Genomic DNA, 106,437 nt, shown 5'->3' with positions numbered 1-106,437 from the left:
TGCATTTTGGTTGGAGACAGGCAGTCTGCCATGCTCCACTCCGTGTGTGAGGGCTGCCCGCTTGGTCCCAGCCCCATCCTTCCTCATGCCGTGGGAGCTGGGAGGTTGCTCTGTGCCATGTGAAGGGCCAGGAGCACTCAGCTGTACCTCTTCTGCCTCCCAGCCCGTGCTCGTGGCACCAGGAGAGGAGCAGCCAAACACTTGTGGCCCCGAGAGAGGAGGAGCTGAGCGCTCCTCACGAGCATTTCATGAGCAGAGCAGCTTCCATCTCCTCATTCCCCAGCTGAGCTGATCTCTAGATTGAGAGAAGAGAGTTGAAAGGTCCTTTTTGCTGCTTTTATCAGTGGTGGAGCTGAATGAAGGAATGGTGGTAGAGAGGCAGGAGCTGAGGGAATGCCACCAGGTCTCCCCACGCTGCACAGGGCAGCCGCATCTCAGGGAATCTTAATTAGACAGACATATGGCACTGAGGTATTTGCAGGTCCCCTACAGGTGAGAAGGGAGCTGTGCCTCAGGTTTCACCGCAGGTCCTAGGAGGTTTTGGGGGGAAAGGGTCATAAATCCATTTATAAAGGTTGTCCAGGGAAGTTGTGGCTGCCCCATCCCTGGAGGGGTTCAAGGCCAGGTTGGATGGGGCATTGGGCAGCCTGATCCTGTGGGAGATGTCCCTGCCCATGGCAGAGGTTGGAACTGGATGATCTTTAACGTCCCTTCCAACCCAAACTATTCTGTGATTCCATGATTCTACATTCCAGCTTCAGTGCTCCCTGTGCACATAACATTCTCATCCAGCCCGCTGAGAAGAAGGAGGTGCTTGGTGGGGCTCTGCTCCCCTTGGTGCCTCCTGGGGAAGGGGGGGCAAGAGGGAGCGTGGGGGTTCCCAGGGCGAGGCAGGGTGCTGGGTCTGGGGGAGATGGCAGCAGGGCAGAGGGCTGGGCGCTCCCGTCACCAAACTTCACCAAAGCACATCCGGCTTCATCATGAGAAAAGACTGAGTTTCATCCCGGGTGGAAGTGGCACAAAGGGCAGCTGTTTCCTAGAGGATGTGGGGAAAGGCAAAGGGACATGGAAGCCAAAATATAAAGGTGAACTGCGGTGGCTGAGTGGTGCTGGTGGGGAGCCGGGAGTGGGCGCTGCGGCCCCGCGGGCAGTGGTGCCCTCAGGAACCAGAGCAGCAGCCAGTTATGACTTTATTTGTTTTCACATTTAGCTATTACAACAAAACTCTTAGTGACAAAGGATAACAAGTACTATAGGAGGAGAGAAAGCAGTGTTCTAACTGGTTTGATACATAACCGTGACCCTCCAGAGACAAGACTCAACGTGAGTTATCCACGCTCACAGACGCTCGCTAGCAGTAAAACATCGCACATGCAAACACCCAAACGCTCACCCACCGAACACTCACTCGCACACACAGACCACGTTCTTGTACTCTCACATAACCCATGTTGTGACCCACTTGCTTCAAAGGCAGCCCGCTGAAACATTGAATGCTGCTCTAGCAACGACAGGTACCAGGTTAAAATATTGCAATATAAATGAAGTGTTACTTGATACACAGGTTTTTCTTCAGAGATGCACATGTATTTGCAAGTAGGGGACCCAACGCTTTGTTTTCATGAGGGAGGAACGTCCTCTCAACACCAACAGAAGGAAAAATGAGATTGTGCGTAGACCGGGAATAGTCATTTTAAAGGAGAAGGATGATAAATAGCTTAGCTTAGTGTTGGGCTCCAGAAAAGAGCCCAAACAAACCAGAACAGAGAGTGCATTGTGAACAGAGCAGGAACAAGCCTCGAACCTTGTGGTTTAAAAGTTGAAATACTCCCTTGTCACTGTGCAAAGACAGACAACGCTGTTGCCTCACATCTTAACACCAAACCAGGACAGCTTCCTTTCATGCTCATGCTTATCTGAAGACTGTAAAAACATTGCCAGGAATAATGCAAGAGTGTGGGGAAGGGTATCAGGTTTGTACATTCTAATTTTAGTATACTTTTAAGAGAGTGAAAGTACAATTGTCTCAACAGCTCTTCACTATCCCACCCTGCAATTTTCTTCAACAGCAGGAGTGTCTGAGGAGGCGCCAGCATTTGCTCATACTATGGCCGCTTTGTTCATGCAACGCTGCTGATGCAGGTACAATAGGATCTATTTCTACCCCCTCATCGAGATGGTGCAAAAGAGAGAAAATAAACTTCTGCGGAGTCCAATGATTTGAATGCTCAAAAATCAGATTTCACACCAATGCCTTCCCCAGAGTAAAGCAGGGGATTGTTAACAATGGCTCTAATGAAGTAACCCTTCTCCACAAGGATGCTTGTGAGCAATTTACAGCTGAATCGAGAGACAAAGTGCACCTGCCCAGGCTGGCTGGGAGTGCTGACAGCCAACCAGGTGCTCAGGTGCCTCTGTCCCCTTTCTGCTGAAGAATCTTGCTGGTGCTCTGCAAGCTTCACACTTTGTTAGTACATTTCTGTCCCTCACATATGGACAAGGACTTGCAGCTACTTTGGTATTCTGTTTTTCAACTATTATTTTACTTACAGGTCTCTTTCTTGGGCTCTCTCTTAGATGGGGCTGTGTTTCCAGGAAGAGAACTGTGTGTGAAGTACTGGAAACAAGACAGCCTGGGTCCTGTGGATGCACATCACCCAGTGAGCAACCTGAACTTAGCTCAGCTGTTTGTCACCTTCCACCCATGTGAATGCCGGTGGAGACCCCCAGCAACATGGGGCATGTATGGCCTTCCTTCTGTCAAGGGAACCATCAGTTCAAAAACCAGGGCAAGATGAGGGCAGGAGAGTTTGGTCTGGCGCACACTCCGCTGGCTGTCCTACTTCCTTGGCCTGGCTCTCCAACATCTCCTGCCAGAGGATTCTTACTGAGTAGTAACAATTACTTAAAGATGCTGAAATTCCTGGCAAACATCAGCGGACACTAGTAGAATTAAGGGAATTCATTGTCACATGCAGTTTCCAATTCCACATCCAGAGCCAGTTTGGCTCAAGCTGGTCCGTTTTTGTGCCTCTTTTTTTTTTTTGCCATGCAAATAGCAGCCATGTCATCCCGCTGACATGAAAAGGGAGGGGAACACTGAGCACTCTGCACAGGCTTGGAGGATCTGAATGACAGGCGTGCTTTTCCCATGTGCTAAATAAATCTCCCCATTACACATGTGCGGAGAACTATAATTAAGACTTGGGAAAGTCATCCAATAAGGACTCACAGGCTCATGTCAGGAAACGCGTAAAACCCTCTTCTGGAAAAGAAATACAGTTTGGGCAAGCAGTACGTCTGACAGGAAACACAATTTTAAAAGTCCAAACCAAACCCTTAGCTCTCTGCACAGAGGTGTGGCCCGCAAGCAGAAACTCCCCGAGATGCCCTGGTGCAAGGAGCTCTGCCAGCCACAGGCGTGTGGGAGAAGAGAAGATGACAAGCTGTTCCGACAAGGCTCTTCACCCAGACTCCTCTGGCGGTGACGTAACTGTGCTCTGTAGCTGAGCTCTCAGATTGTGAGCAGGATGGAAAGGAGTAGGTGGGAAGTAGTGAGGCAGCAGCACAGAAATCTGTAGAAAGGGGCTGCAGAGGTTCCCCAGAGCTCTGAATTCATGTGGTATCTTTCAGAAACACAAAAGGCTCAAGTGATGAGATGCTTCCTCAGCAAACAAATGTTTCTCAGTCCTCCAGAGACAGGCATGCTGTGCCGGCAGCTCTGCAACAGCAACTGGAGAGGAGTACGTTGGGCAAAGAGTGCCTTCTTAGAGCCAGGGAACTAGGGCATCAGGAAAGCTCATGGTGCAGAAGTCTCCATCCAGGAGAACTGGGCTTGAGTCCTGGCCAGGTGCTGCCCTCCATGTGCTCAATGATGCCAATGCACAAGGGCACCTCATTGCTAGAGCTCTGTTCCTTCCATTGTTTCTGAAACCCTTGCAGCAACTTGAAAATAAACATTTCACTCCCTACCACTTTGATCCTTTTCCTCACAGCAAACAGCCCATTTTCGCTCTATGTTTAGAAGCCAGCTGAAATTAACACAGCTTTGCTTTAATTTCTCAGTCAAGCGACAAATGATCCCAGCACTGCTCTGGGAGAAGAGGAAGGCAAGAGCAGCAGACCTGTGACCAACCTGCTCCCAGCACAGACCATATAAAACCTTGTTTTGCTCAGGGCCTGCAAAAAAAAAAAAAGGTTGCTATTTATCTCACTGGGAGGACTCTGGCCATCAGCTCAAGACCTACTCGGCGCTATCTGTGTTGAGATGGCTGAAGTTATCCTGGCGATAAGGCAGCTTGACAAGTTTCCCCCCAGCAGAGATGAGAGGGGTGTGGGTGTTGCTTGCAGAGGCGATGGAGAGGCTGGCACCTACCCAGAATGAACAGCGTGCACGAACATTTACAAAGATCCCTCAGGATCTCTCCATACACCTCCTTAAAATGTCCTGCTCTTGCTGCTAATACCACTAGGGATTTTATCCCTTTGATTCTGCTCCACAGCTCGGCAGCTGACATCATGAGGAGAGGAGGAGGAAGCAATCCAAGGAAAAACATACAGGCTGCACACCAGGAAGAAACTTGAGACTACGACAGATCTATTTATATCTGACCTGAAATGGGCTTTCTGAATGAGAAGCTGATCTGAGTGGAGGCTGGATGCTAGGCAGAAGGTGCTGTAGTGCCAAACACAGGCACCCACTCGCTGGCAGAATGCATCTGTCTGAGCCACGGAAGAAAAGAAATGTGAGGAATCAGCGATGCACTCTCTCCAGTCCTGACACGGGGAAGCTGCAGCTGGAGGTGCTGTATGGGCCATCGTGCTGTGGTTCCAAGGACAGTGGCGTTCCCCATTTGTTCGGGGTAGGTTCCCTGCTGGGGTTGGGCACAGGTTGAAGAAGCTCTGAGTGACACTGATGACACACTTGGAGGGTGAGAGTGGATGCCTTGGCAGTCGCCTCCAGGGCCTGATGCCGTTAGTACTGCTCGGAGAAGAAGGAAGCGTGGAGAGTGGGGGGACTGGCCCCCTCTCCAGGTGGGGTGCAGCTGCCGTCCTCAGAGTGTTCTGACAGCTCCCCGTATTCACTGTTGTAAAAAGTCTGGCCTCCAACTTGGGACCCATACGATGGCCGACATCTGCCCCGCAGGTCCGACTGTTCCCCTGACAGCTCCGCATTTCGGCTGGGCCCTTTACTGCTGTGAGGGAGAAAGACACAGATCAGTCTGAGCACTCCTGGAAAGCCTCTGTCCTGCTTAGAGAGATCCCAACTTCAGGAAACATCATCTGCTAATGGACTGGGCAGAGGCGGGGTCAGGAATAGACCTACACCTCCACTTCAAAGCACAAGACCAGGCCTTGCTCTAAACCTAAGCACAGTCTTTATGATTTGTGAAAAATCTGCACATAACTTGGCAACAGACTTATTTCAGCTCTTCTAGATATCTTTGGGAAGCCCAGGGCATAGTTAGAACCCTGGTGAGCAGGGAGAGACAAGAGACCTTGCCTCAAGTGCTCCTAGACCTGGCAGGAGTAACAGAAACTGATAGAACCCAACAGCCAGCATGGGGGAAAGGAAATGAAGGAAGATGATGAAGATGTGGGAGGAAATCAGCAACCCCATCTCAGCGCCAGCCAACAGCAGGTGACCAGCAAGAAACCACAGGAGCGAGGGGAGAGACACATTCAAAGAGAGGTTAAGGGCAATGTTTTCCAGGAGATGGGATTCCAGGTAGCCCATAGTGCAGAAGACGTCAGGAATGTGCCTTAGGGAAAAGAGGACAAGGACAAGAAGACGATGACAGTCTGATAAAACAGCAGAGAGGTCACAGGGCTATGGCTAAGGGAGAAGCAATGACCGATCTGATCTAATGTTTGGAGGCAGAGGAGGTGAGGGAGAGCTTTGGGACTGGCTGTGTTTACACATGAGTTGACATGGCTCATTCAACACTCTGTCGTGGAGACAAGGTCCCAGCCTGCTCTGGCACCAAGCAGAGATGAGCTGGACAGGTTCTCACCCAGCTTCCAAGCCTGGGGCAAGGACATAGCCATCCATAATGTTCTCAACCCTAAGAGTGCCAGCTCTACCTGCCAGGCTCAGTCCTGGCATGCAGGAAGTTCTAAGCTCTGTTCCATCCCTGCAGTGCCGCATGAGGACCCTGCAGCACATGGACCAGGGCTGGGCAAGGGAGGTGGCAGCCACACAGCTTCCATCCATCCCACCTGCCAATGCTTGAACAAGCCCTGACACTTCACCAGGAACTGTAATTAAGCGTTAAGGGTCCTATTAACATCATCACTCCATTGTGCCTCATTACCTTAACAGACACGGTCGTTGCATGGACAGAGTTTATATTTTCAAAACCTAGGAAGCAGCAGGCAGGTCTGTTCCGTGTGCATTTTGCCTCTTGTTAGTGTGTGCAAGGACTTCTCCAGCTCAGGGTCCATAGCCCTGCTGCTGCCAAGAACCCCAAGTGGTACAGGGAGACAGCAAGAGCTGTCTCCTGGTCTGCCTTGGGCAGCAGGGGAATCTGAGTGGCTAGACTTAAGGAGTACCTGAATCCACCTTCTTTTCTGTGTCGGTTTTCTATTCTCTCAAATTCCTCAGATGCCAGAACCATCCCACTGTCTGTCTGATTGTCCTGGAAGGAAGCAACAGGAGTTATCAGTAACATCCCTGTCGACTGATCAGAGTGGGAAGGGAGGAGGAATCATTCAGGAGATGAGATCATGTGTAGCTGTGATGGGAAAAAGGAGTAGGGGCACTTTACCAGCATGCTCCGCGGTCTTGCTGGAACCAATATCCTTAGGTACCTTCTTAAAAGCAGTATGTAGAAAGGCAGGATTTGTGTGTGCGGTTCAGTGCCACTTTGGGGGAAAAAAATGAGTGCTTCCTGCCTGGAAGATGTATTGCCATCAAATCTGTGAGAGGTGAAATTTTCCTCTGAGACTAAGGGAATGACTTAAGTTTTGCCACTATAGAAGATGTAAGTACTATATCTGTTCTGAGAGGCCAGGAGGACGCCTGCTGCACACTGCTGTGCGGGTCAGGGTAGGGGAGCTCCAGGCAAACACTCTGGATTTCGATATAGATAACCAGGCCATATTCTCAGATTTCAGAAGGGTGAAGAGAAGGCTCTTTTCCGAGGTCCTTTACAGTCCTTGCTGGTAGATCTAACCTCCCTATTTCATACTTAGGCTGCACGAGCTGTGCTGCAGAGAAACCCCTGTGTACCAGGTGGAGAAATGAATGTGTGTAGCACTGGACGGACTGAACAGGAATGACACAGACAGACTGACGTTAGATAGGAGCGATTGCCCTTCCACAATCTTAACAGCAAAGGTGTCAGGAAACAGCTGAGCACTTCTTTGCCCCTAGCCCGACCCTGCTCAGATGCTACTCACCGGGTGTGCCTTGTACACTGTATGTGTCATGGGAAACTCTTCAAATGTCTTTATCCTGGATGGACACCTGATCTGATTTCCTCCCGTCAAACAACCAGGGAATGAGACACAGTTGTAGTATCTGCCGACAGAAGCATACTCTGTTCAGTAAAACCAACAGAGTCAGTGTCCTGAATACACAGGATCTGAACCCAACCTCCTCTCTGCAACCAAAGTATGCAGGGAGGCGGATGACCCAGCTGGTGGATTTGGGGTGGGGAATGGGGTCATCTTAAGCCTCTTAACCCCATACTACTACAGTGGGGAACACTCAGACTTCCTGGTCGAATCAAGCCCTCATTACCTCTCCACTTTGGACAGGCAGAATAATGTGAAATAGGTCCCTGGCATCACACTATCACAGCTCCCCGGATACAAGAAGCCTAGGTCTAATTGTTTGGTTCAGTTAGGAACAGATAAGGTGAAGCTCCTTCATTAGCAGAAGGGCAAAGACCCAGTTGACACCTTCTTTCCTCATCTGCCTGATGGGCCACAACGCCTTTAGTGGGACATGATGCTCTGGCAATGTAGCTGGAAGCAGGAATGTTGTAGGCTTACACATCAAGGGCTCTTTCACATCAACAAAGGAAAGCAACTTTGCTTTTATAAGCAAGATGTTATGGTCTAAATGCTTGGATCACACCTGACCACCTGAGATTTTTCCAACACCTTGCTACTGGGTTCTCCCCACATCCCTCAGGCTTCCTTACAGCTCAGGCTGCTGGCTGCCTGCTGGCCGCTCTCTGCCCTTTTCAGAGGGGATTCACCTTGCTGCTAGGCTGTGGCAGCGTATCCTCATGTCAAAGTCCTCTTCATCTGAGTTTTGCTGGGCAGAGGAAGGCACCTGGGAGAAACCATCATCTTCTGAGCTGTGAGAGTCGTTCAGTGGGATGTAATCCTTCCCTTCCTGGTAGGAAGAACAGTGAGTGGCCTTACAAGAAGGGGAAGGCTTTCCCACAAGAAAGGGCTCTACAAGCAGAAGCTGTCAGAGCCTGGGAGGAAAATTTCTAGTTTATGTTTTTTTTTTTCTCTGGGACAAAATATCTGGCTGGAGGCTTCTGTGCCCTCTGCGTCAAGTAGCTGCGAGGTGTGTGTAAACAGAAAAACAACCCAGTCCCAGGGCACCTATAGTTCTCCAGCCTACGTGGACTGTGTTCTGGGGGCACATCATTGTGGCTTAGTCATGACTGTGCTGGGATCCAGGGCTGAAAGGTTAAAATCAGGGACGTCAGTATGAGACAGTACTCATGTTTAGGCATTTAGCTATCATCTTCTGAAATGGAATATCAAGCAAAAGTTAAAACCAGAGCTGCACACTCATCGCAGTTAAAAGTCTTGCTGGGTTACTGCACGGCTGCAATTAGTAATAGATTCAGAGAAATTTGTGTATGTGATTGCTGTAATGGAACGGTTGTTTGGTTCACACGGCCCTGACATTTAGATCTGAGGACAGAATTTCAGAAACCCTGGTGAAGTCCTGGTTTTCATTATGCGGGTGTGTAGGAGGCAGGATTGCCAAGGCCTTGACTCAGCTGAAAAACTTCAAGTAATCATCTGGGGATTAGGGCGGAAATACTGGAATGACAACTAGAGGGTACCCGGCCTGCAAGTAATGGAGCTAAATTAGGATGCAGTGAGAGGGCTACTGCAAAAATGACCCCTCTGGTACTTCTGGGAAACAGACCTCTCTGATCCAAGCAAACCTATGTTATCCTTTGGCTTACACAAAGGTACTGCACTGGTCAGGGAGTCAGAGGAGGGCACAGCATGGGATCTGGCAGTGGGAGAAGATAGAGCTGTCTGGAGCCGAGCAATGACACAGAGAGGTTTTCACCTGCTGGACGTTTTCCTGAAGAAGGTTCCCCAGTATCTCCACCAGGTCGGAGAAAGTTGGTCTTTCCTTGGGATCGCTGTGCCAGCAGCTCAGCATTATGCGGTAACTGCCAAGAAGAGATACTGGTTTTACGCCACTGAAACTCCCTCCTACTCTGCTCTGCAGCTCCCACCCACATGGTGCCCACTGGGACAGCATGTGCCTGCACTGTGAAGGAAAGCTCAGCATTCCCAGCACATTGACTGTGTAGACCTACTGGAAGAGGGTTGGTTCACTATGCACTGAATGTAACGGTGCAAAATGAGCTAATTTGGACAACTCTGATACCCTCCAGAGTGGGAGAGAACATTGTCCATTTAGAGACCCTGTGGGTATGCAAGGAATCTGATGTTCCTAGATAGTTCTGACCTGCAGCCGTACCCACCTGGCTTGCCCTCTACGCAGCTGCCTAGAGTGAAGGAGATGTTGGCTAATCCCCCACCCTGGCTGAAAGGTCTTTGCATCCGTCAGAGGAGCCTGCCCTGACCTGTGCTGGGATCTGTGAGGTTTCTGACTCACATTTCTGCTGTGGCATACTCTGGGGCTCTCATCCTGGTACCGTCTTTGAGCCTCTGGCAGAACTCCTCGTTGATCTGGACTCCAGGGTATGGAGATGCTCCTATAGGAGGTACAAAGAGGAGTGGGAACATGAAATGTGCCATCAGAAGGAAATTGGTCCTTTCTCCTAGACTCCTCCCAAAATGCTGGGAGATGCAGTTGCTTCTTTTACACATCCCAAGTCCTTGGTGCTGCCCGAGACAGTCTCCTTTGCCTCAATGAGCAGGAGGCTACCTCTGCATGCCTGCCTCCCATCGCCCTGTTCACCGATGGATACGGCTTTCGTATTCATTTTGCCCACACTGATGTCTCTCCCCGTCACCCCTTGGATGTGCTTCAGAGTCAGAGCCTCCTGCACAGACTCACCCCCAAGCTCCTATGTTTAAAGAGAGATCCCGCCTCCCTCAGCAGTGTGTGACCCTCAATAGCACTCACCAAGAGAGAAGATTTCCCAGAGGAGGACTCCAAAGGACCAGACGTCACTCTGGGTAGTGTAGACCTTGTCGAAGATGCTCTCTGGAGCCATCCACTTCAGTGGGAGACGGGCCTGCAGGAGGGAGAGGCAAGGCACAAGCGTTCAGTCAGGGACACGGCCCATGACAGTTGTTCTTGTAGCAATGGAATGAAAGGGACATAAGGAAACCAGAGCCAATAGACCTGCTCTTCTTGCCATGGAGGAAGGGAGGTTTGGTTAGGCCAGAGGGAGGGATGGAGACACTGGAAGGGGGAGGAAAGGATATAAAGAAAGCAGAGTAAGCCAATAACAGGCTGAGGGGCAGAAGGAAGAAGACAGAGGTCTGGTGGTGGTGGAGGAGTACAACGCATACATGACTGGACCAATGGTTCCTGGTCCCAGCCAAGCAAGTGAATCCACTACTCTTTTTTTCATCTTTTCCTCAATTTATTCCAGCCCCAGAACAGTTTATGAACACCTCAAGGGGACCTAATCTGTACAGAGCTTGAGGAGATGGCACTTACACTGCCCTTCCTGACATAGTCGGGGTCCTTGTAGATGTCCCGGGCCAGGCCAAAGTCACAGATCTTTACCACGTTGTTCTCTGACAGCAGGATATTGCGAGCCGCCAGGTCTCTGTGGATGCACTGAGGACACATAAAGAGGGAGAGGGAAGATCAGAGGGACAGGAAGCACCATCAGAAAGCACAGAGCATCCCCTCCCGTCAAGAACCTGAGCTGTAATGGGGGAATGATGGAAGTGGGAAGGACCTAAAGATAAGACTTTCAAAAAGAGGTGGTTAAGGAGAGGATGAAATGCAAGAGGACTAATTTCCCATTTTTGTGTGCACAGGGCTACCTCTGACTTTCTACAAAGCGTGAGGCAGATCATGAAATCTCTCTGCGTGTCACCTATAAAGCAGCTGTAGGCAGCCCTTCTCTGGTTAGGCATGCACAAAACAAGACGGAAGAGAAGGAAAGGGTGAACTCACTTTTCGGGATGCCAGGAACTCCATGCCACGTGCTACCTGGAAGCTGTAGCAGATCAGATCTTCCATTGTCAAGGGACTTTGCCACAAGTCATCCACTGTACAAGAGTATAAGAAAGTGGTTAGACAGTGAGCAGTCTCTTGTCTTCCTTGCCCCTCTGCAGGACTGCAGGATACAACCAGCTCCTTGGGGAGATACAGCTAGTCCTCGGTGCTAACTGGAGTAACCAGCTCCCCTCCAGGAATTTCTGCTTATGTGGCAGAAAGCCCATGGCAAGAACCTGTTCAGGTGTGGGGAGAATGAGTCCAGGCTCAAGCACACGCAGTCAGAACTGTGGGTACAGCACTGGAAGGAAATATTATGAAGGTCAGCTCATCGTTCCTGTCCTAGGGAGGACCTATTGAGATTCCCTTCAATTCTCCTTTCTTTAGACTAAAAAAGAACCAAAGGGATTTAATCCTCCCTTCTTGGTCTTGAGATTCTATTACAAGAGACAACAAATGATGATCAGCTCCAAGGCTGAGTGCCCGCTCCCTGCTGTCATGCCCTACCCATTCCCTGGGTCAGCCACGTCTGGCGTTTTTTTGGTGGCCCAGATGAGGAGCCTCTGCTAAGGCTGGAGTATTACCTTCCTGGATTGTCTGCGCTGTGTGGCTCTTGTGCATCAGAAAGCGGCTGAAGATAGCACTGTCACTAGTTCCAGAACGACTCCTCCTGTCTGCCCTCACTGCCTCCACGATGGACTGGACCTGAATCCGCAGCCTGGGAGACTTCTCCTGGCAAGGAAACCAAAACAAAAGCCTCAGCATGCAACACACACTGTAACCCCTGCACCCACAAGCTGTTCTTAGCCTGTAATTCTGGCCTGGAAGCGCCTGTCCTACACTGCAGAAAGAAATGCTTCCGTGATGTGCACATGAACCAAGATTACTGGGTAAAGTGATCTGCTGCTAGACAGAGGGTGTCTTTGTGCTATTGTCAGATCACATTTCAGGCTACATGTATTCTTCCCCTAAACACGGCACAGGGCCGCAGGGGCAAAGGAAGCTACTTACCCTATAAGGACTGAATCCTTCCCGCTTGGTCCGCAGGTAATTGGAGAGGTTTCCATACTTGCAGAACTCAACAATAACCATGAGTGGACCTGGTGAGAAGACATCAAAGGTCAGGGGAAGAGATATGGGCTTGGGATGGCTGGAATTTGCCCCGACTTATGTTGTGTCCAGCACTGTTGAGCTGTGGCACCTGTTCTAAGTGCACACAGAGACATCGATAACATCCCCACATGTCCCTGCAGTCACATATGTGGCCAGCAGAAAGGGCACAGGGGATGAACACTGATATCTGGGAGCAGGAACAGCCTCTTGCCCTGGGATATTTACCATTGGGTTTGGTACAGGCACCCAGCAAATTCACCACGTTGAGGTGATTCCCGATGTGAATAAGGATCTTCAGCTCTGACATCAGTGCCTTGTGCTCGCTTGCAGTAGCTCCCTCTGGAAACACACAAACCAAGTCATGACACCTCTTCACAGCTCTTTGCTCCCCTGTGCCACCCTTCTCTTAGCAGAGTGTTAATAAGAGTCTTGCTGAGGAGGGAGTGACCCCAAAAGCCTTGGTAGATTTTGTTATTGCACATTTCCATATGAAATGTCAGAGCCTTGTCTGGAGATCCCAGGATCCCTGCTGTTATGGGTAGGGTGCTCCCTGGAGGTGCAGGAACCCAAAGCAAAGGAAAACACAACCTGAGCCTGACAGTTTTTTTCCTTATGATAGCAGTGGAAGGAATATGATCACATGAGGCTTATATACAGACACACGTTTCAAACTCTGCCCTTTTAGCCTCCAACGAGCCATAAAACAATTTGAAGAAAAACGAGAAACAAAAGGCATCTGAGTCTTTTGATCATGTGTGAAGGTAGGAACTATTTCCGCTCAAACCCAGAATATCTTTTTATGGTTCCTCTCCAACAGCAAACACTGCTGTGCCTCTTCCAGCTCTCTGTACCACATTTTCTCTCTGAGTGCCTAATTCACATCAACTCTTGATCCTCTGTTTTACCCTCAGAGTGCGTTGTCTCTTTTTGTGTGCCTTTTTCGTACTTCTCTGCTTCCCCATACGGATTTCACCTTACTTAGTTTGTAAACTTAATCTGAGAGACAGAAGCATCCTCTTGAGCTGCAGCTGATGGGACAGGTGAGAACTGTGCCTCAAAGGACTGTAAAGCCACCACGCGGGGCCAGGCTTCCCTCTGCCACTACAGGCCAGTGCTGGCCAGAGACTGCTTTGGTGTTTTGTTGGTTACCAAATTACGGAAAAACGTTCTGGATGCCTGTTTGAAAGCATGGCTGTAAAAGCTTAAAACCTTACTCTGGCTTGCCACGCTTAGGGTGCAAAGCCGATTCAGCCCTGTGAGCCAGGTAACAGCTGCAGCCTGCAACCTGCTTCCTTACCCACCTCTTAACCCAGCCCGTGAACAAGAAATACAGGCACTTTTGGGAGAAGGCAGCTCGGAGCAACACCTCCTTCAGTAACTCGCCAAAGAGGAGCTCTGCATTCTTGTTTGTCCTTTGAGACAGATCTCATTCACTGCCTTTGCACACAGCTAAACTTCCTTGAAAGCCAAGTTCCCCAAGTCCCTGGTGCCAGTTCAGCCAGTTGCCTCCCAGTGCAGCTGAACGGGGCTAAGGCATGCACGAGGCGGGGACAAGAGGATCAACTGTGCTGAGGCCAAGAAGCTATAAATCAAAAGGCTGGCTCCAGCTCCTCTTCCCTAGCTCAGAGTTGGCTCAGGCAGAAGCTCCCAGGAGTGCTTGTGGGAGATCATAAAAAATATTTTCCAGGACCTTAATAAACGCCTTATGCAAAAGACAGGCATTTAGAGGGTGGACATTCCTTGGCAGATGCCTCATCCTTTGCTGTCCACACAGATTGCACATTCTCCTTCGTTGTCCACGTACCTTTCAGCATTTTGACTGCTACGGTCTCACAGCTGTTACTTTTATTGATCCCAAATGCTGATGCTTCCACCACCTTCCCAAAGGCACCGTGACCCAACACCTTACCTATGGGCAAGAAAAGAGGCAGTGTGAGGGAAGGCAGGTGCAGCACATGCAGAATGGAATGAAACAACAAAAAGCCAACAGGAAACCACAGGAAAAAGAAAGAAAAAAGGTCATAAAGGAAAAGGAAGAGTGGAATTTGTGCCCTTCCCAGGTGGCTGCTTACTCTGTTGGTGAGAATAAGAGAAAGGATGAAGGGAGGAACTGAGACAGAGCTGGCATGGACAAAGCAGAGGAAGGAAACAGCCCTGTAGAAGTGAGAGGCTGTTTGTTGCCCTCGAGCAGAGCGTGTGGGAAAAGCCCACGTGATACCTTGCAGCAGAGCAGCAAGGGCTAATGTCACTGCTCTGGGCTTCAAAGTTGGTCTGCAGCCCTTTTGGCACTCCCAGACAGGGGGCAGAGACTGCAAGCAGATGTCTCCTCATGAGGAGGATAACAGATATTGTTCTGGTCTTGAACTCTGTGTGCCTGCTGAGCACTGGGCTGTTCTGTCTCAGTTGCCAGTTGGAGAATATGGGGATGCATTTTAAAGCATGCCCCAAGGTCTTCTGGTCTCAGAGATGCCCGTGAGGGTAAACTGGGAGAGTTGGCTAAGATCCGTCTGTAGTCAGACCCAAAGAGACTTCCCATGCAAAGATGGCTTTTAAGGACTGTCTGGGGAAGAAGATGGGAAGCCTGAGGCAAAGAAAAGGCATTAAATACCCAGAGGTGCGCAAAGAAACCTGGAGAGTGTCTTCAAACACCCCAGCTGCAGCATGTAGTGGCAGGGAGGGGGGCCAACTCACCTAGGCGCAGGCGGTCTCGTGGGAATTCCCACTTGCTGGAATCATAGGGCAGGTACTCGCACTGATCCTCCAAGGGCACCTCGCCAGGGTCCATGATGATGGAGAGGTAGCCTGTCTTGATGTCTGCATGGGCAGGCTGTGGGAATCGGCCAACACAAGGGGTGAAGAGATGTCCTTCCTGCACTGGGTGCTGACTCCCAGAGAGGATTTAGTTCCTTGACCTGCTTCCCCAGGCAAAGGCCATTCCTTGCTACCTCCTTTACCACAGCCCTTAGGCACCTTGTGAGAGTGCTTGAAGCATCACTCAATAACCTCCTTTTAGCAGATGCTCTACCACCACCCCACATCACAGCAATGGTGTTGTCCCAATCCCCACTAAGCCACCTCCCCGCCCGCGGACAGACTCACGTACCCTTTTGATGTTACAGAAGATGAGGATAAGGAGGATCCAGAAGAAAACCGCAATAACTCCAGTCCCAATCAGGATGACAATCTCCACATTAGTCCTGTCATCAGAGCCTGTGGGACAGGAGGGAAAGTGTACCTTCAGATTCCCATTCTGTGCCCCAGCTCAGCCGTCCTTCGTCGCTTGCTTCAGGCTGTGGGGAGACTGGGCAGGTGTGTTTGCCTGAGCTGAACTGCTCTGGCTTACAGATCCTCCTGTGAGAGCATCACACCACCAGCAAGGCCAGGGGCTTTCACTGCCTCACGCTGCCTGGTGTCACAGGGAAGAGGCATGGGACCTTGGCCACTGCTACTCTACCCTTTCATCCCCAGGGGTGTCGTAGCTGTTGGTACCTTCCACAGAGACACTGGCTGACGAGTTCACACAGCCCTTAGCATTGCAGACGCTGCACAGGTAGAGTCCAGCATCCTCCTCTCTCACCCTCTGAATGCTCAGCCTCTGGTTGAAGTCTGCCAGGTCAATCCCTGTAAAGCACAGTGAGTTGCGGTGGTCACTCACAGGAAGGGGAGGATCAGTATATTGGACTCATTCAGGCTCAAAATAAGGCTCCTATTTTTGGCTGGTTCATTTTAGATGGCAGAATAAAATGGCACCAGTGTGCAGAGGCTCTCTCCTGTGCCTGATGGCCCCAGAAATACCCTGGATGGGCCCTCCCTGGGCAGTGTATGGAGGGGATGAAATGCCCACAGAAGACGCTGGATGGGGATGGCGCCCAAACAGCCCAGCTTGTGTGTCAAGCTGCTTCAGCTCCACGACCTGTATCTTTCCCTCTGCAATCTGCCTGGACCCTTCCGATGTTCCTTCCATGGGATCTAGGTTGATCCCTGTATAAATAGGGATGCCAGACACTGGGCTGGGAGTAAGAAGATGAATGATTTATCTCTCTCTTTGCTCTCCAGCTGAACGTGCACATTAATACACAGTGCTGAGCCAGGCCCTAGGATATAGACTTGGCAAGCAAGACTGTGTCAAACTGGGATAGAATATAATGAAAAGCAGAGTTCAGACAGTTCAGAGAATGGGTGCCTGTGTGTCTGGGCACAGCAACTCCTAGAACCCAGCAGTATCCAGCTCTCTGACATGATTCATCAGCCTTTGATTCACCCCTAGACCACTGTACCTGATACTTCTTCCACCAGTTTCTCGTCTTTGTACCAGATGATTTCAGGAATGTGGTTGCCATCCACCTTACAGCGCATCTCTATGGAGTCGCTGACATTCACCCAAATGTCTGTCAGGTTCTGCTTGAGGCGGGGGATCTCCAGGGCTGAAGGAGCAGCACAAAGAGAAGGAGGGGAAAACGGGAAACTGATTGATCAACAGAATATCTCTGTTCTTGGGGGGCTTTGGGTCTCTGACCCCTGCTGAAGGGTGTCTTGAGAACCCAGGTGCCCTGCCTTTGCCACCTTGAGTTTAGCGTGCTTGCATGGCTTCCCCTGGAGGTGGACTGGGAAGCTGATGGCAGCAAGAGCACCAGCTCTCCTCCATCACTCCCACCTGCCCTGTGGACCCTCACCCTGCACAGAGATGTATTTCTTGTGGCAATGCTTCTCCCGGGTCTTCCTGTTCTGCACTTCGCACACGTAGTCTCCCTCGTCACCCAGGGAGATATTGGGGATGGTGAGCAGCAAGGACGCATCGTTGGAGTCGGGCTGGAAGCGCAGCTCCCCCTGCATCTTGGTGGCATAGTGGTGGACGTTCTTGCAGTCCAGCACGAGTGGGTTACCCTCCTCATCGTGGAGCTTGGAGAGGTTCAGCCGATACCACTGCAGGTTCTCATAAGTGTAATTGTCTGCATTGCAGCTCAGCTGTAGGTCCTGCCCCTCAATGGGCTCTTCTGATGGCTGGGACTCAATCCCGAATCCATCTGGAATGGCTTTCAGGAAGGAAATGAACATGTGAATGAGTTTTCATGGCCGAGCTGCCAGACATAATAAAATTGCCTCCTTGGCCCCAGGTCTCTGAGACCCCATTGCCCTCAGCCAGAGTAAAGAAAACCAATCTAGAGCAGAACTGCGACATGCAGACTGCTAGCAACCAACAGCTTCAGCCCAGCGAGCGCTGAGGGATATGTCCTGAGGTTAAATTAATATAGGGTCACAAGTGAAACAAGTCTGGGAGATCTGAATTAGGCTGTTACTGCTCTTAGCTCAAGTGCAGCATTCTGGACTGTACAGGTGCCTGCTTTTACACGTGCAGGTGGTTACACAGCCAGGCTGGACCACTGCACACAGAGCATTACTGGAGCAGTGAATGAAGGCGTTTATCTCCCTCCACAAAAGCTGGTGGCTCTAACAGCACAGCAACTGCCTATGAAGGCTACGAGCCCAAGCTTCTAAGGTCTGGCCACAGAGGCATAAAATTAAGGCTCTGCTGTGTCCTTGCCAGGCTCCGTGTTCCCAGGGGACAGGGAGAGACTCCTGCCAGCACGGGGTGCTACTGGAAGTATGCTTGAGCACGACTCCAGCCCATACTGCTGGGGTCTTCTCTTCCACCACCACAATCCCATGGGGACCCTGCCTGGGAGCGGCTCGGGCAGTGCCACTAGAGGATGCTCTTGGACCAGGCACATCCCCAGCCCAGGGAGCTCCCTGGGACATCCTGGATGTCCCCAGCCCAGGACCCGCCAGGGCTGCTGCAGGACCTGGGTACAACTCATCCCCAGGTCCAAAATCTGCCTGCACTGTCGGGATGTGCCACACAGCAGAGCTCTGTGGTAGCCCTGCTTTCCTGCTGGCTTCCCGGTCACTGTTTAAGATGCTAAAGGAGAATGACAGGACCCAGCAGGTCAAGCGACCTGCCTATTTGAAGCAGAAAGCTGAGCTGGTGCAGGTGGAGGAGAGGTCTGCAGTACTCACTGGTCACGTAGAAGTAGATCAGCCGCTCGTCTCGACCCACTTTATTAGAGGCAATACACTTGTACATGACGGAGATGTTGGCCTCCTGGATGGCCAGTTTGCTGACTGTCTGGTGGGGGAAAGGAGCATAAGAAGGAGTTAGGAAGAGCAAGAGGGAAGAGAGGTAGGATCGGTGCTGCTCTCTGGCAAACAGCACAGCACATGGCAAGCCTGGCTCCAGGCAGCAGCTGTACCTGGGAAAGGGTTATGCAAAAATAGCCCCTTATTCAATAGCCCTTTGTGCATTTCAAGTGGCTCTAGCAACAGCAACATGATTTTATTCCTGATCTCTGCTCCTTTTTATGGAGCTCAGCCAGCATAGATGCTTCTCTATGGGAGTAAACCTCTTGCTAAGCCCCTCGGGTCACCATGGGGACAGGCCTGTGACCTGCAAAGGGGACAAGAGCACAATGAGGGCAGCCGGGATGGCCAAGCTCCTGCTGAGCTTCGTAACAGCAAGGAGAAAGGGAAAGGACACCAAGGCTTTGATTCCCTGAGCCCTCTGCAGTTAAGTGGCTCCTTAGCGTCCCACAGAGTTCAGTGGAGTTTACAGGTACTTACAGACCTACAAGGGGAAATCAAACCTGTGAAAGCATCCCGGCTCTCACCACTTCAGGAAGAGCTGTCATCTTCTCCCTTTAAATTCCAAGTGTCCATAGACAGAGCACTAAAAGCTTCCTCCTCCCTCCTTCCAGCAAGACATGACTAAGATTGGGCAAAGAGCCAGGCTGCTCTCCTGGGACCATGGACCAGGGCGATGCTGCCTCCAAACAAACCAGGAAAGGCAGCTGGGGATTTAGCTGCTCTCCTCCCCCGGCTCACACTCCACACGTGTGAGCTGCCACCTGTGTTACAAGCACTCCCCTTAGAGGAGATCTGCAGTTTGAAGCACAGGTTTCTCCTCCCTCCCAGTTTAAATGACAAGTTAATCACACATAGAAATCCCTCTAATGAGACAATGCTTAAATGGCACAAAAATTGTTTTCGTACAGGGAAGCTACCTTGCTTTTACTATTCATCCCACAGACTTTGGGAAGCATTTCCGTTCTAAGTGGTGATGTATTAGCTTGTGTTAACCAGAAGGAACAGGCGTTCATTCAGTGCATATTCAATACAGCTGAAGTGATCTTATTACTATTACTCTTGTGCATTGCCTTTTCCATTTGTGGGGGTTATTCAATACAGCTAAAGATCCTGTTGCTGGCACTTTTGCATTATGTCTTTCCTGTTTCTTGGGGATTTTCCTTCTAATCTGCCCTGTTATGTTTGAGTCAGGGGTTCTGGATTTGCCACCATCCTGCTGTCTGCAATGCATGTCTGTGCTCATCCTGGCCTTTCCAGACAGAAAAAAAAACGCAGAAGAGGATGGTAAGAGAAGAGAGGCAGAAAAGAGAGGGAGAGAAAGCAGATTTGAGGACATAGCATCCCACTGCTGTGAGAGAGCTCTCTTCTCCCAGAGCTCTTGCACGTCCCTGGGCTGCACAACCCAAGCTGGACATCCAGGACAGTTACAACCAAATAAATGGTACACAGCCAAGGAACAGGAGGAGAATGAGGAAAAAAAGGGAGGATACTCAAAAGGGACCAAGACAAGAGTCATGGCTAGAGGGGGACACGAGGGCTTCTCACCCAGGAGATTCCACCACCTCTGCTCACTTCTCTGGCAAACACCAATCCCTGCCTCTTCCTTTGGCTGCCCTCAGAGAAGCAGCATCTGCCCCTGCCACCCTTTTGGCAGTGACGAACTCCCAGCCAGGCCAGAGGACGGGAAGTGCCTTTGGAGGTGTGTAGGAAAACAGGAAGTGACTTTCGGAAATGGGGGCCCGTTTGTTTGTTCTGCATCCCTCTCCGAGCGGCTGGTGCCCGACATCAGCGGGAACAGGAACCCCGTCATGGCTCAGATCTGACACTGGTGGCTACCAGAGAGAAACAGGCAGCAGGCAATGCCTGGCTGTTTGCAGGTCACACGCTGCAATGACGGAGAGATGTTCCTTCCAGAGAGGAAATGCTGTGATAGAGAAGTGGGCTCTGTGGGGCACACATGCTCTCACTCACAAACCAGCAGTGGATGGACGCCAGCATCTCCATACCACCCTCACCCCACCAGGATGGGGACAGCTGGATGAACTGCCCCGCTATGCACAGGCACGTTCCTGGGGCCAGAGATTTCCCAGTCAGTCTGTGACTCTTGCTCTCCTTTCCCAGCAACCCAGGCTGCTCCATGGGGTTTGGGTCTGGTAGAATGGCTCATGCAAGAGTGCTCAGAAATGGGCATGGGAGCCCCTACAGCATGCATCCCCCATATCCTCCCTAGCTGGGTGCCCTGTGTTCAGCCACGATCGATGTAAACCCTCCTGCAGCATTAGGTCCAGCAGGAGCCTCTCTGGATGCAAGGTAATTTCTCAAAGATGACAGCTCGCCCTCGCCCTGGGGCTGCCTGGTACTGCGGAGCGCCAGAGCTGGGAATGGCTGCTGATGGTTTACTTTAGAAGCAGAGGTGTGAAGCCCTCCCCAAATCTGTCTCTGCCAGGCTCCTTTCCAGGCCACTTTTGCTGGGTGATTGTAATGGACCCCTCTCAGGTGCCCGTCTCAAGCTCCAGGATGGATCTGGGACACCTCACCTTGTTCCGCCCCTCGACGAACTCCACCCAGGTGTCAATGCTCTCGATGGGATTCACCGCATCCTGCTGAGACACATCTTTCCAGTCCTTGCACTCGGGCATCCGGTCCCGCTGATGCCGCCTTGCAGTCCGGTGCCTGCTATTCCTAATCCAGCAGCCAGGAAGGAGTAGGTGAAAAAGGAGAGAGATAGAGAGAGGGTCAGCTGGCATGAAGGCAACAAAACCAGCTTCATGTCCGAGAACTGACGCTTCTGTCCTCTGACTGTAAAATTTCCTGAGTCTCTTGGGTACACAGTTCTATTGTGTGTTATAAGGGTGCTCTGCAATCACTAGTGAGGCAACTGTTATCTATGGATGTGAAAATCAAGGCAGGGAATGGATAACGGTGTCCCAGGCAGTGTCTTCACCCCCAGGCCCATGGTTTCGTCCTTCACTCCTAAGGGTAGAGAACAGCAGAAGTGAATTCCATCCATGTGTGCCTGGGGCAGTTCTTGATGCCACTTTGCTCAGCAACCCTTGTAGCCTTAAACCCATGCTGGTACTGAGGTAGGAATATCACAGCCTGGCTCGGTGGTGGCCTAGAGAATAGAGGGTGCATTACCCAAAGGTGCAACTGCTGCCCCTGATTCAAGAAAAATTAGGAAGGAAACATCCAAGTAGAGATGCTGCTGGCATCTTACAGGGGCATGGTAGCACCTCTTTGGGTCTAAGGCAGGCAAGGGAGGTGAAGAGTCCTAATCTGTCAGGGACCCAGCATGCTGCAGCCTGCAGGGTGCTTCTGAAACGCAGGTGGGACAGGAGGATGGGAGAGTCTGCCCAAAATCCAGGGTGGGAGGTGTGGAGGGAGAGGGCTTACGCTGGCAGGGAAGCAGAGGGGAACTGAGTGCCCCAGAGCAGCGGCAAGGGTGTGCTGGCAGTGCAGGGCAGAGCAAGTGTGTATGTGGGATGTGTAAACAACAGGAAGCTAGAAAAAAAGCCTCCTGCATCTTCTGGAGCTATGCTAGGGAGAAATATGATGGCCAGGGGAGACAGTGACCACAATTCACCGGCCCCTCTGCTTCCTGACAGGGCCGCAGTGCACTCACACGTGATTGAGAGCTCTCTGGCGTCCCTGGCTTGGCAACACCCGGCACAGGGCCGCGGGACCTGGCTTCCTCCAGGCACCCTGATGTCCTCCGCCCTGACTGCTCTGGCTACAACTCCCCAGCATCCCTTTTCCTTCTTCCTGTGAGGCTGCTGTTAAAAAATGTCACTACAGCCCTGCCTGGCGCTGCCCCAGCTTCCCAGGGCACAGGCAGCGGGCACGCACCCTTCCTGCCTACCTACTGGTGCTGCCCACACTAACACTCCCCTGGCAAAACATCCCAGCAACTGGCAGCGATCCGGTGCTTCCTGTGGATTCAGCAACTCTTCCTCACATGCAGTAGCTCTGTTCCCCTGCCTATGAGCACTTTTGCTTTCATCATTAGCCAGCAGAAGGCAAAGGACCAAAAAAACCCAGGGACCTTAGGGCAGGAATGGAGTGAGGCTCCGCTGCTCTTGCAAGGTCTCAACAAGGGGCTGTGACAATTTCTCCTGCAGTCTGCCTCAGTTTCCCCATTAGAACACTGGTCAGTGGTGTTAATGCAGGTGCTGTGAGGTGTGGCAGGGCCATGGACACCCCCTGCTGGATGCAGATGGCTGAGGAGGCAGAGAAAGCTGTAGAAGCACTTGGTGTCTGGGACCAGCCAGGTGGAATAAAACCCCACGTGGAACACAAGTGCCTTTGGTGGGCTCTGCTCTGCCTCTCTGCAGGGCAAGCGGGCATATGGTGCTGGCACTGTCCTCCTCTTACCACATCACGGCTGGGAGAGCAAAAGCGAGACAGGGCCTGTGACACAGCTACGGTGCCCAAGAAGCCCATAATGACATGCTGGTGATCTGGTAAGACATGGGTATTGGAAGAAATGGCACTTACAGGCTGCGTCGGGAGAACATCCGACAGGGCATCCAAGGCCTCCACTGCCACTGGATTACCTCCGGTGCTGGGATGCCATAGACCGTGCAGGTGAGGGCCTGGGGGCTCCTCCGGGAGTAGATGCTTGGGGAAGAGGCTTCCTTCTCATGGATGCGCGGAGGAACTGTAAGGATCAGAGTGACACCGTGAGCGGCCATGGCTCAGCCGTTGCATCCCCAGGCCCATTGATAGGGAGACTGGGCACTAAAGCACTACGGCTCTCAGCGCAGCTCCCGGGGAGCTCAGGTCTGCAAGGCAGAGCACATTATACTTAGGCAGATTCAAAGTGACACCATTTCTCCTTCCTCTGCAGAATGTGACTGTCCAGCACGGCTCAAAGCACTGTCTAGCAGCTCCTGGCACAGGGCTACAGCACCTGCTGGAGACAAACCTCCAAGCAGCAGCACCCTACCAGCACTTCTTGTGCTGACATGTGGGTCCTGCACAACAGGGACTGGTTTCTGCCAGAGGAAGACTCCCTGGGAGCTTCCACCTAGAGGAACTGCTTCAATTCCAGGCTCCGTGTGTTCTGCAGCTGCTCTGCCCACAAGCCTGCATCAGTCACAACCACCCTCAGCAGCAGGTCCCACATATCCTGCCCAGTGCAATGCAACAAAACTTCAGTGTCCCGAGCCCTGCTCCTGTGCCACATCACTCAGGCCACAAGGAACCAGCTTGGCTGTAGCCACATCATCCCTCACCAATGAGGGAGAAGGAGATGATGTAGTTACCAACTTCTTTAGGACAGCAATGAGGACTTGGTGTCGGAGCAGCCCAGAGGCTGGGGCCATGGGCTCAGCATTCTCTCCCTGGCCCCAGCCCTTACCGTTGACAATTAACTGGAGGCTGATGCGCTTCTCCAGCCCTGCCAGCCTGTTCCTCAGAACCAGTGTGTACGTCCCAGCATGCTGCTCCGACACATCCTTGATCTGCATTGAAGATTGAGATTGCTTGGGAATTAGCTTCCCGTCCTTGTACCTGCAGGGAGGCAGAGAGAAAATGCAGCCATAGGGAGGAAGTGTCCCATCGGCAGCTGGGCAGGGGTTTCTTGGTCCCCACTACAGCACAGTCAAGGTGACCCTTGCTAGTGCTGGGGACCTCTCTGGAGACACCCCTGGGCTTTCCCTGGACTGGAGTCTACACATTGTCTTGACAGATGTATGTGGGGTCAGGAACATCATAGCTCTGCCCTGAGAGGGGATGCAAAGCTCCCAGAGCTCTTGAGGAAGTGCAGCATGATGCTGTGCACAACCTGGCCCTTTCTCTCACTCCTCTGGGCAGCTGTGATCCCCAGTGCCGGGGGATAAGAGGGGCAGATCCTGTGGGAGCTCCACTTGTCCTCTCCAGACAGTGCAGAACTGCCAAGTCAGGCCAGGACCTTTGCTGCTTTTCCCCTATGCCTCATCACCTCCTGACCCAAGCTGTGAAGCTGACAGCCAGGGTAGATTGGAGAAATGACCCTCTCAGGTGGGAGAAAGTGATATTTAGAACAATTTTGACCACAGAGGGACCCGGCAGAGAGGTCAGGCTAGGCTTCCTTACTTGGCAGAGGGAAGGAGGAGAGGAGAGAGTGGCTTGGGCTAAGAAAGGTGCGTTACCACTGGAAGTCCGGTGGAGGATAAGCCACGACTTTCACCGGTAGCTTCACGGCTTCATCTCCTGCGGTGGCTTCTATCACTGGGCCCTTCCTCCATTCCACATTGATAAAGGGCTTTTCTGCAAGGAAAAAAGGTAATCATGGAGGAAAGCACAAAGGGACAGGCTGTCACCAAGCTCTGCTGCTCTCCAAAGGACCAGACAGTTCCCTGGAGCAGAAGAGGAGGGAGGGATGGAGGGAACGGGTGCCAGGCAAGACTGGGCAGGCCAGTGCTGAGACTTTGGCAGCTGAAGAGCTGCCTCTGCCTCACTGCTGGAAGCCACCAGGGCTGCAGGGAGGCTGTGCTGCCCCGTGACTTTCTGCTGCCAGAAGGCTGTTGCCCAGTACCGATGGTGCCTCGTGCACGAGCAGCCGGGTGCTCCCCAGCCATGCCACAGCAGCACTGCACCTGCTGCAGGGCCACGAGACCTGTGTGTCCTGCCATCTCGCTAGCATTTGGGCCAATGTGGTGTTTGCATATCTCTCTATCATCATCTGAGGGACCGGAGGAAGGCTGGGTCTCACTAAAGCAGAATGGGATGGAGGTGCAGGAGCCCCTTTACTGAGCTTTGGGCCAAGCACTTCCTCAGTAGTCTGTGGATTGCTCGGCTCTGGCTGTGGCTCCGCGAGGGAGCAGAAGGTGCCATACCGTGCACAATGACATCGATGCTCTCCTCCAGCATCTGGGCGCCATTGGAGGCAGTGCACGTGTATTTGCCCAGGTCCTGCTGGCTGACGTTGTGGAGGGTCAGGATACTGGAGAGCTCTGTGTGTGTCTGCAGGGACCGGCGCTCGGGCTCCGTCACTGCCCGCTGAGTCTGTGTGAGATGGCAGAGAGAAGAGGATGAAAGACATCAACGGGATGACGCTGTGCAGATGTGCTCCTCACATCTACGCTTCTCACTGTCCAGTGCTCACTTCTAACCAGACAGGAGCCTCTGCAACTGACTGCCATCCTCAGGGATGGAAAGGCAACAAGCCCTACGTGACTGACCAACTGGGGCTGGCGTCAGAGCTCAGCACATGATCTGTAGCTGCTCAGATCTGCAGCCCAGTAACCAGGCTGGGAGCCTCACAGGTATGTGAACAGAGTGATGCCCTCAGGGATCTCCTCTGTCTCACTGTTCACAAAAGCCAGAGCTTGCCACAGCAGGAAAGCACAGTGCGGAAGAGACCCACCACTCTCAGGCTGTTGGGAACTAGGGCTGCATGGCTAGAATAGCTCCTTTTAAACTAACAACATTTGCTCTGAATTTGCACTGGTGGAAGTGGAGACAGGAGAGCCCCAGAGCAACACCTCAGCAGGGAGAGTACTTTCTGTCAGTAAAAGGGGTCTTCCCTTTGCCTGCCTTCTGCTGCAGGAGAGAAAAATGGGAAACCACTCTCACTGAGATGGGCATAGCATGGTTTGGATCATGGAGCAGAGCCCTGCTAATCATGTGAAGTGGAACAGTGAAGGGGCAGGAGGGGATGACTCAAAGGGAAGTGGTTGAGTGCATGGGGAACTGCTCTGTTTGCTGGTACCTGTTTGCCAGGGTAAGTCCACTGGAAACGGACGCCGGAGTTGAACTCAGCCCACACTGTGCAGTTCAAGACAAGTTTTTCTCCCACTAGGAGCTCCATGGCTTTCTTGGGATATAGCTGGATGTCATACAGCTCGCTCCCTGATACAGAAGGGACGACAAAAAGACATTTCTGATGTATTAACTCTTTGATTATGCAGTTACCGAAGGCTTGAGTATAACCTCCTGCTGCTTGGTTTATCTCTGGCACACAGGAAACACAAGCACCATGCAGAGTCTCTGCAGCTAAAGAAGACCATAACAACCCCATGAGCCATACTGACTGATTTCAGAACCATCCAAACTGCCCCTTGCACAACCCAAAATCTTCACCTGCTATATGGATGATGAAGAAATTGGATTTGAAGACCTTCTTGTCAATAACAGTCTCACACTGGACGAACAAGGAGTCTCTGATCAAGTGTGTGGGTACTTGCATCCCCTTCTTGTTGTCCCAGAAAGTGCTTTTCCCGTCAGGGTGGATGAAGGAATTTTGCTGGAAAAATTAACATTTAGCCAACTGAAATAAGAAGGTAACAACGTTCCCATCCCACCCCATCCCTTCCAGGCTTTGCGTCGGCTAACGTATCCCTTTTGTGGGAAGAAACGATGCAGCATCATGCTGTGCTGGCCTCCCGCCCTCTCCCCAGCAGGGTTTGTCATCTAGGAATTGCGGCCTCCCCTACACCCTGAGCAGTTGAGCAGCCGTATCCTGCACCATGAGCCTCTCCATCTGCAGAGTGAGCCAGAGACTTCCAGGAATGGAAACTAGTAGAGATAGCTAAGGAAATTGATGCTGATGTCCCAAACATCAGCCTCACCGGGATGAGTGCTGACCTTGAGTAGTGTCCTTCCCCGGCAAGGGAAAGGCCCGTGGCCCCCAGCATGTCCCTGGAGGCCTTTGTACAATTGTAACACTCATCCTGGAAGGATGTATTTGCATTGTAAAAAAAAAAAAAAAAACAAAAAACCAGAAAAAAAGAGGGAAAAAACCAAAAAAGGCACAAGCAAACTGATAACAGAGTTGTTTTTAGTCATCAGCCCCAGGGCTGCAGCCTCCTCCCTTGCAGTGATGCTGACCACCGAGAAGGTTTGTAGATCACAGAGATTAAAGCAAACAGGGGATGCTCTGGGGAAACGGGATTGAAACAAAGTCTGGTTTTGTTTCATAGAGCTCCAGGGAAGAGAAGCAAGGTTGGCAGGAAACCCGTGGGGTCTACCCAAGGGAACTGGACGGCAAACTTCAACCAGCAAATAAAATGAGGAAACCAAGGGCTTGTACTTTCCATGGAAAATTTATCCCATGCATTTTCCATTCCTGGCAGCGCCTGTCCTGCTTCCAGTCAGGCAATTACAAGCACAGAACAAATGCAATACACCTCAGGCCAGAGTCTCCCACTGGCCAGGCTCTCACCGAGATCAGTGTGACGTTAAGATCCGGGATGGACACGAGGCATGGTACCCAAGTGTTCTCCTTCTTGGTGATGAGGAGGGTCTCCGGCTTGTTGATAAATGGCTGTTCAAAATCTGAAGAAGAGATATAAGGAGAAAAACAACTAAACAGAGGCAAGAAAACACCATGAAAGAGGGACCAACTAGAAGAAAAGGAGGTTTTCTGGCTTTCTTTAACACAACATGATCTTCACAGAGGCAGTAGCACTGAACTGGACAGCCCCATCCGCAATGAGCAGCAGCCAGAGGAGACACCTGGAGCTCGGGAACTCCAAAGGAGTAGCCGAGGCGGGCGCCTGGGCCAACCAGCTCCTCTGCATCAAACACAGTACCAGTGGAGTGGCGTTTGTGTGACATTTGGGCAGTGCTGGAAATGACCTCCTGTTTCCTGGCCCCCTCATGGTCTCTGCCTGGGTATGACCCTTTGTGAAACCGGTGTGGTTCGTCCTGGGCTCAGCGCCTGCCCAGCTGGTGCCTGCACGCGGCCCTGGGGCAGGGACGGTGCGGGGTTGTGCTGCCCTGGTGCAGCAGCAGGCAGCGCGACCTTCCAGGGCGAGGAAGTGATCTGCAGTGGAATGGTATGTAGATGTCATCCTGCAGCCATCCCAGCCGGCAGATAAACAGATGAGCTGAGCTTTCCAGGGCTGCCACCCCACTGCCGCAAGCACAAATATTGACAGGAAGAGCAAAACCACCCAAAACTAATCAGTGAAATGACTTAGCAAGGCCAGGGGCGTTGCACTGAGCTCCAAGCAGAGCCAGCACCAAGAAGCAACGTGTCTGCAAAAGGGGCTGCCCCGTCCTGCTCAGTGCGTTGCCTGTGTCAAACGAGACAAGGCCATGCAAGGCTCCATGGTGAAAAGGAGTTGATGGCATTGTACAAAAGAGATGGTCCTGACCCGTCCTGCCAGGCACCATCCAGACACAGAGCACAAAGTCCAGCCTGATCCCAAAGAGATGGCAACTCACTGTGCAGCATAGACCTCATTTCTGGTTCCTTCTCAGGTAAGCTGGAAAGAGCTGGTGAGACCAAGCTGCAAAATACACTTTATCCCAAGCCATGGCTGGTCAGAAAGTAGGAAGGATGAGGTTTGCCTTGCAGTACTTCATGACAGCTGCTGCTGGGGCACCTTCTTACCTGTCTGCTGGACAATACCTTACTTTGAAATCAATATTTTGTTTTGAATGTTTTATATACTCTTTGAATTCTCCCAAACAGGTCACTCAGGTTGACTAAATAGGATGAAGACAAAATTGGAAGAAGAGACAATGAACTGTGAGGCTGCTTGGTGCCCTCTGGAATATCAGACCCTGCCTGCCAATTTCCACAGGGACACACACGGCACAGGATGCTCTGAATACAGAGTGCCTCTGATGGCTGATATTGACAGCGTCTTTCCTCTGTAAGAGCTGCCTTTAGAAATGCCCACCCAGCATGCGGTTGTGATTGGCTTTGTTCATGGAAACTCTCTCCTGGGTGAAGGGGGCTCCATAAGAAGGTGGTGGGGCTGCCCCAGAGACCTACAAGGGGAGATCTTATAGCTTCTGGTATGCTGGAATCAGAATAAATTATCTCAGTGGCCTTAAAGGCTACTCTATATTCACTTGGATTGCAGCTAAACCATTGATTTAAAGGGACTGTTGCACGAGGATGTCTGTGCAGCCTGAGGCTCTTTTCCTCTGCTACCCAACCCCTAAAGACGACCATCTGAAATGACAAATCAACGATAAAAGGGGTAATGATCCCCATTTAGGCATCCTACCGTTCAAACCACAGTGGGACAAAGCCAGTGCTCACACTGTTAAGGGTATAAGGGAATTCCTTCAATTTTTGGTCTGTAAAGTTGTTGTTTCAGTGACATCCATGCTGCAAAGCCCTGCTCTGCGTGAAGCTTTCTACAGCCACGCACAGGAAACGCGTTGGTCGGCTCTCACGAATATATGGGTTGCGCAGGGAACTCTTGTCTTTATTTCCTGAGGTTCTGTGCTGTCACAGGATAGCCGTCTTCTGAAATCACAGATCTGTTTCCGAGTGTGAACACGTTCCTAATTCTTCTCTGGAGCTCTGGGCATGTGAGAGGGAGGAGGTGCACAACAGCCAGAGGTGAGAGACTATGAGGTCCCCTCCAAGCTCAGATGGCAGCCAAGAACTAACTGATTTACTGGGCTGGTCCTGCTGCCAATGAGCTTGTGATTCATACACCAACTCCCCTCTCTGACCACATCACATATTTTCTGTAAGGCTGTCTTAATGGGACCGGTGGGAATAATTTAGCATCTTCTTCATTAATATATGCTAAGTCTTACGAGATGAGGGCTGTTCATACCCTATTCCACCCTGATGAGGCATTCTCTATGTTTACAGCACTGTCTGTAGCTGCAATAAAATACACACCTAACCACACACATGGGAAATGAGACATATGCATGGAGAGTTCACTTGAGAATTGAGCTGCAGGTAAAATACAGAAGAACCCATTTTCCCAGCCAAGTACAGATATTTTGTTCCTGGGAATTCCACCAAGCTCTTAACATGAGAAATGAGGTTGATGGATAAATCTGTGGTCTGATCATGCTGTCTGCAAACATTCCTGACACTTACATCAGCCCTTCCAAGCTCTCTAAGGACAGCTTCACACTGTAGCCCAGTTCAACAGGAACAAGCAGGGCTTTATCTGGATGTTCTGCACAGTTACCGTATGCCTGGGTTTTCCTGACATGTCCCTTCTCCTGCCTGAAAGCCTGTCCTGTCTGGAAAGGGGGATTCTGAGGTTTCCTGGATGTTTGATAGCCATAACAGGGTACAGCCTGACCGGAATGAGTGCGAACATGTGCTGTGTAGCAATGTGCACAGCATCGCTGTGAGGTGTTGGCTGGATCCTTTGCACACACACTGTCCACAAACACTACAAGTCCCACGGGCCCTGACAGTGTGAGATTTATTGCCTCAGCTACCCAACACATGTACACTTGCTGCTCTCTGGTAAACAGGAGAGCCATTCCTGAGCTGCAGATGAGTCTGGAGGTGTGAGAAGGTGGTAAAGTAGGCAAAGGAAGTGGCACTTGCTGGATCACAAGGAAAATCCGGCTCTTGCAAAAGCACTCCCTGCATGTAAGCCTGTTAGATTGTGCTTAATTTCAGTGCATGTAAGAAGTTCTCTGTCTGCCTCCTGCTACAACACTCTAGAGTGTCTGAGCACCCCTGCCCAACTCACTGATATCTCCTCACAACACATCTGGGATCCAGGGATGTTTCAGGATGGACAGCAGAACCCACAGAAAGAGGAGGTAATTGCCCAAACAGTTCCCCTCCAGCAGCTGCCCAGCTTCTCCGATTTGTCCCTGCATAGTTGCAGAGGCAAATCTGGCTTTGCCCTGGGACTTCTGAAAAATGCATTTTGTATGTCATGACCTGCTCGTGACAACTGCACCAACTATTAAATGGGGGCGGAAAGAGAAATAGCTCAGCCAACTGTTTCCAGGGGACCGCGCTCGTTTATCTTGCTGGAGCATGCTGTGAGCAGTGGAGGAGACAGCAGAGGAGGAGCCCCTGGGGCACAGAGAAGCGGAGTATTGGCTCTGTAGCCACTTGCTGAGCTGAGGTTCTGTCTCCAAGCCTGGGGAATAGCCCTCCTCCAAACCACATCTCCGAACCCTGCTTGCACGGGCAGCCTCTGCACAGGCAGCGTGGAGAAGAACATCTGGATCTGCCATGGTGGAGCAGCTCCAGGGACATCCAGCCCTGGGGACAAGAAGCGGCTGCACACGGAATGTTTGTACCGCTCCTCTCTCAATCTCAGCTTTATGGAACATTACCATCCCTAGCCACTAGCATCTCGGAGAGCCTCCAGCTGCCCAGAAGCTAACTCTTGTGCTTTTTTTAGTGGTGGAACGTCTCTGAGGCCTGGTTCTCACTCCTTAAATTCCTGCATTCCAGCCTGGCTGGAGCAATGCCCCCAGGCTGGGACATAATTGAATCCCAGGCGCTGCTGCCATTCCCCAGAAGTGGACGGATATTGATTCCCTCGAAGTGCTGGGAGCCAGCCCTTGGCCTCTTCCCCCAGCCTGCCACAGCCATGCTCTGCTCTGGGAGGCTGCGGGGGCACGTTGGGCTTTCTAATCTTGCTGATACTCTGCTGGTGCATACGCTGCCCCTGAGGTCGCCCAGCCCGAAGGTGCGCACCGCCGATGGCTCTTACCTCTCACAAACACGTAGGCACTGACTGCTGTGGTGCCCTCGATTTTGGCATCAATGTACTTGTAGTAGCAGCGGTAGTAGCCTGTGTCATTCGCCTGCGTCTCCGTCAGCACCAGCACTTTGCAGTACGGCTTTGTGCCCGTCCCTTCACAGTCTTCTTCTCGGATTGCCCAACCGCTGCTGGGGGCTGCAGAGGCCACCAATTCAGTTTCCTTCTCCTTCCCAGCAGGGTCCACCTTGCCGCCGGGCCACGACCACTCCAAGGGGTGCTGGCCTCTAGACATGAGCAAAGAGATGAATTAGCTTTGAATGCAGAAAGGTTTAGATATCCTGTGTGACTCCACACACACCTGTACGTGGCCCAGCCAGTCTCTGGCCACTGCTCTTGGGCTGAGGCGTGGTATAACAGCCATCCTCCAAGGAGAAATACAAGCTCAAGGAGATGGAAAGCATCTTCAATAAGCACCGGGCAAGCACAGGCTCATTCTTTTCCCTGGGCCACCTCTCTGGCCGTGGTAGACTCTAAGGTATCAGCCCACACACAAGTGGGTCTCTCCCTGCCATGACTTTGTCCTGTTGGTACTAATGCTGGGACAGGGAATCACAAAGGGCCTTTAGGCTCCATTTATTCTTTATTCCTTCTCATTATAAAAAGGATCCAGGGCCATTAATAAAACACATGGACGTGATGAGCTCCCTTGTCTCGGTGCAGCAGCAGGCTGAGGCTCGTGGTGATATGAATGGAGTGGGAAGGAGCATGAAGGAAGGAGAGCAGATTGGGAAGAAAATGAGAAAGAGAAAAGCAGGAGGGAGTCAGGAATAAGAGACAGCAAGGAGAAAACAAGGGGAGGCTCAGCTGATCGCTGTCTGTCCAGCTGCCAGCTCTATTTCCTTCCCTGCTGCTGCAGGAGGGGGTTCCTTTGCTCTGCACAGCGCCCTGCAGCGCCTTCAGCCCCCCAGCACGCTCGCCTTCCCACCTCTGCAGACACTGAGCTACAGACATCCCTCCGAGGGCACGACCATGGAGCCTGTTCACCAATAGCCCAAAGACAAAGGGAAAAGTCCAGGAACTGCAAGAAACCCCCAGGCAGCCTGTGCATGTGTGTATTTATATATAGTCAAGGATCTCTGGAGCGGGAGGCTTGGTTATGCACATGTACGCACACGCGTACATTGCTATATCTGCACTTGTTTACTACAAACAAAACAAGCTTTTATTCCGGGCTGGAAGTTTCCTTCTGTGAAATCAGAGCCCCTTACAGAGGAAGGCCTCATCCCCACTTGAAAGGTTGCCAGTGTAGCTAAAAGTCACTTAAGAATGTGGAAAAAAAAAAAAAAGTGGGGAGAAAAAGAAGATATCGCAAGAGACAGCTGTGGGGGTAAAAATGGCCTTTTGTCAGCACCATTTGCTCTATTAGGGGAAACTGGGTTCATCTATTATGCAAGTTGGGACTAGGCGTGCTGGCACACGCAGCTCCTCTGTCAGGGCAGCTCTGTGGGCAGATGCTTTTAAGCGCAGCCAGACTGTGACCATCTCCAATAGCTGGATCCAGCAAGGGACAGCAAGGAGGAAGTGAGATAAGGTGCCATCCGAGGCCACAAAGGCTCAGACGCAATAAGGACAGGATTTCTGTCCAAGCATGGGGGAAAGACCTGCCCCTTTGTGTTTGTCTTCAGCAGCTGATTTGTCTTCCTGCAGACTTTGCTCTCATCCAGCTCCTGCATCCAAGCTCACCGCGGATGTTTGGAGAGTGTGCCACACTCTCCCCGTGTCACCAAGCACAAGGGCTCTGGAGGCAAGGACATGCCCTTGGGGACATCCACACAGCCCCTCTCTTCCAGCTCAAACTCCTGCATTCAATAAAAATGCCATTGGTGCCCAAGGCAGGTCTGAAAGGACACCTCCAGCGGCTTTTGTCCATGAATCACGGCAGGCTTTTCTGAAGGATCAGAGTCTCACAAACACTTAAGTAAAAATAAGACTCTTGAATTTTGAGTTTTTCCATGCTATGCATGTACAAGGAAAAATAATAGTAAATCTGATCACCAAATCAGTAACACCCAGTGGCCTCTGCCATGCACATCGCTCTGCTGCTCTAGGCAGACCATGAGGTTGGCCCCACTCTCAACCCAGAGCCGAGAGCTTCACACCCCGACTGCACAAAGGAACCCTTTGCGTTTGCTCAGCATTTTTGGTGCTCCATGGGGAGCAAGGTAATTGTACAAGTCTCCACTGTTTCCGCTTTCTGTTTGTTTACCCACTGGGATTTTCACGCATTATCAGATCCACTTGTTTTATTAATCATCAAGGCCGGCGGTAGCTGAGTGACACATATTTATATAAACACGGATGGGCCAGTACAAACAGACCTGCCAACCAGCCTGCTGGAGGTTCTAAACTACATTCCTTGCATCATGTACTGCTCGACCAGAGCCAGTGAGGACACAGGAGGTGTAGGCATTAATGTGAATCCAAGTTAGCATTGCTGGTGTGTTAAGAGGGCCAGAAGAAGGCTGAGCTGAATCCACCCTCTTCATTTGGGAAAGGTCCAGGCAGCAGTTTTGGATGGCTCCCTCCTATCTGTCACCTTCAAAGATTTGTTCCCAAGTTGTTTTCTTTCAGCTCTGTGATAATGTGCCTCAGGGTGATGGAGCCTGCTGATGCCAGCTGGAAACAGATGCACTGTAGGCTTCTCCACAGCTGTTTTCCTAAATCTCTTCAGGACAGATGCTCTTCAAGGGAGACATTGCAATTGGCACCACTTCTCTTCAATCCTCTCTGAAGCTCTCAAGCGTAGTATGATGGGCAAAACCGGCTGTGGCTTTGTGGCTTAGCTGGGATAAGACAGATCCCCCCTCAGCACCACAGAGGATGCTCACGGCAGTCATACACATGTAGGAAAGAGCAGCAGGTGTTGTGTGTCCTCAGACACTGCTCCGGAGCAGGCATAGCGGGGCATTGCCGTGTCCTTGGGATCCTTCAGCCCTGCCACAGAGCTCATTTCCTCCATGAGAGCCAAGAGGGCTCTGGGGTCAAATATTTCCTCTCTGCCAGAGTAGGGTTTGTGCATCCGCAAGCACCTGCGAGTCAGCTCTATTAACAACTCATTGGGCAGCACAGCACATCCTTGCCCTTCTTTTTCTAAATACCATGGCCGGGTGACAATCCATGTCCACCTGAGTGCTCAGCATCTGCAGGATGGGATGGGAGAGGATGGGATGGCTGGGGCTGGGCCAGCACAGCCAGGACCAGCTGATCCCGCCGGAGGTTTCTGCTGTTGTGCAGCCGGCTGCTGTGGGCTTTGCTCCAACATTCACAAGCTGGAACAGCACAAGCTCTCTGCTTTCCCCCAGTGCAGGCTGCTGAGGGCATGAATGCAGAGTTTCACAATATTCTTTCCTTCCTTCCTTCTCATGATAGGAGGCAATAAAAGATGCATTGTCCATGTGGGCATCGGTCCCTTTGCCTTGCTCTGCCACGTGCGTCGATCAAAACCTCACTGGGGCTCTCACCCAGCCTGGCGTGATCTGTATTTTGGTGGATGCTCCTACACAGGTCCCTTGCTCCCTCTGGACTTCTCCAGGTTGTCTTGCACTGGGTGATGGGGGAACACTCTTGCATGCGATGCCATTTGGAAAAGCAGAGCCCCAGCATCTGGGGGCTTATGGGTTTGAGGTTTCTTTGGGTCTCTGTGAAGCACGCCCAGCTCCAGCGGCTTTGCTTATCCCATGGCCTGGCATGCACTCTGGTCGCTGATAAGGTTAGGTGGGCTGTGGAGCAGGAGGGGGGCTGCAGAGCTGTGAGTGTGTGAGATCCGGGCTGCTGCAAGGGAGCCTGAGAGTGCGGTCGGCTGCGAGACTCTCACGCTCAGTGGGTGAAGCCTGAAAGGTCTCCAAGGACTCTCACGTGGGGGGTTTTGAACTCAGCTTTCTGTTGCAGCACTGCTTCAAGCAGGCCCATACTCCTGGCTCCAGGGCAGCTCAAAGAGCAGCCAGAGGACATTGTTCTCAGGGGAAGACCAGGGTCAGACTGAAGCCACCTCCACCACGATGCTCAGCAGGGAATCCCTGGATCCTGGGTTTTATTTCATATTTGTTTCTGCCCTACCCTGCCCCATCATCCTCTCCTCTGCCTGTTCTCTTGGTGGTCTGCATGTTTTTCCCTTCAGCTCCCATTAACCCAAGCCAGGTCTTCCCAGGGCAGGCCATCGCCCAGAGAAGAGGTTGCAGAAGCAGCTGGGTGTAATTAGAGATCCAGGGATCAGGAAAGAGTTACTTCTCATTCAAACTGAGTATTAGCGTTCCACAGTCAAAATCCTCTCCTAAAGACATTAGACAAACACAGGCTTGAGAGCTCCGGGGAAGAAGGTGAACCTCTGAGCCACGCAGGAGATGCTGTCTTATCTGCTTGTGGATGGTGTGAAGGACGCTGCACAATGTCAGAAGAGCACATCTGGGGTAGCAGGAGCACGTGGGCAGAGGGTGCACAGGTTCTAGTACGGTTTGCAGATGGCTCTGCTGTCCTTCCACTGGCCAGTTCAGTCCTGACTCTGGGAGGGAGGGTTAAGGATGCTCCTTATTTCAGCTGTCTCCATACCAGCATGCTGTACGGATTTTGCCTAATGAGCCTTGGCACTGCAACAGGAAACAGGGAGCTTGCTGCCACTTGAAGAGACTGTACTTTGTACAATGTTCCCTGCAAGGGCAGGCCATGCAGAGTCTGCAGTTCAAATAAGATTTTGGGTTTTTTTTTTCCACTTCATGTGATTTTCCTTCATATTAATCAATACCTAGCAAACACACAAGGAAAGTGTAATCTCACCCTTCCCAGTTCACAGGAGGGTTGCCTAAAAAGAAAGGCTTTCCTCTTCATGGTGCCAAGTGGGTATGTTCATGCAGAAGACACTTTCTTTAACTGTACCTCTAACTTCTGTACGTCCTTCAGCCTTGGCTCAATCTGCAAACAACACAGCCTTGAAACCACTTTCTGTGCCCCTCCCTGGGCCACTGCTGAGAAGGGTTCTGGCCTGATCACAAGCTCATTCAGAACAATCTCACTAAATCTCCCCTTTTCCAAGGTCTTGATAGAGAGCATCAGCTCCTCCAGCCCTCTGTGGAGAGAACTGCCATGGCAGAGCCTCTAGTTACCTTCCTCTTCCTCTATGCCCCCCACAGCAGCTCTACAGCTCACCACAGTCCTCCAACTCTCACATTTCCCACAACCTAGCACACACCATGGCTCCTCAGGTCATCTTATGAACAAGCTGACAACCGACTAACTTCCCAGACCAAGTGAAATCAGTTTAGTACGGCTGTCAACAACCTTTCCTCTGTCCCTCTCCCCTGGCTATGAACTGATTCACAAAGTAAAGCAATGCCATCTGTTCCAGGAAAAGTTAAATATGCTTTTGACAAGACATGAACACAATGCCAGCCAAGTGTTTGCAGTAATTGCTTTGTGGCTATATATAACACTGAGAAACACCCATTTGAGGCCCACGCTGAATTTATACCCTCATTGGGCCCTACACTCCGATCCCCAGCAGGGATCTGCTTTCAGCTGCTGAAGGGAAACTCCAGCTTTGTCAGGAAAATTGACCTTGGTCAATTCTCTCACTTGTTTATTTCCAAGATAGAGCGTAGTACTGAACATGTACAGCCAAACATCCAAGCATGGGATAAATCAGTTCCAGCACATCACCTTCTCAGAGCCATAGCCTCCAAACCAATTGGAGATTCTCCACCTCCTCACACAGAATTATTCACCTGACCAGGCCAGGGTTTACTCTTCACCCCGATGTGTACAAGGCAGAGCATTAAGTCCCACCGTCCTAGAAAGCTGGCAGCTTCCCACAGCCACCACCAAGCACAGCCTTTCCCCTCTCCCAAGGATATTTCTCCACGTGCCTCAAAATGACCTGCTAGATGTAGAAACCAGAACTACAACCTTAGCACCCCCTGAGGAGGTGAGAATAAGCAGCATCAGAGAAAGACAAGGAGAGGTAGGAAGCCCATCTTCCCTAAAGAACTTACAAGGAAGCTATCAGATCATGCAAATGTATCTTTACCTTCCTTCTGCCTTGGAGACTACAGCAGAGGTCAGGACTGTCTCCTCTGAGACATCCTCAGCTTCTTTTTCAATTAATTAATTAGATGAATTCACACTTGGTGAATGTGGCAGATTTCCAGCCAGCCGTGCTGATCTGCAGGTGTGCTGCAGCCCAGATCTCCACAGTGGGCTGTCCTTGCCTGGTCCTCCAACACTTACCAGGTATGAGCAGCCTGGGCAGAGCCGTGCACCTTACCTGCAGGTGACAGTCAGTGTATCCCTGGCGTTGATGACGTGTTCCTCCTCGGTGATGCTAAGAGTCGGGGGGGTCATAGAATAGCTGCTCACCAAATCTGTGGAGAGAAAGGAGAAAGGGGATGATGCAGACATCTGCTGGTCTGTGGGTAGCAGCTAGCTTGGCATCACGAACCCGGGGAGGGAAAAAGCCTCTTGAAGGAAACATCAGATAGACAGACTGAGCACATATGAGGGACAGAAAAAGAAGGGAAGACCAGAAATCAGGGAATCCAGGTTTGGCCACTCCTCACCAGGTGAGTGAGATTGAGTTTACTTAGACTACTGCTTAGAAATTATCTTATCTGATAACTGTAGGGAATCTGGTAGGAGATTTTTCTATACACATGTAGTTTGCTGTAATCAGGGGACAAAAATCCATCTGCCCTCATACTACTAATGCAAAAGTCTTCCATTTGTACAGAGATGCTCTCAGAAGCCAGCAGGCATTCCCTGAATGCCCTTCTTCTGCCAGGCACTCTCCGATACAGGCAGGCACTCAGAGAGGACCAAACCTTAGGGGATTACAGCAGCCCCCTTCCCTGCACCACAGCTGGGCATGCATTCCAGAAATGAAATTATCCAGGCTCAAGGATGGGCAGTTAAACACATTATCATGCACTTCTCCCAGCTTTTGTCTGGGAGAGTCCCACTTCTCATGTTCTTGCATCTCCGGCATGCCAGACACGCACCCTAAGTGAGCTCCTCATGGACAAAACATCTCGACGTACCGGTTACCCTCAGAGATGCACCCGTTGTTTTTCATTAGCACAGTGTTGCTGACTGTCATTACTTTGTGATCTTTATCTTAGAACTACAGCTTCTGGAAACATGAGATAATTGAAAAGAAAAGTCTCGGTGACTGAAAAAAGCAAGCAAACTAACCAGAAATAGAAGAAAAAAAATCCAAGTTGCGAAATGTGAAGCTGTGACTCAGGTAGATGCTAAATGCTAAGGAAGAAAAGAATGCAAAAATATGTTGCTAGCTCAATTTTTCTACAGAAACGTGAGATTTTTGCAACTTGTTCTGTGCACGTCCATTTCCTTCTCGCCTAACATTCAAACCCATTTCTGGGAGAGATCTGGCAGGGAGGGAGAGGTCTCGAGGATGTGGTGTTTCCATGGGTTTCATAAAGTGGCAGGAATGCCATATGATGCCTCTCCTTCAAAACTGTGGCCTCAGGACTTGGAAGCCCTGTGGTGAAGCCATGTGATGGATGTTTCTCTATGGGGAAACCTGCCCCAGGAGACACCAAATGGCCACCAGCCCTTCTGACACAATGATGCTGAGGGGAAGCATGAGGAGCCACGTCCATGAGGCAGCAGAGGTGCCCACCGCCACCAGGAGGGTCTGCCAAGGGGGCGATGCGGTGGTAGAAGGACGTGCTGAGCGGCACCGCCGGCACAGCCAGGCCAGGGCCGCCAGCCTTGTTCTCCCTGATTGTTCTCCACTTCCTTCCCGCTTGCGCGCGGCTCCGAGGTGGCCGTCCCTGCGGCTGCCCCCATGGCAACAGCGGGGCATTGGCCATCTCCCCCTGCCATCTCTTGCCTCCTCTTCCCTCGCTCGCATGAGGCGGCATCAGTCCAGGGACCATCCCAGCCCACCTCTGCCTGCGTGGGGGTCCCACTCTCCACGGCCCATCCTACAGACCCCCCTCTCTCAATGACAAGAGCAACAACAGCCATCATTTGTCACTCAACGCACGAGTCGGGCTGGCGTCACCACGGCCCCTGAGACCAGGCGGCGCTTGGCCCCCATGGAGGACACTCTGCCTCGTGCCTCCAACCTCCCCTTTCCTGAGGGAGGGGACGTCAGATGTCACACACAAAAAATGTGCCCTGGGGCTGCGAAAATAAATGAGCGCATTTTTGGTAAAATCCCTTCAAAATGTAACCAGGCTTATTAAAAAAAAAAGGGGGAGAGGGGAGGAATCTGACCGTTAAGCTGCATTTCCTATTAACACTGGACACGCTTATCCCAATGAAAACACCCCTCTCCAGATGGCCACAGACTGCTGGTCCATCGCTCTGGCCAGCGGCTGGGGTTGCCCCATCGCTCCCCACAGTGTTCAATCCAAAATGGAAAAGACAGAGCTCGCCACAGCACCGGTCTCGTTCTGCTGGTGCAGAAAGCTGGTCCCCAAAACCGTGGCACAGCAGTCCCCAGGGCTGGCTGTGACAGGCGCTGAATCAGGGCTCAAAACCGGAGCTATGCCCCTTGCTTGAACCACTGAAAAAAGGGGTCCAGGTTGGTGGGAGCCTCTCAGCTGATGCTGTGCACAACATCTGCCCCACCACTGGGTTTGGGGGGAGCAGGACAGCCGCAGAAATAACTCCCTGCCTCCCTTCACGTGCCACTTAGTGACCTGTTAGCAAACAACGCCGGGGGGTGGAGGGGAAGAAAGAAAAAGTACGATCTGTGCAGGTTGAGGCTGTGGGATTCCTGCAGATGCATCCTGTCCGTGGACCTCTGCGAGTACAACAGGAAAAGGAACCACTGCTCCCTCCGAAAGCACCACGGCGCAGGGCTGGGGACGCTCCCGCCGCTGGCAGCCAGCACTGGGACAGCCCTTGCCAAGCCTCCTCGCCAGCCCCAGACTGCCGGAGTTTCGGGGACTCCCCGCATCAGACACTGGCTCCTGCTGGGGACCCACTGTTCACCCCGATATCCTTTTCCGGGGCCATCACTGTAGGGTGCTGGTGCCCACAGCTGCCTGTGGTATCTAGGACAGGCAAAAGGATGCCCAGAGCCACTCTTAGCCTGCAAAAGCATCTCCAAGGCCACCAGCTTTCCCCCCAAAATTTCTCCCTCTCTCTCAATGCTTGCCAGATGGATCTACCCTGTCGCTGGCCCTGTCCTTTCCCTCCCCAAGGCAGTGTGTGCCTTGCTATGGTACTCTCCTGTATCTCATTCTCCCCAGCACTGAACTTGGTGTTGGGTTTGGCCATTAAATCTTCCCTACCCGACCTACAGATGGTTTCTGTCTCTGTCAAATCCCAGGACGCGAGGGAGATGTCTCCAGAGCATGGAGTGCCTCCTCTCCTCCAAGTCCTTCCTTCCCCACCTCCAACCCCGGCGATGCTTTATCTCCTTGGCTCTCCAAGCAGACCCCGCTCTCTTGTGCGCACCGAATCGCGCTCTTGCACGGGGAGAGCATTAATGTAATTAAAAAGGTATGTGGCAGCCCCGGCGAGCTTTGTTTTTTCAAGATGGTTTCCAAGCAAGTTGGCAGCGGGATATTAAAATAAACAGAGGGGGATTGATGGGAGGTGGGGAGAGGAAGCAGGATCCCACAGCCACTCACACCTTGTCTATTTTCAAAGAAGTGCATCTCCCAGCAGTTTTCCTAGCCTTGATCTCTCAGTGCACGGCTCTGGAAGGGGCCAGGCTGCACCAAGGGCCTTCTCCTTATCGCCAGCAGCTCTTTCATTTTCTTCAGCCCCCTCCACCTCTTTCTGCACCCTGAAATCACTGCTTTTCTCAGCATGGTGGGGCTGCTGGCTGGGTCTTGCATCCCAGGGCTCTCCCTGCCCGGCAGGGAAGCCACACTCACCCGGGAAAGTGCTACCCACCCCAGGATGTCTTGCAGAGACCGAGCAGCCTGCAGGCTCCAGCCTTGCGCCCAACCTCTCTCCATCCTTGAGAACATTGTGGGAAAGCCTTGTGTGGGGCCCGGTTTTCCCATGCGATGGCTACAAATGGCTCAGTGACTGCAGAGCCAGCACTGATGCAGCAGGCGATGGGTTTAGAAACCCATGCAAAGACTGCACGTGGGTGAAGATGTGGGCATGGCACGACATGGCATGGCACAACAGAGGTCCCGCTCTCCGTCTACATCCACTTGCAGGAAGCCTCGCACCGGATCCTCCCTATGAGCCCCCGCACACCACCTCAGCCCCTCTCTGCTTCCCTTTCCCTCCCTCTCTGCTGAGTCGGCCCTGATGACTGATTAATGGGGCACCTTTCCGGAGAGCGATTTTGTTCACACTCTGTCCTTCTCTCTGACTTCCTTCCCTGGCACTGCACTGGATTGCTGTGGCCACAGCCGTCGTGTGTCCCCATCTAACCAGCACAGCTCACGCTCCTGCCATCAAACTGACTGCTTTGGGATTTTGTGACCGAAGCTGCAAAATAACACCCATGGAAGAAAGCTCAACCAGATGAAGCTGCTTACTCCTGCTCGTCTCTCTGCACCTCACGCAGCCAGCCCAACCCAGCCTGCTGTACTTGGGAAAAAAAATAGGTGGGAAGGGAAAAAAAGAGTGTCCTTTCCCTCAGCAAAGCTACGCTAAGCTTGCTATGGACCCATGTCTGCTTTGCTGTATTTAGGCAAAAATTCCCAGTGAATGAACATCCCAACAAAGCAAGGCAGGAGTTTGAGCTGTGGACGCTTTTTTAGAAAAGGGATTTCTGGGAGGTTTGTACTAGGTAACAGAATCACCAGACTAAGGCTCCAGGATGGAGCCCCTGAATTTACCCCTATTCTGAGTCTGCAATGCAAAGCACCACAGATGAGCCTCTTTGACTCGCTGGGCTCAAGAGCACTATGAATGCCCTGGAACTGCTCAGCACCTAGTGCTATCAGATAGTCTGATGCGGCTCATCTTGCAAACCGTCACCCATTTCCCTTGGGTTTTATCCCCAGCCTGAAGCCTTGGTTGCTCCGGGGCTGCCCCCGCAGGCTGGAAAGCCAGGGGTGAAGCTCTTCCTATTGACAGGACAAGAGGGAATGGCCTGAAGTTCCGCCAGGGGAGGTTCAGATTGGATATCAGAAAAAAATTCTTCACAGAAAGAGTCATGGGGCACTGGAACTGCTGCCCAGGGAGGTGGTCGAGTCACCTTCCCTGGAGGTGTTTAAGGAACGGGTGGATGAAGTGCTTAGGGACATGGTTTAGGGAGTGTTAGGAATGGTTGGACTCGATGATCCAGTGGGTCCTTTCCAACCTGGTGATTCTGTGATTCCCTTGCAAGTGGAGCAAGATATATATTTAAACATACCATCATGCACTATAGTTACTGTGAGAGCAAAGACCTGCTCCTGGACAGCCAACAACAGAACGCTGGTATCTCACTGGCACCCCGCACCGGTATAACCGACTGCCTTTGCACCTGGTGCCAGGGAACCCGCAGATGCCTGCAGACACACGGGAAGTCCACGTGCTGAGGCAGAGCAGGGCCAGCTGCCCACCTACGGGGCTGAAATCCCACCGTGGAGTGACAACTCCTCATACGCAGGGCAAGCATCCAGCTGTGGGTTGGAGCGGCTGAGCATGTGTCACGTCACGCAAGGAACAGGCAGCTGGCAGAGCAGCAGGGGGAATTTGAACGTAGGGCTGTCAGCTCCTCCTCTTCCTCCTCCCGGTGCTTGCCAGCACGGAGGAAGGCTTGTTTTGCAGAGAGGTGAGATATCACACGAGGCTGAGGAATGAATGGCAGGCTCCGGACGATGTGGGGATGAAACACCAGGTGTTTTCTCTCCAGCATGACAGCAGGCAGGGCGAGCCCCAAATCGTGGTGGGAATTCACCCCAAAATGGAGCTGGTTCTGCTCAACAGCCTGGTGAGGTGATATGCTAAAGGGCTCGGTGGGCAAGATGGAAACGGAGTGAAGCAATGCATAAATTAAAATTGATAATGACAGAAATGCCCCAAACCTATGCATTTGCATAAAGGGCAAAGGAAACCCTTCTTTTAAGGGGTTCCTTTGTGGTTGACCACCACGTCAGACCTGTCCCAGAAGGAGTTAAACACAGGGGCAGTGCTCCTCTGTGCAGGATCAGCCCTTCTGTGCTCTGTGTTGCGCTACAGCAGCATCATTGTCCCAGCCGTGAATCTTCACACATGGACAGATTATTCAGATCTGAGGCAAGACGTTTTCCCCCTCTCACAGTGAGGAATGCTGATGGTGACACAACACTCCGCTGCTCTGGAGATTTTCACATTCTCAGACCTCAAAGTCCTGAAATGGTATCAAACTGAAGCGTGGTGTGCCCTCACCATTTTGTGAGGACATTCCCAAAGCACTAGATGTTCCTTTGCTCCAACCAGAGCAGGCTGTCCTCCTTCAGGGGACACAAGGGACTAATACTTATAGGAACTCAGTCAATACTCACAAGCACAGAGGTAATCATCATTATTGAGTGTCTGATTCCTCCCATCTAACACCGAAAGTATGATAAGAAATGAACTTTGCCCCGAGATACCTGTGGGTAAGTCAGGAGCACCCTAAGCAGGGACCAGTATGAGGGCTGAGGAAGAGGCCACCAGAGCTGGTGGAAATGTTTTTTTTCTTGGCACCACCCTCAGAGATGCCCCAAGCACCACAGGTCTGCAGCGCTGCCAGGTGACGAGGAAGGACATGCGCCCAAAGGAACAGGGCATCTAGCAGGAAGCAAAAATCAGGGCTCTCCTCTAGTTAATGACCTCTGCGGCCAGAGGAGACCCCAGCCAAAGCATTCCCCCACCTGCCAGCTAAGTGAGGAGCGGGATGGGGTGGGCAGAGATGCGAGCGGTGCATCCTGCGGTGGCAGCATGGTCCTGACACAAGCAGGAGCCATAGCCAGACCAGCAGCGCTGTGCGGCCAAGAGTTGTGCTCGGCTCCCCCAGCCTCTGGAACTCCGTGGCACCATGACTGTGCATCCGGCGCCCGCAGGACTGGGCAAACAGCCCCACGGCCTCAGTCCCAAAAGCTTCTCTGGCCTCAATACCTGCAACCCAACAGGTCCAATTAGCCTCTCAGCGCTCATAAACTTCAATTAACTGGTTCTTTTCTGGCAAGGCACAAAAATTTCATAACCACTCATTGATGGGAAACGAGGCAAAGAAAGTCACTAGCCCTCTGGGCTACTTCAGCTTTTGGACTTCCAAGCTAGCAGCCTTACCAGGGAACAGAAACAGAGGAGTTCAAAAGCAGCAACCACTCTCAAGAATGCTGGGCTGTCCTGAGGAGCAAAGCTACCCTTGTATCCTTCAGTCCTGGTCCATTGGTGCCTCCAGGCAGGGATTTAAGTCAGGGTATTCCACAAACCAGCTGCCCTGAGCCTGCAGAGCATGGCTACGCTCACCCTTAACCATGCTGCCACCGTTTTTTGGGACTCTGGTCTGCACCAGCACAGCCACCCAGGTCCTGGGGACCTGTCATCGCATCATCCCAAAGAGGGGTCAACAAGCGCCTGTCTAGGAGTGTTTATCTGTCTGCCTTTCTCTCTGCGCAGGAAGCACTATCTCACCATCGCCCTGCCTCACCCCAGCTCAGTTTCCTGCCCCATCCTGCCAGGTTTACCCTGCTTTTTCCTCCCCCCCTCCCCCTGCCCCATGGCTGTCAGGCCATGTTTGCATTTCTGTCTCCTGCTGTCTTTCCTCTCCCTACACCCCCCCCCCCCCGCACTCGGTCCCTTCTCCATCCTCCCTGAGAGGCTACGTCCTGAGCCAAAGTTAGCCTCTGTCAGGTAGCCACATGTCCGGCCTGGGGCAGCGGGTCACCCGGGGCCACCCTGCAGACCTCCTCCAGGATCTCTGCTGTCAGCAGCCTCCCTGGGTCCCAGGGGAGCTGCTTGTTTGCTGCTCTTGCTCGGGTGAGGGATGCTCCTGCACATCAGAGCGCTTTCTGCTGTTGGCCAGGGGTTGGCCAGACGCCGCTTTGTTTGGTCCCCCATTCCCTGAATTGCTCTGGGTTTTGTTGGCTGCCTGCTCCTGCCCGGAGAATCCTTTTCCTGCCTTTGAGATAGAGGATGCTCGAGCCATCTGTGCGTTTTATTTCCTTGTAGAAACTAACAAGCCAAGGATTGCTTCCTCTCCCTGACATTTTGGAAAGCAGCTCTGGTTCAGCGGGATGTACAGGAAGGGGAGAGGGAGCCCAGCACCTTCAGACAGGAACAGGACCTATTCTGTCCATAGGATCCACTCTACGAGGGACAGAAATCTCCAGACCTGCCAAAAAGCCTGTGGCAGCTCCCACGGCCACCATTGCAGTTATGCAGGAGCCCAGGGCAAGCTGCTCTGCTTAGCATACACAGCCACCCCTCTTTCAGTGGCCCCTATTAATTGCATGGCTAAACCCTTGCAAAACTCAATTAAAATTATCCTCCCACATCTTAAGGACTGTCAGGTTGCTTCTCTTCCTGTTTTAATTTATTTCTTTCAAAATCTTGCCCTGCTCACATTCTCTGCCTCTGCAGGATGTGATTAACGTGGCGTAGAAAGAGCAGAGGGATCGGGTGGCGTTAGGGGACCAGCAACAGAAATTAGCAGTGTTCATTACGTCTTTAACCTGAAGGGATGCAATGGATGGTCCCCAGCCCGTGTGAAATGAATGTTGGTCCAAATCTGGTAGCTGGCAGACAGGCACAAATGGATGGCCAGGATGGGCTGGAGACATCCTCACATGGGCTCTGGGAGCCTGGAATCTCTGCGATGGTGGTTTGAGAAGAGCTTGGACTGCTATATCCAGTTAGGCTGTTTGGGACTCCCCAGGAGTTGCCTGACCATTGTAGAGTTTATTGCCATTCCCTGTCTATCCAGGTGTAACCCCAAGGGCAGTAAAGCTGGGGCATCTCTGGGATCAGTGGGTACAAACCCATGGGACACTAAAGAGACGTCTTTGGCCACTGAGAAGGAATGAGAGCCTACACAGTGACACGAGGTAAATCACTAAAGGAAATCACTGTCCACTGCTTCTCACCCTGTACCTGAAGTAGAGGCAGACGACAAAGTATCTTTTCATGCAACTTTTCATGCTAAACTGTGGATTTTGCCACTGTGGGATAACCACAGACAGATTCCCAGAGACAGGTAAACTCCTGGAGAACAATCTCCATGGTGATCCAGGCAAGACATCCAGGTCTAGGAGTCCCTAAGCTGCTCATTGCCAAAATAGCAGGTGCATGAGGGCAGGAGCCCCCTCTGCACACCAGGGCATCATCCGCTTTCCCAGCACCCAAGCTGCCCGTGTCAAAGCCAGGGACAGCCTGGGCAGGGGCTGCTACTCATAACACCTGCCTCTGCTGCATGCACACAGAGGAAGAGAAAAGCCCAAGAAGCAGTGGAGAAGAGAGACCAGCATCTCTGCGCACCCTCAGCCTGGACATCGTTAGCGACAGCTCCACCATAAGCTGTTCCCAGAGGCTGTGCTCAGGTGAAGCTCCCACTGAAGTGAGCCACGGATGTGCTGTTGGGGGCAGACGGAGTTCAAGCTAAGCAAGGCCTTGGCATCCAACTCTCCCTGGGAGATGAGGAGGCAGAGGCAGCTGACCGGGAAGTCAGGCAGAGCTCGAGGGTCAGCACTGAGCACAGAGAGAAAAGGGCAGCGGCATTTGGAAAGAAAAAAGCAAGTCACAGGTTTGTTTTTTCACTTGATGTGTGTGGGCTTAATTGCTGGCCTTTGAAGTTCAGCTCTTCCCAAGACTGCTGGTTTACAGACAGGCTGAGGACACTGAAGAAACCCCTGTGCCCCACTCAAGTCAGGTTTCTCCCTCCCGAGCAGAGCCAGTGGGGCTCTGCCTGCCTCCCACCCAGGTTGGGCTTTTTCAGGGGTCTGCAAACCATGCAGCTGGACTGGGAGGCACCGTGCCAAGCGGAAAAGACCATTCTCCATCTTCACCTCCCTGGAGTTTACATCCAGATATTTGCTACTTAGCTGTGAATCGAAATTAACTCAGAGCTCTCAAACCAAGCAGCTGCCCTGGAGCTGGCAGTGCCTGCTCTCCTCTGTAGCACAACCCATCCTCAAGTTGATCCCCAGCTGCTGAGCGCGGGAGAAGCTGATGAACAGGGTAAGTGGGAAAAAAACACTTTTGCAATTAGATGATCATCTTGGCCTTGGAAAACCTGGATTCAATTCCCCATCTGCTCCAGGCTCCCTGCAAGCCTGTCAAGCAGTCTGTTTGCACCTCTATCCCTGTCTGAGCCATAGAGGGTACGACAGCAAGAACTGGACTGCTTTGGCCAGGGGATAAAAAATACTCAAGCAAAAAAAAAAAAGGAGGAATTCTTATTCCTTCTAATGAAAGATAACAGGGAATAAAGGAAATGGATTTATTCCAGAGACAATATGACATCAAAAAACTACATTAATTGAGGATGGGTCCAGAAAATAGGAAGCACAAGCACAGAGCAGGAGGAATTTAAACTTCCTGATCATCAAAGCCAAGTTTTCAAGCATAAAGTATAATCTAAAAATAACAATAATAAAAAAGCAAAGGGAAGAGTGGTCATGGGCATAAGAGAGAGCTGCTGCCTGGGGAGCAGGAGAGCATGGACCCTCCTCCACGGTGTAGCTTCTCGCATGCACATCCGCACGTGCACACTTGCGCATCTGCACGACCCCTTCTGCCGCCTCCAACGGGGTGGGCACGAGGGGAGGCAGGAAGATCACAGGCACACGCTCTTCAAAGGAGAATTAGTCACCAGAGGTAGCAGCAGAGGAAGGAAACCTCAGGTAAGAGGTCAGATGTGCGCAAGCAGAGAAGGTTGCTGGAAGAGCTCTGCGCGCTCACTGCAGATCTAAGAGCCCTCCTGGCATCTGCGTGAGCAGGACAGGAGGTGCCATTCCCTGGGGTAAACACATCTACAGCGATGTAGGAGATAAGAACTTTCAACCCTCCTGGAAGAACACTCCACAGCTCGGCTTTCTGCCATCCTCAAAGGCAGTTGGAGCTGCCCAAACCCAGAGTTTTCCCTGATGTGGTTAATAAAAATCTCACTCTACTCTCTACAGGATTCCCGTGAGGGATGGGCTCTAGAAAACCAAGCTCTACTCCCACATAGGGCTTTGCTGAGTTGCTCCCCACCTCTGGGTCAGTGAACCCATCTGCTCCCTGCTGAGCGAAGGGACTTGAAGATGGAGAGACTCAGGGCACAGAAAAGAAAGCTGGCCTCCTGGGGCTGCCCGGGGCATTGATGGCAAGTTATAAATGCAAGCGCTCTCGGTTTCTCTTGGCTCAGAGCTGTAACCACAAGCCAGGACCCGCTGCAGCAGATGATGATAATCATCATCTCCAAGAGCCAAAGTGTATCAGGGCATTCACGTCACTTGAGATTAGCTGGCTGTTTAACATCTGCACACATTTCTCTCTCCACCTCCACATAACACCCCTTACGCAGCTACGAAATTCATTTAATTCCCTTCCAAGAAAGGCTGAGTTGGAAATGTCACATTTTGTATATCATAGCACAATCCCTACGATGAAACACCCAGCCGAAATGGCAGTATCGGGCTCTAGTGCTGTTTGAAGGCCAGCGAGCTGAAACATCTTATGCTGCTTTTAAAAAAAATAGCTTACAAGAGGGTTACCAAGTTTCATAAACATCCAGTTACTTTCTTGTTAATACTCAGAGCCTGACTGTTGTTTTCCCGTTCAAAGGTGCTTCCCTTGCCACGCAGCTCAGCGGGGAGAGCACGCAAGTGGACGCAACGGGAAGGAAGTGTTTATACTTGCTAATGACTTCCACTGAAGGAGCACAAGTACTAACAGGGAAATTGTGCTAAAGAGGCAACACGCCACTTCCTTGGCTCTCCCTGTTTGGTCACCAAAAGGTACTCGGTCCTCAGAGCCGTGGATGAGGCTGGGGATGGCCTTTCCAGCCCCATGGGAAAGCCAAGGCATGAACGAAGGGAAGACGCACTGACTTTGACCACAAAGGCAGGTGAAGACATTTGGCTCTGGGGCTGCTTTGGGCACTGCACTGGACCAAAAGGCCAAGGGCAGACATGGGCTCTTTCCCATTCCCACAATGTGGGTCTGGTGACCAGAGCCTTTCGAGGTGCTGTTCACCACTCACATCTCTTCATGCCAGCACAGGTTTCCTAAGTTCACATGAGGCCCTGTTTATTTTCCTTCTCTTTTTTTTTTTTTTTAATTTATTTTTTTATTTTTTTTAAACTTACTATTGTATCAAGAACTGTTTTTCTTCTGGCAAAGGTTACTGCAGGGACAACGCTGTGCGGAGCCTCCTGCCTTCCATCACCACTATAACCTCTGAGCAGGAGCTTAGCCCGGCCAACACCGCTTATCTTCAGGGAAGGCAGGCTTGTATTTCCACCACCATATAAAAAGGAGATCCCGGCGCTCCCCCTCTCCCCCAGTGCATTCTTTGAAATGCCACCCAGGCCTTGTTATTGCTGGGAGGCCGGAGAGCCTGGGATTAACAGCCTCCGGCTGCATTAGGCTTTATTTGTCTAAGCAGCCAAGGGTGAGGAGCAGCCATAAATATTGTGAAATGCCGAGGGTTGCGAAGGGGCAGCGCTGGGCAACACGGGCACCGTGGCAGCAGGCATTGCATCCCAGGCTGGGCGTGATTCTGGTGTGATCAGTGTTGGAAAGGTTCCTGTGCCCTACAACATAGGAGGTTTGAGACATCAGAACCCATCACCCTGTGTTCAAATTGGTTGATGGTTCATCAACCCATGTCTTCTGGTTGCCTCCATTAGTCCTCATAGCACATGAGGAAGCAAGTGTGGTGGATTTACCTGACCAAGTGGGAAAATGCCACTGCAACGCCGTCACCCAAGGGGACACATAATAGGGCCTGAGCCTGTCTGCCCAGGATGGGGCACTGTGGGCTGTGCTGTGGCTCATCTTCGCTTCCACGCTGAGGCGTTATGGCACAGAGAGAAGATGAAGAGCGGGGTATGCCCTGATCCTATCCCAGCACCAGTGGGTCTGCTAGAGCCAGCGCTTACAAACAGCAGCCCAGGACCTGCGGAATCAGATAGTCCAGCAACAGCCAACAAACCAAATGAGGAGCCATCAGGCTCAGAAACATGCTACATTAGCTAAATTGCTTTACAAAAGCGCCCCTGGGCAACTTCATTTGCAGGCAAGGTGGCTGCTTTCGCTGTGTTTCATCACAGAACGAGGACCACTCACTGCCTGGCCAAGAGCACAGGGGTCTTTTTGGTGTGAATGTGTGCATCTCCCATGAGAGCATCCTGAATGTACGGACACACTTTTGGGACATACCATTAAACTTCTGCCCTTTGCTTCCCCAGGGCCAGGCAGGCCCTGCAGCGTGAGGAAGGGATGATGGCCACTTAGACTAAATTACTCCTCACTGGGGAATCTGCTCAGGCTAGGGCAACCCACTGCGTGAGTGATGGATTTCTGTGGGCGCTGGATGCCGTCACCTCTGCTGGATGTGATTTTGCTTGCTGCTGTCACTCTGAGCTGGCAGTTTCCAAATCTGAGTACAAACGACAATTCGTGCCCAACCTTCTTGCCTTAGTAAATATCAAGATTTACTGTTGTCCATGGAAACTATTGACATGACCCTCACTTTTGTCAGTAATTTTTTTTTTTAGGTCACTCCATCTAACATCCATCTCAGCAGATGCCAGTATTTCAGAAATAGGGAAAAGTCACAGATGGAGGGCCAAGCCCGGAGCCAAACCTCACTGTCAGTGCACACGCGTGTGTCCACGTAGACATGTACACGCTTCCTCCAGCTGATGCAGGACTTTCGACATGCAGGAAAACCAATGGAGAGTTTTCCAAGCTCTGCCATGCAGCCCTGTGCTTTCTGTAGCTTTTTTTTTGAGGAACACATGAAATCAGTAAAACTTTTACTGACTTCCCTGATGCATGAGAAGCCCACATGCCTCCATAAGTCAGAAAGCTGATGGAGAGCCCTAAAACCCTCTGTGGGTCTCCTGAGTCTTGAATGTGCACGCAGACCTTCACAAACCTGCAGAGCCACCATCCAGCTCTGCCGAGCCCTGTGAAGCCCTGCCGCCAGCTGAAACGGTGAATCCCTTGGTGAGATGGGCTCTTTGTGTCCCCAGAAAGGAAGGGGACAGTGACCCAGCTGGGAAGCCTGGCTGCCATGGGTGCAGCTTGCTGGCTAGCGCTGGCTGCTCAGGAAAGCCATCATGAGCTTGCAAATCCTTTATAAGCTTCCCACATGACACAATTACCCAGGGGCCAGACGCTTATGCCCTTTCTTCTCTCATTACTCAGACCATTCTCCACTGAAGTCATTGAGGCATCGGCCTAAATACAACCAAAGGACTTCAGGATTTGGCCCAGTAATAAAAACTTCCTTCCTTTGTCTACTGCTCACTCCACATGATCCCACTGCCTCCTGGCCTCCTCCTGGCCACGTCTCCTGATGGGGCCATCAGTTGTTTTGGTTGAGGCTGGTCTTTTGTTTTGCCCTCTGTCATGCCATGCCTGCCCCCCCATGCAGCTGCAAGCTGCCACGGTGGAGGTGGAAGGAGCCGGGATGGCCAGCAGGGAAGAGGGTGGATCGCATTTGTGTGGACATCATGCAGGCTGGGAGTCACCTCAGCCATCCCCCAGGGACCTCTCCAAAGGCAATTCCTTCATCACCTCTTCGAGGATAGGATGGAGTGTCTCCAAAAAAGCCTTTCTCCCCCCTCTGACTGTGAAGCAACTGCTTTAGACTGGAAACTAAACTTTTACACTACGGGGACTGGGTGAGATGACTCCTGCCAGGAAGGTATAGCAGGAAGTTAACTCACCTCACTGCAATGGCAACTATGCATCACGCTAGGAAGTGACACTATAAGAAACGTATAATTTAGAAAAAATAACTTGCACTACGAATTTTCCTGCTTTTTCTGCCTCAGAATAGCCAGGAGGATGCAAAGTCCAGTTATCTCCCATGGGTACTGCATGCCCAGCACAGCCATCTGAAATGTGTGCTGGGTTTCAGGGCAGGAGGCAGGAGCTCCTGCTTCCTTCCCAAGTCCACTAGCTCTGCACACACCTGTGGCACTGATAGATCAATATATGAACACAAATACAGCAATTCCCTTCGCACCATTCTCCCTGCTGGTGCTGCTTGATAAGAGAAAGCAAACACAAAAGCAATTTGGACTTAGCTAAAAGGAGAAGCATTCGGTCATTAGGTACCAACGTATTTTGATGACCTAAACCTCAACTCAGGGATGTTCAGGTAGGTGACCTGGTCACACAGCAGATTGCTCAGAGAGCAGAGCACAGAAACAACTCCCATGAGTTCCTGTTCAAGTCTTACAGGCAGTAACATCGCCTTTGCTTGGTAAGAGCATCCTTGTATGGGAGCCAGTCCCAGTTCTGATGGGTGGGCTCAGCTCCTGGCATTGGTCATTACTTCTATCTCCTGCTGAAGCATCCCAGCCTTGGCTGCCCATCACATCCTCATTTCCAGGGAGTGAAAAGCCTCACCTATTCTCAGACCTTGGCAGGGGCGGCTTTGCTCCATGCCTCCCCTCTCCCCACCTGCGCGCCTTTCCACCAGCTCAGACATCTCTTCAAAAAAAACCTAAAAAAAAAGCCAATCTAATATATATATATATGCCATCACTTCTTGGCCTTGACAGTCTTTTAAATAGCACTGAGTTTGTTCGTACACAAAGCAGCAGAAAGGGAAGGGCTGCAAGTGCACTCCTCTCTTTTCCCGCAGCAAAACCCGGTGCAAAGGGCAGCCCTGGCTGCGTGGCTCTGCCCTCCCGGCGAGGAGGAGCGTTGCCCTGTTCCCTGCCGTGCCGCCCATCATAAAGGGGTCCCTGAACTGTTATCAGGCAGTGACAGTTTCCGCCATCAGATTCCTCCTGTCCGTCAGGAAAGCTAAATAAGGAACGTCGTTCAGGCAGTTGCAGGAAGAGGGGAAATGCAGGGACATCCGGCCCAGCTGCCAATTTTTCCTTTCCCATGAACCACCACTGACCTCCGCCAAGGGAGAACCTGGACACCCAGCCTGGCATAGGCACGGCTCGCCTTTGCTAAACGCTTCCTAGGGGGCTGCCGCTGGGCGCTGGAGCTTGCCCGGGCAGGCGGCCTCGCCACGCTGTGCAGTGTGGCCGTGGTGGGATGGCACACGGGCACTGCGTCACTGGAACTGGCAGCGCAGACCAAGGCGGGCGGACTGGGCGCAACAGCTAGCATTCAAGCAGCCAACTGGAACCATGACCAGGAGAAGGCTTAACCCCTCTGCGCCTGCACATGGGTGCGTGGCTGCACCTCGCATGGCAGCAACAGGTCCCAAAAGCATCACGGAGACACTCTGACTCGCTTCTCTCTTGGCGCACACTGAGACTGGGAGCAAGGCTGAGCTTACATTCTCTCTCTAAGCCCTCTGCAGCCACATTTGGGTTTTCCAGGCTCTGCCGAGAGTTGTAACCAGCTCTGGACCAGCTGCTGCAAGCACGTGAAATCTCATTTCCTCTCTCTCTCTACTCACTCCGGGGCTCTGCACATCAGGAATGGGATAGAAAGACCAGGAGGGTCTTCAACCTACTCAGCCCTTTCTCATGGTCCTTCCCAGGGACAGCCCTGGGGTCCTTGCTGCCTTTCACTGGGCAGAAGCAGAGCAGGGGAGCTGCCTGGTTATTGCATGCTCAGAGGTGGAGAGACCACAGCACTTGCTCACAGTATTGCTCGGCTTTCCCCACCACCCCTTTCTCTGTGTTTTCCCAGTTTGGAGCCTTTTCCTGACCCCCTCAACTGATCCTCCCTCATTAGCACATGACGTCCGTCCCACGGCACCTCCAGGTTTGGCCTGCGAAGCTTGTGCTGGAGATCCTCGCCTTGGAAGGAGGGGCAGAAACGCAGCAAGAAAAACAATTCGCACGTGGGAGAAGTTGTAAGGTGAAATACAAGTCACTGGCTGAAACCTGTTTCTGCTACCTCAGCAGGGAAACAACCCCAGGAGAGACTCCCTGCTTAATATCCTCAGCTTATAAAACATAGCAGGAGTTTCGCCACCGGCTGCTGCGGGGCCAGGTTTTCACCCTCCTTCTGCTGAACTTGCACCTAGAGATGGAGCAATCTGCCTGCGGCCGCTTAACGAAATGAGTGGTCACGCTGGGCTGAAGGGCTTGTGCCTCCTCACTGACTTGACCAAAGGCCATCTCCGCTTCCACTATTTTGCATTAACAATGCAGCGCCGCAGATGGGCAATAATACTGTGAGTCAAAAACATTACAACTATTTTGACCAGAGAGAGAAAAAGCCCCCCTGGGACCCGGCTAACCCTCTCTTTTAACAGCGTGAAACAAGAAACAAAGGTCTGGGACAGCCAGGGGCAATAAAACCCCTGGAATTAATTTAACCAGTCACTAGATGCCAGTGCAGCTGCAGCAGTATTTCTTCTGCTAATGAAGGACAAAAAAATAATTCTAGCTCTGGCCCAGGGCAGGGCTCAGCTCTGGCCTCCCCGGCAGACAGCGGCACACGCCAGGCAGTCCCAGTCCCCTCCGTGGCACCCAGCCGGTGTGGGACCCTCTGGGAGCTGTGTGCCCGGCTGCCCACTGCCTCTCACCCAGGTGGAGATCTGCAGGAGCTGCCCATGCAGGATATCAAGGCAAAATGTGGTGCTGGGCACCTCTGGCTCACAGTTCTGGGTAGGAAAGGAGTTTTTCAGCTTTTACTAGCCACCTGTGGGTTTTTTACTTGCAGACCCATGTATTTTTCCATGCACAACTGCCTTTGGATCCAGGCAAACATCTAACACCCACAAGGCCCCATGGAGACAAGTTCCACTGCTGCACTGCGATATGCAACAAGCCACCATCCCCCCACCATGCTCCCCATCCTCCCACCACAGGAACCCACCAGGAACTGCCTTCTCAATACAAGCCGTGATTTTGCAGCCCTCTGCTGCGATGCCCCAGCCCGTCTTTCCCAGCGGAAGAGCTCTGCGACGTTTAGTCATTCCTCACACGGAAACCACCATGACCGCTGCTCCTCCGCTCTGGCTCCCCACCCTCTGTGGGGTCCGTCCATCACAGGGCTTTCTGTTTCACCCTACACCTGCAGGACCCTCCAGGATCCCCATCACCCCAGGCTTATTGCAGCTTTCCCCTACCAGTGGGTTTGCATACACAGCCCCACCAAACTGTGGGGGAGGGATTACCCCTTGGGGCTGTTTCAGTCCAGCGTGCTGAACGCAAGGATGCCACGTTCATTTGGAAACACCTCTGCTCTGCCAGATGGAGTGGTTGGGAAGAAGGTGGGTGAGATGGGATGCTATCTTCAGGGCTCATGGCGCTCCCCAAAGCCGCTGAGAGCCGGGCACACCTGGGAACCCATCAAGAGCCCCATTCTGCTCAGCAGCCGCTCTGCAAAGCAACCTTCTGAGCGCTGTGGATGCCCTGTACAGCCTTGGCCAACTATGGCCTGGCCACAGCTCCCTCCCGCTGCCGTTCCCGTGGGATCCCGCTCTCCCTTTCTCTCCCCAGGAACTGCCCCGGGACGCTGGGAACAGACTGTTCCCTCCTGGCCAGCCAGGAGCACCTGCCCTTCCCACGCCTCCTCTGGAAAGCACCGCACTGACTGGGGCCAAGAGATGCCCCGGGGACAGTGATCCCACATGGAGTGAGCTCATGGGAGACAGGCAGCGGAGTGGGGTGGGAATACGCTGGAGGAAGCCCCCTCCCACTCTGCCTGCGCTGGCTGGGGACTTTGTGCTGCTGGGGGAGCGTTCCCCTGACCAGGCATCAACTTGAGCTCAGCAACAAACACCCTCGTGGCTGTTTATGCAGGCAGCGAGCCGCAAGCCCAACCAAATCCCAGGGCAGCAGTTGCAGCCCATTCATCTGAAATCATCCCTAAACAAACAGCAGAGGCACAAGGCCGAGGCTGCCCCCTCCCCAGCAGCCCCTGGGGATGAGGGGCTGAATCCCTCCCATCACCCACCTCCTCCTTGGAGGCCCTGGCTCTGCGTCATCACTAACAAGTGACTGGGTTAAGCCAGAGTGGGCTTTGTTGCACACTCACGGGCTTTTGCATGAAAGGGTGTTGCTGAAATGGCCCATGTTTATTACTTGCAATAAAGCAACTGCTTCAAATCCCAGCTGCAAAGACGAATGTTGCTGCTGGCACAGTCAGCATGAGGCTGTCCGAGCACCCGGCCGGGGAGGTCTGCATGATCTTAGAGGAGGACAGGAAAAGGCAGCCAACATAATCGGCTCAGGTCCTACACAAGCACGGGCCCTTCCCTCACACAAAGGGCATATGCTCGTGAAAGCGGCAAACTGGAGTCCCCACGGGCATTATTTGGCTGTGAGGTGGTCAGCATTGCTCTGTGCCCACAGCATCGCAGCACAGTGAGCTCACGCTCTCATCGCCATCCACACAAAGGGTTACCCTGAGTTGCCCTGGGATGCTGGGGCTCAAGCTCCGTCTGCTCCCTGCATCTCACAGCCTGCAAAGGGCAGCTCCCCAGCTGCACTCTATCCTGGGAGCCCTGTCGAGCTGGGACGCAGGGAGAGCCCGTGTGCTCCGATACATGGCATCCCCTCCTAGCATTGGCCCATTCAACCAGGTGCTGGGGGGCAGGAACAAACAGGACGCAGCGCCAGAACAGACCTTTCACAATCCTGAGGTGAATATTTCACCCTTCCCAGCTGGAACAGTCTGATACCCCATCCCTGCTTCCAAGGCAAGCAAATATTTTTATCCAGTTGGGATTATGGTTAATGAGGAATTTGCGTGTGCTTTATGCACTGACAAATTGGTCTCAGGTAGAGTGGAAGAAGAAGAAGCAAATCCCCAGGGTTCAATTCCCCAGTTGAGCTCCACATCGCCCATCGTCGCTGCACTAATCAGGCAGCACTGGAGAGCTTCAAAGCTCTCCGCAGCTCTGCGCTGATGAGGCCCTCACATCACACAGCCGCTCTGGCCAGAGCCTCCCAGACACCGCTCCCGCACCTCTGGGAGATGAAAGAACCCGAGAAAAGCTACACGATGCTTTACAAATTGCTAACAAGAGAGCTTTGAACAGCTGCAGCTCCCGCTGCGATGCCACCAGCAGCGGGTCCTTTTCTGCCCTGCTCCTTCTGAGCTCCGGCAGCCCGGTGGGTCCTTCCACCCCAGGTGCCAGAGCCATCAGCAGCATTTTGGGCAGAGCAGGTTGCCAGCGGCGCTGCCGATGACGTTGTCCACACCACACGCCTGCAGCCAGACCTGCAGCCCTCCTGTGAGCTCACTTCGACGACGGCAGCAAACGATGCTGGAGACAGTGAGTCACTGAGCTGAGGCTACAGAAAATTCTATTTATGCTCCCAAAATTCATCTCCCCACATTGCAAGCTTCCAGCCTTACTAACTTTCTGTTGGTCTCACTTTTATCCAGGCTGTAAAGGCTTTATCTGTGCGAGCAGGAGCTTCCCTGGGGGAAGCTGGTGGGTCTGGTGCCCCATCCCTGCTGCCCCAGCGGTGCCCAACCCAGCTCTGCTCTGCCCTGAGCTTTCTGCTCTCTGGAAAGGTATTGCAGCCCCATCTCTGCCGTGGTTCCACATTTGCCTGACCCAAGCCGCAGCAGGGGGTTCCACTCACTGCCCAACAACCTTTAGCCTCAAATGCGCTAAGAGAAGAAAAAGCGTTTCATTTGGGTGACTTCCCAGGTGGCCCAAAGCTGCCAGCGACCAGCTGGGAGACACAGGCTGGATGGCATCGCCTGGACCGCTGCCTCCTCACGCCTTCCTCCCCAACGCGCTCCCGGCGCTCACAAATTAATGACTCTGTGCATGAACAAATAAATAAACAGAGCAGGGAGCTGGCCTCCAGGCTGCCCTCCCGGCCAGGCGCTTCCCTGTGCAGAAAAAGCCTGGATGCAAGAGTCCGATGTGGCTTCTCCCCACACGTAGGGCACACACCCACTGCACGGGAGCAGCACGGGCTCACCACGGCCTCAATCCCGGGTTCCAGACCCACAGGGATGGCAGCAGGGACCTCTCATCCTGTCCTGGTGCTGTGGGGATGCCGTCACCGCTGTCGGGGACACCCCAGTGGGCACCGCAGTGCATCCCCATCCGGGACGGGGGATCCCAGGGTGGGTTGTGTCGGGGCTCAGGACCCTGTCATGGGCAGCGTTGGTCCCCGTTGGCGATGTGGGACTCCGGGGTTGGCTGTGTTGGGGCTCAGGATCCCGGGATGCGCTGTGTTGAGGCTGGGGACCCCGGGGTGGGCTGTGCTGGTCCCCATTGAGGATGGGAATCCCAGCGGGGGCTGTGTTGGTCTCTGTCGGGGCTGGGGAACCCAGGGCAGGCTGTTGGGTCTGAGGATCCCAACGCGGGCTGTGTTGGGGCTGGGGACGCCGGGAGAGGCTGTGTCTGTCCCCGTTGGGGCTGGGGATCCCGGGGTGCGCTGCCGGTCCCTGTTGGCTATCGGGGACTCCGGGGCGCGCTGAACAGGTAATAGAGGATCCCAGAGCTGGGGTACAGCACATCCCTGCCCGGACTGGGGGACCCCAGGGAGGGCTGTGCCGGGGCTGGGGACCCCGGTATGGGCAGTGCCGGTCCTTGTCCGGGATGAGGAACCACTGGGAGGGAAGCGCTGGGGCACAGCACACCCCGATCCGGGATGGGGGACCTCGGGGAGGGCTGTGTCGATCCCTGTTGGGGATGCGAGACGCCGGCAGTGCTGTGTCGGTCCCCGTCTGGGATGGGGGACTCCGGAATGGGCATTTCAGGTCCTTGTCCGGGATGGGGGACCTCGGGGCGGGCTGCGTCGGTCCCTGTTGGGGCTTAGGATCCCAAAGCAGGCTGTGTTGGGGCTGGGGACCTCGGATGGGCTGTGTCGGTCCCCATCCAGGATGGGGGACACCGGGATGGTCTGTGTGGCGGATGGGGGATCCCGGAATGGGCATTTCAGGTCCTTGTCCGGGATGAAGGACCCCGGGAGGGCTGTGCCGGTCCTCGTCCGGGCACGAAGGACCCCAGAGCGGTGACAGGCACCCGGCACAGGGAGCGCTGGCGCTCTGCACATCCCGTCGGGGCTCGGGGGACCCCGGGGAGGGCAGCCCCATCCCCGGGGCAGGTGCGGGCGGAGCGGGCAGCCGGGCACTCACCTGCCTCCGAGACAATGCCGAGCCACAGCCAGAGGGGCAGCGTGCAAACTCTCTTCTTCATCTCCGGCGCCGCGGGCGGGTCGGTGCGGGGCGATGCGGTGCGGAGCGCCCCGCGACCGGCTCTGCTCCCGCCGAGCTGCGGCGACGCGGCGGCGGGCGGGGAGCACCGGGGCCGCTTCCTTTTCCTCCGCCCGCCCGGTCCCCGCCGCCCTCCGCACAGCCCGGGGCGCCGGGGCGGGGCCGGCACCTGCGGGCACCGGGGGCGGCACCGCCGGCATACGGGCACCGGCACCCGGCAGCGGGGGAGCATCCCCCTGACCCTGGCACACACGGGCACCGGCACCCGGCAGCGGGGGAGCATCCCCCTGCCCCTGGCACACACGGGCACCGGCACCCTGGAGCATCCCCCTGCCCCTGGCACACACGGGCACCGGCACCCCGGAGCATCCCCCTGCCCTTGGCACACACGGGCACCGGCACCCCGGAGCATCCCCCTGCCCCTTGCACACACGGGCACCGGCACCCCGGAGCATCCCCCTGCCCCTTGCACACACGGGCACCGGCACCCCAGAGCATCCCCCTGCCCCTTGCACACACGGGCACCGGCAGCGGGGGAGCATCCCCCTGCCCCTTGCACACACGGGCACCTGCACCCCGGAGAATCCCCCTGCCCCTTGTACACATGGGTACCGGCACCCCTGAGCATCCCCCTGCCCCAAGTGCACACAGGTACTGCACACCCGTGAACAGTGGTGAGCAACATTCTGCCCTTTGTACACATGGACACTGCACACCCATGTGCATCCCTCTGCCCCATGTACACACGGGCCCCACACACCATGAGCATCCCTCTGCCCCATGTACACACGGGCACCGTGCATCTGTGAGCAGGGATGAGCATCCCAGCACCACGTACACATGGGCACAGCATACTCCTGTGCGTCCCCCTGCCTCTCGTGTACACAGGCACCTGACACCCATGTGCATCCCTCTGCCCCTCATGCACATGGCCACCACACACCATGAGCATCCTCCTGCCCCACGTACACACAAGCACCTGAAATCGCTGTGCATCCCCCTGCCCCACATATGCATGGACACTGCACACCCTTGAGCATTCCCCTGCCTAATGTACACACAGGCACCACGCATGCTTGTGCATCCCTCTGCCCCACGTACACTTGGGCACCACAAGGGTGAGCATCCTTCTGCCCCTCATACACACGGACACCACATACCCATGTGCGTCGCCCTGATCCATGTACACATGGTCACCAAACACCCATGTGCATCCCCCTGCCCTCATACACACAGACACCCCACACCCATGTGCATCCCCCACCCCGCATACATATGGGAACCTTACACTTTTGTGCATATTTGTGTGAAAAACACGTTCTGCACGTCTGTTTGCATCCATGCATATCCCACCTGCATCCGTGCGCGTGTGCATCACCCACTGCCCATGTGCAAATTGCCCACACATCTCCTTTTTGTGAGCACCTGGGTGCACTTCCCAGCCTCTCGGACCAGGAGTGCACACAAATACCCACTCACACCACCTGGCACACACCTCATGTAGACACACACACCTCACGTGAACACCGGTATTTCACATCTGCCTGCACACACACCTTCACGCCTGCACGCACCCCCCAGAACCTGTACCTCACGCCTCTATGCACACACCCAGGCAGACAGACCTGCACCCCCCAAGCCCTCACTTCTCCCGCACACCCTCCCAGGAGCACACAAACATGCACACGCACTCTCACACCTCTGTGCAGGTACCTGGACCCCTACTCTTTTCAGGGGAGCACTAGGGCACCCCACTCATGCTGTCCATCCATGCACGCTGCCAGCAATGTGGGGCAGCTGTGTTGCCCCCCAGCACTGTTAGATGTGGCACACACAGCCATCTCTGTCAAGCGCGCATCAAAGCCCTGACACACACCGTGATGCTGGCAGCAGGATGGTGACGGTGTCGCTCCACGCGTGCCCCCAGTGCTGCCCCACACCACTGCCGGCGACAGCAGCTCCAGCTCAATGCGAATTGACTGTGAACACGGTGTGGACACAGGCAACGACAGAGCTTTGGGCGTGTGGTGGCACGGTGGGTGCAGCCTTGGCCGCCTGCTTGTGCACCCAACAAGTGCTGAATAGATAAATTAACACAGCCTCATACTGTGCCCTGGAGAGTTATTAATTACACAAACTTGCAGACAGCCAAGAAAGAGCCTGAATGAGAACCATGTGCTCATGGCTTCAAACAGGCATGAAAACTTGTGCGCTCACAGCTCTTGTTGCCAAACCTGTGGAAGAAATCACCCTGTCCCTCTCACAGAGCTGTCAGAGGGGCTCCAAGCCAGAAAAGTTATTTTACTCAACTCCTGGGGGCCCAATTAGTGAGTTTTTAACCCTGAGTGTGCCAGCTGCATTGCTCTTCAGCACACTCATCTTGGACCACCTCCCTCCTCAATCCCGAAGGAACACAGGGCGATGGTGTCCCTCCATTACAGGTGAGTGCCTGAAGCCCTGCAGTTTCTGGAGAGAGATTTTTCAAGCTCACCACGATGTGGTGATGAGGCAGAGCTGGTGGCTGCACAGAGGGACAGCACTGCCCACTGCCGCAGGGAGAAGAGCTGAGGCTGTGGCATCAGACTCTGATCAGAGATGGGGCAGTCCTAGGGCTCCCCACTATGGCCTTGTCCCCATCCTGGGGACCGCCGTGAGCATCAGGGGTCATCACACGCCGCAGAGGTGAGCAGGGAGGTGACAAGGTGTGGACAGTGATGGAGGAAAGAAACGTATCTCACCACTGAGATGCTGGAGAACACGCAGCCTGGAGAGGCTGAGTGTGAGAAGAGCAGAGGGTCTGACATAGGGAGCGAGGGGAATCCTCTGACACCCCAACAATGAAGGGCTTTTGGCATCCTCCATCCATTCAGTCCAAACGTGGCACTGTGCAGGCGGAGGTGGCCGGGACCGGACCGTCCATGCTGCCATCTAACGGTGGGACACCAGGGAGGGACACCCTGCCACGACGGGGAATTTTCCATCACAAACACAGGGTGATTGTGGGACTCGTGGGACCTTTCCATTGTTGCCACCCTGGGAAACAAAAGGATCTTATTTTAAAATCTTGCCCCTCTTCTGGCACGTGAGGGGACCCGAGGAGGCAAAGGTTTCCCCAGAGCACAGGATAAAGACACAGACACGTCACAGCGAGGAGCCAGGGCAGGAGCTGCTGGACACTGCCCAGCCCCAGGCTGTGGGAAAGGCACACTGGGGTGTCTCTGAGGACACTCAGGGACAAAATGACAACGTAACCTGCAAGGAACACGCAGCCTGGTCCTGGGGGCAGATGGTGAGAGTCACCTCTGGCAGGTGCAGAGCCCGGGCGCTGGAGCAGAGTGGGGTGCTTTGCCCCCACTGGAGCGGTTCTCCCATCCCCTCCTGCCCAAAGCCAGGGGGTCAGTGCACTCACACCACGCCTGTGGTTTCTACTCCACGGTGCTACGGTTTATCAGCAAAATGTGTTTTTCAGGCAGCATTTAGCAGCAGGCAGTACTTTCTCGCGGGGCTAAAGCTGCACGTACGGCAGAGCAGCATTTTCCCTGCACACAAGGCTCTGCCTGCTCCAGCCTTCCCACCAGAGCCCTTCCCCGCCGGCAGGGCCAGGCAAGGATATTACACCCCAAAACGCAGCTCTGCCTGGCAGCAGCACGTCACGACCACCGTACACACGCCGGCAGGAGGAGGAGGAGGAAGGCTGCGTCTTTGGGAGCCTGCTCAGCTGAGGGATTTGGGACAGGCAGGTTTTGCTGCTCTCCAGCTCTGCCTTTGGCAAGATGAAGGTGTAGGAGGTGGCAGCGATGGCACTGGCACACGTCGCAGCGAGCTGCTCGCAGCCCGTGCCGCCACGGCGGCCCACGCGGCACATGGCAGCGGTGGGCAGCGGGAGCTGGCAGCTGCTCTCCTCCTTGCCAGCAGCTGCCGAAGCCCGGCTGCGCTCGCTGCATGCCAGTGCCTGGCTGATCCACTCCCCCTCGAGCTCTGGGATGGCTGCCTGCCGCTGCCCAGCCTTACTTGCTGCGGTTTGGGGCGCGATGGCTTTCAGCCCTGCCATCCACAGCTCTCTGCTGCGATCAGACCAAGCTCACCTTCCCGCAGCGGCTCTCAGCCCTTGCAGGGAGAATGACAGCCGCGTGCATCACAGCATTTCCAAGCTAACAGCTCTTTCTTCTCCACTTTTATTTCAGCTGAGGTTGGGGGCAGAAAAAGGACAAGGCAGGAGCCAGGGGAGGAGGCAGAACTCAGCCCAGTGGCTCAGCAGGGAGGGAGCAGAGTTCACCCACCAACTGAAGCCCAACTAGGGACCACAAATCCCTGACATACCCTCCAAGCACATACAACCCTCACACAAGGCTGAACAGAGAAGCAGCTTCCTGATAACTGGGTTCCCTCTGCATCCACTTCCACCCCGTGCCCACAGAGCCCCAGGCTGCTTGGTGCTGCTGCACAGCCGTGCACCCCTGCCTGCAAATTGATCCTCCCTCCCAGCTGAGCACAAAGTTGTCTCCTGCCCCAGCACAGGCATAGGCAACCCCCAAACCAGATGCTGTGGCAGAGCCCAGCCCCGGCACGCTGCAGTGGTGCGTGGTAAGGGGGAATACCCCTGGTGGCACCATGGAGGACACGGTCCCTGTCCCGCATGGCTGAGCAAGAGGGTGACCAGTGAAGGAGTTGCTTTGACAAATGTCCCCATGCTCAGCCGTGGGAGCTGGAAAGTCCTTGTGACTGGCCCTTCTTGATGTGCAGAAAGTTAAGCCTCTGCAGAGCAGGAATTTGCAGGCTCCAGGCAGCATCAGGGGCTACACAGGATCAGGGCAGCTCCAGCCTCTGCTCTGTCCCTGGAGTGGACTTTAGTGGGCTACACACGACAATCCCCCCCCCCTCCGCACACTCTTGCTGCCAGCCAGGCTGGACCCACCCCTGGACAAAGAGCACCACGGGGATCACCGCTTCCAGCAGCAAAGGCTGCTCAGGCTTTTGGGAAGTTATCCAGAAATGGGACTTCACATTTTTCACATACACAAATCCTTGAGACCCAGGTAGACCAGAAAAGACTGCACCTTGAAAGCCAAAGCCACAGGTGGGCTCAACCCAAAACTCCTCACCCCACAGGGCTGCCAAACCCCCTCCTTGTTCCCAAGCAGCCCGGCACAGCCGTGAGCAAAAGGCTGCGATTCCCTGCAAGACGTGTGGAGCAGCAGAAGGGAAGGGCTGGGCAAGAGCAACAGCTTTCATCCTCCTGGGCTGCAGCAGGGGCTGCTCTGCGCCCCCCACACCAGTGCAGATCCCCCCAGCACACAAGCCACGAGCAGGTCCAGCAGGCAGGGGTCTTTCTTGCTAATGAGCTTTAATAGTGACCGTGTAGAGGGGAAACAGCCTCCAGTTTGGGCCACACCACCCACAGAGCTCCCTCTGCCACTGCCCCACAGCCCTTCCCCACGAAGCCCTTTGAGCAGAGGAAGCCCACCACCAGGACACAGAGGGGTACAACAGGCACTCGGCAGTGCTCTGGGATCACTGCAATCCTCCTCCACAGGGTTTATGGGTGGGAGCACAGAGGGACAGTCTGCAGTCACCTCCACTGAACCGCGCAATGCTCAGGTAAGGTTGTCGAAGGGGTGCAAGGCACTTCTGGGAATAGTGCAGCGCAAGGCACAGAAAAGGCACATGGGAGCTGAGAAGAGACTCATTCCCTTCCTCCCTTGGGAAACCGCAACCAAAGCAGCCCCCGTAACACCCATCAGGTTCATGGGTGCAGAGCTGGGCTGCAGCACAGCCCCACGCAGCCCGCCCAGGGGACACGGAGCCACGGGGTCCCCAATGCACCCGCTCCTCCCCACCCCTCACAGGGTCAGGTGGCAGAGGCGCATGGGCTCCACGTTGTCCCTCCCGTCGCTGAAGCAGGTGCTGAAGAAGGGACAGTATCTCTCTGCAGAGACCTGGTGGAAGGTGAAGAGGTGGGACATGTTCCCGGCATCAAAGAAGGTGACAGTGCCCTCCTGGCAGTCCAAGAAGACCCCCACCTTCCGGGGTGGCTGCCGGGGAGTCAGGCGCACCCAGGGGGTGGTGGTGGCCCAGTACTCCGTCTTGTTTCGCAGACGAAGTGTCCAGTAGCCGTTCTCTGGGCACAGCTTCACCTTTGCAGCACGGTCCACAGCCTCAGAGGCCACCCCCAGGTCCCACTTGGTTTTGCTGCCCACCCAGACCTCCCAGTAGTGCTGGCCACTGTTGAAGGTCTGTGAGCCCAGGACGTTGACACACTGACGGAAGCGCCGGGGGCTACTGGGGACGGGCTGGGCTCGATTCCTCTCTGTCACTGCTGTCAAGTCTCTGGAGAAGACCAGGTTGGGGTGGGCTGACTCGGGGTCAAAGGTGAGCGGAGCAGGAGCTATGGAGACAGAGTGTTTTACCAGTTGCATATTCCCTCTGCAGAGCCTCTCCAGCCCCACCACCATCCAGCACACCCAACCCTCACACCAATCCGCTCACCAGGGCAGATGGACTGCAGCATCTGTCTCCAGAAGATGTACTGCAAGGGGCCGCTGCAGCTGTCCCTGTAGTGCTCCAGGTTGAAGGCAGGCTGGGTCTCCATACGCACGGAGGGCCTGGGGCAGAAGGAGTGGCAGTCAACCCCTCTGCCATGCTGCTAGTGAGGCACACGGGACGAGCACGGCCAGGACTGCAGCATGCTACCACGTGCGATGGGTTTGGTAAAGATGGGACACAATCCTCTCAGGTGGCTTCTTGTTCTCCCTGATGCGGTGTTACCCCCAGCACAGTCAGCGGCTCATGGCAGAGGTGGTGTGGACCCAGACAGACCCAAGAGCACTGCTCATGGAGCGGTGAATCCCAACAGACCAGCACCCAGCACACCAAAGCAGGGCTCCTGCAGGGGTGAACAAGCCACCCCACTGCAGCCCCCAGGGAAGGAGGGGACAGAACCTGCCTGTGAGGAAGCTACTCACAGCTTCAGACAAACCTGCACCTCGGGTCAGTTTTGCAGCGCTGTGAGCTGTTAGAAGCTAAGACAAGGCACAGAAAAGCAAAGCACCCGGAGTCTGTGGCATCAGCCTTGCTCCTCCTTGCAGCATGCATGGCTCTTGCACTCACTCCAAACCAGCATGTTTCCACCTGCTCCTCCAGCCCAGCCATCTCAACACACGTGCTCTCTGGAGAGAGCACCCCCATGTACTGGCGACCAGCCCCCACCCAGCACAGCACCAGGAGCTCACTGAGCAATTTGTGATGTTTTTAAAACTCTAGATAAGATCCCTACCCGATGTGGTCCCAGCCAGAGACAGAGATAAGCCCTGTCTGATAAAAGAGAATCAGCTTCTTTCATGTCAGACACGTACCTGATATCCAGGCTCTCCACCTGCAGAAAAGGAGCAGAGAAATAGTGGTCACAGTTTGTGATTCATGCAGCTGCACAAATAAGCTCCCTGTCCTGTCTCCTGCTGTCATGAGGCGCAGAGAGAGGAAACCAACCTGCCAGGACCCCCACCCCAGGGAAAACCACACGGACACTGCAGCCAAGGCAATTTCACAGGGCTGACAGAGAGGAGGAAGGCTCCAGAGACTCATCACATCAGAGAGATCACCATATCCCTTGTGGCTAACACCTCCAGGATCAAAGGGAATGGGTAGAGAATCCAGAGGGATGGTAGTGAGACTGACTTCCAGGTACAGTCTGGTGCTGCCATTTAGGATTGTCCCCAACCTGAATTCAGATCTTGAAACACCCCTCAGCCTCCTGCGAGGGCCAAGCATGCTCACCTCCAGCAAAGACACTTCTTCCATCTTGCTCAAGGTCTGCTCTATGCGCTCGATGTCCCTCTGCAGCACCGATATCCCCTCTTCCAGCCGGTGGACATTCCCATGCAGCCGTGCCAGCACCTGCTCTTCCTTTTCGCTCAGCTCTGCCAGCACAGCTCTCTCCTGATCCTCCAGGATCTGATGAAGACGAGCAAACTCTGCCCGGATCTTGAAGTTCAGCTCCCCGGACACCATCTGAGCAGTGGGAAAAGGCAAAGATGAGTCTGGCAGCTAAAACACACAAATAGGTGCACAGGATGGCTGGGCCCATTAATGTGCTTACAGAGCACAGGAGGAAATTAAAGTCTCAGACATACCTACAACTTTTTGGATGGAGAACAGGACACAGAGACAACGTCCAAGGCTGCAAAGCCAAGAAGAGGGGAGCCAAGAAGCTCTACCAATTGCTCAGTCATCTTAACTAGAAATCCTTGCACACAGCCACAGTGGGAGCCCACAACCTTCTCCCACACCACCAGGAATTTGCTTGTGTGCAAGACTGCAGATCTTTTTCTTTTCTAGAGCTGCAGACTCAGCTGTTCAGATTAGTTAGGATTTATTTCACATCGTGCCAGGCCCCGCGCAGAGCTACCCACAACTGGTAACTTGCTCTTTTTTCTCTGATGTCTCCCATCTCTCTGGGCTCCTGTTTGTGTGGGAGAGACAGTGGAGCTGCACAAGCTAATCTTCATAGTTAAGGCTGATAAAATCCCATTCAGCTCTTTCCAGAGGCCACTTTTTTGCAGTTGTTTAGTCAGACAGCCAAGCCAACCTTATGGTGCTCTTACTGCTGCCTGTTTAGAAGAGGCAGCCAACAACTTATTTTCCTGGTCTTTAAGCTTTTAATCTCCAAGTACAACCTTTGCCTTCACTATTTTCCTGAGAAGCACTTCCCAAAAAACACATTCCTTTCTACCAGCAGGAAACTCATGTCCCCCAGAGACCATCAGAAGCTTCACCAGCTGGCGCAGCACCCCAGCCTCCCTTTGCTCTAGCAGGTGCTCGTGCTGACGCACCAGAACTGCAGAGGACATGCGTGGCCCCCCCTATTCAGATCAGGAATTTGCTCCTTTACACTTGAAATGTTTCTTATCCAGCTTTTCCACTACAACAGGGCACCAGCCATGTGTGCGTATTTGCTGACACTTCTTCACTAACCTCTAAGATCTATCCAAATTTGGCAGTGGGACACAGGTATTAAACAGGGCGTGCAGGGGGATCAGAGGCTCTGTCCAGTCAGAAGACAGTCTCCCATCAAGTTTTATCTCACCTCTGAACTACTTCTGCTTTCCTTAAACTCTCCTTCCCTTGCTTTTAATACTTTTATGCCACTCAAGAAGGAAGCACGGTCATCCTGTGGCTGTTGTTGCTTCACCGCACAGTGACAATTAGGCAGCCTGGTGTCACTCAAGCCTGGAGAGAGCACTCAGGCTCCTCACTTCTCAGAGCTTCACAGCGAATCCAAACATGGTCCTTGTGACAAGGCCACTGCCCTCTGAAGTGCCAACACTGCTGCTGACCCTGCTCCTTAGCTTTGCTGTCACTCTTTCAGACAGACAAGAGGATTTTAGACCTTCCAAGAATTAACTCTTTCAGAAAGCAGCAGCGCTGCAGGGCTGGAAGAAGCTGCTCAACCAGCAGCTCCCACCACTCATCCTGTCTCAGCTCTGCTGCACCAACACAATTCATAAAGGCTGCGTGAATGAGCACTTAATGCCTCTTCGCAAAGTTCAGATCACTACATAGTTATTCATGTAGATTTTTACAGGCAGTTGAGCTAAATCTGAACTGAAGTGACACACAGATCGTCTACGAACATTAACACAGAAGCTCTACAAAAGGCAGCCACCACAGAGCATTACCATCAGGTCACAGATATCTTCCTGCGTTGCATGCTTCCTCCGCAAGAAGTTCTCCATCTCCTTCTGACGAGCTTGCAAAGCATCTTCCAGGTGCTTCTGCAGGAACAAGGAAAAGAAGGTGAGGAGACCACTTCACTACTCTGCTGTGATTCGGGAACAATCCCAGTTCCTGAAGCTAGCATTAGAGGGAAGCTGCAACATGATTTCTTACAAAGGCAGTGATGAGAAAGCAGCTGATGCACAGGCTAGAGAACTATATATGAGTGCACATAATGAAACACATTTATTTTTAAGACTGGGAGCTCTAGCCTGGGATGTTTGCTTGCAGAAGGTTTAAAACCTGTGTGGTGTGAACTGACTTGTGTAGGGACTGGTCCCGCAAGCAGCACACGCAGCACCAGCAGCCCTCACTCCAGGCTGCTGGGCCCTACGTGACAAACAACCAGACTGTGACAGAACTTGGGGACAGCAGGGAGGGAAACAAATGCAAGAAAACAGTGTGCAAAAGACAGACAAATATTAGGAAAGAGGGAGAGAGAAGGAACTAGGAAGAGACACAGATGTCATGGCACGAGGCTCAGGTGACGCGCACACACAGGGCTCACCCGAGGGGGCACCGACTGCAGGAGGGGGCGATGGGCTGGCGGCACAGGGCTCCCGCAGCTCCCACAGCCATCTCCCCGAGCTGGGCAGAAGGCACTCACCCGCATCTTGTGCCGGTGTTCCACGGAGCCACAGCGCCGCACCTTCTCCACCAGCCCCAAGAGCAGATAATGGGTGCGGAAAGCCCGGCTGGGGAACTCGCGGCGGCACTGGGGGCAGGAGGGGACACGGGTGCCGCTCTCCCAGTAGCCCTGGATGCAGGCCTTGCAGAAGTGGTGCATGCAGTCCAGCATGACGGGCTCGCTGAAGAGCTCGAAGCAGATGGCACACGTCAGCTCCTCCCGCAGGCTCCGGTCCTGGTTTGCGCCAGCCATCCCTGCTGGCACACGAGTCCGACTGTGAGTTTCTGGCCACCACCATCCCCGACCTCCCTTCGTCCTCCTCTCTGGGCCAGAGCAGATCCTGCCTCTCCGCCCCGGGGCACAGCGCCGTTACCAACCCTCGGGCAGGAGGTACCGCACCGGGTCCCGCCCGGGGTGCACCCAGCCCCGGAAAGCCCCAGATGCTGGGAATTACAAAGAATTCCCGGCAAAGGGTCAGTCCCGTTGCAGGAAAAACACCTTTCTGCTTCCTGCTCCCTCCGCAGAGCTGCTCGCAGAGCCTGACCGGGCGCCCCTGGCCGGGACCGGGGGACACCGACAGCCCCGCTGCAGCCCGGGGAGCCCCGCACCCCGTGCTCGGCCCTTGCACTCTGCGGCCGTCGCACCGCGCAGTCCCCGCACCGCGCAGCCCCTTGAACCGCGCACCCCTTGCACCGCGCAGTTTCCGTACCGCGCACCCCTTGCACCGCGTAGCTCCCGCAGCGCGTACCTTGCCCCCCGCAGCCCCCCCCACGCAAGCCCTGCCCGCTCCGCTCCGTTTCCCGAAGGCTCCGCGCTCCCGCCCCGCCCGCAGACCGACACCCGCCCCGGCCAATCGCCGAGAGGCCCCGCCGCGCTCCCGCCCGCTCACGGGATGGGGCTGCGAGGGGGCGGGGCTCCCGCGGCGGACGTGACCGCGCGCGGGGCGGGGCGGGAGCTGGGGCCGCGAGCGCCGCCCGTGGACGAGCCGGGTACTGCGCGGCCCTGTGGGTGGTGTGCGGCTCTGCGCGGGTCGGGGGGGCATTGGCGGCATTGCACGGCTCTGCATGGCATTGCACGGCTCTGCATGGCTCTGCGTGGCTCTGCGTGGCACTGCATGGCATTGCAAGGCATTGCACAGCTCTGTGCGACTCTGGACAGCTCTGCGTGCCTCTGCACGGTTTGCATTGCTCTGCGTGGCAATGCACAGCTCTGTGCAGCTCTGCACGGCACTGCACGGACCTGCATAGCACTGCATGGCATTGCACAGTTCTGCACGGCACTGCACAGCTCTGCATGACACGGCACAACACTGCGCTGCTCTGCACTGCACAGTTCTGCATGACACCGCACAACACTGCACGGCTCTACACTGCACAGCTCTGCACGGCACTGCACAACTCTGCATGGCGCTGCACGGCATTGTAGGGCTCTGCACGGCACTGCACAACATCGCTTGGCCACTGCACGACTCTGCATGGCGCTGCATGCTGCACAGCACTGCACAGGACTGCATGGCTCTGCACAGCTCTGCATGTTGTTGCACAGCACTGGATGGTGTTGGAGGCATTGGACTGCACTGCGTGGCTCTGTGTGGCTCTGCAGGGAGGGTGTGGGCTGCTGTGAAAGTGCTCTGAGTCCTCTGGGTGGTCAAGCAAGTGGCATCTGGGGACATCAAGTTCAGGCCATGCCCTAATGTGCTGCCAACCAAACACAGTTGTTCTGGGGGCTCAGGATCTGCTCCAGCTCACTGAGCAAGTTTGGCTGCACCCTCAGGCTCCAGTCCCTGTGGTGGCAGTGGAACAGGGATGCTCAGTCCCCGCTGCTCACAGGTGCTGGGCGACAAGAAGCACTCGCTGGGCAGGAATTGCTTCCAACAGGCTGAATCCACTTCCATTGCAGCCCTTTACCCCTCTCCACTGCACAACTCAGCAAAGAATGGGACCCCTGGGAGTGTCACTAGGATGGTGACACCAGGACCTAAGAATGACACAGGTATCCAGGGGCAACTGGACAGTCTCCACGTAGCTGTAATTTAATGCAGAAAAACCTCACTCCCCACATTCGCAGAGTTTTGTGCTTCCGGTAGGTTGGATCTTACCGTGTGAACGGGCCAGGGCTTGCGAGGAGCAGTGACCGCTGCCAGCCCAGCGTGCTGCAGCCACCATGCGAGTGCGTAGTGCCTGCGCAGCGGAGAGCGGCTGCTGTTACACGTCGTCCTCCTGCTATGCACCAGCGATCTCTGAGAAACTGCTGGCTTTGAATCGTCTGCTTAGATGCATCTTTTTTTGAGAGGGAAAGAGCTTCATCATCCATGTCTGGCTCTGATCTCCTGGCTTTGCCACCGCTCCTCAAAGAGGCATTACAGACTATGCATAAACACACGCATGAGCCGGCCCAGCCCAGGATGCAAAGCCTGGAGGGAGCCAGGCTGCTCCCTGACTCATTGTAGCTTGCAGCGCTATGGTCCATTATTTGTGTGGCTCTGCACAGAGGTAAAAGCATCAATAATTGCTTTTTGCCAGACATCTGGAATGTGCCACCAGAGGTTATGTTCCCCCAGCAGCCTGAGCCATCAGTGCTGGGAGATGTCCCTGTGAATCAAGGTCTGCACTGTGTTTGGGGAGCTCATCCCTCCCTGTGGGGCTGCTTACGGGGTCCAGGGAGGTGACAACCCCAGCCTGCACCTCCATGCATCCTGCGGCAGCTGCAGACCTGTTGTTTGGAGAAGGTGAGTCCCTCTGTAGCCAGGTAACAAAAGCTTCACCCTTAAACAGCAGAATTTGAGATAGCTCAGCTGATGTGGAGCTATCAGCCCCAGCTCCTCTGTTAGCCCAGACGGAGCCTGGTCCTGGGCAGTGTGTGCAGTGTGAGCAGCAGGTCCCCCTGCTGCGGTGGATGCCCTGCCTCCAGGTGCTGGCACGGGGCTGCGGGATGCATGGAAGCAACGCTCTGCACCAGGACATGGCACTACCAGCTGGGTCCAGGTGCTGCAGGACACCCAACAGCACCCATGGGAGTCCCGGACCCCCTGGTGTCTTGACTCAATTTTCCCAGATAACTCTTCTTGCTGCTGACAGGACCAATTGTCCATAGCTCATCACCTTTGCAGGTTTGAGGTGCAAACATAGGTTTCGGAGCCAAAGGAGGGGCAGCATCATTTTACCATGCACAGTACTAATGCATCAGTCACAGAATAAAGTTCTAATACAGGCAGGGATGTCCTCTTCATGACCATTTAACTTTCTGGGACATCAGCTACGAGATCTAAAGCTAACGGTGAGTGGCAGTCATCTCCCAATGAACATATCTCCTGTCTGTAGATTGAAAACACACGCCAGAGCGTCCCCTGGTCTCAAATTCTTATTTAAGTGCTCCTGGCATCTCCTGTCTTTCAGCACTCGCTTCAGTTGGCAATGTAATGTTTTTCTTTCTTTTTTTAGCATATTCCTCTCGGGAGGCTCCAAGCTCTGGGCTGGGACCTGAGAACGCCGTATTTGGAGAGCCTGATTATGCACTGGGGAGATGGAGGATAACACGGATCAAGAAGAATCTGGCCAAAATCTCATGGCTTGGGTCCAAACTCCTTTGCGATTCTCAGCTCTGTGCAGTAAATACAAATTCTTGGAGATGGGTATCAGGCATTGTTTGGCCATACAGAAGGAGAGAGATGAAGAGAGGAGCATGGTGGGTCCGGCTGCTGCTGGGGGCTTCACCAGCTCCCACAGATACCTGAGTGGAAGGAGAAAAAACTGCTGCTTAGCACTATCAGTACTTCGTGTCAGCTCTCCAAACGCAGGCAGAAAAGCTTGACAAGGGTTGAGAAGCTTTGCATTTTGCTTTCCTTGTTTCACTTCGTTCTGATTACAAATAAGCACTGAGGATTTCAGTTCCTCTGGATCACCCCCTCCTCAATGGCTGTGCCTCAGCGGTGCCCGGCTGCGGGGCATGGAAGGGGGCAGAGGGGTAAATTGGGGCTGGAGCACTTGGATCCTCAACGGGGAGGTGCTGGGCAGCCCCTCAGTGGGTTTGTGTCCCCCCCTGCATCCACTGGCCCATCCACTGCAGAGTGGAAACGTGGAGGCAGAGAGTCCTTCAGCCGTGGGCATTGGGGCGAGATGATGGTTCTGGTGCAGCTGGAAGGGAACAAAGAGCAGTAGCACTTGGGAATTCCCAGCTGCCTACTGGGGTTTGAAAGCCCAAGTGTGGGAGTTGGTTTTAATCACAATCGAAAGACTTAGCAGCCCTATCCGCTGTCCTTACCCTGGAACCCTTCAGCAGCCCTTATTTCCACATTTCAAACACTGAGATGAATTAAATCTGGTCTTTTCAATGTGCTGAACTAGACAAGCCCCGGGGGAAGGGCTCTGTGAGGGTGAGGATGGTGCAACCTGGAGCCAGCCCTTCCTGATGCCCATGACATCCCCGATCGGGAGGGCCGGTGGTGCTGCACACCTGGGAGAGATCCCCCAAACTCCCTATGTCCCCCCAAAGCAGGCTGCACCCCAGGAATCTCCGCTTTGCTGGGCACCTGCCAGCTCTCTCCTGTGCTGAGACCAGGAGGGAGGAAGAAATGGAAATGGAAAGCGTAAAACAGAAAGAAAAATGTAAAAGAAGAAGGGATGAGGTGAATCAAGGTAACAGTTGCATCACCGTTAGCAAATATTATGCATCTCTCCCTGACCTCAGTTGCAGAGACATAATTTAAAGGCCTTGGTTAGAAAAGCAAGCAGGAAATGAAGCAATGTTCTGAGATATGGTATCTTTGGATAAATAGCTGGAGGAGGAGAGTGACCAAAGGGTAGGCTATTATTTGCCAATATTTTCTTCCCAGGTGCAAATGACACCACTGTTTTGCTAAGGCCAGAGCCTTGTGCTCTGGAGGCATCTGACAGGCTCCAAGTACCCCTGTGAAATGGCAACCATGGTCCAGACAGGAGCCAGATGGAGATGCTGAGAGGTGCTGAGCAGGTTCAAGCCATCCTAAACATACCATGGAAGGTTCCAGGTCAAGTAAGGCCAGTGATCTAAAGGTTTGTCCCTCCTGTGTCTGAGATCTCGTGGAGAAGGGTTGAGGACCACCATGGACACATCCGTCTCCTTCTACACAGAGGGAGTTTGCACCATGGGACTGGGGCTCTCCTGAGCCCTTGGGTGCTGCATAGCTCTGGGGCACTGGGGCTGTGGGGAGGTTTAACCCTCAGCCCACTGGTGATGGCATGTGGGAAACAAGTCCTGGAGCAATCACTGGAGGGTGAATGCTACTTAATTATGGCTTTTTTCCTCCCCAGCGGTGCTAAAATAACTCAGTTCCTACGGACCAGATGTATATCCCTCTGAACTTCTCAGCCCAGTCTCCCTTCCCAGGAATCCTCATGTAAACCATCACGAGCTGGTCTGCCAGGTGGTCTGACACGCCAGGATGTGAGATTCCCCATGCCACCCATCCGGGCAGCCAGGAATCCACATTTGCATTCCACCAGCATCCTCCAGCTCCCCACACCCAGGCGCCAAAGCCAGGAGATTTCTGCAAATATTAACATTTCAGGCTGCCGCTTGTTTGCCTGTTTATTCTGAGCTATGCATGAAACCCCTCTGATATTACACACACAGTACAGGGCTTGGCCCAAACAGCTTTGTCCTCTCAGCCTTCCTCACGATGGGTCGTACTTCAGCTCCTCAGCCAGCCTGTTGTCTGGCCCCTGGGTGAAGGACGCCCCGTAACTCTCCTCTGCTGCACGTGGATGCCTGGTTCCTGGTGAAGCTGCCAAGCATTTGCAGCCGTGTCAAGCTGCCTCTGCTGGGCCTGAACTATGTGAGTTTGGGGTTTTTTTTTGAGTTTTCAGACCTCAGCTCTGCATGGCAGGGATATGGGAAAGGTCTTCAGAAGCTTACCCCACAAAAATGGTCTGGATGGGCTTGGCCGCTCAAGGTGCTCAAGTCTTTTGTGGGTTATCATCCATATTCCATGGTCAGAACATGGTAGCTGTGAAATCGAGCCCTGTGGTCATATCACATCCCCAGATTACTCTCCCCTGGCTGGTCTGAAGATGTTTGCTGTATTCGTTACTTGCATTAAAGACGTCCACAGAGCCCAGCTCTCTGCAGCACCTTCAGATGTCGTGCATGAAGACCTTCAGCCCATTGAGTGGAGATGGATAGAACCCACCATCATGAAGCCTTCAACAGCCAAGGGAAGTTTCTGCAGAATAATCCACAAGAATAAGGTCTCTCAGTGCAGCATTTCAGGCAAAGCACAGGTTATTTGGCTTAAATGTTTCTCCTTTGCTGTTTACCTTGGGCTTTGCTATCTGAGAAAGATGGAGATGTCCAAAAATCTCACTCGTTTTGGAGAAACTTAGACTCATCACTACTTGCAGTGAGGCAGCCTCAGCCTGGAGGCACCTGTGACCCAAGGCAGAGATTAAAAGCATCTGATTGCACTTGGCTCTATCTTTCTCCCTTTAATTTTCTCACTGCCACAGAGTGAAAGCAGAGCCTGAGCATGACCCAAGTGGTTGCCGGAAACAAAGTGAAAGGAATTCAGTTGCCATTGAGCGAGAACAGCATCTTCTTTAAGAAAAATTGTCAACGTGGCTATATCTTTGTAAAAACATCTGGAAGATTCTCAGAAAGATTTTCCTTCTGGAGCTGTCTCCATAACAACAGATGTTTGTGAAGGATTTGATGGGAAGGGAGCAGGGAGAGACGTGCCCTTGGTAAGCACATGGTGCCATGCCTGGCTGTGCATCTCACAGCCGCAGGCGATGCCGAGGATGAGGGGAGGAATGCATGAGCATGAAGGAGGCTGCTGGTGATGGGGACGACTATGAGAGGAGGAGAAGTTTGGTCCTGAGACGGCGGAAAGGAAGGGTGGTCAAAGCAGCCAAGCCCAAACCATGGGTGATCCTAGGCATATTGCACAAATCTTCTGGCTCTTTCCCAGTGTCTGTACTGGTGAGGCTGTGGTGATGCTCCGTCAGGAAAGCTTGCTGCCACCCAAGCCCTGTGCTGGAGCTGCCCTGAACCATTCCAGGCAGCCAGGCAGAAGCCGACAATGGAGGCTGGTGGTGGCCTTCAGGAGGCGGCATCTTCTGCCTCCGGTTTGACAGCGTGGTAAACCCTGAGAGTGACGATCTTACCACAGAGATGAATTGATCGTTCTCAGAGCCCTGCTCTTTGCTCCCTGTTCAAAGGTCACAGACTGATTTGTTTGTAATAGGAGCTGGGCAGGCACCTTCCTCCTCCTTATCCAAGAGAATAAGGTGGGGCACTGCCTGGCCCAGGATAGCTGTAAAAGCAGGGGATAACCCATCCTGGAGACAGGGTGCCAGGGCCCCTGCTACCTTTCTCCTTTCTCCAGCTGCGAGGGCTGGCGGTGCTCCTCTACTTTGCTCTGCAAAATGATGCACACTGCTCTGGTCCTTGAACAAAGGTGTCATGGGAAAGCTGCGCATTTTCTGCCCAGAGTGAATGTCACCCTGAAGGAACGTGATTTTCCCCATGGGAAGCTGAGCACCACGTGCTGCGGCATTTGGAAGCCCTGAGCACTCACAGAGGTGAAGTTGTGCAAAGCTGTATTTCCCCTGGCACCTTAAATACCTTTAATGCCTGGGGAGAAATAAGTCTTTTCTCTTTCCAGCATGAAATGGCTTTCGAAGTGGATTTGCGGGCTTCAGACTCACCTCCCTCATGTGTCTGGTCTGAGCTCTTCGGCGGAGGCAGAGAGGAAACACTGCTCATCAAATAACAGATTGCAGGCACGCGCTCCCCTGAGCAGTTGTTTGGAAAGCGTCCTACGCTCCTCGTGCCAAATTTGCTGGCCAGGGAAGCTCAGTGGTATTAGCATGCTCCAGTTAATTAGGGTTGTGAGCCGTCCTTTTCATCGCCTGGAAATGCTGAAAGAAGGACAAATCCGTGTTGCCTTTATAAGGCTTTGTGCTTTCCAGCATGGTCTCCGCTTGGCTTGCGTGTGCTCTGCTCGTACCCTGGGGATGCTGCTCTTTCTCCTGTGCGACTCGATGTCATAAATGTGTCTCAGTGTCAGACGGTGGCTTCTGAGTCACGTTTCTTTGGAACAGGGAGCCAAATGGATTCCCAGCCAGATCCCTAAGTCTGTACCAGGAGTGGATCTGACCCTCCTGTTGTGGTGTGAAGCATTCGCTGACGCTGCCACTAGCCCAGCACCACAGAGCTGAGCATGGTGCAGGTAAGCTGCTCCTTGCTGACAGCTAACGTGGGTCCCCACAGGACTAGGAAAGTGGGAGTGAGATAGTGAAGCAGCAAACATGATCCTGCTGCCTCTATGATGGTCCTGAGCACTGGTGCTCAGCTCCAGGTGACCTGGTGATCCAGGGAACTGAACTCAGGGGATTTGCCCAGAGTCAGACAAGGAGTCTTTGACATATTGAGAAACGTGCTCTGGCCCAAAAACTCATCTGGATTTCCAGTTTATCCGGACAACCGCTGGTGTACCATGTATCATATTTTTTCAATCCTAGCTCTGAAGAGCTTATCTGACGGCAATTATCCTCTTCTGCAGAAGCTGTTTTCTAGCTGGCTTGGTACACAAACAACAAGCAACAACCCTCTAATAAATTAGCAAAGCTTTGAGTGCAGTGACTTGCAGAAACGGCAGCTAAATGGAGGGGCCAGTTCGGTGCTGGTGGCTGCTTGGAGGAACCTTGCTGAGCTGCCTAGAATCCCTCTGCTCTGGCATGAGGACCACCAAGGGGATTTTTTATGTCAGGGGGAGATTCAGGGGTGGGAAGGGAGTGGAAGGAATAAATCTCCTTCAGCATTTATCAACCTTATTAAATGAGCCCTGTAGGTTTGCTCCAAGTGGAACCCCGTCCTTTTCGGGTCCCAACTCTTCCAGGGGCTGAAGCGTGGTGATGTATGTCCTCTTTGGTAGAACACAAACCCCGTTAATCTCTTACAATATAGTCTCCTCTTTCCTGGCTCACTGACCCTCATCCGGAAGACACATTCAGCATCCTTTTCTGTCTCCTGGAAGCAGAGCAGAGCTCTGTCAGTCCCAGGCCTACCCACACAGCTTGTCTCTCCTCCTGCTTCTCCAGCACCTCTCATTGTGGTATCAGATCACCCAGGTTAATTCAGCAAAGCCCTGTCCCTGATGCTATCTCCGCTCCTCCATGAATTCCAGAAATGTTCATATGGGGACAAAAAGCAGTTATGAAATGAGAACTGCTTTTAAATTCAGAGAGGGTTCAGACAGCTTTCTGTCCTCCCTTCCATCTCTGAGCAGCTTTGTGGCTAATTTAGTTCCCAAATGCATCACAGACTCCTAAATCCACTGCATCCGTGAACTCTGGGGCTCAAATGGAAAAGGGGCTTTTGTGTTACCACAACATGCTGATGCTTTTGAGGCTGCCCAGCAACACACAGGCTTGACACCACAGGAAGGAGCAGTGGAAATATTTTGGTTACATGCAGGTGGAATTAAACAGATGTTTGAAAAATGAAAAGCTTCTTTTTTTAAAGTATGATAGTGCTGCTGCTCCAGATGAAGCAGGATGAACTGGAGCATCTGGAAGCCTTGGTAACAGATTTCTTAGTGATTTCTTGCAGTGAGTGATCAGATAATATGCTTTTCTTTCATGACAGAAGTTGAGCTACAGAGTGTGGTTCTCAGCTGCAAGGTGTTCGGATCGAGGACCTGTCTGTTCTTAAGGCAGAGCAGATTATGGGCTGATGAAAAGGCAGCCCTCTCCTCTGCCCCATTTCTCAGCTTTCTGACATCATTTTTGCTCCCTGGAACACGGAATTCATTGTTGTATTCTCAGAAGAGTGGGTGAGCGGATTCACTTTTGCCTGATCAAAGCCCAACCACTAGGCAAGGCTTTTGGGCTGCAAAAATCCTTTGAACAATCCCATCGTGTCTGAAAGGCTACAGGCTCTCAGGATACTCGTGCAGGTGTTTGCGTGTACCCAGCCTGCCTGTGCAAATACCCCAGGGTATGCAGTGGGTCCTGGCACTTCTGTTTAGGGCTGTGCAGCCTTCCACACTCCAGGAACCATCCTTATATTTTCCCATCCTCGTACTTCAGGGTGTAGCTGCCGATTGAGGCTGCTCTGGGATCTGTTAGCTGTGTGGGGAGGTCTTTTCGCCCCTCAGTGTTCAGCCTGTGCCATAACTGTTCCTCTTGAGCCACCAAGAGGGTTTAGGGCTCTGACAGAGCAGAACCCGGCTGTCCGTTAGCTGCTGAGAAGGTGAGGGTCGGGCAGCACCAGGGCGATGCTGCAGCCACTCTCTGCCAGCAGTAATTATGGTGTATTATCGCTGGGTGAGATTAGGCAGGCTGGCAGGCAGCCTGCGTCTGCGGGGCCGTGAGAAGAGCCCGGCTCCCAGAGAGAGAGAGCTGGAGAGCACGGAGGGAATGGGGACTGAACCCCAGCTTGGTGGCTGCCAGCTGCTGTGACACCCCCAGTGTGCTGAGAGCTCGACCTTCGCTTACTGCAATGTGTTGCACGAGGGCTGCTTGTGCGACGGTGGTTTGTGACCATGTGCGTCACCATGGACTGAAGGCAGCAGTCCCTTCCCAGGCTCTGTCTGTTCTCCGAGCACAGGGGGTCATCACCTGACTAAGTTATCCGGACAAAGAGAAGAGCCGATGTTTGGCAGCACTGCAGGTTTTGGTGCTAACCTCTCTGCTGGACCCCTGAGAGTGTAGGAGAGGACAGCCTTGGGAATTGTGCTGGCTAATCCATGATTTAAGAGTTTGCATTTGCTGTCACCCAGCAAGCACCACGTGCCAAAAATGTCTGGAATTCACCCCATGGTCCTGATGAAGGTTCACAGCTTCAGGCTGCAGTGAGTTTCTCTCCTGTCAATCACTGCCTTTTCCACAGGCATCTTATTCCAAGCCCGGGGAAGAGAAGAGTGGGGAGCTGTACCAAAGGGCTCTGGGGAATGGGCAAGAAAAATCTTACGCCAGAAAAGTAAGGAGGAAAAACTCTCTCTCTCAAGTAGAAATCAGACAACAACTGCTGAGGACCCTGGGGCGGAGCAGTATCCATCCACCAGGAGCACAGGGAATAGCATGCACCGCTCGCTTCCCATTAGCTGGTCTTTGCCTCTCCCTACGGACCTCTAGGAGACAGCAATGGCCCCTTCCATGCTAATTTGTCTGTCCTGCTCCGCTCCACTCTCAGCTTTCCAGAGCAACTAAATCAACAGCCTCAGGGAAGATGAAAGGAGACAAGACACACACTACTACAAAAATCCAACTAGTGCAGCTGTTGGATTCGTCTGACTGTCAGTGCTGGTGTATCAAGACCTTTCCTTCTTGAAGAGGAAATGGGGAGAGAAGGGGGAAAGATGGGACTCATGAAGATCCTTGTCTGGGTCCAGGGCTCAGGGGCTATTTTCTGTGTGACTGACTTCAGGAATATTCTCACTCCTTTTTCTGTGAAGCCATTGGAGTGTTTTCTTTTTCCTAGTGTATCACAACTTTTGCTCCACAGAAAGTTGGATGAAAGCCCTCCTTGTTTCTGCTGACATGAAGATAAGGAAACCAAAGTCCCTGTGGGGTGAAGAGAAAGATTCCTCTAATAAAATTCTAGCTGTAGATACTCAAAGTCAAGGGGAAGTGTCCTCCTCCTTAACCTCTGGGAGCATCTCCTAGCTCAGATGAGCTGCAAACTCACATGTTGCCTGTGGTGGAAATCCTGTGCTGGGAAAACATCTGACTTCTCTCTGAAGGCAAAACCTTTGTCCGGGTAGGGAGTTCTGCTTCTCCTGCTTCCCTATGTTGCCCTCAGGGTGCTTTCCTGGGCTCCAATGAACTTGGATTTTGCAGATTTGGACATCAGGATGCTGCTTTTGTGCCTCTCTCTCTGCTTCAGGTGTATGGGCAGCGCCGAGCACCCTAAAATAGAAACTCACTTGGGTTCCTAACTCCACACTGAATCTGGCTCTGGAACAGACCGAGCCATTGCTAAGAGGCTAAAATGTCTCACCATTACTTTTATTTGCATCCCAAGACTACCTGAAGGTCTGTCACACAGCAGCTGCCCATGCAGAGAATGGGGTGAGGTCTGTGAAGGCTCTGCTGAGTTGCAGGACCTGCAGACCTCTTGCTGCAGGGGAGATCCACCTCTGGACAAGACCATGCCAGTCCCAAAAGAGTTTAAAGCCTGAGCAGATGGGCGAGCTGGGGCATGAGGGCGAATGGACGCCTGCCCAGGTCAGTGGCACAGATGAAGAGCCTGCAGACCTTCAGTTCCCTCCACTTCTCCCTGGAGAGGGAACTGGATGTGGTGGAAAAGCTTCTCTCTCCTCGATGCAAGAAGCCCCTCAGTGGCTGAAAACTGTATAAACAGCAGCAGCAGGCTCCCTCCCCCTTTCCATTTCTGTTTGTTAAACACACGCTCCCTGCCTTGCTCTCATTCAGGAGCTAACACAGCATCCAGCTTTGTGAGACTGTTGTCCGTCACCCTGCAAGAGGGTCCTCTCCGGATGCTCAAGGGTTGGGTACCGAAGCTCCCCGCGGCGATGAAGCACCCTCGGGCAGCCCAGATCCTCCACTGACTTCCCCATTTTCCCGAGGACAGTTGCAGAAAAGTGCTCCTCACTCCTTTGCCACAGGTTGATTCCCAGAGAGTGGAGAGGACGAAGTGCTCCATCCTGGCCAGCAATGAGATGATAACTCAAGGTGAGTGGCTTTGTTCCCCTGAGGAGGAGGATGCTCTGGCCTTTGCAGGTGGGTCGGGGAGGGCTCGTCCGAGTGACAGGGCTGAGATGGGGCCAGGTCTTGGCCATGCCACATGGTTCAAGCACCTCTGGGAAGCTGACTTAGGGGACCAAGAAAGGTGGAACAGAAAGAAAGTGAACAAGAAATACTAGCAGGAGAGTTTCAGATGGTCCCCGAGCAGAAGCAGGGAGCCCGGGAAGCGGGATGCTGAGTGAGAGCAGTCAGGAAAGCAGGTTGCTCTGGGGGCTGAAGAAACCAGGCACGTACAGCTACAGAGCAGAGTGCTGCAGGTGTGGGGCTGAGGTGTGCAGCTGTCTGAGAAATCCTGATCTCTCCCGCAATCTGCCTCCTCGTGGCTTGGTACAAACCTCCCGTCAGCTCACCCTGTGCTGGAACTGCACATGTTGCTGGTACTCAGCTCACTGACAGAGATCGGTGCCCTCAGAGAGATGCAAAGGGAGATAGGGGACTGCAAGAGGAAAATTGGCGCTTGCTTGCTTTCTGCACTCACTGCATGGTAATTGTTGAACAGAGGGATCCTCTCATAGTCTTGTTGTAACTTGCATTTCACCTATGGAGTTTCTGGTCTGTCCCAAAGCAGGATGATGAGTTTGGTCCTTGGTTGTTCTGTTAGTGGGATTGTTATTTCTCTCCCCTCCTTTGCCTCATCTACCCCAGACTTCCTAAATTTCAGCAGGCAACAGACTCCCCCTGTTAACCAGGATCTTTCCATCAGGCTGTTTCTTCCCTTCTGCAGCCCCAACAACTGGTGTGGCTCCACTGCCATGTCACCTGCTGAGCCCTGACTCCCAGGCAGTGTTCCTCTGTTCCTGTGTCATGTCCCACAGGGCAGATGGCCCTGTACTGTTCCCCCCTGCTTTCTGTAGGAGAAATTTCCAGGAAAAAGCATGTATCCCTGCCAAACAGGTCTCCTCATCACCGTCTTGTACATCCTATCCTGAGCTGAGTGACTAAGGCATCCTCCTTGCCTCGTTCACTTCAGAGTCTTCTGTGGCTCCAGACTAGGCAGGGATGTGCAAATATTTTGAGTAAGGAACCACAAGAAACCCCTGGTGTATTTCTTCCTCCCTGCCCTTTGTCTCCTGGTGCCAGTTCTACACTGGGGCCCCCGGGAGCAGCTCCAGAGCCTTGGAGATTTGCAGGTACAGGGGTGGCAATGCGTGTCTGATGCCACCAGGTTTCTGCACCAATGGGCCTGACCTGGACAGGTAATTCACAAAGCTGCAGAAGATGATGGGCAGGTCAGAGGGTCTTTCCTTCTGCCATAGTGTCATAGCAGGGCAGTCACCCCTCCCCTGGGGATGGAAGAACCTGGGACAAATTCTATCTGCTATTTGGCTTCAGGAAATCATCCTAGAGCTGTCATTTGTCCTGAAACCAGTCCACTGTACAAAGAAGGCAGCCACCCCCTCCCCTCCATCACTCACATTTTGCATCTCATGCAGCTCCTGAAATCTATGTTCGGGTTTTATGCTGAGAGATGCGGAGTCCTCTCTGGTGATGAACGCAGGAGGCTGGAGTTAGCAAACTTGGGCTCTGTTCCCAGACCTGCTGTGGATGCACTGTGTGGCCTCTGCCAAGCTGGTTAACCTCCATATATCTGTTTATTGTGCTCTTCATCCCTTAAGTGCTGTGCTCTGGGGTGCAGGGCTGAACTCTGCTGCCTCTTGAGTGTTGTAGGGGGACATGAAGTTGGTTTCGCCCAGTGTGACAACCAGGTTCTGGTGATAGGAATGGTCTCAGAGCTCCTGGCCATGGACACCTGACTGCTGCCAGATAAGGGACTGGGGATGAGATGAGTCAGTGCTCCAGACTGGGCTGCTAGAGGTGAAAGGGTTTCATGGAGTTGCGCTGCTTTGGAGAAAGGACACATCATGGAACAAATCAGTGAGACAAGTCATGGAAGTCTCCATCAGCCTCAACCCTCTCACTGCAGAGCTGCTGTAGGAAGAGCTTGTGGCTGTTCTTACCCAGAGGGCAGAGGCTGGCCCAAGTCCCTCCACTCCCTCCTTTCGAATCAGACATGAGTGCTATGAAATTGTAATTGCTGGTCATTCTCTGAGCAATCTTTGTCCTTACCTCCCCCTTTTCTGCACCCTTTGTCCCCACGCTGTGTGCCTGCTGACAGCAGTGACCCCTGTCTCCCTGCTTGGAAGTTAAGAGGAAATTAATTAAGAAGCTCTGTTTTCTCCCATCCTCTGCCCATCGTTCCAACCCTGCTTTCTGAACTCTGCCAGACTTTGCAGATGGCTCTTCCAGGTCTGGATGTGCCCTGACAGATCTGGACCAGGCTGGCTGCGTGCTTGGTGTTGCAGCAGGGACAAGAAGGGAGCCGAGGTGTCCTCGGGAAGCAGGGCTGCATGTGAGTCCCAGGGCACTGGGATCACTGTTCCTCTTGGTCATTGACAGCAGTGTGTTTAGTCAAGGGCTGAGGTTTCACAGCTCCTCTGTGCTTCCTCCTCCTTTCCCCCCTCTTCCCAAAGCCTGCTGGCACATAGAACAGCTCTCTGCCTCGCTGGGAGCCATCCCTGGGTCAGGCTGAACCTCGGATGAAGGAGAGGGTGAAGACAGGATCTAGGCAATGCCCTGTTTCTGCATCCTTTCACGGCAGCCCAGCACACAGGAAAGGGCTTAGGAGAGCGTTTCTGCCCACTCCTGGTTTGCCCTGCTGTTTTGTCCTCCCAAAAGCAGTTGGATCTCAGCTCCAAGGTTTTTTCCGTCTAGCCTGGCAGGCTGGCTGGGCACGGGAGCATGCGCCTGGCAGCAGCCTACACATATGCCAGCACTTCCATTACTTGCTGGAACGGACATCAGCCCACTCCTAGCAGCATCCCTGTGACCTCCAGGCAGCCCCCGGAGTGGGAACATTTATTATGAACATTTTGACTCTTAATTAAAATGCCTTAATTGATTTTTAATAGTTCCCCTTTGGAAAAAAAACAAAGCAAAGCAAATCAAATAACAACTCCATTAAGGCCATTTTGTTAGGAAGCAAAACAGCTCCAACAATCATGATGTTCCTGGCTTCTCTCAGATGGTGGGAAGCTGCCAGTCTCCAGTGAAAGGAAATAGCCTGAGATGTGAACATGGGAGCTGGCAGCCCGCTGGTGGGTGAGATGAGGAAAAAGGAAAGGGAGTGTCCACTGCTCCCGTGCTGGGACTTGGGTACGGAAGATAAATGGGACATACAAGCCACAGAAGAGGGGATAACAAGTGATAGCGATGAGATAATGCTAGACAAGCTGGAAGGTAAAAAATCCCAGACGGAGAGCAAGCAGAGAAAGCACATCCACTGCCAGTGTGCCCAGCCCTTGCCCCATTCCGTTCGCTGACCTTGCTCTTCTGGTGGTAAGCTTTGCTTTGAGGCCAGATACAGCACAGGTGTCCGAGACAAGGCTCTGGGCTGCTGCTGTGTGAGGGTTGGGATTGTTGAAGAGACTGTAGCTGTGCCACTTCCCAGGGCCCTGCCTGTTCCCCTGCTCCATTTCCCACTGTGTCAGCTGTGCAGGCGGCTTTGAGCTCCTCTCAATTCCCTTTGGTCTTTGCGGTTACCTTTCCAGGGCTGGGGGCAGTGGTGTTGTGGAGGGCTGACATCACCCTTCAGCAAACCCTCAACCCAGCAAATCCACCCATTTCCCCCTCCTGATGCCCAAAGCTATCTCTCTACCCTTCAAGCAGTAGCTATGTGGTCTCCATTACCACGGTATCTGAACCAAACAACTTCATCTACAGGAATCATTGGCAGAAATCCACCAGCAGAGTTAGGCAAATTTGGCAACCCAATGGACATGGAAAGGACTGGAGGCACACAGGGTTTGCAGCTGGCTGGACAGATTCCTGGGAGCAGCTCCCAAGGGGGAATCACACCCCTTGCTCCAAGAAACCGTAAAACAATAAGCAGCCATTTATTATTCATTACAATGTAATCGCTGTCACCTTTACCATCTTGCTGTTAAGGTACGCTCTTTGTTTAAAGAACTAGATTAAATGCAGGTGCTCTGCCTAGAAGGCAGTCTCCCTTCCCAAGGACAGGCTGTCCTGAGACATTTGGCTTGCAGGGCATGGACCTGAGGAAGGTCACCAGCATGAGGTTAGCGGTGCTCCTGCTCAAACCCAGAGCAGTTCATTCCTCAGTGGCAGCACATTATCCCCTCTCTCTGCAGGTCAGAGGAAACATGATGGTCTGCAGATCAGCCTGTTTGAGCAGTGATGACTTTTCCTCAGTTTTGATCAAGCTGGCAGTGGGAGTCTTCAACCCTCCGATAGTGCCAGGGAGAAGGGATACACGAGGAGCCACATCCACCCCTCTTTGCATCACCACCCCAGCATCAATTCTGAGACACAGAGGCAAAGCCAGCAACAGAGCTGGTTTTCTTCCTGCTATTTTTTGCACTGAATAAAAACCCTGCTGCGACCACACTCTGCTGTTACAATGGCTCCAAACACCAGCCACAGGTTCCAGACTGAATCAATGCTGGCTCATCAGCTGGGCTCCCTGCTCCCAAAGTTGTTTTCACGCAGACGTTTGAGCGCCACATGGCAGGAGGCTCGCTGACTCCGGGGCTTTGGCTCTCGGGGCCTCTGTGCCTTGGACGCTCAGCAACAGCTCTGCAGGAGGCTTGTTCACAACTTCAGCTGTTTGCCTGCTGTGTGTGCACGACCCTGCAGGAGCTCCCTCTACGAAGCCAGCAGATGCCCGGGTGTCACCGACACTGAGAGGATAGAAAGGATCTGGATTTAGCCTGGAGGAGGCTGAGAGGAGACTTTATTGCTCTTCTACAACTATCTACACCGAGGTTGTAGAGAGGTGGGTGTTGGTCTCTTCTCCCAAGGCATAGGTGATGGGACAAGAGGGAATGGCCTTAAGCTGCGTCTGGGGAAGTTTGGATTGGACATTAGGTAAAAACTTCTTCACATAGAGGGTTCTCAAGCACTGGCAGAGTCTGCCCAGGGAAGTGGTTGAGTTGCCATCCCTGGGGGGGTTTAAAAGGTGGGTAGATGAAGTGCTTAGAGATATGATTTTGTAGCAGACAGATACGGTTGGAGTCAATGATCTCAAAGGCCTTTTCCACCCTAATAATTGATTCTATGAGTCTACGATCCTTTAGGGATGCCCGGCAGAATGATGATGACACTAGGTCATTGTTACAATGAAAGCTTTATTTCCTCAACAGGATATGATGATTAGTATAGCACAGGATTTCTGATTGGAACAGCACAGAATTTCTACAAGTGGAGTCGATGTAGTACAATCTACAAGTAGAGTGATACAAAATTTCTGATACAATTTAATTTACAATCCCTAGTCACCTGGACTCTCTGCAGATCGGGTCACATCATAGACAGAATGTTTCAGGTCATGGTTTGCTATATCAAGATAACAATCCAAATATAGACTAAAAAATCATCTAAAAGAAGACATGTCACTTACTCGATCCTCAGAGAAAGCATAGGATGGTGGGGGCATCCCTGGGCATGGTGAGTTACAGGTCTCACTGTCCAGCAGATTCATTTAGGACTTGTAAATGCTTGATTTTATGGGCAGTGCTCTGTGGGTGGTTATGCTTGCCCATTCTCTAATGGGATCATCAGCAACAGCTAGTTGGCTGCTTGCCTGAGACCTTCAAGGCCGGCAAGGAAGGGAGTAGTTGGCCTGACATTCAGGAACCTTGAAAGCTGGCAGGGAGGGGAAGATGAAGTCTGTTTGGTTTGCCTGTTTGGTTCACAGGACCTTCGGGGCCTGATAATGAAGGAAAGGGAAAGTATACGTGACTTGCTTGGTCACAGGGAAGGGCTGCTTGGCCCATAAAATGGTGTTAGTTATGCTAACCACATTACCAGGGGTCAGGAGCAGGGGGTGCTGGTCACACTGGGTTGAGTTGGGTGGTAGCATCACCAGCAGGAGCAGTGGCAGAGACTCATGCAGAGGGAGGGTGACAGAAACTGTCTCACCCAGAGAGGTGAGAAATAACTGAAAAAGAACTGGGTGCACAATGTGGAAATAAGTTATGAGGAGGTGGAGAAAAGTACCTTGAATTTGAGAGTCCTGTCTTTTTCTCCTTTCCTAGTTCTTAAGGAGTGAGGACTCAGGGCATTTTGGCAGACAAGTAAATCTTAACAAAGATGATGACGCCATCATCGTTTTCTTCTGTCAGCTCAAAGAGGTCCCAGCTTTTTGGCTTATTTGAAGTGATGTCCCTGTTTTGCAAAGCCTAGCCAGAAGAAGTAGGAGAGGCAGTGTGCAAAGGGGGTCCATGAACACGGGCCCTATTCAGGACCTGCCAGTCTGGCTCTGGCTGGCTGAGGTTTTTTTTCCCCCTGTTCAGTTCAAATAAATAGAACCTCAGAAACTTGTGTGAAAAGTTGCTTTTTTTCCTGACCTTTCCTTGGGGAATCGGCATTCAACTGATCATAGGCTCTAACAGGAGGTATAAGAGATGTGAAAAGCCATTCAGTGTGAGGAAAGATGGGGTTAAGGGAGAAGGAAGGAGGATGCCACTGCTGCTGCTGCTGTTTAGCCCAAAATGCCATGTGGGACATGCCCACTGATTCTGGGTTCTTGCAGATGCTCTGCTGTCTCCCGTGCTCTCACTTCAGCTGTGTCTGTGTTCCAGACCTCCTTCTCCTCCTGACGGGAAGTCTCAGGCCAGGCATGGGACCATTGGAAGGAACCAACACCACCCCCACCGTAGAGAAGACAACACTAGACGAGAAGTTGCCACAAGGCTGGCATGCCAAGGACTTTGTCACTCCTAGCCAGGATCTCTCTGGATCCCGCAGTGTTATGATGGACAGCACTAAGATCCCAGGGGTCCAGGTTGTTCTGATTGCTGCCTACTCTCTCATCATTCTGCTGGGGTTCATCGGCAACTCCTTGGTCATTTACATCATCGTGAGGTACAAGACCATGAGGACTGTCACCAACTTCTTCATAGCTAACCTGGCTCTGGCAGATCTGATGGTGGACACACTCTGTCTGCCTTTCACCCTTGTGTACACACTGCTGGACGAGTGGAAGTTTGGAGCTGTTCTTTGTCATCTGGTCCCTTATGCTCAAGCTCTGAGTGTCCATGTGTCTACTCTCACCCTAACTGTGATTGCTCTGGATAGGTACCGGTGTATTGTTTTCCACCTGGACAGCAGGATTTCCAAGAGGCTCAGCTTCACCATCATAGCTATCATGTGGCTTGCGGCAGCTGTCCTAGCAGGTCCTCTGGCTATCTTCAGAGAGTACCGGTATGAGGAAATCCCATCTATAAACCTCAAAATGGCTGTCTGCTCTGAAAAATGGCCTTCTGGTAATAACAGAGATGCCACTATCTACAGCCTGTCCATGCTCCTCCTGCAGTATGTTTTTCCTCTTGCAATTATTTGTTATGCTTACACCAGGATCTGGTTCAAGCTGAAAAACCACGTCAGTCCCACTTCTAGGAATGAAAACCACTGCCGGAGGAGGAAGACAACCAAAATGCTAGTGATGGTAGTTGTGGTATTTGCAGTGTGTTGGCTCCCCTTCCACATATTCCAGCTTGCCATTGATCTTGATCTGGTTCTTATCTTCCATGAGTACAAACTCCTGTACACTGTCTTCCACGTCGGGGCCATGTGCTCTACATTCGTCAACCCTCTGCTCTACGGATGGATGAACAAGAACTACCGGAATGGCTTTCTTATGTTCTTCCGTTGCCAGAACAAACCAGAAAGCATCCACACCGAAGGCTCGGTTAGAGGGAGGTCTTACGTCTTCAGAGCAAACACCCTAAATGGAAGCATCAAACAGACTCCTGGCAATGAACCACCACCCACAGAGGTTTAGGGATGGGGCATCTGCCTCCGGGACTGAGGCTGACTGAGCCCACAGACATTCTTGGGTAAATGCTGGTTTTTGGCAGGACATTGTGTTGCCGAAACACTACAGCTACCGCAGCCACATAGAAATTCTCACCTCTATCTCTCAAAACAATAAATCTGGTGTATTTCTGTTTGACCAAACAAATGAATTTTTCCTTTCGAAGCGTTCAAGTTATACATGCAGAAGCACAAAAAAAATCCCACACTGAGAAGGCTTTAATTTAGCCAGTAAAATACGTCCTTTTTGCTATTTCCAATTGCCAAAGTGAGTTGCTCAACCTTTTACCCCCTGACATATTACACATTACAAGTGCACAACCTTTCTTGTGTATGCTTGTTCATCTGTACATCTTCTACCCAAAAGCCTTAATGATTCATCGTTAGCTAATGCCTCCAAGAGGAGGGAGACCTACACTCTCTGCAAACGCAGCCTTGTTCGGGCCATCACTCCGCAGGCCTGGGAAGGGAGCGGGCTGGTGCAGGCTGAAGCCGGGCAATCCATGATCTCTTGCACAGCGCTTGCAGGAATCTGCATTTGCAACCCATGGGATGAGCTCTTGTCCTCAGAAAGCCCAGGAGGTGGCAGTGACACTGCTTACCACAGTTTCCTTTACAAGTGCCAAAGCAAGGCTTTGAGGATCCTCATTAGCCAAGGAGCTTGTGAGCCTGTGCCCTGGGTATAGCAAGGAGAAGAGCAGGCAGAGAAGCTAGGAAAGGAAGGGTCTGGGGCAGCTGGTCAAGAGGACTGAAACTGAAACTAAACCTAGGGGACTGGCAAAGATGATCGCCTCCAGACCCTAAGATGTGGCTCCTGCCATGCAATAACTTGGCAGGTGCCAGCATGACAAGAAAGGCAAAAGTGCCAAAGACACCATTCTCCAAGGCACTGAGAGGTTTCTAAAGCTTTACTTGTTCTGGAGTTGAAGGTATTATGATTCTGTACTTGGGTGCATCAATTCAGAAGACAGATGTATTCTGCTTGCATGGTTGTCACAGATGTAGTCTTCTCTGGCAGAAGAAGACATAGAGACAAAGGAAGATGTATTCTTTCAAACCAAACTATATGTTCTTCTACATAAGGCTGTGTCAGCTGGGGAGCATATTTTTAGCTCTGCCATCAAAGGAGGCTTGATTGCTACTGTGATCTCAGCAGATCATCATTGGTGTCGTCTCTAAAAGTCAGTGTTCATCAGATTGGAAAGTAACTCCCAGATGCAGGGAAGAGACTTAACCGACCTCCTCATTAGAGATAAAAGGAAAAGAAAAACATCGGTTCATAGATCTTCACTGGAACAAGGACAAGAGGTAAGAGGTCTTGCAGTACTGAGTACACCAGCATGGATCAGGCTGCTGGGCTGTCACATCTGGAATTCTCAAGAGATGAATTGTCAAAGGGCTTGTTTGAAAATCTGGCTCTCCTGCCTCCTCCTCAGCCTGACCTGCCTCTGGCCCTTCTTCTCCAGCTCAGCTTCTGACTGCCACACTATATGAATTTAATCTATCTGTTTCTTTCTGTTCTCTGATTCTGGGTTCCATTTGCCTAAAAAGGTACATGAAAGTGGTCTCTGGTTCCTTCCCAAGAGATACCACTGCCAGGCAGGGGCCATGGACAACTCCCCACATTTGGAGGCATAGGCATGCTGATGCCTAATAACGCCCTCAGCACCCGATTCTGCAGATCACAGTGCTTTTTTCTTTTCAAGGAGCTTCAGGATCTATGAAGACCTTGTCAGGAAGTCACCGATGTTCCAGCAAAAGGATCATCTGCTACTTTGACGGGCCAAGCCATGAAGAGAGAACTGAGACACAAGTGAAACTTTCCCACGAGAAGTGCCGTGGTGTCACAGGGGGAGTTTGCTGATTCATGCTGAGGGAGGAGGAAGATATTCTCCTACGCAGCACTCGTAAATTTTGTGCCTACCTAATGAACTGGTCATTTCTACAATCCATCCTCCCAAAGAACTCTCCCTGCGTTTCCATCAAACTCCAAGAAACAAGGAAATGTTTTTGTTTCAAAAGCAGCTCCAACGAGTGGAAAGAATTCGACAATTACCAATAAAAAATAAACACTTCAGAAAGTGATTTAACACTCAATAATATATGTCAGAGTAAAATAAAACATTCAGCAATGTTAGCTTGGAAGCCAATCACGCTGCCAGCTGAGATGGATGAGGAGCTAAATTGCTCTTCCAGGGGCCTTGCCAAAGGTTTTGTCCTGTGACACCACACATGGTATCTGACTGCGGAGCAAAGCAGATAATGACATTATGGATGTCTATTTAATTTTGAGCCCAGACTTTTAAACTAAAAATGGATAGATAAATAAATAAATAGATCCCAGCTCTTCACAAATGTATACTGGCAATGGCTTTTACAGGGCAGAGGGATTTTTATGTTGGACCAAACTGGGAAGGAGAGACTATTTACTTGAAGTAGAACAGGAAAGTTCTGTTTGCTTTATTCAATATACTTGTGCAGCTACACTGATGGATTTCTGCCCTTGAGCTTGCTGCTTTTCCTTGCTATTGTAAAAAGTTACAACTTTCCAGGCATGCCATGAGCAGGGAAATCAGCTCTCAGTTGTGTATACGTGTCCCTGTGGAAAATCACAATGCCTCTGTGGAAGGAAAATGACCCTAGGGTCCACTGCCAAAGAGAACAAGAGAACGTGGAGGGGAAGGAAGCAAAGCTTCTTACCAGAGGTCGATTTGGGCAAATAAATAGTATGTTATAGACTGTCCTACCTGCATAGAAGAAAGGAATTAATTTGTTTTCATAAAACAAAAATCGGTTGGAGATGAAAGCTTCCCAAATATTCACACTTTCCCAAAGATGGCCTTACTGCCATGACCAGTTCTGTGAAACCAAAGGCCAGAAGCATTTTAAGTTTTTGAACTATTTAGAGCTCAAGACAGGGTATGACCCTGCTCTGCAGGTGTCAAGGGCAGATCCACAAGCAGTTACAGACATTCTTGGAGTAAAGGCATCTTTCCACTGCCCGCTCCTTGCCAAAGGTCCATCAGTGAACGCCAGCCAAGCCGGGTGTTAATGACATGGGATGGAATGACGCTTGTCTATGGCCCTGCAGCTGATAGGGAGAAAGGATTTCGTTACGGAGTTAGAAACACAGTGACAGACATGAAAATGAACAAGTGTTTCATCAAAACTTGATGGAAGACAGTGTTGTTCCTGGTTACCAAACAAATTTCCTCTAGGCCTGATTCTTGCTGACGTCTTTTTCAAAATGCTGCTTCACTGAACTGACCTGAGGGTATTTTACAGTTCTTAGGAGAGAGGATCTGAGTTCCCTGAAAAATACCCTGTTTCTTATGTTAGGACACTCTCTCTGATCACATCAGACAAACATTCTATTATAAAAAAAGTACCACTGAACAGTTCTTAATTGCCAAGCAAGCCTTAGCAGATGATTAACTCTGAGTAGACACCACAGGCGGAGATGCCTCTAACTCTCCTGTGCAACCATTACTCACATGCCAGACAAACACAAGAACAGCTGAGATGTGGCAACATCATCCTTTAAAAACAGCAGCATCAATAGCTGTTGTTCCTTATTACAGACTGCTCTAAGAGCTCTCAGCAGTCCCGGAGTTTCTTATCAAACTACCAGACTTGACGAAGCACAGTCAAATTCGCAGAGCAAAAGCGATGCTTTGGGTACAAGAAGCTCTCCAAGCACTAGAAATTTTGCCCTTCAAACACTTAGTTTGCTCTGAAAAATCCCTTTCTGTTTGATTTCCAAAACATATATGTCTGTAACAAGTTAAAGAGTAAAGAGACCACAGGCTTTTTACTTTTCCTTGTCTTAGGGCAATGTCTACAGCTGGCATTTAGATCAATGCAGGGTAAGCTGGGTTCTTCGGTGAGGGCTCTGTTAGAATCAAAGATGAGACAAACTCCTGTATATGCCTGTGCTTCATCCTGCTCCTATAAAGCCCAGATCCATCCTTTCGCCGCTCCCTGCCCGGCATTAACATGTGCCCTCCCCCATTATCCGCCACAGCCCAAGCCCACAATGTCAAATGGCACCTGTTTTATTCAATATACCCACAAATGTGTGAGCAGGAACATCGCTCTGAGCTTTTCACAAAGGGAAATACATAGTAGACTGCGAGAGAAAGAGTTCTCTAACACATGCTAATACGAGAGGGGCTGGAGCGCTATTCTGCTGCAGGAGGTCACAGGCACCTCAGCCTTTCCCTTGATACCAGGTGTTTATCTTATCAATGTCACAGCAACCACGGTCTGAAACAAAATTAGCCTTTGTTTGAGCAGGAGCTGTGGAGTTGGCGCTTTCTTTGTGTGCCTTTGTCTTTCGGCTCTGTTATTGTGTGCTTGCACCAGGGTCTCTGAATGTGCTGGGTTTTAAATAAGGCCTCAAGATCAACTTAACTGGTGAAAATCAGGAATTACTGCAATAATACAGTCAAAGAAAGGATTCTGGGGTTTTATAGAATCACAGAGGTGTCGTGCAGTGGAAGGCGGACTAGGTAAGAACTTAAGGGGAGATTTGTGTTTGTTCAAGGCAGCGTACTTGGTCTTGTCCTGCACAGAGGTCATTTTGCCTATATAACACAACAATTTCATGCTACAGCAAGTGTCTTCAAGTTTTTTGAAGCTTTTTATTACAAAGCTCTTAGCAACTGACATTCACTGCTATTAAATGTGAATTGATGTTAAATATATCTTGTCTCAGTGAGCGCAAGTAAAAACTGCCTCAATATTCTATTTTATATTTATATTCATATTCTATTTTCTTGTACATTATTATTTTTGCTCCTTACAGTAGAAATTTTTGTATTTCTAAGCATTTACCTTAAAATAAATCAGCGAAAACATCACTGGTGCCTATAAGGAAGCAAGCGTTGTAAGGCAGACTGAGTTATAGTGACTAAATGTATGTTTTTTTTGATAGGAACCACTGCTGTTGAAAGTGGGCAGCCTTACTTGGAGGTGAGAGCCCAGAAGGGCTGCAAATCCTACAGCACGAGAGCAACATACAGGAACCTGGGGATCGGGTTGCTTCATCCATATCAACAACTGGCTGCAATCAATATTTTCAGGAAAAGATAATAAGAAACCCAAGACTCTGGATATACTTTTTCCCAGACAGATTAGGAGCAATGTGTGACTTGGATGAAGGTAAATTACAATCTTCTGAGCTTTAGCTAAAAGCTTGGTTAGCTATCTTGTCAAGTTGAGGGCTAAAGTAGTACCTTACTTCTAGATCAACGTATGGCTGAGCAGAATTTGGTCCCTTGCATTTGAAAAAACAGAGCCCTGTCTTCCTCTCAGTTTTCCCTTATCAAGCCTGAGATACTTCAAGTGCCAAAAATAATATTGCATATTACTGCCAGAACATTTATCTTCTCTTTGAGTTCATTTCAGAGGAGGGATTTGTTCAGGAGGGCCTGGGAGGGGAAGAAGGCTAGGGTTTTAAAGCTCGTCCTTATCTCCAGTCTCAGTGTTTTGTAAGTTAAAAGACAAATCAGAAAAAGACAAAGTCACTCACATACGCCGAGGGAGATACAAATTTATCTTCAGACAACACAACCTCTGTTTAATTTTCTATCCAGACATCCCAGCACCCTTTGCCAAAGTATTGTATGTATGTGGGGCTGAATGAGGTTGTGAGAGGAAAGCATTTTGCTGCTGCTAATAGCAATACCTTAGTGTCACTCATGATTTATAGCCAGCAAAGAATTCTTTTTCTGGTCTGTGTTCTGCTCCGTGTAATGAGTACAGAAGGAAGAGTGCGGATGCCTCATGGAGTTCACAGGAGGAGATCTTCATTAGTTCTGTCCTCTCCAGTGTGGTAGCAAAGACTGTGAACATTAGAGGAGAAACCCTTTTGTTTATAACTAGCTTATTGAAGTGCACAAGCATGGAGTTGTCACCGTGTCACTTAGCTAATGTGTCACAAACCTTCAGACACTGTCTCTAGGATGCACAGGCAACCCAGCTACAAGATGTTTCCCCTTGCTGCCGTATGGAAGGAAGAAGGAAAATAGATGACAGAACAAGGTTTCAAGATATTCAGGAAAGGAGGAGCCCCTGCATGAAATCTGGAGGTTCTCTGTGGAACATGGGGTCAGTTGTTGGCTCTGTCAGGACCAGGGTGAGTAACATCAAAAGGGGAATGAACTCTGCCATGGTGCAGGAAGAACTGAGCCCCTATCAAACCAGAGACAACTATGAAATAACAGCAAATAAGGATCGATCATGTCAGGTATTCTGTCTTGGACCGAGGCAATAAAAGATGCTATTTAGGGAAAGCATGCTAACATGGCCACTTTTGTGGTCCATTCCTCTTGCACCCCTAGCAGCAGCCACAACTGTTGCATTAGAGATGTTAGAGAGGACAACCCTGTCTAGACCCTTTAGTATCCATTTCTAGATCTTTCGCTTGTCATTTTGCCTAAATCCTCCCTGAGGATGCTATTATTTCCAGCTTTCACGTCTTCTCCTAAGGCAGCTTCTTCATCCCTGATCTTTTTATTTCCTCTTCTGTGGACCTCCTCTAGTTCCACAAATATCACAACAGACTGAACTTCCCTCATAATTCTCGTGAAGGAGTGGGGTCTATCAGCTTTGTTCCAACCTTGCTTGACATCAGTCATATAAGCGCTTTTAAACACGCGTGGGGGAAGGACACCTCTTGATAAAATGTCATGCTGCCCCTTCCTGGCTGCAGCATCGCTGTGTTCTTAATGAAATCTCATTACGCTGGTCACCGAGTCAGTTCAGTGAATCAAGAAATGCACCCCTGGTTTCGTTTTTGAAGTCGAGAGCCACAAGGGCAGTCAGATCCCTTCCTCACCTTGAACTCTGTCTGGAAGATTTATCCAGTGGCAATACTGAAGTCCAAGTGATCCTGATCCCAGCCCAGCGTCCTAAATCACAGCTTCATTTGTCTGTTCTACGAAACAGAAAAATGAGGAATTGTGCATTTCAGGAAAAGAATGACAAGTTTTTTGTTGCTTGGCAACTGTCGCTCCCACATATTTTGAAAGAATTTGAGAACATCCTCCACCTGAGACAAATCAACCAGCTTCGGTAAGGAGGGAGGGAACTGGCAGCAGATCCCCAAAACTTTGAGCTGAGAAGATATTTTGGGGCTTGTAGAAGTAAAAAGTGCTTTATGTCTGCATGCTTCTCAGCTTGTCTCCTCAACGTGACTGTCTGCATCAGATTCCGGGCTCTTCATGGTGAAACAATGCATTGTTCTGCCATTTCTGTCTCGCAGAGGCATTTCACAGTTATCTGAATGTGCTCTAATCCACCTGCCAGCTGCAATCAGCACGCAGTGTGGTTGCATTCCTGTTAGCCAAGATTCGAGTGCCAGAAAAAAAACCTTCAAAAGAGGAATCAGCAAGAGATCTCCATGAGAAAATTGGCGATGGGGCAGTCAGATCTGAGCGCACGGTGAGTGTACGCACACGATAGCAAACCCAGGCAATGAGGCCAGAGTAGAATTTGTCTTGCTTCCTGCAGTGGCAGTTGGCTTCAGACAGGAATTCAGACATGATTATTAAAACAATAATTTAGGGCTTCAGTTGCTGGGAGCTAATCTCCAAGGTTGAACTCAGCAGATGGCTGTGTAAGTGGACCCCAGCTAATGCATTTATGCAGTGATTCAGAATTTTTGGTCCAGTTTTGTTATCGACAGCTTTGCTATGTGAAATCCCATTTCTCTTTCCTAGGTTAGATAAAAAAAATCTGGCGGTTGCAAAGTGCAGATCTCAGCTCTTTGAGACAACCCTGCAGTACACAGTTAAGCAAAGCTAAGATAGCAAAACTAGCACGGCGAGAACTGATCGAAATTGTTGCTTCAAGGAGTGCAACAACACAAGACTGCTATTGGGGCAAAGACATTTTACTAAAGCATAAGGTTCACTGGTCTTTGTAAGATCTACCTGGCACTGCAGTTCTTCGTTGTGTGAAATCCCAACTGGCTTCATGCAAAATCATTGAGAGCTGGAGTTTGAATGACCCACAGTTTGGAATCCTGGTCTTTGTAATTATGCCATTAAAATGACACGATGAGCTAATCTTACTGCAACTCAAGCACCTCAAACAGCCTGGCAAGAACTTCTCTTTCTGAAGTGCAGCTGTTAAAGTGTGTATTATTCCCCAGACAGTGAAGAGAAGTTCTGGGGTTTTCTAATCATGTATGCACTACAAGAGCAGGGTAAGAAAAGACCATAGGAAATAAAAGGGAGCTGGAACTCCTTTGCCTAAACCATTCCTAATTGCAGGGTGTCTCACCTCTTCCAAGGCTCCCGTGATGGAGATTTCATCCACTCCTGGCACAGTCTATTCTGAGCCCTTCATAACACCTAACCAATGGATCTCCCTTACTGCAATCTATTGCTTCTTGCCTCCTGGCAGACACAGATAATTGTGTATTACCTTCTATACCACACCTTTACATATTTAATGGGTATTATCATGCATCTCTTCTATCCCCACCAGACTAAACCAAATCATTTTTTCTGTCCTTCCCCACAGAGCTCATTTGCAGTACCTTTGTTTGTTCTTACTGCTCTCCTCTGGACTTTGTGTGTTCAACAGGCAGTAGTTTTGCAGGTAAACAAAAGGACTGAAGGAGGTAAAAAGTTTCTGCCGAAATGTTAGGTTCTCTGAGTGTTCACTCTGTACACTGGAATGCATAATTGGGAACTGCTCTTTTCCAAACACTGACAGCCTCTGCACTATGGCAGCAGACCAGGGTCTTTGTTTCGCTGTCAGCAGAGCTATTTCCATGTTCTGACTCACCAACGGCTGTTTCTACATGGGTAAAAGCAGCAGCACTTTGCAGCAGTATCCAAACCCTCACAGGTGAAAACAACCATCAGGTGAAGACTTCCTTACAAGTTGCATCATGTGGAGTTTTGCACCTTGTGGGTGTTGTGTCCTGTGGCATGTCCATAGCATGGCCACGCTTGTGGCCCTGTTCACAAGGACGCAGGGACACAAGTGACAGGAGGCCACAGGCATCCCATCCAAACTTGCCTTTCCCACAGAACCTGGAGCCTCGCAATCGCGTCTTTCTCTGAATCAACCTCAGGACTATTTATTGTGCTGCCTGGCAGCTTTCTGCTCCCTGTTCATGGTGAGAGCACAGCAGGCACTTCTGTACCCCCCCTACATTCACAAATGGGCCAAAGGGACCTTCAGGCTGTTGTTGGACCCTCACTCTCGGATCCAGTGGCACCGGTGGGAGAGGCTGCAGTCCCCGGCGCCACAATGTGCTTCAGCAAACAGCTCTGCCAGCAGAACAGCAACACAGGAGCAGTGCTGGCTTCTCACTGTCCTTCATTTTTGCTGTTAAGGACACCTTTATATGCTAATTCTTCCACTTTACCTTGAAGGAGAGGACTTATGTTGTATTTCCTTGTATTCTAGATATAAAGTAAAATTCTTTATAGCTGGTTCTTTCTTCCAGCTTTGTCGAATCCTAGATGAGCTGATCTCAAATTGCTGAGCTTTGCTTTCCTTTTTTGCGAAACAGGACAAGCGCAGCACCCAGAGGCTCGTAATACATGTTCTATGTGCCAGCTGAATAGTGCCACGGCAGTAAAAAGCATTATAATTGAACACATCTTACAATAATTATGTTTCTGTCAGTATTAAGGAGGCAGAGGTTATTTGGATAATGCTGTTAAACATTCAGCGAAAATCAAATTCTGAATTCTCAGAGGTCAATATTTATTCTAGACTCTCAAAAAGAAAGTAATGATTTGTGAATCCAGGTGTGGGAGGGTTTTTAATGGCCACAGTACCTGGAATTTTTCAGCAGCATCTATTGCTTTCAGTGTGGAGTAGGAGTATTGACTGAAGGATGACTGCAGGCTTTGCTCCACTGTTCAAGCATTTCTGAATTGTTTGGACGAGAATGATTCTAAAGAAATACCAATACGGTTGCTTCCTGTTCCAAGGAAGCTTATTAAAAAAAAGTCAAGTTTTAGCCAATTCTTATTGTTGTCTTGTACTGTCTTGTGCTTTCCTCCCTGATGATTGCTAAGATGTGCAATTGGAAGAAGGATCTTCCTCTGCTGAAACCACTTCGGAAGATGACAAGTTATAGGCTGCAGCACCAGCGAAGAGCCTGAAGATAAGGACGGGGCACCCCGGCTGCAAAGCAGATTTACAACATTGCGTGCATATCCTAGCAATCAACAAGACAAACAATTAAATTTAGGAGCAGCACGGAGGTGACCTCCTGAGGCACAACATCCATCACAGCCAGATTAGGAAGCTCGAAAGCAACCTGCTGTCATGGCTTTTATGATCAGGTCATGTCTTCAGTAATCTGTGGTCCCCATTGCATCAGTTATCAGTGAAGACACTTATTTCTCTTTTTTTATCAGAACATTTCCCCCTTTCCCACTTGTAACCCTTTTATTCAACGGTCTCAAAGTCGCTCGCGTTTCTCAGAGCCCAGGGTCCATTCTGGAAAGTGTTTGAATTGCTCCTTGTAGAGGTGTGAGTTGCAACTCATAATTAATATATTTGCAAGTAGGTCAGTGAGCCACAAAACGAGGAAAGCCAGGTTTCCTAATGGCCTTGTGCCAGCTGCCTGTCTCTCTGGTGTCTAATAATGTGTCAGCTCACACAAGTGGCGCTCTCTGCCTGCTGTATTCTCGCACAAAACTCTTCAAATACAACATCATGGAGATCATGACCCTCTGCCAAATTTTGCTGAAATTCATCGAACTGGTTTAAAAGCCAAATGGGGGTCCCTACCCCATTGGAACCTCATGAATTTTGGACCCATGGGGTATGAGGGTAATTTGTTTTCTAGGGAACTGTATCTTAAAGCTACTCTTCACCACAGGACACCCCAAAAGATGTCAGTTGTTATGTGAGTGTTAGCAGCCCCTTCTTCTCTTTTTACTTAGAGGTTCTTGTGTGTTCCTCCCTGGAATTTTTAACCTACTTCTTTACTATTAAAGACAAATCACAAACCTGAGCTCTGGCTGAGACTCCTCATTAACAAGCACTAATGGGCATGGCACCAGCCCCACGGGAGTCCTGTAAAATAGAAGAGCTGGGGCAGAATCCGTTTGTTCCCTCCAGCGCACTCGCTATTTCGTCTCTTCAAGTTCTGTTCCAAGTAATGGATTGCCCTTCGTTTTTTATAGGGCCATTCCATTGATGAAGAGAAGATACTTTGAGGAGCTTCTTCTGTTTCTCAGTGGTTATTTGCCCTTTGTTACAGTCTTGTCATCAGGTCTGGTCACGGCCCCAAATATTCCGATATTTCTGGTACTCTGCACCTTCTTAGAAGAAATAAAGGAATAATCTCCTTCCTCATGTGCATGCCTTTCACTGTGCCAACTCAAAAACTGGAATGCCAGTTCTGCAGCAAAAATTCTTCAGTTATGCATTCAGATGACTGGCGATTTATAAAAGCAAGTTAAAAATTAGGGTCCTAAACATAATTCAATATATCCTTACTGTTGCAGTGGTTGTAACTCAGTACAGATTTGATACTTTCAATCGAGAGTTGCAAGGATTTGTGCTCTTTTTATCAGTCTATTTTGATTTAAAAATTCTTATCTTTATTGTTCCGTAGGTTCTAGGTGAGCTCAACCTGCTGTATTAATAAACTGTCTCTCTGATGTTTGTAGCCCTTTTATATTAGCCAGGACTTTTCAAGCTTACACAGAGCTCGTGCCTTCAATTCCCATGCGGTTGTGCTAATAAATGTGAGATAGATGCCTTTTGGCCCCTACAGTGTGACAAAGAAATAATTTTGGCTGGGACTTTCCAGGAGGTGCATTATTAGAGGGGATCGTATAAACAAGCCACCACTTGTTAGAAGGAAGCACGGAGATGTGACTTCATCCCTGGATATCATCCTACTATACAAAACCCCTGTAAGACACTGGAGCTTTGAAACCTGGCAGCAGCTTGACTGTGGCTCTCCAAGCAAACCGCAATGTTAAGGGTCTGCTCAGGGACCCTCCAGAGTGGTGATTGTGCCAAGTTACTCAGAGGTATTATATGAAAAGAGACCCTGGCACCGAGTTCTGCTTGCCAGAGACATGCAGACATTTAGAAACGCTCTGTCATACAAGCTGAGACACAGCTCAAAGTTCTTTTGATTCCTGTAATCAACAGACAACTGCTGAATGTGATAAGGCGAGGGTTTCAGCTCAAAATGGACTAGAGAACAGGGAGGGAAGAAGAGAGAGACGGTAGACAGATACCAGGTAGGAGGTGCAAATGTTAAAGCTTTGATGTTGTCCCCTTGAGTAGAAACAGTGGAGACAAGATTAGCAGTATTGTGCTCAGTGGTGGTATTATCCTGTTCAAAACATCAGGAGAAGCAGTTGTTCTGAATGTCACTGTAAAAACATGAACCATCAGCGAACTTGATTCTCTACTGAGCTGCTCTGCTTGAAACCAGATTAACATCACAGAGACCAGGATTGCACCTTTTGTATTTGGCGGCTGGAGTTGCTTTTTGTATTCAAGAAAACTGCCTCCACGCTGGGGTGGCTCTTCCTTGAGGGTCACAGAGTACCAGAGTGGAGTGAGCCAGCTGCCACCGAAGCGGGGCTGCAGGATTTCTTTCCCAGCCATGCTATGGAAGGCCCAGCAGTGATGCACGCTGTCAGCATCTCAGATGTATCTCAAAAGTGACATCAAAGAGCAAACCACATTCTCCTTCTTTCCATATTAACTGCAGCACAGGAGGAGAAAGACTCTGGAAGGATTCACTCTGGACATTGCAGACTAGATGTACTGGTATCTGAGCTTGTATATATATATATATAGCATTAAATGATTCACACCTTTCCTGTTGTTCATTCTCCCATTGTATCTCCAGGGGAAGACATGAGTGCATGGAGTGTCTTGTTCTGGTGGCTATATCTCAAAAAAAAGTGCATTTCATTATCTTTCTTGCAGGAGGCAAGAGTAAAAACCAACAGTCTCACTCCTTTGTGACCAGAAATGAATGAAGTTTATCCCAGCTCCCAGGTCCTGAGGGGAGCTCATTTTGCAGTCCCAGCTCAGCTCCAAGAAAGCTCTGCTGTCTCCCACCCAGTCCAGCTTCACCTTTCATGGCAGGCAACCTGCTGTGTCATGACCAGAGAGAAGCTGTTCATTCTTGCTTTCAATCCTGGCACTGTGCTGCCTTTTACTGTACGTCTACACTGCAGTGAGAAGTGTGACCATGACTTCTGTCAAGCTGTCTGAATAAGCTTTAACCGAGAAAGGGTGAGGACCAGCACTGCTGTCACACAGGGAAAATCAGTCTTCCTGAGGAATCTTACCTAAATCCTTCAGAGGAGCTGCTGCAGCTACACAGCTACACAATTCCTATCCACACTGGCTAATTTAAAGCTATGTGCATGACGTGGGTCTTTGTGCTGTAGACAAAGACATTAGATAGTCTCAGCCAGAAAATATTGCCCAAGACCTTGACTTGAAGATTCTGTTTCTTTGCTGGCTCTGAAATTCTGAGAAAGAATTAAGTTACAGTGCAGGGAGTCCTGCTGTTTTAGTGGCAGCTGTGAAAGGTGTTGTTTCATGGGGATAGGAACAGACATTTATGTGGATCCAGCTCACTGGTCTCACGTTGAGAATATTTTAGGGCATCCCAAAAGTTAGGCATGACTGTTCTGACTTCTCAGGGATGCAGGTAGGCAGAAGGCTACAGGATGCAGGTGGAGAAAGCCTTTACAAATGTTATCATCGTATGGTCATTCCTTGTTTGTTGACCAACTGCTACTTCTCCCCACCCTGCCAAACTGAGATGGGGTTAGAATCAATAGTCTGTGTCAACCTGAGCAACTTCAATGAGTTAGTGAGATATCAGTCTTCGGGTAGTCTTTTTCACCTCTGTGTGCTTCAGTTTTCTCATTATTGAAATGGGGAGTGAGAAGCAGTGTTTAACCGCCTCAAATCACATGCCTAATTACTGCAGTTGAGTAGGTTTCTGTTGCTGGTGAAGTGTCATATTGTCATATTGTCATATTTGCAAGTCTATGAGTAGCTTTTCCTTCATGAACCACAAAGACCAAGTCAAGCTTGTCACACTTAACAGGCTCAGCACAAAGGATACTCTAATTTCACAAAGCTATGCCTTCATATGGGGTAGCTCCTTATAATGAATGTATTTACCACTCAGTGAAAATCATTTCTGTATTTCACAAGCTGTGAAAGAATCTGAGCAAACACACTGCTTTGGGAACAGCAGTAAAAAACTCAACGTGGATCAAAACCGTTAGCATATTCATTAAGAAAGGAGGCAGTCATCTTGATTGATTTCAGATAAATGTTACAAGCCACTTAACAAGACTGTAATGAAATAAAGCAATACATCCTGTCAGAGAGAGCAGCACAGCACGAACCCTGGGAAACAATAACACTTCCGCAGCTGAAATCGGCAGGAAGGACAGAATTCACGTGCCTCCTGCGAATGAGCTGTCAGGCCCAGCGTGCAGCCCTGGGTTTCATACTCTCATTTACTTCCACGAAGATAATGACTCCCTCCTCGCATGTGGGTGCAGCTCCTGCAGAGCGCAGAGCTGCGGTGCCGGCACAGCTTGCCCTGTGCTGGTTGGCAGTCTCGCCTGCTCGGAAGGGACTGAGGAGCTACTACACCCTCCGAGATGCCTGCTTTCTGATGCATTATTCCTGATCTTCTGGGGAAAGAAATGAATAGGACAAAATGTTTATTTAAATAAAGTATATTCACGACTCTAAGAAGTGTCAGATCTAGTCAAGACTTTGCCTTTAACAGCCACCAGTACTGTATGGAACCCTCTCTAATAGACTGTTTCGGTGATACGGGGCCTTGGGGAACTCTTATCAGTCCTTTAGACAGTGGTGAGTTTAAACAGGAAGCTGTTTTGCTCCTCTTTTTTTATTCTCATGCAGTATTCTATATGGTTGCATTATCCATGTGATATTGCAGTGGGTTTGGATGCTTGCCGATGCACCATGCTACTCTGGGATCAACTGGCAGCAAAGGCAGAGGTATTTCCCTGTGAGCTCTGAATGGTTACGCTTCAATCTTACTTTCCAAATCTGAATGAAATGAAATTTTTCAGTTTCAAAAGCTATACCCTTTCTTTAACTGCAATAAAGAGGGAATGGGAACGCTTGCCCAGCCTTTTCTCTACAAATCATTATTTTACACAAATGTATCACTAGGTTTCTCTTCTTCATAAACTCTCTAGACAGTCCTTTTGACTGTGCCTCCTCTCACCGCTT

The 106,437-nt window shown here is 51.8% G+C and overlaps 3 protein-coding genes across 8 annotated transcripts; 1 reads left to right on the top strand and 2 right to left on the bottom strand.

Moving 5' to 3' along the window:
- Positions 1-1,133: 1,133 nt before the first annotated feature.
- On the bottom strand, positions 1,134-60,355 carry FLT4 (fms related receptor tyrosine kinase 4). 4 transcript variants are annotated; one of them, XM_054079771.1, is made up of 30 exons: positions 60,124-60,355; positions 38,297-38,393; positions 31,993-32,267; positions 27,756-27,868; positions 26,675-26,837; positions 26,304-26,443; positions 25,429-25,597; positions 24,742-24,859; positions 23,970-24,121; positions 23,105-23,267; positions 21,148-21,292; positions 18,488-18,596; positions 17,146-17,505; positions 16,750-16,896; positions 15,962-16,093; positions 15,576-15,682; positions 15,164-15,299; positions 14,277-14,381; positions 12,698-12,811; positions 12,371-12,459; positions 11,944-12,091; positions 11,318-11,412; positions 10,850-10,972; positions 10,307-10,418; positions 9,833-9,932; positions 9,275-9,380; positions 8,208-8,347; positions 7,402-7,522; positions 6,553-6,638; positions 1,134-5,195 (listed from the first exon to the last, which is right to left on the bottom strand). In XM_054079771.1, the coding sequence occupies exons 1-30, from the start codon at positions 60,182-60,184 to the stop codon at positions 4,976-4,978; spliced, it is 4,146 nt and encodes a 1,381-aa protein (XP_053935746.1). In that variant the 5' UTR covers positions 60,185-60,355; the 3' UTR covers positions 1,134-4,975. The 4 variants fall into 4 exon arrangements, with proteins under 4 accessions (XP_053935746.1, XP_053935748.1, XP_053935749.1 ...); XM_054079773.1 differs by having other exon boundaries at positions 1,134-5,192; XM_054079774.1 differs by having other exon boundaries at positions 8,208-8,284.
- Positions 60,356-65,766: 5,411 nt separating this feature from the next.
- LOC104059935 (zinc-binding protein A33-like) lies at positions 65,767-71,407 on the bottom strand. 2 transcript variants are annotated; one of them, XM_054080023.1, is made up of 7 exons: positions 71,349-71,407; positions 70,580-70,854; positions 69,876-69,971; positions 67,975-68,208; positions 67,554-67,573; positions 66,688-66,803; positions 65,767-66,586 (listed from the first exon to the last, which is right to left on the bottom strand). In XM_054080023.1, the coding sequence occupies exons 2-7, from the start codon at positions 70,850-70,852 to the stop codon at positions 66,042-66,044; spliced, it is 1,284 nt and encodes a 427-aa protein (XP_053935998.1). In that variant the 5' UTR covers positions 70,853-70,854; positions 71,349-71,407; the 3' UTR covers positions 65,767-66,041. The 2 variants fall into 2 exon arrangements, with proteins under 2 accessions (XP_053935998.1, XP_053935999.1); XM_054080024.1 differs by having other exon boundaries at positions 71,310-71,367.
- An 11,562-nt stretch (positions 71,408-82,969) lies between these two features.
- LOC104059444 (neuropeptide Y receptor type 2) lies at positions 82,970-95,997 on the top strand. 2 transcript variants are annotated; one of them, XR_008452350.1, is made up of 3 exons: positions 82,970-83,274; positions 89,949-92,490; positions 92,889-95,997. XR_008452350.1 is itself a non-coding variant. In XM_054080031.1 (2 exons), exons 1-2 carry the CDS (start codon positions 83,262-83,264, stop codon positions 91,148-91,150), a joined length of 1,215 nt encoding a protein of 404 aa, XP_053936006.1. In that variant the 5' UTR covers positions 82,970-83,261; the 3' UTR covers positions 91,151-95,997. The 2 variants fall into 2 exon arrangements, 1 of the variants encoding a protein (XP_053936006.1); XM_054080031.1 differs by having other exon boundaries at positions 89,949-95,997.
- The last annotated feature ends 10,440 nt before the right edge of the window (positions 95,998-106,437 follow it).

This window comes from Cuculus canorus, chromosome 14 (genome assembly GCF_017976375.1).
Source record: "Cuculus canorus isolate bCucCan1 chromosome 14, bCucCan1.pri, whole genome shotgun sequence".
In the NCBI taxonomy this organism is placed as follows: domain Eukaryota; kingdom Metazoa; phylum Chordata; class Aves; order Cuculiformes; family Cuculidae; genus Cuculus; species Cuculus canorus.
The sequence above is the reverse complement of the archived record's forward strand: the minus strand, read 5'-3'. Positions and strand labels throughout refer to the sequence as shown.

What these genes read in the sequence shown, in the direction of transcription:
- FLT4 (XM_054079771.1), bottom strand. Translation starts at nt 60,184, where the DNA reads ATGAAGAAGAGAGTTTGCACGCTGCCCCTCTGGCTGTGGCTCGGCATT. An exon ending in ATGTTCTCCCGACGCAGCCT is followed by an intron (nt 21,293 to 23,104) that starts GTAAGTGCCATT and finishes CTGCTGGATTAG; the next exon opens with GAATAGCAGGCACCGGACTG. An exon ending in GAAATACATCTCTGTGCAGG is followed by an intron (nt 16,897 to 17,145) that starts GTGAGGGTCCAC and finishes CTGCTCCTTCAG; the next exon opens with CCCTGGAGATCCCCCGCCTC.
- LOC104059935 (XM_054080023.1), bottom strand. Translation starts at nt 70,852, where the DNA reads ATGGCTGGCGCAAACCAGGACCGGAGCCTGCGGGAGGAGCTGACGTGT. An exon ending in AACACCGGCACAAGATGCGG is followed by an intron (nt 69,972 to 70,579) that starts GTGAGTGCCTTC and finishes TTGTTCCTGCAG; the next exon opens with AAGCACCTGGAAGATGCTTT. An exon ending in GCTGCAGTCCATCTGCCCTG is followed by an intron (nt 66,587 to 66,687) that starts GTGAGCGGATTG and finishes CTGTCTCCATAG; the next exon opens with CTCCTGCTCCGCTCACCTTT.